Below are 102,426 nucleotides of genomic sequence, written 5' to 3' on the forward strand. Positions count from 1 at the left end.
GAGAGGAGAGAGAGAGAGAGGAGAGGAGAGGGAGAGGAGAGAGAGAGAGAGAGGAGAGGAGGGAGAGAGAGGAGAGGGAGAGAGAAAGAGGGAGAGAGAGGAGAGAGAGGGAGAGAGGGAGAGGGAGAGAGGGAGAGATGAGGAGAGAGGAGAGGGAGGGAGAGAGAGGAGAGAGGGAGAGAGGAGAGAGGGGGAGGGGGATGCACATTATCTGCCGGGCCGGGTGGGTCAGCTGGCTGGAGCATCACCATGCACCAAAAGGTTTAGATCGGGACACACACCCAGGTTGTGAGCTCAGTCCCCGGGGCCATGACGCCCGAGAGAGGCAACTGGTCGATGTTTCGCCTCTCCCTCCTCTCTCTCTCAAATCAATAAAGAGCCCTGGCTGGTGCGGCTCAATGGATAGTGTGGGCTGGCAGACTGAAGCGCCCCAGGTTCAATTACGGTCAGGGCACATGGCCGGGTGGTGGGCTCCATCCCCAGTGGGGGGCGTGCAGGAGGCAGCCGAGCCATGATTCTCTCCCATCACTGATGTTTCTGTCTCCCTCTCCCTTCCTCTCTGAGATCAATAAAAACATGTAAACAAATAAGAAACCAATTTTTTAAATCAATAAAGACATGTCCTCAGGTGAGAAAACACACATACAACATATTGTGCAAGGACGCGCCGGCCCCTCCTGTGGACGGTGTGGGGGACGCTGACCCCCTCCTGTGGACGGTGTGGGGGACACTGACCCCCTCCTGTGGACGTGTGGGGGACACTGACCCCTCCTGGGACGGTGTTGGGACACTGACCCCTCCTGTGGACGGTGTGGGCAAACACTGAACCCTCTGTGGACGGTGTGGGACGCTGACCCCCTCCTGTGGACGGTGTGGGACACGCTGACCCCCCCCTGTGGACGGTGTGGGACAAGCGCTGACCCCATCCTGTGGGACGGTGTGGGGGACACTGACCCAGCCTGGGGACGGTGGTGGGACAACGCTGACCCCCTCCTGGGGGACCGGTGTGGGACGCTGACCCCCTCCTGTGGACGGTGTGGGACACACTGACCCCCTCCTGTGGACGGTGTGGGACACGCTGACCCCCTCCTGTGGACGGTGTGGGACACGCTGGCCCCTCCTGTGGACGGTGTGGGGGACACTGACCCCCTCCTGTGGACGGTGTGGGACACTGACCCCCTCCTGTGGACGGTGTGGGACACTGACCCCCTCTGGACGGTGTGGGACACACTGACCCCTCCTGTGGACGGTGTGGGACACGCTGGTCCCTCCTGTGGACGGTGTGGGGGACACATGACCCCCTCCTGTGGACGGTAAATATTTATGTGGGGGGACACTGGCCCCTCATGTGGGACGCGGTTGTGGGGACACTGACCCCCTCCTGTGGATAGGTTGTGGGACAACTGCCCCTCCTGTGGACGGTGTGGGGACACTGACCCCTCTGTGGACGGTGTGGGGGACACTGACCCCTCCTGTGGACGGTGTGGGGGACACTGACCCCTCCCTGTGACGTTGATCTGTGACGTGGACCTGACCCCCTCCTGTGACGTTGGGACACTGGACCCCTTCTTCCTGTGGACGGTGTGGGACACTGACCCCCTCCTGTGGACGGTGTGGGACACGCTGGTCCCTCCTGTGGACGGTGTGTGGGACACACTGACCCCCTCCTGTGGACGGTGTGGGGGACACTGGCCCCTCCTGTGGACGGTGTGGGGGACACTGACCCCCTCCTGTGGACGGTGTGGGACACACTGACCCCTCCTGTGGACGGTGTGGGGGACACTGACCCCTCCTGTGGACGGTGTGGGGGACGCTGGCCCCTCCTGTGGACGGTGTGGGGGACACTGACCCCCTCCTGTGGACGGTGTGGGACACACTGACCCCTCCTGTGGACGGTGTGGGGGACACTGACCCCTCCTGTGGACGGTGTGGGGGACGCCGGCCCCTCCTGTGGACGGTGTGGGGGACGCTGGCCCCTCCTGTTGGGGAGATGTCCACAGGCCCATCGCACAGCCCCCTGCGCCCCATCCTCCCCTCACATCTCCTGGGCCAGAGGCAGGAGTCCGTGTCCCCTCTCCCTGCTCCCTGGCCTAGGTTTCCCCTCCCTGGACGCGGCCCGCAGGGTGGACGGAGGGCTTCGGGCCCTGTCCCCCCTCCGGGCGGCAGCGGCAGGGCCAGGCCAGCACCCGCGCTCCCTCCACCTGCACAAAAGGCGGGTGGCGCTCAGCACTCAGGGAGCGGGCGCTGGGGCCGAGAGAGGGCAGGCTCGCTGCCCGCGGCTCTGCAGCAGTCACCAGGCCTTTCCGCCTCCTCTCCTCCCGCCAGCGTCAGCGCGGCTGAGCGGGGAGCACGAGAGCTCCCGGAGCCCCAGAGCGGGCACGGGAGTCCCTCTTACGAGAGGCCCCTGGGCGCTCTGCCCTGAGCGCGTCCCGGTCGGGCGGGGGGTTCTGCCTTTAATTCCGGAACCCCCCCGCCCCCCCGGCCCGGCCCCCGGCCCCTCGGAGAGCCAGGCCAGCCTGTGGCCAGGGAGGAGTCAGGAGATGAGACCTGCTTTTACTCATTTAGTTTTAAAAAAAAAATGTATTTTTATTGATGTCAGAGAGGAAGGGGGAGAGAGAGAGAGAGAGAGAGAGAGAGAGAGAGAGAGAGAGAGGGAGAGGGAGAGAGAGAGAGAAACATCAACGACGAGAGAGAATCATGGCAGCTGCCTCCTGCACGCCCCACACTGGGAATGGAGCCCACAACCCGGGCCTGTGCCCCGACCGGGAATCGAACCCTGGCCTCCTGGGTCGTAGGTCAGAGCTCACCCCCTGAGCGGCCGGCCGGGCTGTTCCCCGTCTCCTTTAAGAGCACAGTGACCCTTAGAGACCACAGGGCCGCCCGTCCCGCCCCGGTGATGGCTGCACATGAGAACGTGCTCCTGCGGTGACTGCACCCCACAGACGCTGGATCCACAGACTCCGCTATGTGTATTCTGCGCGGTTTGTAAGAACCCGCTGCGGGCGCCGGCCCTGGCCTCGGGGATGAGAAGGGGGCGGGAGCGTCTGCGGGGACGGGAGGTCAGGCCTGGGCATGGACCCCGGCCTATGGCGGGCGGAGGACCAGGCGCGGCCGCGGGTGCCCGCCCGCAGCAGCCCGCTCACCCTGCCCATCGTCTTATCCTCCCATCGTCTTATCCTCCCATCGTCTTATCCTCGGCCGATCGGGCCGGAGACAGATGCTCGGGATCGAGGACGGGAGGGCCCATCTGTCACTGACAGGACGAGGCCGGCAGGGCTCGCTGAGCGCGGGGCTCCCGTCCTGCCGGTGGGACAGGCCGACACCAGCCGCTCCCAGGTCTCTCACAGTCACTCCTCCGTCTCACGCAGCGAGCACAGCTTGGGGGGTGGAAGCAATGGAACGTTAACACCTAATTACTTCACTTCCTCGCGGACAAGACAGCTACAGGCCATGCCATGTGTCCTGTCATCAGGCAACAGACACTGAAAGGGGCAGACAGCCCGCTGGGAGCCAGCAGAGCCTGGCCCAGCAGCCAGGCCTGAGCTGGTGCACAGGGGCCACCGGGACCTCACCCTCCCCTCTCCCAGGCCCTGCCTCCTCCCTCCCCCAGGTCCTGCCTCCTCCCTCTCACAGGCCCTGCTCCCTCCCTCAGGGCACCGGCCACCCCACTCACTTTCGGTCTCAGATCAGAAAGGATCTCCCTTCTCCCAGGCACCTGGCTCCTCGCAGTGCCCCGGGCTGCAGAGGCAGAGCAGATGGAGCGTGCGAAGCTGCCGGCTGCCCCCTGCTGGCCCATGCGTGTTGCTGCGATCACTCCCAATGCAGCTCCTTTCCTGAGAGGCACCAGCGGCAGAGCCGAGTCCTCAGGCTGAGGCCGCCCAGGGCCCCAGAGGCCTCTGAGCATAAACGCTGAGTGTGTGTTCGGGTCCGAGTCACACTGTGCGTGTGGGTGCTTTTCCTCGGCACCGAGCGCCTTCAGAGGAGACCGGCCTGGCGGGGTCCTGGCCCCGCACTTCCTGCCGTGTGACCGGTGAGGGGCTCTGCACCAAACCCAGATATGCCCCCGCCCCCCGCCCCCGCCCCCGCCAGGCTGTGAGAGCGCCCGCCCAGGTGGGCCGCCCTCAAACCCGAAGCGCAGAGTGGCTCCTACTCGGGGTGTGGAGTCCGTCAGGGAGCTCCATGAGGCCGCGAAGCCAGGCTGGGGTTGGAGACCTGGGACCCCCTGACCAGTGCTGCTCAGTGGGTAGAGCGCCCACCTGCAGACTCAAGGGTCCCAGGTTCAATTCCAGTCAAGGGCATGTACCTTGGTTCCAGGCACATTCCCAGTAGGGGGTGTGCAGGAGGCAGCTGGTCGATGTTTCTCTCTCATCGACGTTTCTAGCTCTCTATCCCTCTCCCTTCCTCCATGTAAAAATTAATAAAATACATATTTAAAAAACAAAACAAAACAAAACCAAAAACCCTGGGATCTGACAGCTGAAAGTGACCCAGGAGCCTCCTGGAGTGCGACAGGGAGGAGGTGGGGGCCAGCAGTGACGCAGGCCCGGACTGGACTCGTGCTGGGCTCCGTGCCCGTCTCTGGCCGCCTCCATCCCGGCTTTAGATTTCTCCTCCATAAAACGGAGCCGACACGATTCGCCGGAGGAGACGGGGTGACAGGGAGTCAGGGTGAAACACTTTGTAAGCGAATCCCAGCATCAGAGGGCGCCGCTGCTGATGCAGCCTAGCAGAGTCATCTTCCCAAACCACAAACACGGCCCTCTCCCTTTCCGGCTTCAAGTTCCTCCGTGAGTCTGCTTTTTTAGACTTGCAGTCAGACTCTGATCCTGCCGCCCTTGCTTGCCCCACACTGAACACCCCCTTACCCATGGCTTGGTGCCCTCTGCTCCCTGCCTGCAATGCCCTTCCCGCCTTGTCAGCCTGATGAACTCCTACTCATCCTTCAAGACCCCACTCCCGGGATCCCCTCACCCGGGGCCGCTCCCCTTCCCCATGGGCGTGGCCAGCGTGTCTACCCCCTTCCTGGGCGAAGCATGCCACGCTGCCGCGACGGCCCCCGGGCTGTGGGCTCCCTGTGAGAAAGGAAGGACAATGATGCCATTCCTGCCCCCACGCTCAGCGCCAGGGAAATGATGTTCAGCTGTGCAGGGAGAACGAGCGGAGGGGAGGAGGAGCCTGGCCATAAGAAGCGTGGTCAGCCCAGCTGGTGTGGCTCCGTGGATAAGAGTGTCGGCCTGCAGACTAAAGGGTCCCAGGTTCGATTCTGGTCAAGGGCAGGCCCCTCCCCGTGCAGGAGGCAGCCCATCAAATCAGTTCTCTCGCATCTGTTTCTCTCTGTCTTTCCCTCTCTCTTCCACTCTCTCTAAAAAAAACCTATGGGCCCTAACTGGTGTGGCTCGGTGGATAGAGCATCTGCCCTGCAGACTGAAGGGTCCCGGGTTCAATTCCAGTCGAGGGCATGTGTGTACCTTGGTTGCATCCCCAGTGGGGGGGGTGCAGGAGGCAGCTGATCGATGTTTCTCTCTCATCGATGTTTCTAACTCTCTATCCCTTTCCCTTCCTCTCTGTAAAAAAAATCAATAAGTTTGTTTTTGTTTTGTTTTTTAAAAAGGAGTGGTCAGAGGACCGCTAGAAGATGGGCAGGCAGCGAGTGGGCCAAGGCGTTGGCCACACTGAGGGGACCTTGCGAGGTTTAGGGGAGGTTTTGCGTCGGCGCTGCTGGCCTGTGGGCTTCGGTCTGTTCCGGGAGAGAACGTTCCGTGCCGGGACCGGAAATCCTACACCGCGCTCCGCGCTTCCTGCCACGGGGTCTCTGTGCTGCGGCCCGAGCAGCCTGACCAGGGACACCCCCTCCGCCCAGCAGTGTGGCCACTGGGCCGGACTCTCCCGGTGAGAGCCGGGGTCTCGTCCCAGAGCGGGTCCTGTCACTCTCCACACAGAGAGGCAGAGTGGAACCACATGCATCTTGGCTTCTTATTTCTTTTTTATATATATATTTAAAATATAGTTTATTGATTTTTTACAGAGAGGAGGGGAGAGAGATAGAGTTAGAAACATCGATGAGAGTCATCGATCAGCTGCCTCTTGCACGCCCCCTACTGGGGATGCACCCGCAACCAAGGTACATGCCCTTGACCGGAATTGAACCAGGGACCCTTCAGTCCACAGGCCTACGCTCTATCCACTGAGCCAAACCCGTTTCAGCATTTGCTTCTTTTTTCTATGTTCTGTTTCCCAGGAGACATGCCACCAGGGGACCAGCGGGCAGCGGCACCTCGTCCCAGGCTAAAAAACCCCACCCCCCCAACCTGTCTCCAACCTGTAACTGCTTCCTGAGTCCGCGCAGCCCAGTGGCTCCCGTCTGCCTGTGACTTCCTCTCTAAGAGGCCGAGGCAGCGCTCCGAGCAGCCGCTCAGACCCCGATCGGATCCTCTCGTCCAGGGTCCTTTCACTTTGCACGTTCAATTCACTGCCTCTGTGCCAGCGTTCTTGGCTCTGAATTCTTTCTTTGCTGAAGTCAAGAGCCAAAGCCGGCCTTGCCAGTAACACGGGTGGGTTGCCGAGAACCAATCGCCGCAGGTCATCGTTGCAGGAGTTTTACCGAATGGTAGTGAAGCTCGGGGAGTCAACAGGGTGGAGTCACATGTAGTTCACCTGATGGAACGGCTCACGGGCACTTCCCCAAACCTGAATAGGACTGTTAGCTGCCAGGCAGCTCAGGGCACTTTACTGCCTCCTGTTGGCCCAACACCCGAACAGCTGTAGGCTCTTCCCCAAACTGACAATCTCTGTAAGCCCTTTGGAGTGTACGTCTCCACCTTGCCCTGGGACAAATTGTGTTTAATAAAAGCAGGGTCCTTGGTCCAGGAGGAGAGCCTTCTAGCTCCCTCAGCTGAAGCTCCTCTGACCCCCAATGCCTCTCAAAACTATCTTTCGTCCACAGACTCCTTCTTAATCATCTACACGCAGCCCTTTCTCCCGGACGCTGAGCCCTTTGTGAGGCTGGGACAAGAACCCCAGCAGGAGGTGATTCAGCATACCGCCTAACGTTCCGTGGTGTCATTAACCACTCACTGAATAGGAAGACTGTATGGTCTGCAATCAAATGCTCATCGATACACTCTCCTTGACAGAGATCTTTCTGGCCCCTCATCCTTCCAGAACATTCCGTTGTCTCCTAGGACCCTTTCCGGGTGGCTCATCAAGGACCCGTTTTGAAATTACCTTAGCGATGGGGCTCTCCAGCTCGCACATCTGTGACCAAGGAAGAGAGGTGTGCCCGGCCGGCATAGCTCAGCGGATGAACGCCAATCTATGAGCCCGGAGGTCACGGTTCAGTTCCGGGTCAGGGCACATTTCACAAAAAGAGGAGTGGCATTGACCCTGACCTTCCCAGAGGCCGTGCTGAGAGCGGGCGGCCTGCTCTCGAGGCCGCTCAGGTTTTACAAGACGAGGCCGCCGGCTCTCGGAGCAGCCAACGGCGAGCAAGACACTCCTCACGGGGCACTGGCTGCCTCTGCCAATTAGGGGCGTTTTATTTTATTTATTATTTTTTAAAATATATTTTTTCATTGATTTCAGAGAGGAAGGGAGAGAGAAACATCAGTGATGAAAGGGAATCATTGATCGGCTGCCTCCTACACACCCCCAACTGGGGAAGGAGCCTGCAACCTGGGCCTGTGCCCTTAGTTAGAATCGAACCTGCGCTGACACTCTCCCTACGGAGCCAAACCAGCCAGGGCAATTAGGTGTATTTTGTTTTCTAAAATATACTTTATTTACTTATTTATTTATTTACTTACTTACTTATTTACTTATTTATTACAGAGAGGAAGGGAGAGGGATAGAGTCAGAAACATTTACGAGAGAGAGACATCGATCAGCTGCCTCCTGCACACCCCCTACTGGGGATGTGCCTGCAACCAAAGTACATGCCCTTGACCGGAATCGAACTTGGGACCCCTCAGTCCGCAGGTCAACGCTCTGTACACTGAGCCCAACCAGCGAATTAGGTGCATTTTAAATCCGTGTCAGGAATGGCATTTCAAGGTCACTGCCACCCTTGGCAAAAGCCTGGCCGAGAGAACCAGTCTTGATGAGAAGGACCCGCAGGGGCGCAGTCATGTCCCTCATTGGTGAGCGTGCAATGCGCTTGGGAGTTTTGTTAAAAAAAAAAAGGTTCTGGGTCAGTGTGTGTGTGTTATACACTGTATACATGAGGTGTGTGAATATATACAGAAAATGCATATATATATTGTGTGTGTGTATATATATATATATATATATATATATATATATGGCTGAATTCTGTTCCATATTATTACCATAATATTATTACCATAATTGACTTCAAAAATGTTCACCTCACACTAATCTTATTTCACCTACATCTCCACCCTCTCACACCCAAACCCTCAGCTTTTTAAGGGAAATTCCAGACATCGTACTTAACCTGTAAACATTTCAGGATGGATGCCTAAAAGATAAGGACTGAACACATACCACAAGCATAAGCTTTGTTTTCCTCTTAAAGTTTCCTTCTACACATCCTGTTTTCCTTCAGCTGTGGAGGGAGGACTTGAAACCAGCTGTTTTTTTGCCAGGTGAGGACAGGTGAGGCCAGGTGAGGCCAGGTGAGGCCAGGGGAGGCCAGGTGGAGGAGGAAGGAGGGAGGATGGGGCACAGACAGGCTGAGGTTCAGAGCACAAAGCCAGCAGTCCTGGATGCTGGCACTGCATGTGTTTTTCTGCTCCATAACCTGGACTCCATACCCATGCCATTTGGAGAGTTTGAACAATGCACCCCATCCCTCTTTTTGTGGCATCTAAGCTGCCTTCTTTTATCAGCAGAAGTCTCCTTTAGAAAATGTCCTTAAAAAGATGTCCGCTGTGAGTGCGCCGAGCGAGGCCTGGGTGGGGGCGGGTTCCCGCCAAGGCCCCAGCCCCCAGGGGGGAGGGGGAGGGGGAGGGGACAGGGGCGCTCCCATTCTCAGCTGGGGGGGGGTGTCCCTGTTCCCCCCAGGACTGTGGCGGCCTGTCTCCCGTCTCTAACGGGAGGAGGATGCATTTACTACAAAGGTGGGCAGTAAAGGTGGTGGCAAGAGTTAGTCTCTGCAGTATGCAGCAGGAAACCAAAGCAAAACCCTGTGAGGAGTGAAAAATCCCAGCAGCACGGGCAGTGAGACAGGTGAGCAGAGCAAGGACAGGGGCCTGGCAGGGAAGGTCGCCAGGGCGAAGGCCCAGGTCCCAGCCTGGGACAATCAGTTGTGGGGGCCCTCGCCCCCCAGGGTGGCCTTTCCCTCCCTCACTGTGGCTGGTCACCCGGTTTAGACCCCTGACCTTTGCTCTCTGGAGGTAACAGCCAGGCCTCAGTGGCATTGCAGCTCTGGGCCCAGAGAAGCAGCCAAACCGGCCCCGGCTGGCCTCAGGCACCGCTGCATTGAATGGTGCCCCCCGCCCCTGCCCTGGTGCCGGCCTAGCCATCAGTGGACACTGCCCCCCGACAACGACACACCCAGAAAACAGAAGAACATTCCACTGAGATCTCCCCTGGAGCCGCCCTGCAATCTCTGCCCTTGACACCAGCAGGAGGACCCAGTGTGCTCTCCGCCCCCTAGGAGCGGTGCAAACCTCCCCTCTCCCTTCCCCCCAGACACCTTACCATCATTTTCCTCACTCCCCGGTTCCCAGGGCCCTTCCTTTACCCCCATAACGCGTCCCCCGAGCCCATTTCTTCTAGCGATTACTTCTGTCGTATCGCAAACCTGGAGCTGGACAGTGGCTGAATGAGTCCTTCGTTGGAGCCATCTTTATTGCGGGAAGAAGGTGAAGAGCAGGTGACCTTTGTTACATTCTGAACACACACAGGAGTATTTCCCTTTTATGTCCTTCTAGTTCTTTGTGTAAGACGGCTTGTAACCTTAAATACATATTATACCTAATCAAACACCTGTCATATCTACACAGCTTGTACCTTGGAGTACATATCTGATCAAACACCTGTAACCTTGGATGAACAAACACTTGGCAGAATGTGAGAATTAGCACCGGTATCAGCCCCTTCAGATGGCTAGCCTGCAGGCCGGACAGTTAGGTTTATCTTTTCTATTAAAAACCCCCACAAAGTTCTTTTACAGTCTAAAAATAACGGAGTTGACCCACGGAATGAGAGACTAAGAATAACAGCAGTTGAAACAGCGGTTTTTCCAGCGGAGGGACCCTCCGCTTCCCTTCTCCCTGTGATTTACCGGATGGCTGTTCTCCGGGGGTTCGGGTCTTGGCTCTGACTTCCTTCCTGACCTGAACCCACGCGGGGAGGTTGCCAAACCCAGGTTTGGCCTGACCCCACCGGCCAGACACCGGTGCCGTTCAGCCGCCTACAATAAAAATACATGCCCCTGCGAGGGGGGCCCGTGGGCCGGGCCGGGGTCTGCCCACCCACCCGACCGGCGAGAAGGCGGGGCCGGGGGGAGGGGCTCCGGGGCCCGGAGTGACTTCCCGCGGGAAAGTGAGTCAGCAGCGGCCGGCCGCCCGGGGCGGGGCTGACTCATTGCGGCCTGGGCGGGGCCTGGGCGGGGCGACCGGAGCGGGTGGAAGCGGATTGGACCATTCGGACGTGGGCGGGGCGCCCCTGTCCAATTGGTGTCTTGGTGGGCGTGGCCAGGCAGGAAGGGGCGGGGCCGGTGGGAGGTGTAGACTCTAGCTGGGCGGGGTGATCCGGCGGGAGCGCTGACCCGGCAGACGGGGCGGACCCGGCGGGGCGGGCCCGGGCGGGGCGGACCCGGGCGGGGCGGACCCCGGCGGGGCGGACACGGGGGGGGGGGGGGCGGACCCGGGCGGGGCGGACCCGGCGGGCGGACACGGGGGGGGGGGGGGCGGACCCGGGCGGGGCGGACCCCGGCGGGGCGGACCCCGGCGGGGCGGGCCCGGGCTGGGCGGGCCCGGGCTGGGCGGGCCCGGGCGGGGCGGGCTCGGGCGGGGCGGGCTCGGGGTCGGGCGGGGCGGGCTCGGGGTCGGGCGGGGCGGACCCGGGCGGGGCGGGCTCGGGCTGGAAGGGATCGGGCTCGGGCCGGGCGGGGCGGGGCGGGGCGGGGCGGGGCCGGGGCAGGGAAGGCGGAAGGACCCGCCAGCCCAGCATCCGAGCGCCGAGCGGCCCCTCGCACCGCAGCGCCGGGCCGGAGCCCCCGGACGGAGGCCGGCGCCATGCGCGCGGCGCTGCTGGGGCTATGCAACTGGAGCACGCTGGCCGTGTGCGCGGCGCTCAAGCTGCCGCAGGTCTCCGCGCTGCTGGCGGCGCGCAGCGCGCGGGGCCTCAGCCTGCCGAGCCTGCTGCTGGAGCTGGCGGGGTGAGGCCTCCCTCCGCCGCCTTCCTCCGCCTCCCTCCCTCCGCCGCCGCCTCCCTCCGCCGCCCTGCCTGGGGCCCGGGCGCGGGGAGGGGGCCCGGGAGCCGGGGGGGGGGGCCCGGAGCCGGGGAGGGGGGCCCGGGAGCCGGGGAGGGGGGCCCGGGAGCCGGGGAGGGGCGCCCGGGAGCCGGGGAGGGGGGCCCGGGGGCCGGGGAGGGGGGCCCGGGAGCCGGGGGGGGGGCCCGGGAGCCGGGGAGGGGGGCCCGGGAGCCGGGGAGGGGGGCCCGGAGCCGGGGAGGGGGGCCCGGGAGCCGGGGAGGGGCCCGGGAGCCTCCTGCGGGGCGGGCACCACGCACCCTCCGCAGAGAGGACACCGGCCCGGCCACCACGTCACTCCCTTCCGCGGGGACCAGCGGCCGCCGGGCCCTCGGACGCCGTCCGGGCCACAGGGCGGCGTGCGGGTCCGCGGGCGCCCGCAGCCCCGCGGCTCGGGTTCGAATGGGTTCCGTCGAATGGGCCGAGAGGGGTCCATCGCCCAGCGAGCGGCCCCTCCGCCGGGACGGGGCCCAGGACCCCGCGGGCCGGGGCGGTGCGGGGGGAGGGTGCCCGCAGGGGCCGCCCCCGCACAGGCGGCCCCGCCCTGCTCAGTCTGCAGACCAGCCGCCCGGCCCGGGGCGGACCGCCGCGGGGTGCACCTCCCAGCGCCCCAAAGGGCCAGGTGACGTCACCTTGACCGCGCCCCAGCCGCGCCCCCGCCCAGACCCGGGGTCCTCACCTGCCAGACGGGGGTCGGGCTGTGACTTTAAACCCCACGTTTTGGGGGGCGGGCGTGGGGGGTGGAGGGGGAGGGTGGAGGGCTCTGGGGCCACGGAGGGGGGCCTGGGCTGAAGGGCGGGCGGAGGGCTCACCCTGCAGGGCCGGAGCGGGTGCCCTGGCCCCGGGGGAAAGGCCGAGAGGAGCTCGCAGACTGGGAAGACTGGGTGGGAAGACTGGAGTGAGGGGACCCTCTGACCCCGCAAACCTGGGGGTCCGGCCCCTTCCCCCCGCTGGGCCCTCCCTCCCCGCTTCTGTCCTGCCAGCCCGCCCCTCCCTCCCCCGTTCTCCCGAGGCTCGGAGGGGCCGCCCGGCTCCAGCACCCGGAGGGGCAGCCCTGGGCCGATGGGGGCCAGTCTGGGAGGAGGCAGGCAGAGGCCGGGGTGGAGGGGGAGGCCGGCCAGGGAGAGGCTGTCCGGAAGGCCTGGCAGAGGGGGGACAGGAGTGAGCCCGCACCGGGAGGCAGACGGGCAGGTGCCCGGGGGCCAGGAGCCTGTCCCCTCCCCGCCCGCCGCCACCTCCCGGGACACAGGAGGTCAGGGCGTGGCCTTCACCGCCCTCCCGGTCACCCTCTCACAGCACCTGGGCCACCACCAGCGCCGGGGACCAGCGATGCCAATGCGAGGACTGGCACAGAGGACCGGAGCTGGCAGGGGCGGGGAGGGGGCTGGGGATGGGAGGGTGGGCCCGGACAGGCCTCTGCTGCCACTTTCGCTGATCCTGGAACAGCCGCAGACAGATGGCCGGCTTTGGGGACAGGCAGACTGGCCATCGCTAACCTGCCCACCTGCTGTCCTCCATGAAAGTCGCTCTAGGCGGCCATCCTGATGCCCGGGCAGTCCCCCCAGAGCCTTCAGGAGGGAGGCACCAACAACCTCAGACCCTGACGTGAACCTTCCACCCCTGCCCTCCTCCTCCACCTCCTCCTCCACCTCCATCTCCTCCTCCTCCACCTCCTTCTCCTCCTCCACCTCCTCCTTCTCCTCTTCTTCTTCCACCACCACCTCCTCCTCCTCCTCCTCCACCTCCACCTCCTCCTTCTCCTCCTCCTCCTCCACCTCCTCCTCCTCCACCTCCTCCTCCTCCTCCTCCTCCACCTCCTCCTCCACCACCTCCTCCTCCACCTCCTCCTCCTCCTCCTCCTCTTCCTCCTCCTCCTCCTCCTCTTCCTCCTCCTCCTCCTCCTCTTCCTCCTCCTCCTCCTCCTCCTCCTCATCCTCCTCCTCCACCTCCTCCTCCTCCTCCACCACCTCCTCCTCCTCCTCTACCACCTTCTCCACCTCCTCCTCCTCTTCCTCCTCCTCCTCCTCCTCCTCCTCATCCTCCTTCTCCTCCTCCTCCTCCTCCTCCTCACCCCGCCGGCAGCCATGGTCTCAGGCCTGTGCTCCGGGTGTGGCCGCCTCCGCATCAGGGCGGCCAGTTCAGGGTGCCTCCCGCTCCCCAGGTTCCTGGTGTTCCTCCGGTACCAGGTGTACTACGAGTACCCGCTGCTCACCTACCTGGAGTACCCCATCCTCATCGCACAAGGTAAGGAGCCACCTCTCTCTTCCTCCCCCCCACCCGCCCGCCCCCGCCCTGGGCCCCCTCCTCTCACAGCCTCTCCCTCCCCACAGATGTCATCCTGCTGCTCTGCGTGTTCCGCTTCAGCGGGAACGTGTACCGGGCGGCGCCCTACCTCGCCCTGTATCCTTCTGCAGGGGAGTGTGGGGGTGTGTGGGGGAGTGGGGGGGATGAGTCTTATCCGCAGGCCGTCACCCCTCTCCCCTTTCCAGTTGCACCAACAAGAATGCCCCCGGCAGACCCCGTGGAGCCCGTGTCTCCGCAGCCGGGGGTGGGGCCCGCTGGCCGCCGGCCCTGTGGGCGGTTGGGGGCTCCCCGCGGGGCCGCTGAGCAGAAGCACCCCCCTCCGAGGCCTGCCTTTCCTGTTGGGGCGATGGCTTTCTCCCCCACAGACGTCCCCTGGGATCTAGGTCAGGGGGATGCGAACGTCTGGCATTAACAGCGCTGACGCCCCCGGTCACCTGTCCGCGGCCGGTGGGCTCCCGCAGCGGGTTCACGGCCAAGGTCAGGCCCCTCGTGCAGACGTGGCGAGGGGGGGGGGGCTCCTGAGACACACAGACCCGTCCGTCTGCCGGCAGCCGGGCCTGGCGCTCAGCTCAGGGGAAACCCGCGCTCCCGGTGACGCCCCGCCTCAAAGCGCCAGGCCAGCCTCCGATTGGCAGTGGTTAAACCGGCCTCACCTGGCACTTGTGGCCGGTCTTCCCCAGAGAAGAAGGGGAGGTCTGCCGGCCTGTCTGCCCAGTGCCCAGTGCCCTGTGCCCGCCCCCCGCCCCCAGGGCCCGGCCCCCTCTGAGCTGCCGCGGCCCCGGAGGCGGCTCCCGGTGCCCCTCCAGGGTCTGAGGGCCCGGCCAGGCCCCAGGCTGTTCCCAGAAGCCCCTCTGCGGAGTGGAGCGGGGTGCACAGTGGTCTCAGGGCCTGGCCACTTGTCCACGTCCCCAGCTGTGCTGTCTGAGCCCAGCATCCTCGCTCCTCCTGCCGCCAGCTCTGCTGCCCGCTGCCGGCACCGCCTTTCACACGGGTCCGTGAAGAGGGGGCAGCGGAGAGTTTCAGTGACGGGTTTTGCAGGACGCGCCTGCTCTATAACCTTAGCCCCTGGTAGGAGCTGAGCTCGGCCTCCTGCGGGGTCGGCGTCGGGAGGAAGCCGGGAGCTAAGATCCATCCCCTGGGGCCTCCGCCTGCAGCAGGGAGCGAACGGGGCGGGCGCTGTGCCTTTGCCATCGGCTGCCCCTGTGCTCGGCTCCCGGTCCCGGCACAGCACGGGGCTGCCTGGTCTTCCCAAGCCTGCCGGTCCTCCCTGGGGTCGGGTGGGTTTCCACGGCACCGGCGCCGGCGAGGCTGCGGGAGCCGCCAGCACGGCCACTTCCTTGACTCGGCGAGGTTCGTGGCATCCTGGTTCCTCCTCTCCCTGCGGAAGTGGGTCATGGACCTGGCCATGGTGAGTGCGCCCCGGCAGCCGCCCGAGGGTCCTGACGACCAAAGGTCCCGCCTGCACCCAGGGGGCGGGGACCAGGGCAGGGCCCGCCCCTCGGAGCACTCTGCTCTCTGCAACGACCAAAGGGAGCACCTACTTCCCTTTGGCGCCCGGAGAACCAGGCTGGGGCCGAGCAGAAGCCAGAGCTTCCGGCCCCGTTAGTCCTGACAGTGGCCACTTGCGTTCTTTGGTCCTGAAGGAGGGTACTGCGCCCTCTCCTGGCACTTCCTCCTTCCCGGCGAAGGCCCCGATGCGCACGCCGTGAGAACCGGGGTGTGTGTGTGTGTGGGGGGGGGGGGGGTTAGGGGCCATCTGACCACAGGTCCCTCCGGGTGGCAGGGGGGTCTCCACCCAGCAGAGAGGGCACACATCACCGCCCGCCTCGCCCCCTTTCCCCGGCAGCTAAGCGCCCTCTTCCTTCCGGTCCCGCTCCGGGCCGGACCCCGGGGCAGGGCAGCCTGCCCACAGGCAGGCGAATCCGTGAGGTCGGCCGGGCGGGTGATGTCCCCGAAGGAAACGCTCTGCGCCGCCCGCGCCGCAGTGGGATGTGGAGCGGTGGGCGCCGGGCGCGGGCTCTCCCGGCGGTGCGGGGCCTGGTGTCACCACGCGGCTCCTACAGGGGCCAGAAGCAGGGCGGGGCCTCAGCCTGCCGGTCAGGCGGCCTGTTCCCCCGGGCTCTGCTCGGAAAAACAGGCCAGTCTCTCTTTAAAAAATACCCTTTTAAACTGATGTCAGAGAGGAAGGGAGAGGGAGGGGGAGAGAAACACCAGTGATGAGAGTCATGGATCAGCTGCCTCCTGCACACCGCACTGGGGTGGAGCCCACAGCCCGGCGTGCGACTGGGAACTGACCCGCGACCTCTCGGTTCCTAGGTTTGAGACTCAACCGCTGAGCTCAGCAGCCGGGCGGCCTGGCCTCGCTTCTTATGGGGGAGGGGGGGGGGAGCTGATGAGCCGCGGGGCCAGCCCTGACCTTTCTCTTCTCACCAGCCCGGCAGCAGGTGCTCCCCCAGAGAGGGGCCGGGGGTTAAACACGCGTCTCGAGTGGCCTTTGTCACCAGCCTGGGCCTCGCCGGGCTCAGACGGGCTCCGTCCGCCTGCCGCGGTGGCGTCCGGGCCTGTCCGTCCCGGTGCTCCTTCCCCCGGCGCCCTCCTAACCCCGCCCGCCCGTCCGCCCGCAGAACCTGTGCACCGTCCTCAGCGCCGCCAGCAAACTGGCGCAGCTGCAGTGCCTGTGGGCGGCCCGCGACGCGGGCGCCGTGAGCGCGCTCACCTGGGGCCTGGCCGCCTACACCAGCGCCAGTAAGAGCGGGGCCCTTCCTCCCGCCCGCACCCCTGCCCCCGCCCCGCACCTCTGCCCCCCGCCCCGCACCCCTCCGCCCCCCGCCCCTCCGCACCTCTCCGCCCCCCGCCCCTCCGCACCTCTCCGCCCCCCGCCCGCACCCCTGCCCCCGCCCCGCACCCCGCCCCCGCCCCGCACCCCTCCGCCCCCCGCCCGCACCCCTGCCCCCGCCCCGCACCCCTCCGCCCCCCGCACCCCTCCGCCCCCCGCACCCCTGCCCCCCGCCCCCTGCCCGCACCCCTCCGCCCCCCGCCCCTCGCCCCGCACCCCTGCCGCCCTCCCCGCACCCCTCCGCCGCCCTCCCTGCACCCCTCCGCCCCCCGCCCCGCACCCCTCCGCCCCCTGCCCGCACCCCTCCGCCCCCCGCCCCGCCCCCCTCTGCGTATCCAACAGGGGCGGCGTCAGTGACCTAACGGGCTGTACTGACGGGAGCTTTCCCTCAGTGAGCCTTTGCAGGGCTTACTGTGTCCACGAGATTTCCACCAAGCTGGGGGGGTGCGGGGGGTGGGGGGCGGCGATATGGCTGCCTTTGCCGCTTGGTGAAACACGGCATAAACGGTGCTGTGCGGCCAAGGCTGCCAGGAACAGCGAGCATCCAGCCCCGTCTGTCAAACGGGACCATGTTAGCTAAGCACCCAGCTGTCTGAGAAGCGAGTGGGTACTGATTGCCGAAAATTTTCTGTTGCAGCAAGAATCATAACCACCTTGCTGACCACCAATGACCTCACAAGTAAGCAAACCGTTCTCTGCCTCTTCCCCGTGAAAGGCGCCTTTGCCGCCTCCGTCTGTCCATGCCGCAGGCTCCGCAGGCCCGCCGGCCCCGCGAGGCCTGGCGCTTTCCCAGGATTACTTCCTTCCCATGCGGTGCGAGACACCCCTCACTGCCCTGAGACTCCAGGTGACGGGAGGGGGTGGGCAGCCGTAATCCTCCTCCTCAGCCAGATTCCTCCCGGTGACACGCTGGAGAGGATGCATCCTTCTCCCCAGTCAGCCACGGGCCGACGGCAGTCACCACGGGAGGTCCTTTTCCCAGAAGCATCTGGGACCACATCTGGGACCAGCGTTGTTCCAAGTCTCATTTCTCTGAGGGGGAGGGGAGTGAAGCCCTGGTTAGGCTTCTAGAGCAAATGGTTGTTCTCTGATGTGAACACGGCCTTTAACATACGCTTCTCCTCCTCTTGCCCGACGCCAGTCCTCGTGCGCTTTGTGATCATGCTGGCGTTGAACCTGTGGGTGACGGCCACCGTGCTCCGATACCGGAAGGCGGGTGTCAAGGCCGAATGATGGATCCGTAATTCTGACACACAGTGGACTTCGAGTGACCGGACCAAAGGAAAGAAGAGCTCATTGCTAAATCGAAGTCTTTTATAAACTAGTCAGTCGTTTCTGGATCTCTGGAGCCAAAGGTATTTTAGACGTGAGCCATTCAAACACATGTTTAAAAAGGACCCCCTCCCCCACTTTATTAGGTCAAGTTGAGGCTGGTGGCTAATGGGAACCATCCCAAGAACCACTGGGAGATGGCTTTTACGTTCTCTCCAAAGAGCTGGCTGCATCCATTTTTCAGCTTCAGAATTTTTTAAGGAACAAGTCCCCTCTCTCCACAGCACACATGAGCGCCTAGTGGGGTTCTGCTCGGTCAGAAGGAGAATTGTGATCCATCACTAGGGGGGTTCACTCTCGGGGACGAGTGTCTAATCGCAGCAGAGAAGACAGGATGGCTCTATGGTATCGTAATACAATGTAATACCTGCTTAGGCATCACAGTCTAAGTCAGGCAAGCAGAAACGGAACTGGCTTGAATTCATATGCCAACTCAGTCCTTTACCTTCATGCTGTGCCTTTAAGTAATCCCTAACAAACGGGCTATTAAATGCAATCTCTGTGATGAAGCCTCTCACATTCTGATTTAAGCACAATGCTGCCTTTTTTTAAAAACTGCTTTTAAAAAAATATATATATAGTAGTACTTATACAGACACACACACACCGTACATATATTACTGATTCTGGAGAGGGAGATATAGAAACATCGATAATGAGAAAGAATAATTTCACTGATGGGCTGCCGCCTGCATGCCTCCCTCTGGGGATCAAGCCTGCAAGCCAGGCATGTGCCTTGACCAGGAATCGAACCGGGACATCCTGGTTCACAGAACAAAGCTCAGGCACTGACTCACCCGGCCGGGCAATGCTGCCATTTTCACAGGGGCCACAGCCATTCTTAGAATTCGGTACAAAATACAGCTTATCTTGACCAGGTTTCGTGTATTGAAAATATACGTGGTAAAGAGTATTGCTGAGTTCTGGCAATACTTATGGGCTTTATTCTCATTACAGTATCATATTCTAAACATGACAAGATTATTATGTACATGGTATTTTTCTATAAAAGTTTATAAAGCTTAACACTGAACAAACTCTTCTCCCCTTGCAACTGAATGGCATTATTTTGGTGTGTATATACATATATGCAGTAAGTAAATGATACTATTTAGATGTTTTGGTTTCCTGTGTAAAATAAACTTTCCAATTTTGAACTCTGCTGAGTCTTAAAACTGTTTCAATGTGAGTGGTTTTCAACGCTGTAAAGAGCCATTTGAAAATACAGATTGTGGTTAATCTTTTAGAACGACTGCTTGGGAACAGCAGGAACGGAAACATGCCATTTAAAAATAAAATCACTCACTCTAGTTCTTAAATCATAGTTGTCCCTTTTTAAAAATCAGGTAAATCCTTGCTCGTGTGCAGTTACAATCTGATTGGTATCCATAGTGGCTTCTGGTTCTTATTAGCTCTTTATCGCGGTCGAAGGCACTCCTCTAAGGTGCCCGGGGTGGTGGCCTCCCCTTTCCCTTTGGGGGGGGGGAGGAGGCGCCCCTGTGGACCCTCACTCCACACGCCTCCTGGCTGGTCCCCAAGGGCCCTGGCAGCCAACACTCCCCTGCGGCTCAGGGCGTGGCCTGGCCCGTGGGCGCCGAGCCGTGTCCCGGGAAGAACGCAGGTCAGCGGAGCAATGCTGCCGCCCCCGCAGTCGGCACTGCTCACAACGCAGGCACCTGGCCTCCCTTACCCTCAGCACCAAGCGCAGCTCTGCACGCCCCTCACATCACAGGCTCCTGCCAAACTCCACCTTCTCTATCTGCGCTCAACGACAGGGCCGATTACTACCGAGCATCTAACACCGGAACCACCCCACAGGCCACGATTAATAAAAAAACAAATAAATTTGCAATGAATATTATAATAATCACTCACAATTCAGGTGTTCTTGAATGTTTTTCAGCTGAAAATTCCCAAGAAAAACGGGTTTGAAGTTGGTTGGGGCTGCCACTTGGGGAAAACCTACAGACGCACGTGGCGGTGGGCAGGCGGCCGCTGGCGTGTAGAGATGCTTGTGGTGTTCAAGGGGTTAAGTTAATTATAACTTATTGGCTATACACCCACCTTTAATACCCATATTTTTAGGGAAGGCAAATTTGGGGAGTACATTTTAGGTTGCAGCATACCAGGAGTATTTCACAGGAAAAGTATAAAAATGCTTGTGTCTTAATTATTTATTTTTTTAATATAAAAAGCAGGCATAAAATACAATTACATTTCTACAAAGATGCAACAAATTTAAAAGAAAAATCAGGGGGATATGATTTCTGTTCAAAGGGGACAGCTGATCAAATATTTGTGATTATCTAAATCATGCAGTTCAACTCGGTACAATTTCAAACAAAACTCACTGCGGGGAAGGGAAGCGTCCGGCGTCCGGCTAACACCCAGCGCTGTCACCCAGCGCACCTCACAGTGCTTCCGAGCAGAACAGCGTGGCGTCTCCCGCCCACGGTGAGGACAGGAGTCAGCAGCAGTGTCAACACGGGGAGAAACTCGGTGTGACCTCCTCTGGCCGGAATTTACAAACAGCTTCTTCCCGGAGCATGCTCCAGCCGCCGGTGTGCAGGCCTGTGTGCACCAGGCCCAAGGCCGGTTAGCAGCCGAGGCAGCACTTCCGCAGCGGGTCTGGCCCTGAGCGCTGCTGCTGCTCCTGCTGCTGCTGCTGCTGCTGCTCCTCCTCCTCCTCCTCCTCTTCCTCTGGGCCTAGGCAGACTGGGAGGGCGCCTGCCGGCCAGATTCCTGTAGCCAGCGCAGGCTAGCTTCAGAAACTCACCTACACCTTAGATTTCCTGATACACTTTTCCTTTGGCTGTAGTATTTTAAGTGTTCAGATTAAAAAAAAAAAATTGCTTCTGGATAACAATTTAATACTTTTCAAAAATCACTATATACCAATTTTCAACAACACCAGTTTTACTTCTACTTGTCTCGCTTATCCCCACAAAAGTACAAAAATCTAAGAAAACCCCAGCATTCACTACTTCGTTCTCAATAGGAGGTATTTGTGGCTCTGGGAGAAATCAGGTGTGAGGAAAGAAGCGACTTTTGGTCTCTATTTATCTTGGAAGCTTTGGAGCCTCCAGAGAGAAGCTGGCACAGAACCTGGCTGTCACACCAAGTCGGTATCACGCTGAGTGACGCTGGGAAGAGCACTGGGTAGGTGCATGCACCATTCATGTTCGCACATGAAACCAGCAACAGGGTAAAGAGCAAATCCTTACCCAAGGCCGAATCTTTTATTAAGCACATTGCTGTTAGCTGGACAGCTTTATAAATTCTATGTCAAACCACATAATGTGAATGATCTCCATGGGAGAGATTGGTTTCACCCCTTAGAATACCCCCCCCAAGGTCACATGATCTTCCTTGGACAGTTGCATCACACCATGATTCTCCATATTCTCTTATATACAGCATTCAAAATTTAAACTTTTGCCATTTTTACTCAAATATTTCAATTACTCATGTGTAAACTTCAAATTATTTCACCTTAATAAAGTTTATTAAAAATATATATATATACTCTCCAATTCAGAATATGATAGAACCTCCCATAGTGTAACAAAATCTTTATATAAAATATTAATTCAGTCTCCTTTTAACAAGTCTAATGAGTGGAAATAGTTATTCTATATAAATTTTATATACTTTTCACTTTAAAATCTTACTTTAAAAAACATCTGTGCCCCAAACCAGAACCGCAGAACACACCTGCGAGGCCCGCCTCCCGCACGCCGCCCGCGTCAGCGTCAGCACAGACGGCAGGGGGGAGGCAGGCCGGTCACCGGGAGAGGAACGGGGTTCCGTTTCAGGACATCGGCAGCCACGGCCACTCTTCCGTTTGCACAACAGTATCTGTAACTGGGACCCACCGTTAAACATCCCCACACTGACCCGGGACAATGAAAATGTCTCAGTTCCTTCAGAAATAGCGGATGATGTCTCTGAGCATCACGCCAAACTGTGTGTGTGTATAGAGACTGGTAAAAGACTAGTTTTTTACCTGATGCTTCTCACCGATGCATCCTGTCACAGTAAAAAACACAGACTTCTGCAGGACGAGAAACACAGCAGGAACGGTCTTGCCGTGCTGTAATTTTAACAGCATTTAAATAAAAAGTTAAGTGCCTTTGAGGCCGCTTCTTCCCTGGCACCAGCTTTCATAACCAATACTGAAATATTGCCATACACTACTGTGTGGTGAGGGTCACATGTCAATACTTAAAATATATCTAGAGTATATTTTAGTTTTCTTTATATTTGAGATAATTTCTGAATGCTGAGTGTGAAATGTAAAAATAGTCACAAATGTCCTTACCAGAAATAAAAACCTATCTAGGGTAGTCAGCAAATTCCAAGCAAAGGAACCATTTCATAGTCACACACTAATACTGAGGTCTGTAAAAAGGCTTGGATGAATAATAGATATACGTAAAAGATATATTAGTTCTAATACTATCCATTATTGTTTCTATCACCATACTTAAAAAATTGTTATACAATCAAAATAGGCTGACATTGATAACTATTATATGTAAAAATAGTGCACTATCTTCTTCTGCAAAGCAAATTTGCATCCTAAGAGTTGGTAAACACTTTTCAATACAGAAAAGGGCTGGGACTTGGGAAAAATTAAATTAAGGCATTCAAAATGGATAAAGTTACCTATCACGAAGCAATAGGAAATCGATATAATTAAGTTCCAAGTTTCTGGTACAGCAACATGAACATGCAGCTCCATCAGGTACACAAATGAGTGCTATAACCCAATGTTATGGCTTTGTACAAGTGCATAGTTGCAACTGTAGTAAGTAATGGTATCTGATTAATAAGTATAAAAAATAGTGGGAAGTTAAAAAACCCTCTTGCAGTATTACAGTACTACATATGTGTGTGTACGTGTACACACACACACACACACACACACACACACACACAGTATAATGGTCACTTCTTCAAGACGCAGTCTGTATCACTGTAGTGAAATCCGTTCCCAGATTCCTGCGGAGAACATGCTGGTGAACCCTCTGCAGAAGCTGAACAGATGCCGCCTCTGACTCTTCTCTGTGCCACGTGGTGTGAGTGTGTGAGTGATGCCACGACAGCTTTATGGAGCTTCTGGAAGAGCTGCATCTGATGTTCTTTACTAACCAGTCTCCGCTGGTTCAACCTGCTGTCCCAAAGGAGCCTAGGAAAATCTCTCCAAGACTTATAATTTATCTTGTGGGAATAAAGGGAATATGTATATGTGTTTCAGTCTCTCAGGAAAACACAGCTTTACAATAAATTTTGGGCCATCATATTTCAGTCTTGTTATAACTGGAAGAATAGGATCACCTTGAATAATGACTGCATTCATAGAAGGCAGTTAGCTGTAAAGAAAGGAAAAATAAAGTTAGTTGAGATAGTGAAATAATAAGATTGTTAAATTCTTTGAAAAGGTATTCCATGTACACCATTAAACTAGATAGTCTTCCAAATACAATACTTTCAACACCTAAATCATGCATAAAATGTATTTACCGTGCTACTTTTTTTAGGTACATGCAATTATAGTCTTTTTCATATTTTTCTATATTGGCTACAAACATGACACACAGTTTAATACGTTTAACTGACTCTCAGGTTTAGACAACATGTCACTGAATAGCTCATGTGGACGTAAGTGTGACTTGGAGTCTGACTGCTAGCTGCCTCAAGTATTGAAAGAACAGTGGACTTCTGGGCCAGGCTTTACTTGACTATTTGACCCTTAAAATCTATTAGGTGGAAACATACACATTATAGTAAGTAAAATGCTCTGCATATCCGGTTATAAACAGAACCCCAATAGGACACTAGTGGCCCGTGGCAGGAAGATCCCTGCAATAGGGCTTCCTGTGCAGTCACCGCCCCACCTACTCCCCTCCCTTCTCCCCGCCCGCCTGCTTCCCTTCCTTCTCTGCCGCCCGCCCGCCTAGCTAGCTTGCTTCTCCACAGCGCTTGGCTTCTTTCTACACTGTCCTCAGCCTTCACTCTGGCCTGGAGTTGTGGTTAATTTGCATACTCGCCCTGATTGGCTGGTGGATGGGACTTGTGGGCGTAGCGAAGGTGCGGTCAATTTGCATGTTTCTCTTTTATTAGGTAGGACTTAGGTATGTTTTGCAATGTGCTTACTTAGATTAAGACAGACCGTTTTTTAAAAATCCATCCCATGCAAAACATTTAACTCAGGAGGTTATATTTTTATTTGCATCTATTCCAGCCACTATTAACCAAATTATTTTACATTTTCTAAAAGCATAAGAACTCTCACACCATATCATTTGCATCCTTCAGCAAGAGAAATATTACATTTCCAAAAACCAAACATTTCACATCACAAAGCAGCCCAGATCAGAAATAAATATTTCACAGCACTTATTAGACTTATAAAGTTTTAACAGTTTCAACTCTTGCAGTTAGAAAGGAAAGTGGAAGAAGGCAGGGAGGGAAGGAGACAGGATGGAGGAAGAAAGGAACCTCATGCTATGTTCACAAACTCACACAGTTGTAGGAACTTGAAAACTATAAATTGTACTTCTCTGAATATGGCTTCTTTAGAATAAACAGAAAGTACCATATTTAGTTCCTTTTGTTATTTCTACTTGTTTTGTTCCCAAAATAAAAATTATGAATCTGAACATAGCATTTCACTTTTCTATTTAACATAAAAATTTTAGTTAGAAACTTTCTTGAAAACTACTTTTCAAATATATACTATTAAAAAATTAATAAAATTTCAAAAGTAGCAAAAAACGAAAACCCAAATGCAAACAGCATGCACTACTTGAAAGTACTAAAATAACTCATTTTTCACTTTTTGATTTACCCCATTTATTTCTTCAGAAATCAAAAACATCGTCATCATCATCACCACCACCATCAACATCATCAAATGACCAATCCCAGTCTTTAAATGCCATATCAAGCAATCTGTAATGGGAGGTTTTCAGTTTATACTCTTTAGGAACAGCAGTTTCATAAACTATGATCTAGAAATCACACTTTGAATGTGCATAAGCATGTTTGTTTTCCCTCCATCACTAACATGAGTAAGATGGAAACAGCCATTTATATATCTTTCTCTTATCTATAAACTAGAGGCCGGTGCACGAATTCGTACAGGGGAAGGGGTCCATCAGGACTTGCTGGCCGGGGCAGTGGGGAGAGGGGGCAGGCCTGCAGGAGGTTGGCCAGCAGGCCCTGACCTAGCTGTGTACATGTGCTGAGATAGCGGCACACAAAAGCCACAGACAGAGCACCCACTAACGGCCTGAACACCAGCAATGCTCTGAGGTGGAAATGCAGCTCTACTTCACTGCCTGCACTCAGGCATCTCACTCTCCCCGGTGCAGAGTTGCTGACAGACAGGTTGTCTCCCCTACCTCAGCCACACATTTTTTCAGGGCTCTGTCCCCAATTGTGATAGGTAGCTGACTTCAGTCAATGGTGGCACAACGCTGCAGGAGCACTAGCCAATCAGCAGTTGGGAGCCTGGAAAGGCATGGGGCTGAGCTAGAAGTGGCTGATGGGGGCAGAAGGCCAAGAGTTGTGTGCGCGAGCGGTGCGGTGGCAGAGGTAAGATGGCGGCGGTGCTTACTTTACATCTTTGCAGTTGGGCTGCTGCCTTGCCCCTTCTGCCCACTCCGAGCTGCTACTCTGTCTTTATCAGGGTTGCTCTCCTCCTACAGGCTTCCTGGACCCAGATTCTCCAGTGCCTGGAGCCTTAGCTGGGGGGAGGGACCATGGGAGGTTGGCCAGACAGGAAGTTGTTTGTGGGAGCGCACTGACCACCAGGGGGCAGTTCCTGCATTGAGCATCTGCCGCCTGTTGGTCAGTGTGCATCATAGTGACTGGTCGACCAGTTGTTCAGTTATAATAGTTGCTTAAGCTTTTATATATATAGATGCATATAATCATGTTGGCCAGGTATGCTTTCCAGAATACCAGAGAACTGAAGAAAAGATAGGAAGGAGTAGTATTCAGAATGTAGCTTTCTCGATCCCAGCAGGACCCTACTTGCTCAATGGGTCACCATCAGTTATGTGCTCCATGAAAAACATCTGAACTCTTGGCTCTGTCACTTCGCTGTGTGACCTTTGGCACATGATGCTTCTGTGTTTCAGTGTCATCGTTAAGAGAAGAAATGAATAGCTAATCCACAGGTTGGTTTTGAGGATAAATTAGTACAGTTAATAATAACAGCTAACACCCATTTAATTATTATTTTAAAACAATTCACCACAGAAAAAAGGGAAGTGCTGCAAAGAGGAGGATCAGAATCGGGAATGCCACAGAAGCTAGAGGGGGATGTAATGGCACAAACACTGGGAAAAAGTTAAGAAATAAAATTAGCTGTGCCCGGCTGGTGTGGTTCGGCTCCGTGTCATCCGCTGCACCAAAGGTTGCTGCTTCTAGTCCCAGCCGGGGCTGTGGGCTTGATCCCTGCAGGGCACATGCAGGAGGCAGCTGGCTGATGTCTTGCTCTCTCATGTCTGTCTTTGTCTCTCTCTCCTTTCCATCCCTCTCTCCAAAATTCAATTTTAAAAATCTTTAAAAAAAAGGATGTTTTTATGGGTATTTTGTTTTAGTGTATGATGATATCTAACAAAGTCAAATATTTGTTTTAAAAAAATACACCATATAAATTAAAGTATAGCTACACTGACTAGTGCTCAGACTATTATTAAATCAATACAAATAAGGAGCTAGATATTAAATTACTGCTGATACACACCAGGAATGCTGTCCCGGAGTTTCCCTAGCTGATCTTTACAGCTCTCCCGCTTTCTACAGGAACAGGCTATAAGCCAGGAGGACTTTAAAGCCATCTAGTCAGTGCCTGACTCGCCCCTGGAGCCATGCTGCCTGACGTCAGACTGCACACACAACAGTGCTGCCACGCAGCATCTCAACCAAGTGAACAGTTTATAAACCCTCTTCTTCCCAATTTAAAACTGAGTGTCTGACAGCTTCCCTTCCAAAGTTAAAATGTGCCTCTCTGCTCGGTTCTTGTTCTAAATCTTCTTTGCTGCCTTAACCAGTTTAGCTTAGTGGACAGAGCATCGGCCTGCGGACTGAAAGGTCCCAGGTTCGATTCCGGTCAAGGGCATGTGCCTTGGTTGCGGGCACATCCCCAGTAGGAGGTGTGCAGGAGGCAGCTGATCAATGTTTCTCTCTAATTAATGTTTCTAGCTCTCAATCTCTCTCCCTTCCTCCCAAAATAATCAGTAAAATGTATTTTAAAAAAAACATTATTTAATAAATTAATTAATAAATCTTCGTTGCTATTTATGATCTCCCAACATTTCAAATAATTTCTTCAGAAATCCTTAATTTCTCCCTTGCTACATGAGTAATACTTTCAAATGAACCACTACTACCTCAGTTATTCTCTTCTAAACACCCTCCAATTTGCACTACCCTTAAAATGTGACACCCAAAAAATGAGTGCAAACTGTACGGTTATTCACGTGAGACAAAATATACACAGTTTTATAAGAGTTAATGAAGCAATAGAGGCATAAATGTTAAAAGCAATGGAAATATTGTTGCAGAGGCATAATAAAAAACAAAATCATATTTTAAATGTGCCCATCTTTACATTTAAAATGTCAGAGTATATTAGATTAAAACTTTTTTACAAAAATACCCTATGCATATTACAGTCAGTTTTGCTATTAGTTTTATCTACATGCATAGTTGTGAGCGGAAGAAATCCCTATTACTTACTATTGGCTATGCAAAATGTATTAAAAAATCAATGAAGAATGATTTGAAGGGCAGGGCCAGAACTAAAACAAAACAAAAAGCAACAAAAATCAAAAGTAAAGGTGCTTTTAAAAAGACCATGATGCTGAATTAGGGGAAGGGGGGAGGAGAAGGAAACTCGGTGAACAAGAAATGGTTATGGAAGTGAGGTATGCCTCATTTTGTCCCTAGAATGCTATGATTATATACCTAAACATGGCAAAAAATTGACCCTTTAAATATTTTTGGTTGGGTACGTGTATGATTTGGTAAATAAATGTATATTACATTTACCTAAATCAGTGAATGAGACATGCATACTTAAATAGTTTCAAAGATTTGGTATTGCATAATTCATTAAAATATCCAGGAAAAGAAAATTGTAATTAGAAAAATCTGAAAAAAAAAGAGAAAAATCTGTAGCTTGAATATGAATAGTAAAATATTTCTAAAAATGCTTTCATCTTTATCACATTTCAGCTACTACCTTGGTTTGTTCGGGGCGAGCTGTCGACTTGGCCGCCTGATAGACTGGTTCTGCTGGATCTTCATGGATGTTCTGGGAGAGGACCGTGCGAAAGGGTCTGGAGCTGGAGGCTTTTTAGGTATCTTCTTCACCAGCCGACTCACCCACTTTTGCTGCTCTTCGGTCGAGTTTGCTAACACCAACAGGTTCTTTGCCGTTGAAATATCATAATAGACTATAAAAAAATTATAAAATAATTAATGCGTTTAAAATGATATGCACATAAATATTGATGGAGCAAGTAATTTACTATTTACCTTTGCAAGGTGCTATAATCTCTTCCTTTTTGTCCATGTGGTCTTTATGACATTTAATATGGCAGCGGCGGCATTCCAGAGCAGGAGGCGGCTTGAACATATGCCACAATGGCTTCATACAGGCCTCGCAGTTGGTTGGAAAGTGGTAGAGAGTAGGAATAAATTCATGTCCTTTGTGGCAAATATAATTTGACTTTTCTCCTACTGGCTCCACTGGAAATTCTTGTTCCTTCTTACTTTCTCCTTCATTGGCATACAGAATCTATACATACCAAAAAGCACAATGAGTGATTCCTAAACACAAGCTATTTTTTAAATAGTAACAATTTGTATAACATAAAATAAAATTAACCTAAGTTACTCAATAAGAAGAAAATGCACCTGACGTTCAAACAGTAGTAGGTTCTGTCTCATCAAGAGCTTATATGAGAAAAGTCATTATACAGTCACTTCGGTTAATTTCAAAAGAATCATTCTTGTTCAAATGGCGCCTCTTTTTTTCTCCATGATATCTTACTAAGTTCAGCAGTCTTATCAGAACAGGCTAGCAAGAGGTAAACCTGCACGTGCTGTGTGTTAGAAAGTTTTTCTGGGAGGGAGTATTCAAAATAATCACCTGAAGAGATGTGGCAATTATATGACTTGATGCTTTTATGACTTTCAAAAATAGACAACTGGTGCTAACTGTAAACACAGCTATAACTGAAAAGACCAGAGTTAAGGAAGAAAAAAGAAAAAGATGTATGATATACTCCAAATAAACATGCTCAGCACCAGAAAGTAATTTCCCCATAGTACACCAAACACAATGGCTTTTACACGGAAGGAGCTCAATAACTTTTGGTCTAATTTTTTTAAAGAAATTTTATTTTTTATTGTTATTAATCCTCACCCGAGGATATTTTTTTATTGATTTTTAGGGAGAGTGGAAGAGGGAGGGAAAGACAGAGAAACATCGATGTGAAAGAAACACACATCGACTGGTTGCCTCCTGCGCATGCCCTGACCAGGGCCCAGGTGGGAGAGGAGCCTGCAACCAAGGTACGTGCCCTTGACTAGAATCAAAACCGGGACCTGTTGTTCCACAGGCTGATGCTCTATCCACCGAGCCGAACTGGCTAAGGCTGGTCTGACTATTTTTAAAATGGAAGTAGTAAAAAGAAGAATTAGGCTTCACTTTAAATCAGAAGGAAAGGGCTACTGGGTTCAAATTTTAACTTCACAAGCAACTTTTTTCACTTCCGAGAGAGCTGAACATAAAACCACCAACAGAAGAAAGTTTATGCTTAAAAAAATGTCATAAGCAACCTTGAACAAAATAGCAGCAAAGGCCAGAAACATGATATAAATACACTACAGACTTTAAAATGTAAGATGGAGAGAGAAATGAAGCTAAATCCAAACAGAATAGCCATGAAAATCACAAAAGAATGAACCACCTTTAAATGGAACTAAAACTGAAAGGTAATCTGAAGATAGCCCAAGAATAAAAAAATTTGGTATGTCATGTCACTCTTAAAATCTCTAAAGATAAAGAAAGGAAATCTCTAAAAGTGAAAGGAAAAACAAACAAACAACAAAACAAAACCAACCAAAAACAAAATAAAACTATGTTTACCTGAAATATCCTTGGAATTTCTTTAGCATCTGCTCTATATACATCTGTCTGTGTAACTGGTCGGACATGAAACAACTTGCTATAAAAGATTTTTAATAAAGAAATAAACTGTTACCAAAAGATCAAATTACATTAGTTATCCTATACTAGTCAGAAGTTAAAACTGACTACTCTGACCCATGTTAGAAGGTCAGAGAATATCTTGCTAATTCTATCACTCCTTGAGATTTGGAGAAAATTTTAATGTCAGAAAACTTTCTATTTCATTTCAGAAAACAACCAGTAAAGACCCATTAAATAAAAATGTCTTAGCTAACTGATATCTCAGACGTCCATCCAGCTACATGAAGCAAATATAAGAAATGTAACCATAGTCCAGCAGCAGCTATACTATGAGTAAATAGACATGTGACTACTTTATATGACGACCGTATGCTTTAACTTGACAAAAATGTCATGTTACTCTCTTATACTTTAAAAAATGAAGTTTCTACATATTCTAATACAGACACTTACTCTATATCTAAAACCATATACGGATTAGAATGCTCTTTATCTTGTTCGCTGTCATAGAAGAGAATCTTCTTACTGCTTACGATCACATACTGTTAAAAAGGGAAGAAATTAAACAATGATTAAAGTTCCTAAATAATGATTAAAGTTGTATATAATTTAAATAAGCAAACTGAAAAGTATTTTTTTGGACTGATTCAGCTTAAGATCCAGTAACACAGGTAGCCAACCTGTTGCTATGGTTTGAATGTTTATGTTCCCCCAAATTCATATGTTAAATCCTAACGCCTAATAGACGGTATGAGGAAGGGCCTTTGGAAGGTGACTAGGTCAGGAATGAGACGAATGGAGCTCTAGAGAGGACCGGCCCTTAAACCACGTGAGGACACAGTGGGACCTCTGCAGCCTGAGAGAAGGACTTGACCAGAAGCCAAACAGGCCGGCACTCTGGACTTCCAGCCTCCAGAACGGGGAGGAATAAGTTTCTGCTTTTCACAAGCTCCCAAGTTGCGGTATTTTGTTATATAAACCTCAATGAACTAAGACACCCCAAAGACGAACATAACATCAATAATCATAGTAACAGGAAAATAAATAAGTGGGTCTTTCTGTCACATCCAGAGTTGTTTTCCCACCAAAAAAGCAAAAGCACCAAAATCTATTTTATTATTAACGACATATTAATGATAAAAGTCATGTTTACAAAGATATATAAACCCATGCGACTGGAAATCAGACAGTACAAAAATTTTGTGTGTCTGCATGCTCTAGTTATATTACTGTATGTTCTTTAGACCTACAAAAGAATACTAATTACCTTTCTGACCCATCCGAACTTCTTAGTGTTGTTTCTCACAGGTAACGAAAGCCATCCCTCCAGTCTTGATTCTATAAATAAACAAATGAGGACAAATATAACAATTCTAAGAAAATGAGAAATTTAACAAAATTTTAATATAAAAGTCACAAAATCAATCTGTCCTTCAGAATTTACCACTGCTCATTATCTAAGATATAATAACAATGCGGATCAGTATAAGCAAGTTATGCAATGCAAAACAAAACCCGGGTTATATCTCATTGGAAATATATATCCTATAGTTTATAAAGTCAAATGCCTGCTGCTTAAATTCATGCCTTTGCACAGTTCAGCAGAAAAGTTGCAAAGAGAAGCAGCGCTTTCTTCTCACTAATACACCCGTATTCGGTAGAACCTCTGCTTTTCCTGCGGAAGGAGGCCTAATTATAGGTATGCTGCACATTTTCTTCGAAGAGGAAACATTTTAAGGGAGTAATTGCATGTTCAGATAAAATTAAATAAATTATGTAAATTAGATTAAAATTGATAAATGCGTTGCAATATAACCACATGATTTCTAAATTCCAACACATCAAAATTAATAAAGACCAAATCCTTAGACTTTGTTCTACTGGCATTTGATCAGCATCTTTCAATAAAATAATTAAGTGAAATAAGCATTTTTGGATATTACTCTATTAATAAAAGTAGCTGTCACTTGTTTAACATCTACTACATGTCTGAATCCGTGCTGGATGCTTTACCTAAACTTTCTTAACTCTTACCACCCCATGGAGAGGTCACACAGGGACAATTCTGACTACAGCGCCTATATACTCTGACATCAACGCCCTTCCAAATTGTCTGAACAAAGAAATGCTGTCCCGTGCCAGCTTAAGGGACTAAATCAGATGACATCTAACACTATGCATAAGACTGAAATGATTTTATTGCTAAAGCTCTAAAACAACTTCAACACGATCACTTATGACTTATATTATATACTAATATATATACCTGAGAAATGTGACAATGTAAGTAACTATTTACTTTGAATTCAATTCCTAAGAGACTAAATTTTACCTTACATTCAACTGCTCCTTCATTAATTTCCTGTGGCATTTATATGACATGTTTTTGTACCCAGACTAACTTTGTGTTAAACATAATTTCAGGTATTTTCTATCCTGTTTCTTCACTTAAACGGTAAGAGCAGGGATCAGGTCAAATTGTCTTATACTCCCTTTTAAGGCCTAGCAAAATGCTGCCTAGGAAGCACTCACTGGAAACCCAAGCGCGTTCTCTGAGACAGTCTACATGCTTTTTCTGTATTGTCACTCTTGCTATGAAGCCTCAAGAAGAGCTTCTTCTTGGTTGAAAATGGCTGAAACAGGCAGCGAACCACATGCCCTTAAATGATGCAAAGTACTGTCTCATTTCTTATCTATCAATTGTCACAGCAATGCCAAGTGCAAATACCTCCAAAACAAACTCTTTGTCCATGCGGGAGTCTCTTTTTAACTGAGACTAGAGCGATTTGTTAGAGTTAGTGAATATTAGTTAATGTCACAGAAGTTTTTCACAAGGACTAAAATTAAGAGTAGACAGAAAAACCTCAAGGGGGAAGATTTTCAGGATATCACCTGTATCATTAGGTTCCGATGAAATGGGTAAGTAAGGCAAAGAGTCTTCTTCTGAGTCAGAACCAGAGTCAAGAAGCATATGAGAACTGGAAGGCTTAGTAGCAATATTGAGAGAGGTAGAGGAACGCTGGTAGGTGAATGACATGGATTCCATAGTGTGTGACTGAGTGATATGAACTAAACACCCAACATAAAGAAAGTAAGAATGCAGAAAAGAGTTAAGAGAAAAGAAAATGAAAACTTAAAAAGAGAGCTACCTATAATATATAATGAACTACTTCAAATAACTAAATATATGAAATTTTCTTTTGTATTTTTTTAATGAAAAATTTTGTCAAACATCAGTAAGTAAAATAAGTTAAAACTCCTTTGAATCTCTACTCCAAGGAGAAGGTTTCTGCCTTAAAGAAATGACCATTTTCCTCAAGAACAAAGTCAGTCACAGTTTAAATAATCAACAGATTTATAGTGAAGACAAAAGCTTTTAATAAAATAAACAGGGTGGAGAATAGGTTTGTTGTACCTGGGAACCCGTCATCCGCCTCAGCATCTCCCGGGCCACTGCCCGTGCTGGAGCTGTCCATGCCCATGTGTAAGGCCTGCAGCTGCGAGCGGAGCTGCTCGATGTCACTGTCTTTACTGTCCAGTGTCATCTGCAGTTCAATGCGAATCTGGCTCTCTTCAGCTATTTGCTATGAGGAATTAAATTGTATTACATTAACTGGATGCCATCTCTCTCATAATTTTGCTTCTTAGTCCAGTAATTATTAATAGAAATGTTCTATAATCAATAAAATATATACTGACATGAAAATGATTCTACTTCTTAAAAAAGAAGTCTTTGAATTAGAATCCAAAAAGTATTCTTACAGCCTGCATTTCATTCAGTTCTTTCTGGTACTTGATCATCTGCTGGGTCAGTTTTTCCCGTTCGGATTTAAGCTCCATATGCAGCTTTCTGTTCTCCTTCTCTTTCCTCCGCACATCGGTGTCACTGCCACGCTTGATAGGTTCTTTTCGATTCATGATCTCAGCCAACTTATTCACAGCCTTAAGACATAAAAATAAAGTATACACAGAAAAAAATCCATTACGCTGGTGGTTTCTTGGTAACTCACCAATAGCAAGTTATATAGCCGCTAATAATCTCCTTCCCCTGTACACAGGGCCACAAAGAAACACCTTGCATATTTGGAAACTCACCTCCTCTCATTACTCATTATCCTTCCCCAACCTCTATTCCACCAGTTTTTCACTCATGTTTTCAGAGAACTGAGACTTAAAATGCTTATAGGTGTGATCTGATGTCACTTGCTTCCCCTTGGGAGTTTGGAGTTTTAAGAGACTTTTACTAGGCACATCTTTTATCTGGAAGAGGATTTTGCAGGTGTATTCCATTCATAAAATACATGTCCAACCACAGAACAACACAAGTGGGACTCAAAAGTACTGCTGCTGTATTACACAACCATGAGAGTTGACAGAAGGATGGTCAATATCACAGATACCTTTTTTCAGACTGACCCTCTTTTAGGCTGTCAGCAAATGGTCATTCTCTAAAATTTCTTAAAAAGCAGAAAAAGCTTAACAGATTATAATAAAAAATTAGGAAAGAATGTGATTCTATATGAAAAAATTAACAAAAACTTTAATAAATATTAAACTGAACAATGTTAATCAAATCTAACTTCTATTACCTTGGCAAAAGTCAGGTAACTGGGACTGTTCATAATACTGACCCATTCATGGACAGCTATGGCCAATTTGTAATGCCAGAAGTCAAGCAGAAAAGACAGAAACTAAAAAAATTTCAAGATCCTATTTAGAGTCTATTATACATACTTGAGTTTTGAGTGTTCTCTCTGTTAATAACTGCTTCTCAAATTGTGCTTTAATAGCTGCTGCACTTATCTCTTCATCTTTTAACCTTGACAGTTCTGAAACACAAAAAATGTCACCATTATATTGATAACTAAGCCACTGACCACCATTAGGTAAATTTAAAGTTAACATTCTTTGTTAATACATACGTTCTTGAGCATCTTTCAATTTGTTATTTAATTCTTCTTTCTCATTTGCAAGATTGGCAACATCACTAGTTAATGTCCTATTAGTTTCTTCAAGCTAAGGAGTAAAGCAGAATAAATATCATATCCCAATTTACAAATTTAAGTTATCAAGTAAGAATTCAAAATAAAAATACCTAGAATGTTACTAAAACTCCCATTTTTCTATGTACATCTATCTCCAAACTCTCTCTTGGTGCTACCTTACCAAATTTAAACCATAATATACCTTTTATGCACCCCAGGAAGCCAAAGGAAATGCCCTCTTCTTAAATATCAGCAGTATTTTTGAGAAAAAAATTTAATAAACTAAAAAAAGTGCAAATACTATAACAAAGCTCTGCATTGCACCGGGCAGAATAAACGAAAGTTAAAACTGCAGTCTTTTTTTCAGAACATTATTTTAAAACAGAACATAAAATTTACTAAAGAAGTTGATATCCTTTTGTAGTCTCTCTGAATCCTATTCTTCTTTCCTGGAGGAATTTTTACTGTGAACTTCGTGTTCATCCTTCATTCACGATTGTATACTTTCATTACACACACATGAGATAATATATAGTGGATTTTTATGTGATTTTAAATGTCCATAAATAGCGCCATGCTGTATTTATCTTTCTGAAACTACTTTCACTTGATATTATATTTAGTTGTTGATCTAGACCTAATTAATTCATTTTAACTGATATAGTTCCATGTTCTGCCACATTTCATCCATTCATTCATTCTTCTATTGACATTTAAATTTTTGCTATTACAAATATATTTACTGCTATGAGTATGGTGCCTGAATTCCTCTAGCATATTTATCTTAATGTTGACTTTCTTTGGATAATATGAACAATTTTAAATGTTCATACTATTTACAATACTACTCTATACCATACTAAATCTACACTCTCCATAGCAGTAAATACAAATGCCACTTTCCAGATATGCTTTAAACATTTAAAATTAGTCAAGGTACTTAATTTCTGCCAGTGTGAAGAGTGGAAACAATACTAAAAGCAGATAGTTAAGTGGATCGGAAATCTTGTAGCCAGCATGTACAACTTTTCATTTGGATCTATGTTATTTTTCTAATTAAGTTCCTAGACCTTGTAAGGAATATTTATGATACAGCAATTTAATTATAATAAAAAATGAACCAAGAATTTTACTTACAGAGGCAATTGTAGCATCTTTTTCACTGAGTTCCTGTTTATGCCTAGCCATCATCTCTTTGATCTCCAGCTCTTTCATGATTTTCTCTTTTTCCAAATCAGAATACTGCTCTTCAGCAATTGAACGAGCCAGCTGCTCAGAATCTGCTTTGGTCAAGGTGATCTCCAGCTGAGCAGCCAAGGAGTCCCTAATTTTAGAGACATAGCATCTTCAATTGTCACTCTGAAGTCCAAGTTTTACACTCACTCACTTCACCAACAATTTTTATTTGGAATATAGCAGGCCTCTTCCAGGGCAGGGCATGTGCTTATGAACATAAGAGATGGACCTTGTCCTTACCTTTCATCCTGTAATTCCTGCTGCTTCTGCTGCAATTCTTTACAAAGTTTGGTCTTTTCTTCACACTCTTCTTTAAGTTCCCTAACCTGTGTTTTATAGAGTGTCTAAACAGCAAAATATAACAGACATATATCATCATCATCATCATCATCATCAAGAATAGTTTTACATTCAAAAATCTATCCAGACAAAAAGTTGATACATACAAATATATTAATAATACTGAGTAATGTTGAGCCCCTGAGTAAATTAATGCTTTAATACGCTTTTTGATTTTCGTATTATCAACCAATTAACTAATAAGTAAAGTTTGGCTAATAATTTAGAAGTTTGATTTTCAACAGAATATCATACTGAGATTTTTCTCATTAAATCACATAGACTGATAGGGATAAAGAGGCAAAAAAAAAAAAAGTACTAATTTAAACAAGAAATTTTGTTGGCTTAAATCAATGAAACAGAGGTGACATATACTATTTCATATTTTAAAACTGAGCTCAAAAAAGTACAAATGTTAAAATTACAATTTTATTTCTCTCACAGTCTTCCTCTAAAAGCAATGCTTTTAATCAAATTCATAAGGTATGGGCATGTGCTTAGAACTATTTTTCTAACAATGATAATACAAACTATTCTAAAGGCAAGAGTAATTTCCTGGCTCTGCAGCAAAAATATTTTTAGTTCAATAACTTTTTAATGAATGTGCCTGAACTTACTGAGAAATACTGTTCTGCTTCAAGCTGGTCTTGGAGCTCTTTCATTTGCCCATCTGCATCTTGACGTTCTCTGCGGTAACATTAAGTCAAATGTTAAATAAATTAGACACATATTAAGCCAGTGACTCTTCAAATGTGTTCTGGAAGTCTCTGAGACCTTTTTAGAAAATCACGAAGTCATATCGTTTTTATAACACTATAAATTAGCTGAACTCCCTGAAGAACAACAGTGCACTCAACACATCACTTACACAACAAAAGGAGACATGGTCAAGAAAATGAAATGGTCCAAAAAGTCCTCAGATAAACCAAAATTAAGGCACTTTACATGTAGATACTTGTGCATATCAGTAAAACTTTGTCTCGATTAACTTACTTTCGAAGTTCAGCATTCTGTTTTTCCAAGTTCATTTTCATTTCCATGAGATGATTATTCTCTTGTTTTAACTGCTTTTCTGACATTTTTAGTGTGTTAACTTGCTGTGTCTGCATCTTCAAGTCATTTTGTGTGAGGCAGCGCTTTTGAGTTTCCTGCTCTATTTTTAATGTCAAGTTTCTAACCTAAAAAATAAATTGTGTACTTGGTATATAAGTAAATTATTTTGATTTTTCTTATCAATGAAGTCTGCAGTATATATGATGATGCAAAACAGATTTTTTTGCTTTAGGAAGTGAATTCATTTCACAGTAAAATATTTTTGTATTTTTTATAATGTTTTAAAAAATAAAATATGGCTTTTACATTAAAAATAACTTTAGTTTCTAAAATTATGATTTGTTTAGTATATTATCCAAATTCAATAAAATTTAAAGGTTATAAAACATTATTTTATAAGGAAAAATTTTTCACTATGAAATCCTTGTTCCTTTACAAATAAACCTATGTACTACTAATGCATTGAGTAATGTGTTACTCATTAGAAACATACTTACATCTTCGTTGAGCACATCCTTCTGTTTGAGGAGCTCATTGATCTTCTGCTGTGCCTGTTTGAGGTCACAGTCGAATATAGAGCATTTCTTCTCCGCTTCCAGCAGCAGGTTCTCCACTTTCTGTTTTAAAGTCCTTTCCTCCAAGAGCTTTTTTTCCATTTCTATTGCCACAAAATAAACATACCATGAATGTATAAACAAAAGCCTATCAAATACATGATGAAGTGCTAAAAAAAAATTATAGTAAATGACGCTCCTTAAAAGTATTTTTAAATCCCAAGTTTAATATTTTCATCACTCCTGTTAACATATTTGAAATGCTAATAATTTCATGCTTAAAAATTAGGTATTTCATTGACAGGGTATAAAAATTTACCACACTCTGCAATATTATATGCGTTCTAATGGAAATAAGATAATTCTACCTTTATTTATGGTTCTAAAAGATACTTATATCTTTTAGCCCTGGCTGGGTGCCTTGGCTGGTTGGAGTGTCGTCCCATATACCATAATGTTGCAGGGTGATTCCCGGTCAGAGCATATACTTAGGAGGGCATATACTTAGTTTCTTTCAGGGTTCCATTCCCAGTTGGGGCACTCAATGTTTTTCTCTTGAGAACATGTTTCTTTCTCTCCCTCTCCCTTGCCTCTCCCTCTCTAAAAAATATAAAAATCAATAAACATCCTCAGGTGAGGATTAAAAAAAGATACTTTTATCTTTTAAATAAAGATTACCCCCCTGCTGTTCTGTGCCCCTCAGTGTTACTTGTCTTATCTTCAAACATTGAGGTAAGATTCTATGATCTCTATGGCTCTTTCCATATTGGCATATTACCAGGCAGAGGATAAAAACTATTTTTTAGGGAGGTGGTAAAGGACAGGGCTCTGGAACCAAACTCCTGGACCCGACACTTTCTAATTATTTGACTGGCCAAGTTAATGAACCTCTCTGATGTTAGAATGGTGATAATACCTATCCTCACAGAGACATTATACAGAATTTTAGTTAATAAATATATAGCACTTAAATGCTGCCTGAAGTATGGCAAATACTTAATAAGTGCTCACTATTTAAAAAGAGTTTGTAATGACTTAAGGAAATGTTCATAATATTTTTTAAAAGAAGAAAGCAAAACTAAACAAAATTGAGAGAATATAAAAGTATAACATTGATTACTAGGACTACAATTAATCATTACTTTTTTATACTTTCCTATATTTTCTAAATGACTTACCATATCATTTGTTTTATTAACAAACTAGAGGCCCGGTGCACGGATTCAGGCACCAGTGGGGTCCCTCAGCATGATCTGTGGGGATTGGGCTGAAACAGGCAGTCCAACCCTGCCTGCACTCCTGCGCATCCTGGCCCTGCTGTGCCTGCTGCGGGCTCGCACCCAGTCAGTCCAGATCTGGAGAGGCCTGCGCTGCCACAGCCGCACTGCCAGCAATGAGCATGGTGTCTGGCGCCTGTCAGTCAGCTGAGCAGCGCTCCGCTGTGGGAGTGCACTGACCTCCCGGGCCAGCTCCTATGCTGAGCGTCTGCCCCCTGGTGGTCGGTGCACATCATGGTGACCAGTCAATTGGTTGCTTAGGCTTTTATACGTACAGTAGGCAAAATTTTTATTTAATAAAACGATTTCCTATTAAATGTAAGTTATTATAGTTAAGTGATTAACTTTTAATATTCTGATTAGAAAATCTGTTCAAATCCAACTAGGTTCCTCTGCTCCTTCATATTAATGCTCAACATCTAATTATCATTTATTACAAAGTTATGCTAAGTAAAAATTAAACCTATGATTGTTCAGTTTTTAATGATCTATCTTCAAAAGTGTGGAAAATGAAACTGTTCTTCACAGCTATTAACAGCTAGCATTTCTAAGCACTTTCCATGTATCACTGAACTTGGTTTTCACAATAACCTAATACTTCAATTACCTCTTTGTAGGAAACAAGGCACATAAATGTATGTACGCAGAAAAGGTCACCTAGCTAGTAATTCATTGATGGAGAAGTCGCATTCCTAATTAATGGAGGCAATGATGTGCAGTGAGAAGACCCAAGGCTCAGACATAGGCTGGAGCACCACCTGCAACATTTAAGTTTCGTGCGCTCCTTCCAACACTGACGTCTTCGTGCATCTTACATTAGTGTTATAACAAGGAGTTTGAAAAAGTGACAGTTATTATTATACTGAATTTCTTTTCAGCAGTTCTGAGAATAACCTACGAATGAATATACACATTTAAAAAAACCATCACCCCAATGCAGAGAAAATAGAAAAAGCATAAGTGATACGTGGATTTGTTGAGGTGATGAAAAGGTAGATTCGCTACCTTGTTTTGGGTGATAGTCACATGTGTACACTACAAATGTGAAAAATGCATTTTATTGCATCAAATAATACTCTCAAAGAAATTCCAATATGACTTCTGGGTCGCAAACAAAAACAACCATTTCATCTTTTATCATCCAGAATTAGTGCCTTAAAGTAATATTAACCAAAAAATCTCCTGTCACTATCGATACCATGAAAAGAGTAATTTCTTTTTGGTCTAGTCATTTTGGGGGGCCTTCCTGTCTTAGAAATAATTGCTGAAGGGGAAGGTGGAGTTATGTATGTAAAACTTCCCTAATAGTGTTTCTCCTCCAGTATGTGGCAATAAAATATAAACAAATATTTTCAAAACCAAAGCATTGAATACAGAATCAACTCTTAGTAAGATGACACTAGAAAACCCTCTTAGAAAATGCATACCTTTCATGGCTTCTGATTTAGCTTCTTCAATTGATTCATAAATCTTATTTTTATCTGCCAGCCGTGCTTTTGTAGTTTTATGCTCAGCTTCTTCTTGTTCTAAGCTCTGCTGTATAACTTTTAGTTGATATGTCATATCTATCTCCATATTGTTCTTTTCCTATTGAAAATGAAAATGGCAGCTATCAACAAATAGACTGTTGACAATTTCAAAAGCTTACAAAGGTTTTTAAATAGTCTTACCAAGAATGTCTACTATTTCCCCTTTTCTATTCATTAAAACTGCTTGTATAAGTAATCTACCTAACTCTCCAGTTCTCCTCCCACTATACTCACCTCCCACACCTCCACTCTCCTGTTCTGAGATCTGTACGGAGATAGTTTGATCTCCGTAGTGACCAATGGTATTTTCAATTTCAAATTCACAGACGCTTTTTAGTCTTCACCTCACTTGAATTCACTGTTGCCCTTGAAACTATTCCCTTGACCTACCTGACACTGAATTCACTTGGTTCTCCCCATCCTGCTCTGATCTTTTCTGTTTCCTGTGAAGTTTACTCCCAAATTGCTGCTTAAACATTGGTGTTTTCTGGAGGCAGTGTTCTTTAGCCAATGCTTCTACTCTTCCTATATTATTATATCTTAAACTTTTAAAACTTATCAAATGTTTCCTTTTGCTCTATCTTAAAAAACCCTCAGGATCCTCTACCATTCACACTTATCTTCAACATGAAGGAGACATGTTTTAAATTGAGAATCTTTAATAACAGAAATCAGTTTATTTTCGATATATCCTCAAAAGATTTCCTAATTCTGTTTTCTATAGTTTCTATCCTAAATATATATTCCTTTTGTATTTTAAGTAAAATATTTAATGCTAAAATATATATCCCTAGTCTATACAACCAAGCCTTAATATAAGCATCCATAAATAGGAGAAATAAATGGTTTCCCTTATTTTAGAATAAGTTTTCCAATCCGAAACTCTTACACAAATATAAAGTTTAATGTTTTACCTTTTCCAAATCAGTGAATCTTTCCTGAAGTTGTCTCTTCTCCATCTCAACTTTTGTTAATAAGATTTTGCCATTCTTTACATCTTCTTCTAGGCCAGATATTCTACCTAATATTTGCAACATTTAAAAAAACAATAAATCCACAAAGTGTATATGTGTGTATATATATTTATATGTTAAGAGTTAAAAATTTGGATGTCACCTCAAACTTTCAAGTTGATATTATGAGCAGAAGTTTTATAATTGCTGGTATAGCTGATATAGTTGAGATATGGCTTTATAGTTAATGTATCTGGAACCCAATCTACTACTTTGGGAGGCAGCTTGATACTTAAAATACTTCAAACTATTTAAATCTTTCACGCACAAAATTTCATATTAATGTATTTCTAATACTCTAACTTTACATATTCAAAAATGTGCTACTCCAGTACATTATCCATCATCTAAAGTTATTTCCAAAATATAAATCACTAAGATGAATTCAAGTGCAATATCTACATTCATACCTTGTAAATCATTAATTATCTCTGATCCTTGGGTTCGGTCCCTCCTTTCAGATTCTAGAACCGACTGAAGATTGATAAATTCCTTTTCGAGTTTTAACTTGGCAGTCTCCAACAGGCAATTCTTATCTTGTAGATCTCTGTTGTTAGATTCCAACTGCTGAATCTGTTTGGAACTTTCTGCCTGGCTTTTTCTTAACCGGGCTGCAGTGTCAGATTCTGTTCGCAGCAAAGCATTGGTTTCATCCAGCTGTTATTCCATTCAAATCAAACAACAAAAAACAAACATAGGTGTATATGATGAAAATACCTCAATTCCTTACCCCATTACAAAATATTTAAATTAAACAAATACCTAAAAATACTTCCTAATGATTTCACTTTAAAATTAGAGGTAAAACCCTCTTGTTACACTGACAATTAAAACTGTTAATGGGAAGTCATAAATAAAATTCAATATCCTTATTACAAAATGAGATCAACTTACTTGTCTCTGGAGCTGATTCACTTTCTCGGTGGATATTTGTGAGTTCTGATTTCTTTTTTTCAAATCTTCAAGTTGATCTTTTAAACTGTTAACTATGATAAAAAGCATTTTAGTGGCAAGAGTCAACACAACACAAACATGCACACACACTTAATTTTATTTTTCGTATTGAATATTCTATACCACAAACCATCATTTTCCAAATTTCGTTTCTTGTCTGCTTCATGATCTGCTTTCCGCTGATATTCTGCATTTTTGTGCTGAAGAAGCGCCTTTTCTCTTTCTAATTGTCTTAATGAAGATTCCACAGTTTTCCTTAAGGTAATCTGAAATAGGGCTTCAAGTTATTATCAGAAAAAAGCATGTATAAAAAGTTTAATAAAACAAAAACTATTTCAGTTATTTCAAGCAGATAAGAAAACATAAATAAAAGCTGAATGGCTATAGAATTAAAACTACAATAATGTTTTCCATATTTTAAAAATAACACACTACTCTTAACACTGTGTTTTGTTTATTATTGAAAGTCAAACTTTCAATAACATTCTGTCACCACTGAACCATTTTTACGTGATAAAAGCATGGGTCAAAATGTTATGAATAAAAATTTAAAGAAAGAAACAATGCTCACTCTCTGTTTCTAACCATGTCATCAATACAAACGCATTTTTTTTTTACTTTAAATATCTACACATACGAAATTAACTCAAGTTTTGCAAAAACACAACAAAATGAAGCTTATAACTATGATTATCCTATAATTTTAGTCCTATCCACCCATGCTACAGGTAGATTTTATTATAAACAAAGATGTATATTAATATGGTACCAAGAGTACACTAGGAATCAAATCTTTTTATCAACAAAAATGTTAATAAAAGTGTACAGCAACTTTACCTCTTCTTCTAGCTCCTTTGCTACTTTCTCTAGGCGAGTATTAACAGATCTAAAGAATTTCAAAATAAACAGTAAATAAAATAACTCCTAATTTACAATAAAATAATTTACTATAAATTTAAAAATAATCATATAATTATATTTTAGTAATATGTTTAAACTTAAATTTTAGAATATACTATTCAATTATCTACAAAATATACCTGCACTTCTGCTCTATTTCCTCTTTTGCTTGTATCTCAGTGCTAAGGTGTTCTTCTAATGTGTATAGTTTTTTCTGAATCTGTTAGAAAACAAAATAATTATAAAATGTGGTCACACTTCAAAGATGAGAGGCTTAAAGAAAACAATGATCAGCTTCTCTTTTCTTTAACTTAACATGACCCCCTCTATAGTGGCACCGTACTGACACCTTCTAATGTGGCTTTTCTTGACGGGGCAGTCCCCGCCTCTTGCTTTCTGTCTAGAACAGTATACATATATGCACAACCACACTATATAAACTTGCGAATAAGAAGCTTCTGAAACAAGTTTCTCATTCATGAGGAATAAAGGATAGCCTGCACTGTTTTTCTGCTGATTGTTTATGTAAAAATACTGTTACCATTTGTGCCTACAAAAGATATATACAAAACAAATATTCAGAAAATTTGAGCATGCTCAAATATACCAGTATCCTTAAAAATAAGAATATAAGCTCTTCTTTATATCTTTCTACACCGTACTGTAAAGAGTTGTAATCAACTTTACTGAGTAAATGACAATAATGACATCTTGTAATTCTTTTTAAAAATAATATATATATTTTTTATTTCAGAGGAAGGGAGAGGGAGAGGGAGAGGTAGAAACATCAATGATGAGAGAGAATCACTGATCGGCTGTCTCCTGCGCGCCCCCTACTAGGGACCGAGCCCGAAACCCAGGCCTGTGCCACGGCCTGGAATGAGCCGTGACCTCCTGGGTCACAGGTCACAATCAACCACCAAGCCCCATGGGCTGGGCCATCTTGACTTTCTTTAAATCTGTCTAGGCCACCTCTGTCAGTCTGTAAGCAAACTAAAGTTACAGAAAGCATTAAATAATCCATTTCTGGAGCATTATTACCTTTATAAAAGTTTTAACTTTTGAGTTCTTTCAAGCCTTAGGAACAGAGGTAGGCACTTGAAAAATGTTGTTTCATTAATCCTAACAAAAGCCCTAAAAAGATGGTAGTATTCTATCTACTCAATAAAGAAACTAAAATCCAAAAAGATGAATAACTGGGCCAGAACAACCTAGCTAACAGAGGCAGTACAAAAAACCTCCACCTAAGTCTCTGATATTCCAAGGCCAATAGTCTTTCCACTATTTTTTCTAGTGATTAGGTTCTCCACGGTTTTGAAAATATTGTATATACCTTACACAAAACTATTTTCCCCCCTAATAAGAATATATAGGCCAATGAACCAGTCAAATTAAATTATTATTGCTTTAATATAATTTGATCACACTAGTTGTCACATGCTAATCAGAAGTTCTTAATGAGGTCCTTTTCTTTGTATTATTGCACAACTTGTTATTTTTACTTGTAAATGATGTTTTAAACATTATGCAAAAATTATAATAAAAACGTAGTTTTAATTTAAAAAAAAAAAAAAGAAGTTCTTGCTGCGAATTATATGTCTTTGATAAATGAAATAATAAAAATATACATTTTAAATGACAGATCCATAGGAGCAATAATAAAAGGGATACTTGGTAGAAAAAAGTGGAGAACGTCTGTCTTGGGAGATGCAGTGTTCCGAACGCTAAGTGAATAAGGCTATCTCAAACTCTGCTAGTAATGCGTCTGTTGTCTCAGTTTTTCAAGATATATGACATCAACATACCTCTTGACTTTCCTATATAAAACAAAGAAGAAAACACAGAAAATATTAAAATGCTTGTTTTGCTTTATAAAATTCCTAAAACACAAATTATACCAAAATTATTTAAACAAATTTTTTAGATTTTGTAAGTTTTGAAGAAAAAAATGGTTACCCTCAGAAAATACAGTAACACTTTGATAAAATTATCCTTTATATGAATTTATTGCTAAATACTCAAAATTTGAATCCCTCCACTATTTCTGTACTCTTACCATTTATTTTCTATACTTTTATAGAACTAAGATTTTAAAATTTTGTAATTGGTATTACATAGCTGTTCATTAATTTACTGTCACTTTTGGTATTAAAACTAAGCCTAAAGCCATGTATAATTTATCGTTTTACTAGCCATTATATCTTACACAATGACGTTTGTCAAAGAAATGAATTAGTTCAATGTTATGCTGAACTATATTGCAACAAGAAATGCCATCTAAGGATTCAAAAAGTACCATCAAAGAAACTTTTTATTTTTTTATTTTATTGATTTTACACAGAGGAATTGAGAGGGACAGAGAGTTAGAAACATCGACCAGCTGCTTCTTGCAACCCCCCCCCCCCCCACTGGGGATGTGCACGCAACCAAGGTACATGCCCTTGACCAGAATTGAACCCGGGACTTTTCAGTCCGCAGGCCGACGCTCTATCCACTGAGCTAAACCGGTCCTGGCCCATCAAAGAAACTTTTAAACATGCAAGGACATTACTAAAATATTTGGATATGTGATTAAAATAGAGAAGTAAAAATTTACACATACTTCATTTTTCCTAGATTGTATTGAATCATTTTCTCTACAAGATGGAAAGTCACTTAATAACCTAGAAAAGACAGGAAAATAAATTATTTTACATGTCATTTTAATCAATTTTCTAATACCAACTTATTTTCAGAATTAAATTATAATCACAAAAATCTCTGTCTTTCCACTTCAATTTATTTGAAATGAAGCAACATTTTCCCCTCTGGATATTTAGACTCAATCATTTAAAATGATAAACTTTTCTTGCTTTTTATCAGATATTGTTATTTAACACTGTTGAGATTGGAGTCTCCAGATGAAACTATACTTTCTTCCTCTTCATCTCAAGTCTGTAACTATTTTATTCTTCTTTCCTAGACATTTTTTAAAAATATATTTTTATTGATTTTGTACAGAGAGGAAGGGAGAGAGAGAGAGAGTTAGAAACATCTATGAGAGAGAGTCATCGATCAGCTGCCTCTTGCACACCCCCTACTGGGGATGTGCCCGCAACCAAGGTACATGCCCTTGACCGGAATCGAACCCAGGACCCTTCAGTCCCCAAGCCGAAGCTCTATCCATTGAGCCAAACTGGTCTCGGCTCCTAGACATTTTCTAGAAAGAGACATCTGTCCTCCTTTTCAAAGATAACATCTCTTGATCTCCAGGGCTTAACACATAAAATGACCACTTTTATCAATCTCTCCTTATTGAGGCCTTCCTCACTGCCTACGAACATTTGTGGCATTCTCTTGGCACTGCTACCTTCATTTTAGTCAGCATTACGATAGTTTGAGGACACACTGGTAACAAGGGGACCAATTCTTCCTGGTTCGCCTGGTTTTTATGAGTTTTGAAGAGAAAAACATTTTAGGATGAAAATCCCACGCTACTTTCTAGGAAACTACTTAGTCCTGGGCAAATCATGATGGCTGGCCACCCCATCATCATACGTGGAAGGACCAAAGAGTTTCTCCAAAGTCTCTACTGCTTCACTCAATATTTAACACTTCAGTGGCTCCCCACTGCCTATAAAGTCAAAAGTCTCCTAGCACACAACAATCATCTATTGCATTATTCTTCCCCTACACTCCAACTTCAGTCTATTTTCTAATCTTAACCCCCCAAAATCACTTCAGTCAACCAACATGTTTGAATGACCTGTACCAGGCGGATTTGGGCAAGGAAACCACAGTTTTATCAAGTCCTCCAAATGGTCATAAGCCAGTAATGTTCAGCCTATGTTTGAGCCCCTCTGGGTTACATTACTCTGCTCTCAATGTATGCTTACATTCCAAACTTTTGCTTCCACTACTCATCACCCCACATCTCGGCCACTCAAAAAACCCTTCATCTTTAAATTTGGCTAAAATGCCATGTCTGCTTTGAGGTCTTGCCTAACTTCTCCCTACCTTCAACCTAAAGAAATATGACTTTTCTCTTTCTCCCAAACCATCTCAGATTTTTTGGGTCCCTTTCTTAAAACAAATATCACATTCATATAATCTCTCATATCCCTCATTAGTCGACAAGCTTCAAAAGCAGGTATTTGGTCTTACTTGTAGCCCAAAATAACACAGAGCATCACCTTGCATTCATTCGTAAATGAATGTCATATAGCATTCAGAAATAAAATGAAACAAAATTAAAAATAACTCTTTCAATAGTCCTTTTAGAAAAACTCAAAGTTTAAAAAGAAATTAATACTTCCAGCCCCAAAGCAATACAATGCTTTATAACTAGACTCTGAAACAATAAAAATATAACAAACCACATACAAATTTTCTCTGTAGTAGGTAAATCCTATAAAAGGCAGCTGATTTCCCACAAAAGCTTTAGGAATTGGGAAGGTTTCTACATCTCCTTTATCATCTTCAATATCATCAAAATTGCTGCTGTCTATGTCACTGCTGAGTTCAGGTACTACTGGAGCTGCCGCTATTAAAAGAAAGGAATTATTTCACTCACAATAAAAAAACAAACTACCCCTATTTCTTTTACATTATGAACAATATATTAATACTAACATGGTATAAATTAATAATATATAATAACCTATTTTTATGATTTACTATACAAAATTTTAGTAACATTTTATCATTTCAAATAATTAAAATTCTTAAGTATTTTATTACTACCTTAGAGCAGTTTTAAATAATGGTTAGTCAATTAAGCAAAAAAAGCAATATGATATTACTGTAGGCATTAAAATTGCAAATAGTAATAACGTGCATATACATTCTTTGGTTTTCAGTTTTCTATATTCTTTAAGTATTTCTTACTCTTCAAATTAAAAGTTTATATTTCCCCTTTCTGAAAATTATTGAGATCCATCAAATTTAACATGAAACATAAAGAAACCTATGTTTTTATAAAAGTATTGGGAAATATTGCTAATAAATACATATTTATTGTGTGCTTAGTTTGCTAAAACATTGCGGTAATATGAATTTAGTTATAAATATTGCCACTGAACAAATATCGATATGAAATGGAACTCTCAATTTTAAAATTAGTGTAAAGTATATGAAACATACTTGTCAATTCAAATTAGGAATCAATTTAAAATGTGGAATGGAAATATTTAAATGTATTGACTTACTCTCTCTGATGTTATCCCAATTCCATTGATCATTCTTAAAGAACGGATGTTGTTTAATTTCTTCTACCCCATTTCTCCCAAGCCGTACCTCCCTAGCAATGCAATTAAAGATTGTGTAAAAAGTAAGGTTATGAAAAAACAAAACATTAACCTTTTATCTAGACAAGAATCAACATAAGGATCACAAATGAGTTTGAGATATCTTTTTTAAAAGTATAACATAAATGTTTCTCAAGAAAAAGCAATCTCCATTTTATAATATATAATCTCTATAGACCAAGAAGACTGTAGTGCATATAGGAAATGCCATAGAAAGTGAAGTATATTTCAATCTGTAGTTTGTGCCAAACAAAAAATACACTAGACTTTCAAATGAAAAAACTCACATACATGTCAAAATTGCATAACCAACTTTAAGATGCAAAATGGATGAAGATCTAACTTTTGGCCCAGAATAATTATCAAAACCTTTCCAATAAAAACATTACTTTAAAAATCTCTCCTCTTCTTAAAAAAAGAAATCATATTTTATATTTGAAGCTATCCATATTTACTCTGATAAATTATATCTCTGAATACAAAAAAAAGTTAATTTCATTCTTTGACACTTTGAGTCTTCAATTAAGATTGTATGAAAAATGAAAATAAAATAGACAAAATAAAAAGCATTTGTTTTTTTATATGCCTTGGAGTTATGTTTAATTTAAGAAAAAAACCCTGTCAACTTTAGAGGAAAGTGCTCCTAGCCACACTAATGGCATTACATTATTTTAAAGTATATTTTGTCTACCTAGAATCATTCTTTACTGCAACCTCCCTCCCAATGAACTGCTAGGATAAATCTTTCATGAATGACACTCATTTCAATAACAGATGCTATATCCTATTTTATATTTGATCTTCCAGCACAAATTATGATCATCCCATCAAGTCAACACATGACACAGGTTTTGTTTTGAGTTTAACAGCATGGATTGTACATTAATCATATAATTAACAGATCTTAAAGTTTTATTCTACAAATGATTGGTAAACATGTAAAAATGATTAACCTCTTTAATGAGGAACAATAAAAATAACTTTTCTTGCTTCAAATGGAAAAAGGAAAAAATTCATAATATTCAGTTTGATGAGAATGAGGAACAATTATTGTTGAAAATATTCCCTGATGTGGCTTCTCTAGGTCAATTTTGCAACATCACTCAATTCCCAGAATTCCATCTTTAAGATTTTATCCTACAAAAAGTATGCAAAGATGATTGTATGAGGATAGTCACTATGGAATTTCTTGTAATAGCAACTAGCTAACAAACATAAGAAATCATAGCATTTTAGAGCTACAAATGCCCTTTCTTTAATCTATTCTGATCCTATGATTTTATGGATGAATAAAATTATTTCCAAAAAGAGTAAAATAATTTCCCTAAGACCATAAAGCTAGGAAGTCAAATTTGGGTGGGGGAGCAAGGACACTCTTACATGCGTTGGTCCTTTGACAGGATGACTCACAAACCAGAGGAGAAACCAGAGGAGAAATGAAAGGAGGCGAAGGAAGAAACTCTTAATAACTTTCTAGTTGTTCTCTTTGAGGCAGGTTTTCAACGTGTTCTTCTACTTTGTTTTAAAAAATATAGAATTACCGGGACAGACTTGTTCATATTCAAATGCAAATAAAAACCGGTTGGAAAGGAGGCACTCCCAGCTCAAACAGTTTTAAGATTATAACCTGTTTAGTATTTATCTGCACAAAATACTCCTTTCAAAAACTGTACAATCAAGGGTAACATGGCTCAAGCCACCTTAGAGGAAATGTGAATATAACAAAAGTTTTATTTCTCTCAAATGCACTGTTTTACAAAGTTCTATTTTTTCTTTTTAAACATGAGGGTTAAGGTTAGAGTTAAATTACAATTGAGCTGCACATACAAAATGACAAGAGTAACCCAACACGAAGCTTAGCAGTAAAAAGAAGAAAAAAAGGCTAATCCAGAATTAAATGCATGTGGCTAAGAAGTGACTGATTTCATATGTAAATAAGTTTCATTTCTTTTTTTTTTTTTTAATATATTTTATTGATTTTTTACAGAGAGGAAGGGAGAGAGATAGAGAACTAGAATCGTCGATGAGAGAGAAACATCGACCAGCTGCCTCTTGCACACCCCCTACCAGGGATGTGCCCGCAGCCAATGTACATGCCCTTGACCGGAATCGAACCTGGGACCTTTCAGTCCGCAGACCGACGCTCTACCACCGAGCCAAACCGGCTTCGGCATAAGTTTCATTTCTACGAGTTTAAAAGTAAACGGAGCCATCTCTACACGGACATTCCATGTACGTTACCTCTCTGTTAGGAAGGCGCAGATGAGATTCTTTGCATGTTTAGAAATTTCTGCATCTTCAGGGAAACAGAGTGAGTTTTTATGATCCATAATTTTGCTATATGTTCCTACAAGTGAATCTGCATAAAATGGAGTATCTCCTAAAATTCCAAGAAATAAGATTTTGAGTGTAATAGAGAATGCAAATTAAACACTTTTCATCTAATATTTAAGTATGTTAAGTTTAAATTTGACACATGCATGAAAAAATGAATGGTTATGGGACAAAAGTTTCAGACAAAACAAAAAGGTGCACACCAATATATTTAAATTTTAACCATACCAATGAATCATCAACCCTTATGAGCAAAAAAAAAAATTAAAAAAAAAAAAAAAAGAATCAATGTTAAGTGTAACTAGAATTTTGTAGGAAGTTTAAATAATGGGCTAGGAAACAATTTACTAAATAATTAGAGAAAAAGATTACTAAGTGAGGTCAGGTCAGAGTCCTGTCTAATGCTTAAGCTAGCAGAGCATGCTCAGCTTTTTGAGATTATTCTCCAGAACTGTTATACTAATCACATGCACCAATTTAAGTTAACTGCAACTAAACAGAATGCAAAATTCACTTCCCTAGTTCACCAACCGCATTTCAAGTGGCCAGTGCCTATCTCAGAAGATGCAGATATAAACCATTTGCATCATGACAGACAAGACAGCCCAGCGCTAAGAATTAGACCACCTCTGTCTGTCTGTCTGTCTGTCTGTCTATCTAATATGTATATACATATTTATTCATCCTCACCAGAAAATATTTTTCCCACTGCTATGGAGAGGGGTAGGAGGAAGGAGAGAGGAATAAAGAGAGAGACACTTAGACTTGTTGCCTCCTGCACACCCCCTGACCATGGAACAGGGAAGGAATCTGCAACCCAGGCATACACCCTTAACCAGAAATCAAACCTGAGACCCGTTAGCAGTACGTGGGCTGGCACCCCAACCACTGAGCCACACTGGCCAGGACCAGCCCTATTACTTTATACTAGAGACTCGATGCACAAAATTCATGCAAGGGGTTTTGCCCTTGCAGCCATGGAGGCTTGCCTCTGGCAACTGTGGAGGCCTCAGCCCTAGCAGTCCCGGCTTCATTCAGAAGGTTGTTCGGCTGTTCGGTCTAATTAGCATATTAAACATATTATTATAGAAGATATAAGGAAGCCGAGCCCAGAAAGATGACAGGTGATTTGCCTACAATGGCACAAATCTAGAGTTGAAAATGGCAAAAATGGTCTCCAAGGGCAGTGTTCCTGCTAACTAATGACAACGATAGAGAGACATTCAAACAAGTGTAAAGACGGAAAATGCTGAAAAGTATCTTTTTGGCCAGTGCTCATCTAAAGCCACAGGGTTAAATACCCTGCTGGATGCTTCAACTACAAGCCACTTTAGTGTAAGACAGACCTTCCCGAAGCAGCCATCCAAAACTTCAAAAGGGTCTTCAGGTAAGTAGTTTTTGTTTTCAAATGTGCATTGGAATTTTATTCTTCCAGTGACATTTAAAAAATGTTTTTATTGATTTTTTAAGCGAGAGGAAGGGACAGGGATAGAGAGAAACAGTGATAAGAGGGACATCAAGGATCGGCTGCCTCCAGCCTTCTAGGGATCAAGCTCATTACCCAGGCATGTGCCCTGACGGGGAATCGAACCGTGACCTCTTGGTTCATAGGTAGATGCTCAACCACTGAGCCAGACCAGCTGGGCATCTATTGCCATTTTTAATTGCAACAGAATCCTTTAACTGAACTCAAGTGCCAACCAACCTGAGCAAGCACCAGGGCAAGCTCAGAATACTGCAAATCAATGTCATTCAAACTCATTCAATTCAGCTTTCAGAGTTGAAAACATTAGCAGAAATTTAAATCTCTTCAAATGAATTATGCGACTTCCTACAGAATACATTATTTTCTAAATCATTTGGAGAATCTACACAAATAATAGAATACATTCTACTTTCAAATGTTTATAAGGCACACCTAAGGCATTATCAGATCGGGCCAGAGGAGGGGAGAATTGAACGTTTGCCTGAAAACATATGGTGACCGCAGAGACTCGCTACAAAGACAAAGGTCTAACAAAGTAGGTCATACTATGCCATAATACTAAGCACATAGCAAGGCCAATGCTGCATACACTGGATGGTCTTCAAAAGCACTTTATAAAAAATCTACTTGAGGAGTATTTCCTAGCAATGTACTTTCCTTTCCTTTCTTATTCTACTCAACTTGGCAGTATAAGGTTTGGTTTTAATTCTCCAATTAATAATCTGTCATATCAGTCATTACTAATTCAAAGTTTTCGTAAATTCTACTTCTTCCCTAGGACACATGCAATTAATTTCCTTATAGTCCCAAATTTATGAACTAGAACTGAAGTGTTATAAGATGGGTTTTGAAGAAGAATGTTAAATATTTACTTACCCACCAGCATCTCAAAAAGGAAAACACCCACTGACCACCAATCACATTCTCGCCCATAGTAGCCATCACCCCCTTGCGATTTCAGAACCTCGGGTGATATATAATCAGGTGTCCCAACGGCCGTATCACAATGCACCATGCCTGTCTGGGGAAATGGCAGAGAGAAAGAGAAAAAGATGTGTGTAAAAACACACACATAAATGCAACTAATTCATTTACTATTCATATAAGTGATATAAACTGCTACCAACAGAACTTCACTGCTGACATAGCTTTGGCAGGAGAGAGGACAAATGCATTGAGTCATACACAGTAAGCAAAACTAAATTCATATTTGTTTAAAACTATAAAATTAAAAATTAAAGTGTTTATTTTTGTTTCTAAAAAACAATAACCCAGCATTTTTTACTTGCTTATAACTTACTTCATCCATCTTCATACATGTGCCAAAATCTGCTAACTTTAGATGCCCATGTTTATCCAGAAGCATGTTGTCAGGCTTTACATCTCTGTGAATCAAGCCCATGGAGTGGATGGCATCCAGAGCGAGCACCACCTCAGCAGTGTAAAACTTGGCCCATTTCTCAGGTACATCATAGTTACTCATAAGGTTCACCAGGTCTCCACCAGGCATGTACTCCATTACCATGTACAGGTATTTATCATCTTGAAAGGCACAAAAGAGCTGAAAAATAAAATGGGAAGGAAAAGAATCTTTAAGAAGAAAACTCAAACTATAAACAGAACAAAACCCCCAAACCGTTTTTACTATTGGAAAAAGATAAATTACTTTATATCCAAAACCAACTTGAATTTTATGAAATGCTTGATTTTAGATTTGGACATCTTTAAGGGAAAATAGTTAGCAGATAAAACTTTGATATGAGTATCTTCTTCATACTTCCTAACAAAATATGTGTAAATATATAATTTTTCCCTCTTGGAAAATATAGGAATCTATTTAAATAGGAATATTTAAAAGAGAAAAAGAATAAGATAAAATCCAAATGACTGCACAAACTCACACAGAAGGGAGCTGAGGAGGCAGGACAGGTTAGGAAAACCTAAGGGTACCAGATCATGGCCACAGAAGAGGGAGGGAGCCCCGCCCACTGGCAGGGGAGCACTGGGAGCCACATCGGGAACAGGTCCCTCTCCTCCTTCTTGCTCACAACAAGCAGCAAGCGGCAGTGCTACCTACATCCACACTAAAGTAGTGATGTTGGGACCAGAGAAATAATATACCAAGCTAGGTTGCTACTGACTCCCAAGGAGACAGAGAAATCACAAATTCAGAAGGAAAGCTATCCATATTCCCTCCTAAAACATGTCCCACTCCACCCAGAAGCAAGCAATTGCAAACAGAAAAGGTTTCTACAAAGAGAACAAAACCAAGAAATCAACATTTTAGAAAAACCAATACCATGACATACAGATAATTCAAGAAATAAAAATTGTCCATATTTGCATGAATCTATATTGGGGTTTTCTATTCCATGTAAATACTGTTGTTGTTTTTAATTCTTGCCACCAAGTACCACAGTGTTCTTATTAGTTCTGTTTAACTTGCTTGATATTAATTGGGGTTCTTAGATCTATAAGTTTATAGATTTCATCAAATTTGGAAAATTTTTGGCCATTTCTTCAAGTATTTTTTTCTCTCTCAGCTTCTGCCCCAACCCCTTGCTCAGATTGAAGTTACACATATATAATCTGTTTGGTGTTGTCCTATGGGTAACTGATATTCTCTCTGGGTTTTCTTTTAGCCATTTTTTTTTTTAACCCTGATATGCCTCACCTTGCTGTTTTTATGCTGTCTAGATAAATGAAATAAAAGACTTGTATACAAATGTTCACTATTTATAACAGCCCCAAAGTTGAAACAACTCAAATGTCCATCCATCAGTAAATGGACAAACAAAACTGAGTGTTAGGCATGTACTGCGTTCCCATCCAATGAGGTCTACTGCAGTACAGTCCTGATGCTAAACACCTAGAGTTAGCATCAGATCCCCAAGGGCTCCGTTCTCCACAAGACTCGCTTCAAACATTACTCATACTTCCAGAGTCCCCAGGCCTGCATTTCTGACTAAAGGACTAACAATTCAGGAATCTCATGACCCCCTAAGGTTCAATAATTCACCAGGATGACTCACAGAACTCGGGGAAGCACTATACTTACGGTTACAGTTTTTATAACGGATGCACATAGGGTGAAGTCTGGCAGACAGCACACAGCTTCTGTGCCTTTTCCTTGTGGAATCAGCGTGCATTATACTCTGCACATCAATGTGTTAACCAAGCAGGGAGCTCCACTGAGGGCCAATGCCCAGAATTTTAATTAGGGTCTCATTAAATAGGCCTCATTAAATAAATCATTGTCCATGTGATTAACTCCCTGGAGGCTGAGCAGCTGGTGCGTTCTGGTGACCAATCCTGGTCTCACAGTTATCAAAAGCTGCCTCATTAACATAACAAAGACACTCCCATCACTCTGGAAATTCCAGCAGTTTTAAAATTCTCTGTTAGGAACTGGGGTCAAAGAGAATACATCCTTGACTCTTCCACACCATACAAAGGAATATTACTTAGCACTGAAAAGAAATGAAGTACAATACATACTACAATATGCATGGACTTCAGAATAGTATGCAAAGGGAACAGACCAGATCCAAAAGATAACTACTGTATGATTCCATTTACCTGAAATGGCAGAAAAGGCAAATCTACAGAGACAGTAAGCACATTAGTGGTTGCCTGGGGCTGGGAGGAAAGTGGGAAATAACTCTAAATGGGTACAAGTTATCATTTGGAGATAGTAAAAATGTTTTAAAATCAGATTTCAGCCAAGACCGGTTTGGCTCAATGGATAGAGCGTCAGCTTCGGGACTACAGGGTCCCGGGTTCGATTCCGGTCAACAGCATGTGCCTTGGTTGCGGGCATATCCCCAGTAGGGGATGTGCGAGAGGCAGCTGATCGATGACTCTCTCATCGATGTTTCTAACTCTCTATCTCTCTCCTTTCCTCTCTGTACAAGATCAATAAAATATATTTTTTTTAAAAATCAGATTTCAGTGATGGGTGTACAACTGTAAATTTCCTAATAAAACATCACTGAATTATACGAGTTGATCTGCAAATAACTTAATAATGCAGCTTATTCACAAGGGACAAAAATTGGAAACAACTCAAATGTCCTTGAACAGATGAATAGATAAACAAATGATCATATATCATATAATGGAATACTATTTAGCATTAAAAAGGAATAAATTATTGACATACTGCATCATGGATAAATCTCAATAACAATTTGCTAAATGAAGAAGCCAGGTAGGATGGGGTTAAAGTCAGAATGAACACTGTAGCAGAAAAGATAAGTGAACTTAAAGACATAGCACAAAAAACAAAACAAAATGAGGCACGTCAGAGCAACAAGAACAAAAGACTAGGAAATAAACAACAACAACAAATACTGTCAGGACAACACCAAGCAGGTGATATATGTGTAACCAAGTCTGAGAAAGAGGCTGCGAGCTATGAGATAGGAGCTGAGACGGGGAAAAAAAAATACTTGAAGAAATAATGGCCAAACTTTTTCCAAATCTTATGAAATCTCTAAACCCACAGATCTAAAATGCTCAATCAATATCAAGCAATTTAAACAGAAAGAATTAAAATGCTGTAGTACTTGGTGGCAAGAATAGACAAATAACTAAATGGAACAGAAAACCCAATACAGACCCATGCACTCATGGACAGTTGTGCTACAAAAGAGGCAAACTATACCAATAGGAAAGGCAAGCTGTTGTTTTCAATGGAAAGGAGATGTAGGATATTTAGCACACAAAATCAATAATTAAGAATGATAAGCACTTATAAAAGAAGGAAATAAATTTATAAAAGTTAGTATGCTTACCTGAACCACCCAGGGACTATTGGCAAAGGCCATAATATCTCTTTCTTCCCAGAAAAAAGCAGAATCTGATCTTTTTATCATTTCAAACTTACTAAGAAGCTTCATAGCATAAACTTTCTGTGATGCTTTATGACGAACCTATTGATTTTTAAAACACAAACATTATTAATATTTTAATTTTACGAGAAAGGTGAACAAATCATTATAATGCTATTATTAAGAGACTTTCGTTACAAAACAAAATGATCCTTAGCTAACTAATAAAAAGTAAAAACATAACTTTTTTTGTTACTCCTCACCTGAAGATGTTTTTTCCCATTGATTTTTAGAGAGTAGAAGGGGGGAGGAAGAGAGGGAAAGAGAGAGACAGAGACATTGATGTGAGAGAGACATGTGGACTGGTTGCCTCCCTTGTGTGCCCTTCTTCACTCAGCTGCAATGTAAACCCCTCAGACGGGCGACAACTATCCAAAGCAGGAATCCCCTGCTCCCTACCTAGAACTCCGCGTTTCCTTCCTAGCAGGTACCATACTTACTCATTTTGATGTTGTTTCCTTGTATTTATTGTCTGTCTCCCATATTAGAATGTAAGCTCAATGAAGGTAAAGATTATTCATGCCTGTTTTATTCTCCATTGTACTCTTAGTGCCAAGTACAATGTCATCACTAGCAATTAAAATAGACACTAAATATTTAATGAATAAAGTAATGTCTGTGAAAAAATTTATATTATATTGCTGGTCAAACTATAAATTTCCAGTTATAAGAAAAGAATCAACAAGAAATATTTCCAGAAAGTACCAAAGATCTACCAGAGAGTGACTGCTATGGGTTAACAGAATAGAGACATTCACTAAATATTTGATGAATAAATAAATGTCTGGGAAAAATTTTTGTATTTGATAACTGGCCAAACTATAAATAATTTCAGTTCTAAGAAAATAACAGGTAATATTTCTAGTTATTTTTCATTAAGTACTATCCACATATAGAATCAATATTTTTATTATATTGATTAAAATAAGGTCAACCAAAGGAATGCTCACGTCCTCTCTAGCAAAGACATGATACTTTATAGATTTGGTACTTTAAAAATGCAATAAAACTTTAGAAAATCATACACTGCTATACCTCTTTAGTAAAGAGAACCCCTCAACCCACGTAAGAAACATTAGTGGTTGAATGGACCTGAACATATCACTGACAAGAGAGACAGGTTTTAGCATGAAACAATAAATACAAATAAGTTTTCACTCAGAACCACGTACTTCTGGCCAGAGCAGAGTAACCAGTACCTGCTAGCTTTCCCACTGTAAACAACCATCCATATGGCAAAACATGTGAACCAACTGCTTTCAGACTTTGTCAAATAGGCAGCACAAGACTATAATTCCTGAGAGAAGAGAAATTCACCAAGTCAACACCATAATTACCCAAACACCATCTTAACCAGCATTCAAGTGACCACCTAAGACAGTGGTCGGCAAACTCATTAGTCCAAGGAGCCAAATATCAACAGTGCAATGATTGACATTTCTTCAGAGAGCCAAATTTTTTAAACTTAAACTTCTTCTAACACCACTTCTTCAAAATAGACTTGCCCGGGCCGTAGTATTTTGTGGAAGAGCCACACTCAAGGGGCCAAAGAGCCGCATGTGGCTCATGAGCCACAGTTTATCGACCACAGACGGCTAAGCTAAGCACAGTGGTCCTGCTGAGTTGAGGAAGCAGAGATCAGAGTTCAAGACAGGTGAGGCACATGGGTTATGCTAGCAGGAAAACAGGGAAGTGAAGAGTTATGGAGAGGGAGGTCCCTCGGAATACCATGTGAGTCCTTGGCTAAGGGCGGAACTATCCAAAGAGAAAGTACTAAAGTCTGTTCTGCTAGGGGGCTCACAGCAGAACAGAGACACTACAGTTGAAATAGCATTGGAGGGACGTTTGATTTCCAAGCACAAAGAGTGGAAATTGTGAATTTCCACCTGCCAATTTTCGGGACATCGGGTAAGACTGGGAGAAAGAGCCATGCTCTAAGCCAAGGCCTTCTCTAGAACTCCTAACGAAGTGTAATAACACCATGCCCTAAAACAAAAGGGGATTAGAGTTGAGAGGTTAACTCATGCCAATGAAAGTAATTTGGGGAACAATTTGGTCTTTTCACACATCTACATTTATAAAGTATAAAACTACACCTGCACAAGGTAAGGGTGATCAGCAACTGGACAGCTTGTTAGAATAAAAGTAAACATCAAAGAAAAAAAAAATCCAGAGTCTCCATCACATATTGACAAGGACCAGTATATAAGTTTAAAAATTACTTGATAGTCAAAGAGGAAAATATGATTCATCCTCAAAAAAAAGAAAGTAAGAAAGAAAGAAAGAAAAAGCAGTTAATAGAAAAGCCCAATAGATGTTAAACTTAGCTAGCAAATACTTAAAAATTTAAAAACAGCTTTGAATGAACAAAAGGAAATATCCACAGAGAAATGGAAACTACAAAAAAGAACCAGCTGGAAATTCTATAACTGAAAAAAAACTGAAGTGGAAAATTCATTGGAAGAGAATGGAGATGGAAGGAGCCAGTGAACACAAATAGATCTGAAGAATAAAGAGAAAAGATGAATATCTGAAAATAAACAAAGATTTTGGGGCTTGCAAGACCATTTTAAACCACCTAAAACGTGTCAATATAGACTAAACACTCCAATTCATAGGCAAAAATTAAAAGAATTAATTAAAAAGCAAAACCTAACCTTATATATTTTAAATATAAGACCAAATAGGTTGAAAATGAAAGGATGCAAAAAGATAAACCATGCCAACAGTAAGGTAAGAAAGTGAACAGAGCCCTAGCTGGTGTGGCTCAATGGATGGAGTGTTGGCCTGCAGACTGAAGGGTCCCAAGGTTCGATTCCAGTTAAGAGCACATGTCTGGGTTACAGGCTTGATCCCCAATAGGGGGTGTGCATGGGGCAGCAGATCGATGATTCTCTCCCTTTCCCTGCCTCTCTGAAATCACTAAAAAATCCTTTATAAAAAAAACCTAATATGCTAAGTGTCCAATCATCTGTTCAACCAATCAAAGCGTAATATGCTAATGATATGCTAAGGCCCCTGAATTGCTTGCTATAACATGCACTGACCACCAGGGGGAAAACAATCTGACTGGTAGGTTAGCTCGCTACTGGGGTCTGGCAGATCGGGACTGAAAGATAAACTGGTCAGTCTCCGCTAGCCAACCTCCCGCATCCCTCCCTGACATGGCAATTGTGCACTAGTGGGGTCCCTCGGCCTGGCCTGCACCCTCTCACAATCCAGGACCCCTCGGAGGATGTCAGAGAGCTCATTTCAGCCCGATCCCACTCAATCCAAGAGCTGCCCCCGGTGGTCAGTGCGCTCCCCCAGGGGGAGTGAAGCTCAGTCAGAAGCCAGGCTCACAGCTGGCAACTGCAGCGATGGTGGCGGGAGCCTCTCCAGCCTCCACAGCAGAGCTAAGGACGTCGGCCTGCAGGCTTAGGCCCGCTCCCTGGATTGCAAAAGGGCACAGGCGAGGCTGAGAGACTCCCCTCCCAAGTGCTTCGCATTGGCCGCAGGAAGCCCTATTCTTGCAGGGATCTTCCTGCAACAGGCCTCGTGTGTGTGTGTGTGTGTGTGTGTGTGTGTGTGTGTGTGTGTATTAGAGGCCCGGTGCATGAATTTGTGCCTGGGTGGGTCCGGCCAGCTTGGCCAGGGGGAGAAGACATGGGCAGTTGGCCGTTCTGCCTGCTGGTAGAACTCCTGGTTGAGGGGACAATTTGCATATTAGTCTTTTATTATATAGGATATACACTGAGTGGCCAGATTATTATGTGTTCAGAGATCATAATAATCTGGCCACTCAGTGTATATATAAAAAAAGAAAGTGGACAAAGCAATATTAATAACTCACAAAGTAGACTTCAAAACAGAGAGAATAAAAAGGTAATTCAGAGAAAAGGAGTATAACGTATTAGGAAGACAAAAATTCTAAAAATGTATGCATCTAATAAATGTATTTTTTTTTAAATAGGGTTTGTAGTTTTTTCTTTTTTCTTTTCTTTTTTTTTTTAAAATATATTTTATTGATTTTGTACAGAGAGGAAGAGAGAGAAATAGAGAGTTAGAAACATCAATGAGAGAGAGTCATCGATCAGCTGCCTCTTGCACACCCCCTACTGGGGATATGCCCGCAACCAAGGTACATGCCCTTGACCGGAATCGAACCCGGGACCCTTCAGTTCCCAAGCCGACGCTCTATCCATTGAGCCAAACCGATCTCGGCTAATAAATGTATTAATAAAATATTTAATAAGAGAGTAGAGAACCCTAAAACCTGTCCCTGGGGATCTCTGTCCAAGGTACCATTCATGCTTTCATCAGCCTAATTAGAATACAGCTATTAAATTAATATAAACATATGCTTATTAACATTTCTCCTTATCATCCTCAAGTATATCAGATTTTTTCAAATCTATTACAGATAGATATTACACCTTTTACACTATGACCTATAAATTCAATAAATATATCAAAGAAAGAGGTAATAAAAGGGAAGAAAAAGACAAACAGTCTGTCATGGCTTGTTCCTAGAGAAACCTGGGCTGGTACAACACATAGTAATCACAGCTTTCCTCAGTGCTCAGTCAACAAGAATAAAACACTAGTGAGTGAAATACAAGATTTGACTCCATAATTAAACTGTAAGGACACAGAGGAGTTTCATGCACAGGTAACGGAAAAAGGAATATTATTATAGTTCCTCATTTAATACTATAAGTGAAATATTTATTACAAACATTTACAATATTCCTAGTTGGTACCACTTTGCCTTGTAAAGATAAATTTCAGTTATTGAAGGGTCTTTGCTGGGCTTCTCATATATCTGAATAAACCTTAGTTAATTAAGCAAGATGCTACTAATCTGAACATACTAAATAAAACACAGGAATATTCAGAAGGAGGTCCTGTGTGAAGCCTTTTTCTGAATCTCATTGTTTCAGAGCCAATAAGAGACCCGGTGTTTATAGACCACTAGAGGCCCAGTGCAGGAATTTGTTCGTGCGTGGGTGAGGTCCCTCAGGTTGACCTGCGGGAATCAGGACCCAGCTCGCAATCCAGCTCACGCCCCCAGCCTCACAGCCACACCATGGCCTGGTGCTGCCCCCTCACCTGCTCCACCATCCCACCTGTGGGACCATCAGTCAGGGCTGGGCCTCCCACCCAGCTCCTTCAGTGCCTGGGAGCCAGCCGGTGACCCCACCCCCCACTGCTGTTTGCTGTCTGTGGGGCAATGGGTGGGGCAATCAGGCCCCTGCTCACACCTGCCTTGGCCTGGCACCCCCCACCATTCTGCCATGGTCCCGCTACCATCAGGGCCCATCGGGGCTGGCAGCACCTCCATTGCCGCCCGCTGTCAGCGCCACATCATCGCAGCCACCCTCTGGTGGTCAGGACACGTCATAGCAAAAGCAGTTGAACTCTCGGTCAAACAATTTGCATATTAAGTTTTTATTATATAGGAGAATTGTCTCCTTTTATGGGTGAGCACACTGAGGCTCTCAGAGATGGAATGATTTGACTAACCTCAGAAAGCTAACTCTGGCCTGGCTGGGCAAAGAAATTGGATCTACTCCAGGGCTACTGACAATGCTTCACAAACTGTCATCAAAATAACAAGAACAACACAAATATTTTCTTACCAACTGGACTTCGCCAAAAGCACCTCTTCCAATAACTTTTACAACCTCGTAGTCTTCTGCCTTCATCTGCAAACCTCTGATTTTTTTCACAATTTTCTCATCTACAATAAAAAGGTCACCATATTTGTAATATTAATCATATTTATAAACAATATTTTAAAATAATCAGCATATTTGTACACAAATTTTTATTCCAAGAAATCTGGCTTAGCTTTCATCTATATCTGTCAGTTTTTAAAGGTTGCTATTTATAAATCTAAGATATAGTACATTAACTTCACATCAAAGAATCAAAACACTGCGGTTTATTAACATATATAAACAAACACTACTACTACCAAAAAGTAGCAGCTAAGCTATTCTGTTTCTGACTGTTGCTTGGCAAGTGAGATGACAGCTGAAACAGTGATGATCCGGGCGGTTCTGAGTGCATTCTAAGTCATGGAAGAAAGTTGCTATAAGATTACTTGCAGGGCTAATCTTAGTAATGAATTTTTGGAAGCCTACTTCTTTAGTAACCACATATTATAGATATGGTAACTATAGACAAGATTGTGTGTGGAATTAGGAAAACAGTCCAGTCTCTGACAATTCCAAATTAAAAAGTTTATTGTGTTGATATAAAGTATGTATTATTTAAAAATTTCTTCTTCTTAGAATTCAACTTCATTTACACCTTCCCGGCAACATCAATACCAACAAATATTAAAAGTACCACATATATGGCAATAATTGTTATTACATTATCTTTCACTAACTAGATTGAAATGTCTATATTCATGCAAACATAAAGCTCATTAAGTCTTCCGGATAGTGTAAAGGTCTTAGTGTTGTTAATATTAATTTAAAACTTCTCTTGGAACTGCCATAAATAACCTGTCCTGAAACCACTAGTCTTAACAATTTATACAAAATCTTGAACTCTACCTACATTATATGCTACAATTGGTTCTGCAGTTTTGCTTTGAAAATAAAGAATATTAATATTTAGCCCAGCCAGTGTGGTTCAGTGGCTTAACATCAATTTATGAACCAGAAGGTCACAGTTCGATTCTCGGTCAGGGCACATGCCCAGCTTTCGGGCTCAATCCTCAGTGTGGAGCGTGCAGGAGGCAGCCAATCAATGATTCTCTCTCATCATTGATGTTTCTCTCTCTCTCTTCCTCTCTAAATCAATAAAAGTATATTAAATAAATAAAGGGTAAGCTAAGAATTACTTAAGTTTAATAAGTTAATAAGTTTATGAATTTTAATAATATTAATCAAACAAATTTCTCATCAAAGTATAATCATGGTATCAAATATGAAGTTTAACATACTTACATCTATTTAAGAAATTATCTATATTCTTGTTTTTCCTCAAAGCAGGAAAATCCAAATCAAGGACCAAGGAATTTAAGCCATCCTATTTAACAAAAAATTTAAAAAGGAAAAAGAAAATTGTTACAATTCCCAAGCATTTAAAAAAAAAAAAGGTCTTTACATTTTATCATAATGTTATTCTCACTGAGTAAATGTCAACCCATTTTTATATGAAACTGCCAAGTGGATCAATATCTAACACCTTTAACTGATTTCCTAACTTTGTCAGACTATTAAGATTGACCCTATCGTGTTTTCCTTCGTTCTTTTAGCCAACAGAATCAGTCATTTTAAAATAGGCACCCACTATTACTTTTGTTGGTTAGATGTCTTCTTTTCTCTCTTCAAATGCCCAGTAAAATTTCACCAAGCTTTTGACTTTAAGAAATACACCCAGACTAAGGAAGTTGCCATTCACTCAACAATCACTAATTGTGTGCCTAGTGCAAAGAATAGAAAATTCAAAAATAAATAAGACACTAACTATCCTTATGTCCAGGAAACTGAGCCTCAAAACTAAATTTCCCATAAAAATATGAAAACAGGGTGATTCATTTTTCAGATTTCTATTTTCTCTTTTGAGTTTTTTATATTTTTCAGACTTTCTACAAGGATGCATTAACTTGCCCAATCATCGTGGCTCAGTGGCTGACTGTTGACCTATTAACCAGGAGGTCACGGTTTGGTTCCCAGCCAAGGCACATGCCCAGCTTGCATGCTCAATCCAAAGTGTGGGCATGAGAGGCTGCTGATCAATGATTCTCTCCTCACTGATGTTTCTATTTCTCCCCCTCCCATCCTCTCTGACATCAATAAAAACATTTTTAAAACGCATTAAATTTATAATCAAAATAGGAAAAAGTGTATACATATAACTTGGTGGGGGTGAAAAATACTAAGAAACAAATTACTCAGTGGATGTGCTTGTGTAGGAAACCATGTTTCTAAAGCTCTATCATATATACTGTCTCATCCTCAAGTAACTCTGAGGAGGGCAGGATAAAATATATTCATTTTAAAAATAAACAAAGTTTATTTACTGATGAACAAAAATAGATCCAGAGACAGAGAAACATCAATCAAATGTCAAGCCTCAGGGAAAGTAAGGGACAGTGGGGGTAAGGAAGGGAGATCAACCAAAGGACTTACATGCATGCATATAAGCTAATCAATGGACACAGACAACAGGGGGGTGGGGGCATGAATGAGAGGTGGGGGATAATGGGGAATAAGGACACATACCGTGTTTCCCAAAAAATAAGACATCCTCTGAAAATAAAACCTAGCGCATGGAAAGATAAGATATCCCCTAAAAATAAGACCTAGCGCAACTTTGGGAGAAAAAATTAATATAAGACACTGTCTTATTTTCGGGGAAACAGGGTATGTAATACCTTAATCAATAAAGAAATTTAAAATAAATAAATAAATAAATTTAAAAAATAAAAATAAACAAAGTTAAGGCTTAGAATAAGTGACTCAGACTTGCCCAAGATCATGCTATTAGGAAAGGACTCGCAGGATACTACCTAACTCTTAAAAGGTCCAATATACTTCATTCATCTCCCTAGTCTCCATGACCCGACTGACACCAATGGGAACTTGGAAGGGTAAAGAAGGAAGCTGGAGGATTGCAGGGGGGAAAACAGCAATAAAGAGACCTTTTAGGGATATTAGTAGGGGAAAACTCCCATGCAAAACTTAGAAAGGTAACTTGGGTCTTTAATTTACTAATTTTAGAAGAATTGCATATACTATGTATATTTTAATTGATTTCAGAGATGAAGAAAGAAGGAGAGAGATATATAAACAACAATGATGAGAGAGAATCATGAATAGGTTGCCTCCTGCAAGTCCCCTACTGGAGCCCACAACCCTGGCATGTGCTCTTGACCGGAATCGAACCTGGGACCCTTCTGTCCGTCGGCTGACACTATCCACTGAGCCAATCCAGCTAGGAATGCACACAGTATATTTTACCATTCAGTTATACTTCATAAATTTTGATATTTTAAAAAGTTTAAAATGTAAAATCCAAAACACTTATGTTTTTAGAGTAGAGGCCCAGTGCATGAAAATGCATGCACTGGAGGGGAGGGGGCCCTTCAGCTCGCCTGCCCCCTCTCACAGGGACAGAAGGCAACCTGGTAATCAGGAGAAAGAAACGCCCATCACACCTCTGCTGCTACCACTGCTGGCAGCGCAAGCTTCGGCCAGCCCTGGTTACTTGAGCCCAGGTGCGCCTGGGCGGCTGCTCTCCGAGGCTTGCCTGCACCTCAGGCCGGCCCTGGGAGGCTGGGGGCTGCGGCGACTGAGCACTGCCATCTTTGAGGGTGGGCAGTCAATTAATATATCCCCTCATTTTTGGCTGTTGGTGCCGCCATCTTTGAGGGCAGGGCAGTCAATTAGCATACTCCCTCTTTATTGGTTGTGGGTGCCACCATCTTTGCAACAATGTGAGGATCAATTAGCATCTTCCCTCTTTATTAGATAGGAAGACTATATCCATATTTATACTCTGAATTTAATTTTCAAATCAAAGAAAGGTGCTTTCAGGTGAAAAGCATTCTTCTATGCCTCCATTAATCTCCAAAGGAAGAAAAATTTAAATAGATAAGACATAAGCTATTATTATAAGAATTAATATTAATAAAATTACATGACCTCAGTATTTTGATATTACAATAATGACATAGTTCACCGGCATCTTTTAATTAAGCCAAGGGTTTCAACATCAATATTCTAAGTTCATTGGTGGCAAGGGCTTTTTATATTGTGCTCCATCAAAGAGGCACTCCAGGGAAGACTGGATTACTTAAAAGGAAAATTTTGGAGCCAAAGAGGGGTTAAAAAATAAAAAGAAAATTGGCTTTAACTGCAAAGTCTATTAGTAAGAAAGGATGATGCCAACATTTGCTTATTATCTCTTTGTGTGTGGGGAGGGAGGAAGCCCTTTGACAACAGAGCTGTTTCAGTTATTTTTTTAATTTGAAAGTAAAATAAACAGATAAAGTTTTGTCTTCTTGTGCTTTGTTTAGAGAAGGCAAAACAACTTGGTTACATTTCCACTCCATGACAAAAAAAGTCCTCCAAACCAGTTTCCAGTCAATTGTTCAGATAATTAAACCAACAGAACCTTCTCTTTCACTTTATAACTAGAAGTCTGCCCATATGATTTCCATCCACCAACAACCTAATTGTAGAAAATCATGTTCCCCAAGTTATGAAGTTAAGTTTCAGGTTTTTCTACAAAAAGTCCCTAAAATAAGATCAATCACTCAATAAATTTTGGTTATTATTATTTCCATTATTTTCAATATTACCTAAATGCAAACTTTGCATTTAAGGATTAAGTAATTAAAGAGATGTAGAGTTTAAAGGGGTTTTAAATTTAACTTGTACATCTAAATCTATCAGCACATCTTTGATACTAGCAGATGAGGCCAAAAACCATTTCCTCACTAATTTAATGTGTTCCATAAAGAAAACTATTTTACTTCTTAAGTTTTTAGTCTCAATATCTTTACCAGAGTGCTAGTCTGGCAACTAATCAAGTACTGTTTATGAAGCCAAATGAAATAAAGGTAAGTCTGAAAAGTACTAGTTGCTACCTCCTTTTGTTATAAATGTACTTAGATTGTAACCAATTTTTAAAACTCTTTTCAATCTTACTTCAGTTTTATATAGCTTGAAATTTTATTTCAGCCAATTGAAATCTGGGAGATTGCATACAACACATAAGCATTTTGAGGAACATTATTTACAATAGCAAAAATTCAAAACAACCTAAAAATCTTGAAAAATACAGTAAAATCTAAGTGGACAAGATCTAAGGTATTAGAGAACACACCTTAATAAATTAATACTTTAAAAATATTTCATGTAAAATTTACAGCTCTCTTTATCTCTACTGAAACAGCCTATTTTAAATTCCTATAAAGATCGCAATGAAGATTCAAGTTTTGGGCAGGAGCAACATTTATTTGAGAACTCTGGAGAAAGAAGGGGGAACATATGATTTGTAAGATGCAAAGAACAGTGATATCTTAATATTTAATATTATGGACACTCACTCCTGTGGTCCAACCTGCATAATGTCAATTTTGAACATTCTACTCATTGATAATCACCTTCTTATCTTTGCAGCTCACTCTCATTAATACTTCAACTCCAACTATCACTTTTTTTTTTACATATATTTTATTGAATTTTTTTTTACAGGAGGAAAGGAGAGGGATAGAGTTAGAAACATCAATCAGCTGCCTCCTGCACACCCCTACTGGGGATGTGTCTGCAACCAAAGTACATGCCCTTGACTGGAATTAAACCTGGGCCCTTTTAGTCCCCAAGCCAACACTCTATCTACTGAGCCAAACCGGTTTTGGCTCCAACAATCTCTTGACTCACCAGGAACTTTCAATCCAAACCTTATCATTTTGCAGTCTTTTACCATTCCCTCCTATGTTCTTTTTTTTAAAAAATGTTTTTATTGATTTTAGAGAGGAAAGGAGAAGAATAGAGAGAGAGAAACATCCATTGGCCGCCTCCTGCACATTCGTTACTAGAGATGGAGCCCGCAACCTGGGCATGTGCCCTGACAACGAGGGTATGTGTCCTGACCAGGAAATGAACCAGTGACCTCTTGGTTCCTGGGTCGACACTCAACCACTGAGCCACAGTAAACGTCTGGCTGTAAAGTAAACCACCAGTCAAGTCCGGCTGCTTTACTCTTTGTACACTTAGATTCCAGTATATCATAATAATCGCTGCTCTGCACTTACTCTTTTGTTCTTCTCACTTAATCAAACTCTTCTGAAAAAGCACATCACTGGTTAAATTATCTTTCTATTTCTACTCAGTATTTGAACCTCCTAGAGCTAAATCTGACGTAAGAAAAGCACAGAACCATGTTCAAGTGACCCTTAGCTGGCTGCCAATCCTAGACTACTTACCTGGCCCATTTTTTCTCCCATTCTCCTCAAATATCAAAAATCTCCTCTCCTAATCTCATTCTCAGCTATAGTCCTGACTTCTTATCTCATTAAGAACATGTACAAGTTCTCATCACCAAATCTGTCTAAATCCCTGCATCTGTATCCATATATTCTACTTTCTTTCTTCCTATTATATTTTAGTACTAGCCACAAGCAATGTCTCAATCTCTACACTGAACCTCCCCTCCCCTCCTGCCTATTAAAAGACAACACTACAGCAATTCTGTTCCCCCACCATAGCCATCCATCATCACCTCATCTCTTATTCTCTCTCTCTACATGATTACTGTCATTGGCATGTTATTTTTCTTACCCTTCAAAAAATAAAATCCTTTGATTCTACCTCCCATACAGCTTACATATCATTTCTCCCTTCCCCTTCATAGGGAAATTCCTTGAAAGAGATTATCTATACTGTTTTTAGCTTTTTTCTCCTCCTATCTCATTAGAACTAACTGCTATCAGTTTTCCCCCTTCCCCACCACCATATCCATAACCAAACTATCTAAACTGTTCTTCTCAAGTCTACCAATGACTTACCTCCACATTACAAAACCAATTATTATTTCTTGGTCCACATTTTACTTGACCTATAAACATATTTGAACAATCAATCCTACACTATCTAGTTCTTGAAAATCTTTCTTCAGTAGACTTTGATGACAATGCATTCACATGATTTGCCATCTTCCAGTCTTTGCTGGTTTTCTCCTCGATCCTTGGGCCTCTTCTCTTTCAAATCCACTCATTCCATAAGAAATCCTACCTTGTCTCTAAGTGCTGATGGCTTCCAAATTCATTATCTCTATCCCAGATACCTAAAATCCTGAATTCTAGACCCTCATCTCCACTTGCCCATGTGCCATCCAGCTTATCTCAATGTCTAATAAATATTTCAAATGCTGATGTCCAAAACTGTTCCCTACCCATTTCCACTGTAACCACTTCATCCTTCAGTCTTCCACATTTCAGTACTGGCAATTTCATCCTTCCAAACACTCAGGCCAACATTTCTAGGATCAACCTTGACTTTTTCTCTCCCTCAGGAACTTAAATCCAAGCACCTACAAATCCTGCGAGCATTCTCTTCAAAATAAATTCAGAACTCCACCAGCTTTCACTGCCCTCGCTACCACCATCCTAGTTCACGACGTCATCATTTTACTTGAATTACTGCAAAAGCCTACTACCATGTCTCCCTACTTGCAGCTTGCCCTTCCTTTCCCCTTCAGATTGTTTTCAAAGCACAGGGATGATCCTGGCACTCCTCTGTTCAAAACCTCCAATGACTTTCACACCATTGAGAGTAAAGCAGAAATCCCCAGCTATAACCTAGGAGGCTCTTAAAGATCAGCCCTTACCCACTTAACTCTCAACCTCCATCCCCTATTACTTTCTCATTCATTTTGCTCTAACTACACTGGCCTTCCAAATGTTTTAAAATCTCAACAGCAGGCCTACACAAGGAGTAAGTGGGAACGGAGTAGGAAGGTAACTCAGTAGCAGCCTTCCAAGAAGAGACATCTGAGCAGCATCACAGTTCTATGGGGCTGGGAGCTGGCTATAATGGAGGAAATGAGCAAATTAGTAACTGATGCCAGCTCTTTCTACTGGGAGAAGTACAAATATGGGTGGGTGGAGCTACGATGAACACATGGTGTTGGCCTGAAATTGGAGGTATCAGTCTAAATTTATGGTTTAAATATATAAAGATATAGATATTTAGGTGTAGGTTCCTGTGTGGGTCTAAGTACAGAGACACTCCAACAACAGTGAACCCACTTAGCACCCAGATTGTGGTTGGGTTTTGCTTGTTTGTTTTTAAACCACTAAGAGAAATTAGGGCTCCTTGGAGAAAAGCCAATTCCAGAACTGAACAGGAAAACCTATAGCATCTTGTGCCCAAAGTTAAGGAGGTGCATGGGAGATAAAAAGACATAGAACTACACATATACAGTGCATCAATGCCAATATCCTGATTTTGATTATGTACTTAAGTAAGATATAACATTGGGAGAAATTGGGGGAAGGGTACACAGGACTATTCTGTATTGTTTTTGCAACTTCCTATGAACTTATAATTATTTCAAGATAAAAGTTTTCTTAAAAAGTAAAGACGTACACAAAGGTTGATGGCAACATGTCAAAAGGACATACAAATACAAGCCAGCTTGAAAGGTCTCTCAGTGGCAAATTTGGGACAATTTGAGTATTAAAATAAATAATGATAGTAATGGAATATAATACACTGAATAAAACAAGAATTCCTGATGTAAATGAATTTGTTAATTAATTCTCTTTCTTACAATAAAATGTCAATAAATGTAGAAGGAATAATGAGTCAAAATATCACCATTTGTCAACCATCTTGGTAAAAATTAATTTAGTTGAAAAATATCAATGGATACTTAAACTAGTGGGTAAAAGTATGAATAGAAAAACAATTTTACATAGTCTCAAAGTAACCCCCCACAAAAATACTTATTAATTACAAAGAAAGAGGAGGAATAATAGACACTTCGTAGACATCACCTTTAATTAAGTAATCGAAGTTAACACTACCTAATGAAGTAAACTATATGCCACCAAGTAGGATTCATTAAAAGCGTATCACTTCTGTGAAACTGAAGCCCAAACCACATTATTTTGGGCCTAATCATCAAGCAACATTAAACAAACCCAAAGTAAGGGATATTCTACAAAATGAGTGGCTTCAAAATTGTGAACAGCATGAACAACTGAAGATTAAAGAAATGGATGCAATGCATGATCCTGGATTAGATATTTTTGACAAAACGTGAATGAGGTCTTTAAGCAAAGTATATACAGAATTTTAAAAAAACTTTCCAATGAAAAGTTGGGTTTTGCTTGTTTGTTTTTAAATCACGTCAAGGTATGTTCCTAATTCAGGGCCTTTTAATTTACTACTTCCTTCTGTCTGAAATGCTCACATCTATGGATCTGTATAGCTAGCACTCCTACTTCCTCCATGTCTTTACTTAAGTCACCTTTTCAGGAATAACTTAATATCTTAACTGTGAACCCCTTTAGAGTCATAGCTTTCTTTTTTCTTTTTTTTCCTCTTTACCATAAATCATCATCTTACATAAGTTAACTTTATTATTATTATTATTATTCTCCAGCTCCCCTTTAAAATGTAAACTGATGGCAGGGAATTTTTGTTCACTGCTACATTCCCAGGGTCTAAAATCCAGGGCTGGAACCAGGGCCTGGCATGCGGTAATTGCTAAATAAATATTTATTAAGTGACCATGTACACAAAGTACTTGGAACACAAAGGACTTAAGGCTCAATTACAAAGTAAGTTCACTTTCCAATCATAGCAAGGGAATATTGAAACAGGTAAAAAGAACTCTACCGTTAATTGATGGCTCTGGGACATCAGGCCAACAAATATGTCTCCAGCATAAATGAATGAGCTAATGTCCCTGGCTCCAAAGAACTTAGTACAAACCTATTTCCAGTAGAAAGCAAAACGGTAACACTACAGCCAGCTAATAAAACAAGAAAATATCTATCAACAGCATGTGAGAAGTACAATCCAAATGCTGACAAATAAGAATTAACTGTATCAGACTTAACTGAAAAATACTGATACACAGAGAAAGCAAATTTTCTCCAGGAAAAAAGGATAAAGTAATTCAAATAAAGTCGGTGGTGTAAACCAAGGAACATATAATTGAGGTCTCATATTTTACTACCCCATTTCCTTGAAAAACTGCTGAGAATGTAATTAAAGATAACCACAATGATCTCAAGTAATGTGTTGAAAACATACTAAATAGGTCATATTTAAGAAAGAAGTATAATCCAAAAGTATGCAGAATGATCTTATGGTTTCTACATATGAAGTGGCCAAACAGCAGCATCTCATTTTATAAATGCTTTTTTCTCCTATGCCACCAGATAATACAATTGACCTTCCTTTCTTACATAATTGTAACCAAAATGTCAGGCAATATTACCTTAAAAGAAATTTCTATAAGCAAACATTTATAAATCTAGCATGCCTTTTTTGCAACAATCCTGCAATGTTGTAATATTTTCTCTGTTTACTGACCCTATTGAGGTTAAGAAGTTATGTAAGCAGTAGTGGTGGTAGAGTTCATATTCCATTTCAAGTCTTTCTAACTCCAAATCACACACTTTTCTCACTGAGCCATGAGTTTTCTAATGCCTTTGTTTTAAATCTTTATTCTTGAGATACCTTCTGATTGATAAATTAATCTCTTTATTTAGAGAGTGCTCTATACAGGTGACTAAATTAATTGATTCAGGGCACTTATTTTTGTGTGCTCATTAATAAGAAGAATGAGAAGTTAAACTTATAAATCTGCCAAGTTGAAAACCACCATTAACCCTAGGCTCATGGTCAACACAACCATCGATGATGGTTATACTGAAGACTTCAACCTAGCCTTTGCTTAAGTCTTTTAACTGTGATAGCGTCCTTCATCAATGGAGATTTAGTTTTAGGTATAATTAGTTTTTTATTGATTTCAGAGAAGAAGGAAAAGGAGAGACAGAAACATCAATGCTGAGAGAATCGGAGATTGGCTGCCTCCTACACGCCCCCCAATGGGATGAACCTTCATCCAGGCATGTGACCTGACAAGGAATGGAGCAGTTGACTTCCTGGTTCATAGGTGGATGCTGACCATACTAGGTATGATTAGTTTTAACTTGTGCTGAGGATCTGAGGAAATGAGCTTGATTCTTCGAGTCAATTCTAAATCTCTTAATGCATTAAGAAATTTTTATGTATTTTGGGAGGTTATTCTTATTATTTTGTTTAGCCTACTCTTACTGTTTTGTAATGACATAACTCCAGTCACAGGACAAACATCACACCCTAGAAGCATAATAGTACCAAGAATTAAAGTACATAATCACACAAAATCACATAAAAAATTCCTCTTGGAAGAATTTAATTTTTATACTCAGTAATGGCAAAATAATTTTAAAGCCTGGGTGTTTTAGAACCTGTTTTACCTGTTATCTCATAAGTGAAATGAGGACTGATTGCATACCTGGAAAGAGAAATTCACTGGTGGGAGAGACAGATGCCAGAACCATTGAGAATAAGTCCTTGTTTGTGTAACCTTTTAGTTTGTCGAGTCTTTCCCTTTTTTTTGGAGCACAGGAAATTAAATACTAAGGAAGAATTTGCCATTCCCAGTTGGTCACGTGTTCACTATGCTACTTTTATTATTTTATAAATTAGCATGCTTTTTTTTATTTAGTGACAATGTATAGATATAAATTTAACAAGGAAAATAATTTAAACCTCGTAATATTATGTATACAATTGTTATATAAATTCTGAATTTTCTTGAGCTTTAAAACATATCTACTGCCTCCCTTCTCACCAACCTTTGATATTGAATATATGTTGTATTTTTTTTCCTCTCTGCTTTTACAGTACTTATCCACTTTTCCAACTTTTTAAGTTTGACTGTTACCAGTTGAGGGTAGTTGTATTCCAGTAAATTTTTTAAAAAAGAGAGCTGTTTCAGAATATATCAAAATATACCTCTGCCCAATATTGTAGCTGTTAGCTACACGTAGCTAAGATAATTAAAATAATTACGATAAAATAAGTTTAGTTTTTCAGTTGCACTAGCCTTTTGACTTCAAATGCTCAATAGTCACATGTAACTAGGAGCTACCATATTGGACAACACAGAAATAGCACAACTGCTGAGTATCTGAAATGCAGCAATCAGATTGCAACCTGAATAAGGTACCAGGTTGTAATCATTACGTGTCTATTATATACAACATATGATTCTTGTTATATTTTTGCTGATAAGGGGACTGAGCTGAAGCTAGAAAGAATTGATATTTCTTTCTGGGGTAATTTGGTTATTGGTTTTTGTTTGTTTTAGATGAGGCCTTTGAACAAGTTCAGCAAGATGAGAAAGAATCAGAATTAAGGGAAAGATGAAAGACAAACAGACAAAGCATAGTTGGAGAATCAGCTTGAGACAAAAATATGGGATCTCATCCACTGAAACAGAAGGAAAAGGAAGAACAAATGGTACAGAAGAGATAATAAACTGGTGAGTCAAGTAACAGGAAATTTAAGGGATCTCTTTTTGATGGCTTCTATTTTCTCATGAAGTAGAAATACCATCTGTGGAGAATACTTTATTTCTGAAGTTTAAAGAAAGAAAAGAATGTTTAAAATAGCCCCAATAGAAATAATGGATATATAGAGCATTGTATAAATTCTTTCAGCTCCTGCAAGAACTGAAGACCATGAGTTTGAAGCACCACTAATCTGGGGAGTACTTGTGTGCTTTCTCTCCATTAGTACCCAACAAACACCTCTTATGTAGGCCAGCGAGACAAACTGATCCAAATCTAGATTTTGCTGGATGCATACGATAGAAATTAAATAGGGTAAGAAAACTTTCAGGAGTCAGCCAGTGCCTAGAGAAGTCTGGCAAGAGGTAGGAAGTGATGGACAAGGAATTCTTGCCTATTTACACAGGAAGCATTTGTTGGACAGAGGTATCAAACAAAGAACTACATATCTCAATGAATAGGTTCAGAAAAAAGAATAGTGACAGGAGCAGAATGTTTAATAATCTCAAAGGTAAAGATGATTTGGGGTGAGATCCGAGTAGCTTCATGGAAGTAAATGAATTACGTGCAGATAAAAACCACCAGAGACGAGAAGACTGTGAAGCCAAGGTCCTAGGTACTCTGTTAACATAAACAATGAATTCACTGGGAATGGTGGCATAACCTTGAATAGAAAGAAACACACACTGCCAGAAAGAAGCCCGTGTCTTCAACGAGCAAGACATGTATATTTCAACTACCGGAGATTCCACAGGAATGTTAACAGGAAGGTTTACTAGCACAGGCACCACGGTGCACAGTAAGATAGAAGCCCCCTCGTACCCTTTCCTGCCTGAGATAGGTCTGCAGAGGGGAAAAGAAGGCCCAAGTGCCACTACAGAGGCTTCCCCTCAGGAGAAAGGTAGGTGTCATTTAAGCAAAAATAAAGTAACATTCAGGAAAGAGAAGATATAATTATGTTAGCCTCAGAACAGGGTGAGAGATGTTTGGAAAAGGGGAAGAATAGGTGGGGAACAAGAGTAAGATGAGAGGAGCATTAACCTGTTAACTGAGTGGGACGTATAAATACGTCAAACGTAAACAATATCGGGTACGGGTGGGACGTATGAATACGTCCTTGAAATATATATTGCGCCCTGAAACGGGCGGGATGTATATTTCCGAACAACAAAGGTATTAGTCATCCATATATGTCTTAAGACACGGAGGGAATCAGTATAATTTCGCTATTGAGAGTGGTGGACGTGTTCTGGGTGAGCAGTGACGGGTACACACTTACCTACCTATTTTCGTATTATATGTTATTTACTTATATTTTTTATATCTCCAACCTTTATATAATAGAAAAACATATCAAATTGATCCAATCATCAATAATTTGTCAGAAAAGTTTAAAAGTTTTTATGTATGTGAACGAGAAATATACATAGATGAATCTCTTTTATTATGGAAAGGGAATTTATCTTGGAAACAATATATATCTACAAAAAGAGCTAGATTTGGAATGAAGTTGTTTATTTTGAGTGAAAGCCAATCTGGATACGTACAAAAAATAATTTTATACACAGGCAAGGACACAAATTATGGTTCGAACTACCCACAAGAAAAACAATCAACAAGAATGGTTTTGGAGTTAACACATGACTTACTGAATAAAGGGTATAGGATTTACTTAGATAATTTCTATATGTCAATTGATTTGGCTGAACTCTTGTGTCAAAACAATACAGACATTGTTGGAACAATGAGGATAAACAGAGTCGGAACCCCAAGTGAAATAAAAACAAAAATATTACAGAAAAATGAACATATGTAAGAATCAAAGACAAACTTATGGTTTTAAAATGGAGGAATAAAAAAGACATATTGATGCTCAGTTCTATTCATAATGACGAAAAGACAATGATTGAAAAGAGAGGAAGAAGGCAAGAAAAACCGAATGTTGTCCTGGATTATAACAAGAATATGGGTGGCGTAGATTTGGGAGATGGAGTTATGGTGGCCTACACGGCTGCCCGTAATAGGGTAAAAAAATTTTATAAAATAATTTTTTCTACGATTAATTGATATGTGTTTCTTCAATGCATATATTATATACAAAAAAGATAAAGGTCATTTGGATCGATTACACTTTTTGATAGTGTATAGAGAAATTGGTAGATAACAACATAGTGAAAACCCACCCAAAGAAATCAACAAGCAGCTCTACATCTAAACCATCACGCTTAATTGAAAGGCATTTTCCAGAATAAATGATATAGGAAAAACTAAATCCAGGAAATGCCAAGTTTGCTACAAAAAAGGTGTGAGGAAAGAATCTACATACTGGTGTCGGATTGTAAGGTAGCACTATGTATCAACAATTGTTTTAAAATATATCACACAGAAGTTGAGTTTTTAATTTTTACATCTATATTTCAATTTTTTAAACTCAATATTTCTATTTTGTGTGCTTTTGTTTATTGTTCTGTAATTAACTTATATTTTTTATTGTGTATAGAAATAAAAAATATTTTTTGTAATCTTTATAATTGTTGGTAAAATTTATAATTTTTTAATTCGATGTTTCTATTTTTTGTTGGTATTCTTTTCTATTTGTAATTTTGTATTTCCCTTTGTGCTTTATATATAAATAAATGAAAAGATATATATTTCATTTATTTTGATTAAGTATAAATTTAAAAAATGATAATATAAAATTACGTCCACTGGGCATGACGTACTGACACGTCCTAGTGAAAGAGTATGCGCCCGTTGTACGCTGCGGAATTAAAAAGGGAACTCCCCGGTTAACTTAAGGGCTTGTATCCTGGGCAGGAAAAGGCAACAATGCAATGAGATTTGGTGAGGTCACTTCCCGGGAAGTGGCTAGTCGACAGGTTTCCAGAGTTCCCTGGGAGAAAGAGCAGCCCTCTCAGGAGTCAGCCAGGGCCTGGGCCGTTAGGATTAGAAGACTCACACCTCTTTGGAAGGAGCCCAATGAAGTCTGAATGGATTGTGCTGGCTTAAGTCTACATGCTAAGGCCACCCAGCAAAAGCCTCATTTGTTAACCCTAGTCTGTAAGAACTAAAAAATGCTCACCATCTATCTAAAATTGTAGAAACAACATTTGTTCTTGACCCTAAGTGACCCAGTTTGGAACTTCGCTATGTTTTGTAACGCCTCGTATGGTGTGGCAAAGAAATAAAAACATCTCATAACTAAATAAGACATTCCTCCTTTAGACTTGATTCCTCATTTGTAAATTGAAAGAATAGAACTAGAACTACCACCATTAAGTTAAGAGCCAACCTTCTCCCTCCCCAAAAAAGGAGGCAACAAACTACATATGGACATCCAACTGGAAATCGGACTAACTACTTGATCAAGTTTCCTAAACCCATACTAAGTGTTATAGGTTCTGTGCTAGATACTGGGAAGAGATATAAAGATGACTTACTACAGCCCTAACTGGTTTGGCTCAGTGGATAGAGCGTCAGCCTGCAGACTGAAAGGTCCCAGGTTCGATTCCAGTCAAGGGCATGTACCTGGGTTGCGGGCACATCCCCAGTAGGGGAGTATGCAGGAGACAGCTAATCTATGTTTCTCTCTCATCAGTGTTTCTAACTCTCTATCCCTCTCCCTTCCTCTCTGTATAAAATCAATTAAATGTATATATATATTTTAAAAGATGACTACTACATAACTACATGAGATGATATTACCTAAAATTATTGTGGCAACCATTTTGCAGCAAGTCATTATGTTGTGGACCTTATACTTACATAATGCTATATATTCATTATATCTCAATAAAACTGGGGGGGGGGGGGGGGAAGAAATAATATTTAAAGTAGTAAGTCCCATTACCCTAAAACCTAGGAGGTTTAGGCCCCATGTTGCCAATAGACTGAGATGTAGAAGTTTTAAAAAGTGAATACTGCATGTTCACAACCCTAGAGGACTCCCTCTAGAGTATCTGTAATAATAAATCTATACTGATAAAAGACTAATATGCTAATTAGACTGGGAGACCTTCCAAAGGTGGGGACTTGGCCAGCCTGCAAACGGCCCTTAGCCCCTCATCCAGGCAGCCACACTCCCCAGCAAAGACCCCCAACCCTGAAAACAGCCTCAGCCCCTTTCCTAGACCGGCCACACCCTCTACGGCAGTGTTTTTCAACCTTTTTTGGGCAAAGGCACACTTGTTTCATGAAAAAAATCACGAGGCACACCACCATTAGAAAATGTTAAAAAATTTAACTCTGTGCCTATATTGACTATATATAAAGTAATTCTCTTGAATAGGAATCAAATAAACACAAAGAAAGTATTTTATAATTACTTTATTATGAAATATTAAGTAAACAAAATAGTGAAAAATTATAAAATTCTTGTCTTGTCTGCACCTACGGCACACCAGGCAACATCTCGCGGCACAGCGGTTGAAAAACGCTGCTCTATGGGACCTTCACCCACATGGGGGCATGGCCAGCCTGCAAATGGCCCTCAGCCCCTTTCCCAGGACGGCCGTGACCCGCTTCAGGGCAGACCAGCCGGCCCCCATGCGTGCACCAGGTCTCTATCTGGACTAATATAAGGTTAATATGCTAATTAGACCAGAGACCTTCCGGGAGTCCTTCCGGACAAAGCCATGGTGGCAGTGCCGAGGCAGAGGCAGTTAGGGGCCATCAGGCCAGAAGGGGAGGGCAGTTGGGAGTGATCAGGCTGGCAGTCCCAGATTATGAGACGGTGCAGGCTGGGCTGAGGGACCCCACCCCCCACCCAGTGCACAAATTTCATGCACTGGGCCACTAGCTTTTATATATATATATATATATTTATATGTAAAACCCTAAGTGACCAGTTAACTGGTCATTATGATGTGCACTGACCACCAGGGCGCAGATGCTCAACACAGGAGCTGCCCCCTGGTGGTCAGTGTGCTTCCACAGCCAACCTCCCATGGCCCCTCCCCACAGCCAGCCAGCCCCGATTGGGACTGGGCAAGACGGAACAGCCCCCATCAGCCCCGATTGCCAGCCTGGCCAAGGGACCCCACCCATGCACAAATTTGTATACCAGGCCCACAGTAAGTAAATAATCATAATACAATATTCAGACATATGCACAAAAATATTTACATGTTCACTGCAGCAATGTTTATAACAAAAAAACAAAAACAAATTGAATGCCAATCAATATTGTTATATTATGGTAAGTCCAGATAATGGAACACTCCACAGCCCTTAAAAACAACTAGGTAAATTATAATGTCTAACTGGACAACCTCAAAAACAAATTTAAAAAGCAGATACACATACAAAAAACAAATACAATAGATATGGTATATTTGCATTTTGGTATTTAAAAAAACAGCCTACAGATATTATTTTTTATATGCAATGAAAATGAGTGTATCATTACGTTGTTATACAGAAAAGGGAAAGTGGTACACTACAGATTACAAAGTGCTTGTCGCCAAAGATGGACATGGAGAGAGGGCTGAGAAAAGAACTTACATGTTATGTACATTTCTGTAACTTTTAATTTTTTAAATAGGCATGTATTACTTTTGTAACTTAAAGCAGGAAGTTTGTTTTTTGTAAGCTGACAAAGCAGAGAAGAGAGATCATTCCAGATGGAGACAAAAGCAAAGATGCATGGTGTTCAGTTCTAAGCCAATGGATGTCTGCCTCTCCCCTGGTCCTGCTCACTCTCTGTTCACATCTCTGAAACAGCCCCTTTCCCCCAAGGCCCATCATTCACAAGCCATAAGCCCACCAAGACGGTGCCCTGCTATTTTCTCCTGATCCTAAGGGTCTTTCAAAAAAACCCAACGCCTTCCGTTATCTCTAATGAAGGAGACAGAGAGATAGGCATGTAAGCATAGACAAACCACAAAAGAGAAAGTAGTCTCCACTGATGTCTCTATTCTAAAAACCACTGAACTACATTTTTTAAAAATAGTAGATAAGATGCATTTCTTAACTCATAAACGCCACAACAGGAAAAGTGTGTATCACTAACAGTGGCTACCAATGGGCTTCTCCCCATAGTCATTTTAATTATACTGGTACTATCCAGTTTTCATTAGCCTATAGAGTACAAAGTCTAATCCCATGAGGATATTAAATGGTTGGCAACAGACCTAAGATCCAGCTCTGTTACCAGATCCTAAACTCTAAAATCAGCTTTAAAATTACACGATCCAAGAAATCTAAAATTACTGATTACTGCAAAGGCCATCAATGTAGATCCATCATACCACATATGATATTTGTATATATTTTTCTACATGATAAAACTACAATTGCCCTGGTATGCCTAAGGACCAAATCTGTATCAGAGGTAAGACAGTGTAACATAAGCAGTTTGTATCTTCCAAACTTTTCTTCATAGTTGTTCCAAACTTTCCTTTCTTACTAAATGTAGGGCAAAAGTTGCTTAATTCAGCCATAGATAAGAACAGTTGATACAACCCAAGTGTTCCTTCAAGCCTTATATGAAACATGATGATTAACATTTTTGCAAGTGAATAATGAAAAGGTTTAAAAGTTCTTTGTGACTTCTCCTTATATTTATACACTAGAGGCCCGGTGCACAAAATTCGTGCACTTGGGGGGGGAGAGTATCCCTCAGCCCAGCCTGCGCTCTCTCCAATCTGGGACCTCTAGAGGGATATCCAACTGCCTGTTTAGGCCTGATCCCACCGGGCAGTCGGACATCCCTCTCACAATCCAGGACTGCTGGCTCCCAGCTGCTCATCTGCCTGCCTTCCTGATTGCCCCTAACCACTTCTGCCTGCCAGCCTGATGATCCCCTAACCACTCCCATGCCAGCCTGATTGATGCCTAACTGCTCCCCTGCCAGCCTGTTTGCCCCCAACTTCTCTCCTCTGCCAGCCTGGTCACCCCTAACTGCCCTCCCCTGAAGGGTATATCGCCTTCCAACTGCCCTCCTTTGCTTGCCTGATCACCCACAACTGCCCTCCCCTGCTGGTCATCTTGTGGTGGCCATCTTGTGTCCGTATGGGGGCAGGATCTTTGACCACATGGGGGCAGCCATCTTATGTGTTGGAGTGATGGTCATATTACTCCTTTATTAGACAGGATAGAGGTGTGGAGCATGGGTGGGGGCCAGCTGGTTTGCCCTGAAGGGTGTCCCAGATCAGGGTGGGGGTTCCCTTGGGGCATGGGGCAGCCTGGGCGAGGGGTGTGGTGGTTTGCAGGCCAGCTGTGGTGGTTTGCACCCCCTTTCTCTCCTCTCCCCTCTCCCTCCCCCCCACCCCAACCCAAGCAGAGGCCCTGGTATCTGGAATTTATTTACCTTCTACAATTGAAACCTTGTAGCCTGGAATGGAGCAAGCCTCCTGCTTGCTCCCTATCTGCCGCCATTCCTGTTTGGATGTGTTTACCTTCTATAACTGAAACTTTGTAGCCTGGAGTGGAGGCCTAAGCCGACCAGGGCAGGCGGAAAGCTTGGCTTCTTCCATTGCCAGAGAAACCCAAGCCTCCCTCCTGCTCTCTGTGGCCACAGCCATCTTGGATATGGGTTAATTTGCATACTCGCTCTGATTGGCTTGTGAGTGGCTGGTAGATATAGTAGAGGTATGGTCAACTTGCAAATTGCTCTTTTATCAGATAAGATTAGAATTGCTAAAACTTTATATTAATAAGAATACCAGGTTCTGTTTTGATTTTTCAAAATTATGACTACTCAAAAAGAATAAACTTTGCTCTAGCTGGTTTGGCTCAGTGGATAGAGTGTTGGCCTGTGGTTCAATTCTGGACAGTGGGGGGCGTGCTGGAGACAGCCAGTCAATGATTCTCTCATCATTGATGTTTCTATTTCTCCCTCTCCCTTCCTCTCTGAAATCAATAAAAATGTATATAAAAAAAAAAAAAAAGAATAAACTTTAGCTGGGAAGAAGTAACATTTGGAATGTAACAGAATAATCCAAAAAAAAAAAAAAAAAAAGAATGTAAACCAATATTCACCCAATGCAACTAATTATTCTCAGTGAACTAAAACATAAAAACGTCAACTATGTGCCAAGCATCATGCCACCTCTCTGAGGAAAAAATAGGTAACACCAGAAGCTTGATTCTGTCTGCAGGTGCCTTTTCAAAGGCACTTACAAGCATATGCAGTGTATGCTGTTTTACAAGTACCGTAGGAAGTTAAATTCACCACATCATCTTGAAAAACAAAACTTCCCTATGCTGAAACTTGTAACAATCACCTCTTCCCAATCCCCCCCCCCAAAAAAAATTAGTCATCAACTTTTAAAAAATTTATTCAGTGTTTTACATTATGACTTTCCTCTAAAGGAAATTTCATAAGCTAATTTTGTACTAGAGTTTCCTTTTATTAGTTCTAAATTTAGTTTTTATTTGTATCATCCGTTGTTCTCCTATTATAGAAATGTCTCATATATAGAAAACAAATCTGTTTTCAACAATGTCTTCAATTTGTAATATTACAGCTTCCCCCTATTTACAAAAATATATGGTTGCAGAAGAAATTGTGTTTTGTTTTTTCTTTTTAAATATATTTTACTGACTTTTTACAGAGAGGAAGGGAGAGGGATACAGAGCTAGAAACATCGATGAGAAACATCGACCAGTTGCCTCCTGCAACCCCCCATCGGGGATGTGCCCACAACCAATGTACATGCCCCAGACCGGAATCGAACCCGGGACCCCTCAGTCCGCATACCAACGCTCCATCCACTGAGCCAAACCAGTTACAGCAGAAATTGTGTTTTAGAACTACCAACAAACCCTTTCAGTGAGTTTTCTCATTCTTTTATAGTGTATCATCTTTCTTTTATGACTAAATTTTTCTTTAGCTTAAATATAACATTAACAAGGGGGGAGGGCAATGTTAAAATATGTACACATAATAATTTAATAAATAAATAAAACATTAACAAAACATATACTCGAATTTTAAATGCTGCAATCATAAATTATATATCCCATGTAAGCTATAGTCAGAAATAATGCCTTAGAATATTTTAATATGGACATGCCATCACAAATCATGAAGTATCAAGATTAAATTGCATTTTGTCAAATATTTTTAAACTAGAGGACCCAGGCATGAAAATTCATGCACTGGAGTGGGGGTGGGGGAGGCGCCTGCCCCCTCTCACAGTCCAGGAGGCGACCAACAATCAGGGGAAGGCGACATCCCCACTGCCGGCAGCTCAAGCCTCGGCCAGCCCTGATTACCAGAGCCTTAGGCGGCCTGAGTGGTGGGGCAGCCGCCATCAGAGGCTTGCCTGCGCCGTGGGCCAGCCTGAGCAGCTGGGGGGTTGAGGGCAGGTCCAGCCCCACCATGCGCCTGCTGCTCCCCACTCGCCCCTGATGGGGCTGAAAGGACTGGGGGACTCCATCTTTGTCACGGCATGATGGTCAATTTGCATACTCCCTCTTTATTAGATAGGATACTGGCACATCTTGTCACTGAAGTGTTATGGAATAGGGATTCTAATCAGATTGTAAAATGTTTCTAAATCAGAAAAGCACTTCTAATGAAATGTTAGCAATATGTAACAGTCTTCTAAAGATAACTGCAAAAGTTTATTAAGTCATTGAAAGAAAGGCCACCTAGTTTCAAATGTTTCACATTTTAGTTACTTTTCTATTCAGCAATAATTTTTAAAAAATTGATACATTTAAAAAGATAAACTGTCACAAATCTATAAAGATCCTCTTACTATGTCATAAATATTGATTTGCCACAGTATATTCAATTTTATTAGCCACTAAATAAGCTCTTCAAAAAGTGAGTTGGTAAATATATTAAATATTTAAAAATACAAAAATTACAACTCATAACTATTATCACAAGAATTAAATGTACATTTTAATTTTCAAATTTCTAAAATATGTGTATACCCCTTACCCACCAAAATTAAGATGGCCGAAGTACAGGAAATCTGACACACAAATACTTTAGAAGATAAAAAATATGAATACTTTATTGCCTATAAGTTGTTTGGTCATCTCTTAATTTTAAATGTGAAAAAAAAAATTGCAGAGAATACATTTGTTAAGAAATCTAAATGGTAGCATGTTAATGATTATGTAATGTAACCAAAAGCTTAAAAGCTGCTTTGAAAAAATTTCAAAATAGTTTAATATAAGGATTTTTGAAGACTTGACGTTTTTTGCTTGCTTTTAAAGACACCACAAAATAATTTTTGAATTATTTTATTATTTTTTAAAAACAGGCACAATAACATGTATACATATACCATCCTGCTTTAGATGCTATGCTCTGAAAGACAGTGCTTTTCTAAACTATATCAACTGTCAATGATTAAACAAACTGTCACTATTTTCCCATCACCATTTATTAAATGTGAAACAACAAAATTATATATTTCCAGGCCAATAAGTCTCTGCAGACTATATTTTTCATAGAAGGATAAAATGTAATAACATTTCTATACTGAAGTGTATATTGTATTTTACCACAATAAAAGTTTTTTCATTTCTATTTGATGTATATCTTTGTCTGATTCCCTTTTCATAAAAGCTTGGCAAGTTAAATTTTCTTCTAAAATAAGAAAAAGAGCCTTGGTCTGATTCCTACTGAGCACTAAAAGAAGATATAAAATGTAACGACCCTTGATAGTTCAGAAAATCCTGCCTCTCTCCATATACAGTTCTTTTCCACATATACAATTCTGTGTGCCAAAGAGATCTCAAGTAATATTTGCTTTTGGTTTTCTCAGTCAGTCAGTACAACAAAGAAACAACACCTACAGTGTTTCCCAAACTGTGACCTGTGGATTACTGCATCAGAATCATCTGAGATGCTTGTTTAAATGCAAATTCCTGGCCCCACAGACCATCTGAATCACAAGATCTGACACCATTTCCACCATGCATCCTCAGGGTGATTCTGGCTTCATCCAAGCCTCAGTGCACCACAAAAATAGAGGAGGGAAAAATGAGTGTTCTCCTTTCCTCAGATACATCTGGGACACCCCACCACCAATCTCTGAATTACAATACTGCACCCCTCAGCTCAGTGGTTCCCACACCTCCATGCACTTGAGAATCACCTGTGAAACTCTTAAAACTCCTAATCCCCAGGTCCATCCCATAGCAATTATATTAGAATGTCTGGGGGTGAAAGCCAGTCTTTGATATTTCTCAAAGATCTCCAGTTGAGACCTAAATATACCAAGGTTTGGGAATCACTGCCTAAATTACTAGATTAGCAGATATAGACTTTTAAAAATCTTAACTTAAAAAGAGCCAGAATATAAACTGCATTGGTATTAAATTACGTTTTTAAACACACACACACACACACACACACAGTATTTTTTTATTTCAATCCAATAGGAAAACTTTTTCAATGCATTTACTCAATTAGAGTGCCTTTACGATTAACTTTTTTGAATGTAAGACAAAAAAAATGTTTCCTACTGAATGCAATATAGGATCATAGTATGCATCTAACGTTCAGAGAAAAGTTCAGCATTATTTCATTTGCACATTATCTCAGTGATTATATTTTAAGAAATATAGTCATTAAGAAGCCAAAATTCAAAAATTCAAAGTCCCTGTTTTAGATATTTAAAAGCAACTCTGAATATTCAAACAAATGTTTCTAAATTTGCAATATTGTTATTAACACTAACTTTGTATTTTGCATTCTCTCTTTTCCCAGTTTCTGACTACGTATCTCATTTCCTTGAAAGAAAAACATTATCTTAACATATTTTTCCTCTAATCTGTACTAATTCCCATAGATGCTGATTGTATGACCTGTTAGCACTTGATGAAATCTAATGGTTCACACAAAGAAAAAAATTTTAAATCTTGATTCTTTCAACAAAGGCAAACTAGTCATTTTTAACCATTCACCTTCAACCTGAATTTAACTCACTATTTGACACAATAAAATATGGCTATATATTTTCAATTGTATAAAAGTCCAAAGTGCCGAAACCGGTTTGGCTCAGTGGACAGAGCGTCAGCCTGCGGACTGAAAGGTCCCAGGTTCGATTCTGGTCAAGGGCATGGACCTTGGTTGCAGGCACATCCCCAGTGGGGGGTGTGCAGGAGGCAGCTGATAGATGTCTCTCTCATTGATGTTTTTAACTCTCTATCCCTCTCTCTTCCTCTCTGTAAAAAATCAATAAAATATATTTTAAAAAATAAAATAAAAAATAAATAAAAGTCCAAAGTGCCACAAATGTAACTTTATAATAAAGTAGTGAAACGTTTTTCAAAATCGTACTAATATTTAGACATTTAATACTTTAAATACTTTTGCGGAGGTTTCACATACAAAAACACATTTCACTAGATCTTGCAGGCCTCAAAGTTCATGACAACTGTTCTAGTGCATTTTTGTTTTAGAAAAATAAATATCACTACAACCAAAAATGTTTTTAATTGTCTTTAAATACATTTAGGCATCTTAAATTTTAAAGGAATTATGTCCTAGCCGGGACCAGTTTGGCTCAGTGGATAGAGCGTCGGCTTGGGGACTGAAAGGTCCCGGGTTCGATTCTGGTCAAGGGCATGTACCTTGGTTGCGGGCATATCCCCGGTAGGGGGTGTGCAAGAGGCAGCTGATCGATGACTCTCTCTCATCGATGTTTCTAACTCTGTATCTCTCTCCCTTCCTCTCTGTACAAAATCAATAAAATATATTAAAAAAAATAAATAAAGGAATTATGTCCTAAAATTTCCGTTACTGCTCAGATGACTCATAAAAGCCTACTTTTGCCACCACTGCATTTTAAATGAATAAGGCTGCTAGTGCCCTGGCCAAGGATGTCTTTCTCTTACACCGATGTTCTCTCTCACACTGATATTTCTCACTCCGTCTCCCTCTCGCTCACTCCCTTCCCTCCCTTCTTCTTTTCCCCCTCTCCCCTCCCTCTTCCTTCCTCTCTCTCTAAAATAATAAAACAAATCCTCAGGTGAGGGTTAAAACAAAACCAACTACAATATTTGATAATATATGATACATTTTCAAAACAGTTCATTCATATTGGCTTATAATAATACTTTTGACTTCTGATCAAAATCTCTCATGTCCTTTGGGGTTGGTTTTATTTTGAAATACTGTGTTATTATTAATAACAGCTACTATGCCACTTTAAAAAATTTTCATCCTGTGAATACATCACTAACATTTCATCTGCTCTTATTCATGAAGTATGGTTTCAACACAGACATCATATAAAGAACTGGGTATGTTTAATCAGAAGGAAAGTTAGGAGAGGAGGAAACAGATGACACATTATAAACAATAAAGGCTATACAGTCCACTAACTAAATAAAATTAGCTTACATCCTTTCCAAGACAAACTGTTTCAGCACAATCCAGAAAATATCCAAATCACAATTTGCTTTTCCTGCTTGACTTCCAATTAAATCTACCACCCAAACCTACCCTCTCTGCATATACAGATGTTACTTATTTGTCTTCCTACAGGTAAGAAATAAATGAACATAGATCAAAATGTTTATTTGGGAAGTATCTTAATATTTCTTCAAGTAGGGATATATTTCACAGGTAATTCCTGTTACTTAAAAAAGAATTGTTAGTTCATTCAACAAATATTTAGAACAATAGGAAGACAAAAAAAGACCCATCTCCTAAAAGAGCCCGTATTCAATCCATTAAATGAACTAAAAACAAACAAACAAGAAGTATGTACATAAGACAACACTTAGTATGTTAAGCATTCCTCATCACAATCACCAGCTCATTAAGATGAAGCCAGCCCTGCTTCCTGTTTCCATCTACATAAAGCATTCGGGAGGAGGCTCTGCTATTCATTTCTACGGCCAATAATGAATTGTTAGAAATTAGTTCCGAGTCTCTAATCTCTTTAAAATAATAAAGGAAATTAGACATTGAATACTAAGTGATTAATTAACTATAAGAAACAACTGTAAAGCTCTCAGATACCTGAACAACCCACATCTTACCAAAATGAACCAACAAACCATGTAACACTCTTGGACTTAGAAACATTCCCCAAAAGATTATCAACAATGAGCCAATAACAATATTTCCATTTTGTCACACAAACACACGTGTGAAGATAAATGCTAACCATTGTGACCCAAATGCTTTCCCCAAAATAAGTGAGGGTCATTTGGGACAATCAACTGCAGGATTCACAAATACGTCTCTATAACTTAATCACATTTTAAAGAGGGGAGCGAGAGAGTACAGATGAAAGGACAAGAGAATGAATTCCAAAAAGGATAAAATAAGAAGGGACAGTTTTAGTAGATTCCCAAATGCCAACATGATTTCACGTCAATTTAAATATTAAGCTTCATATAAGCTAACCTACTGATGGGAACTGTCACTTTGTTTTTCCCCAAAAGCTATAATAAAATGGCTCTGAGTTATTTACATTCTCTTCACCAGTAACCCTTATCACTAACAGCTCATATGTGTTTTTTAATGTCAGCACAGAATCGGATTTTAAATATAGCGTAGAGTAGTATTTCCTGAAGAAACTCAGAGAGGCCCCAACGGAGACCAAACCCATAGTCATTACTCTTTCTCTCCCCACCCCCAACACCACTCTCCAAATAGGAATTTTTATGGCAAGAACACAATTATAAACAGAGGTTCCTAATTGATATTTTGGAAATGCTAATACTTAGTCAAATCTTCTGATAAAATTTCTGTACCCCTACTTCATACTTCCCACCAGCCCTGGCCAGCGTTGGTTGGAGCATAGCTCCAAAGTGTTTCCGGTGCACTGAAAGGTCTTAGGTTCTATTCCCCATCAGGGGCAGTACCTCCTACCCTCCCCTTCCTTCCTCTCTAAAATCAATAAAAACACATTAAACAAACAAACCATTATAGTACTGATCTTGGTCATGGAGAATGCCCTAAGCATGACATCTAAGTCAGAAATCACTCTATGATGAGAAGACTGATAAATTTGACTACGTGAAAGTTTCTACTATTTATTAAGTATTTTAAAAAAGTGACAAAGCACATGTAATTTTACCTTCTTTACATTTTAATTTTTTTAGACACAAATTTATAGCAAAATGTTAGCTTAACCAATGGCTATCTCTATGTGAGGAAATCATACAGGGCGGGGCATAAAAAAGGTTTACATTATGAGTACATAAAACAGTTTATTCTTGTATTAGGTATTATTTATTAATTATAGTATTATTTCCCATACAACCGTCAGCCTGCTTTTGCCCCACCCTGTAAACAACTAAAAACAGAAATGACAAAGTCTGATGTCAACTCTCATGCCAGTACTGTGTCACCTTAACCAAAGTGTGCAGTGTGTTGGCTGTATATGTTGATTACTGGCCATCAAATGAATGGACCAAACTGTCTCCTGAGCATGTGTAATGTTTCATTTAAAGCAACCTTAGTTTTGATCATTTAGAAAACACTTTAATAAAAGAATGTATATTATATGTACAAATAGCTTAGGTTCAAGCTCAGAATAATCCTAATAATTATCAGCATCAGTTAAAGACCCCAAAAAAAGAAGTGTAAAGAATTTCTATCCGGGATTGAACCTGATGAATACTTGAGATTTGCTGGACTATTTTTAACTGAACTTTCTGGCCTTAGGTCAAAGTTTTGCTAGCAAAATACCACAGTGAAAATGCTGGGAGTGAAGCCCAGAGCCTCTGCTCTGGCCAATCCTACCCCCAACGGAAGACGCCTACAGGCTGTGCAGGGTGTCACGACCCCAGCAAGCACACCAGCAGCAGCTCCAGAGAAGCCGGCAGGAGGAGGCAGGAGACGTCAGCGCCCTGACAGCCACGGGAGCACGGCCCCGGTCTGCACACGGCTGTGCGCCTCGGCCCGTTCCTGCACTTTGGCCAACAGCACTGAGTCACTCTGCAAACCATCCAGAAACCTCAAAGAATAAGCAACTGCTTCTGAAGAAAAGGCAGTCCCTGGAAAGGGAGGGACGCCTTTTTCTCATCGTATAGTCATGGGTTTCTGCCAGCCCAGCCGGGAGAGACTCTCTTTAAAATTTACAAAAAAATCTAAGGATCACCCCCCCCCCCTCCCAGGTCCTGCCGAGCCCATGTCACGGGCAGAGCATCTTCCCCGCTCGCTCTCCTCCCAGAACAACCCACACCCTGTCCCCAAAGATACATCTCGCGGGCACGCGGATGCAGGCGCCCGGGAGACACAGCCGCCCGTCCTAACAGAAAGGAGAGACGGGCGAGCTTTCCAAAGCGCATTTCCAATCCGGAAAGCCCTTCCTTCATTTCCAACCTGGGAAACCTTCCCTCGCCGGGAGCCGCGGCGGGCGCTCCGGGCCGCCATCGGGGGAGAGGGGGGGGGGGGGGGATGCAGTGAGATTCGCTCCGCTCTGAAGCCCAGATTGGCTCTGGCTCCGGCGCGATCGCCTCGGGAAATCTAATTCACAGACATTAACGTGCACGAAATTGCAACTATGGGTGTTGGAAGGCAGCTGAGAACAGGCAAACTTTCAAAACTGCAGGTAGGCGGAGGGAGCGAGGGCAGCTCTTTGTCGTGCACCCAGGTGGGTGGGTGGGTGGCTGGGTGGGTGCGCCCAACGGGGGTGCGAGGGGCGCCTCGGCTTTCTCCCCGCCGGCACCCACGTCCCACGCCGCGTGACACCCTTGCAAACGGGCCGGCTGGCTGGGGTGCAGGGCTGGGGGTGCAGGAGGGACCCCTCCACCCCGCCTCCCCACGCCGGGACGGCGGAGGAGGGAGAACAGGGGTGTTTCCTCCCCGGGTCCCAGAAAGAAGGGGCCGCCCGCCGGGTCTGACACCAGCTCCGGGGTCCGGGCCGGGCTCCCCTCCCGGAACCGGGCCCGGCCCGGCCGCCGGAAGCGGGGCAGGGCGGGGCGAGGCCTCCCCTCGGGGATGGGTGGGCACCCAGAGGTGGACCGAGGGGAGGACGGGGTCCGAGCCGCCGCGGGGAGGGCCCGGCCACCTACCAGCAAGCTCTCCACGTTGATCGGCGAGCGCGGGTCCCGGATGAGCGCCTCCAGCTTCCTCTGGCGGCTCGCGGCCGCCCCGTCCCCCGGCACGTCCTCGGGGGCGCCGGGCATTCTCCCCGCCGCCGGGGGCCGGCTCATGCCGCCGCCGCCGCCGCCCGCCGCCCGCGCTCCGGCCCGGCCCGGCCCGGCCCGGCCGCCTCAGGGCCTAGCGCCGCCCCCGACCCGCGGCTCCGGGCGGGGCTCCGCCGGCCGCCGCCGCCTCTGGCCCGGGCTGCGGGTCTGAGCGCCGGCCCGGGGCCCGCGCTGTCCCGGGGCCCGGCCCGGCCCGGCCGCGGGGAGCGGGCGGCGGCGTCCCCGCCCCTCAGCCGGATTCGCGCCGCCCGGTCCGCTCGCTCGCTCGCTCCTCAGGCTCCGCGAGCGGGAGCGGGGAAGCCGGGCGCCCCGCCCTCTGCGGCTCCGGGAGGCTGCAGCCCAGCGCCCGCCGCTACGGCCGCCGCCGGCCCGCGCCCATGACCGCGGCCGCCTGCGTCCCACCAGCGCGCCGCCCGCTCCGCTCCGCTCCGCTCCCGCGCGGCGCCCGTCTCCGGGCCGCGCGCAGCCGCTACCCACAAGCCCCTCGGCCCCGGCCGCCGGCGCGCGCCCCTGGCCCCGCCCCGCCGCGCGCGCGCGCGCCGCCCTGCCCCGCCCTGCGCGTGCGCGCGCGCCTCGCCCCCGCCCGCGGGCCGCCGCCGCCGCTCGCCCCCTTTCCTCCGTTTTTCCGTTTCCTCGGGTCCCCCCCGGGGAGCGTTTCTCCATTCCGAGCCGCCCTTCCGCCCCGGAGGGGAGCCGGCCGGGGGTGGGGGCACCGCCCGCCCGGACCGCCGGGCCCCGGAGGGGAGGGGAGGGAAGGGGAGGGGCGGGCCGGGGGAGCGCGCCCCGGGGTTGGATCGGCGGCCGCTCCCTCCGCTCCCGCCAGACCCGGCCCAGGCGGGCGTCCCGCGGGCTCAGAGGCCGGCCGCCCACCCCCCGGCCCGGCCCCGAGCCGCGGTTCCCGGGGCGGGGGCGGGGGCGGGGTGGGGCCGCGCCCCCCGCCCGCCGCCGCTGACTCAGCGCGCAGCTATGCGGGGCTTGCATCACCCGCGCCCAAACCGTAGCGCCCGCCGGCCGCTGCCCTCGCCCGCCGCGCCCCGCGCTCGCGAGGGGCCTGCCCGGGCCGGGAAGGGCGCCCCGGAGGGCGGGAGGCCGGGCAGTGGGAGTCGGAAACTGGACGAGGGCCGGCGGGTGGAATCCAGGTCCCGGGGCGGGAGCGCCTGGCCCGGTTCCTGGGGCCCCGGGGCACCGGTCCTGGAATCCCTCTCCCGGCCTGGGCCGACACCCTAATCACCAGACAACAGGCCACAGAAAAATGCTTTCCCTCTGCAAGGCCTTCGCAAGGTCCTTGGTAGTTTTTTTGTTTTTTTGGGGGGGGAAGGGGGGAGGAAGAGGGGTCGGTTAGAGGGGCCGCTCCCCCACATTCCTGGCCCGTGCCGTTGGCCAGATCCACCCAGGGCGCAATCCGAAAACTATGTGCCAAGAGCTATAAAACTGTTCATGGAGCCCTTTTGACCCAGTAAACCCATTTAAGGAAGTACATGTCCAAGGAAACGATCCCGAAGGGGGAGGAGGGGAACTGTACAGAGATGTTTGTAGCTGGGCTATTCAGAGTGGCCATGCCCTGGGGATGGACCCGGTGGTCCAGCCACTTGGGGGAGAATCCGGGCCAGCTCCGCACACGGGCACAAAGGGTCCTGGCACGGGTGCAGGAGGCATGGCAAGCACATGGACCTCTGGCAAGCACCCGGAAAGATGTGCCGGAAATGAGATTCAATAAAACAACAAATATGAAATGTACGCACTATTTAAAACTGTGTAAAATGAGCAGCTGTAAGAACAGACGGGGAATACAGTTGTTGTTTTGAGTGGGGTATTTTATTTCCTGTAAAGATGCTCAAGAGAACATTAAAACTTCAATCATTGAAAAACTGTATGAAGTTCGATGGGCCACTCCAAAAGAAAGCTACAATCTGATGCCCACGCAGTAATGAATCGTAAGGAGCATACTCAATGGCATGCCAGAGATAAGACCGCATTTGGCAACTGGGTTCTCAACCCGGACCTTGTCAAAGTTACGTCTTAATCAGTGCGTATTCTAGGAGCCTCCTATTTGTTTTGTGTTAAAGCCACCCTTACTTGACCTTGGGCAGGAGGAGGCCCCGGGCGGGATCCAATACGCACAGCTGTTTTTTCCTGCCTCGGCCTGTTTTGCTCAGTGGTTAGCGTGTCCATCAGCCCATGCACGGGAGAGTCATGGGTTCAGTTCCAGTCAAGGGCCCGCACCTGGGTTGCAGATTCAATCCAGTCAGGGTGCGTGTGGGAGGCAACCTATCAAAGTGACTCTCTCACATGATGTTTGGATATTTCACTCTCTCTGCACTCTCCCTCTCTCCCTCTCTCTCTCTCTCTCCCCTCCCTCCCCCCTTCCACTCTCTCTAAAACTCAATGGAAAAATATCCTCGGGTGAGGAATAAAAAATAAAAAAAAAGAAAGAAAAAAAAAGTGTGTCGTTTAGGTCTTTATGGCAAGTGACTCATTCATACCTCCGCAGACCACACCAAAAGGAGAGTGAGCTTACATCCTGCTCAGGCACCGAGGCAAAATAATGAGATAATCCATGATCGCAGATCCCTTTTCCTAAAGACAACATAACACGCGAAGCAGAAGGGACACTGTGTGGTTCTCAGGTTCCCAGCTGATGTTTTCAGGGACAGCCTGGGCATGTTTACGGAACCTGGTGGCCTAACAGGAAGCCACGAACCCAGATGCTGGACATGAAAACTCCATGAAAAAAGGGGAAAATGGTGATCAGCAAGAGCCAGCTAATGGGCACCTTCTACAGGTCGCTTATATAGGTTAGAAAGAGCCATCATGCAGAAGGCTTCCATTGTCCACATGGAAGAAAAAAACACAAACTAATCTCTAGATAGGAGTTAGACGTTTTATTTCATTTCATTCTTGGTCAGTAAAACAGTTCTTGTTTTACCAAAGTAATCGCAAATGCATTCTTGTAAAAGTTCAAACCAGCAATAGGTAGAACATACCTTAAAAAGTGCTCTCCCTCATCTCCCCACACATACAATACATTCTCTTATCTCTAAGCCCTCTATCATTCCCAAACATGTGTGTTTGTGTACACCCATATATCTCTCTTCCCCGCGTGTATGGCATTATACCATATCATAGTGTTTTGCAACTTGATGTTTCCCCTTAATTAATAATATGTCTTGGAGGTGCCTTTGTGTCTGAGCACAGAAATCTGCCTCGATCTTTTCATTCTTTTTCACTTCTGTGTGGACATGGCGTGGTGCGGGTGTAGCATACGCTTCTTCGCTCTCTGTTAGAGAACGTAGTCCTTAAGAACCAGACTCTAGAGGCAGAGAGTCTGGGTTAAAACCCTGCCACCGCCAAACGCTAGCTCTGTGTGTTTCCGGTTCCTCGTAATGTTCGTTTCAAATTGCTTACGAGAGTACTGGCCCTCAATCAATATTAGTTATTACTAATGTATTATTAATATTTTCTTACTGTCACAAGCATTGCTGCAGTTGGCATCCTTGTATTTTTGCCTTCGGGTGGACATATGTAAATAGTATTGGCTCCTAAAAGTGAAATTATTGTGCCCAGCTGGCCTGGCTCAGTGGTTGAGTATGGACCTATGAACCAGAAGGTCAGGGTTTGATTGCCAGTCAGGACACATGCCCAGGTACAAGTTCAATCCCCAGTGTGAGGCATGCAGGAGGCAGCCAATTAATGATTCTCTCTCATCATTGATATTTCTATCTCTGTATCCTTCTACCTTCCTCTCTGAAATCAATAAAGATAATAATTTTTTTAAAAATGGGCCCTGGCTGGTTTGGCTCAATGGATAGAGCGTCAGCCTGCGGACTGAGGGGTCCCAGGTTCACAGGGCACATACCCAGGTTGTGGGCTCAATCCCCAGTAGGGGGCGTACAGGAGGCAGCCAATCAATGATTCTCTCATCATTGATGTTTCTATCTCTCCTCTCCCTTCCTCTCTAAAATCGATAAAATATATTTTTAAAAATAAAAATAAATAAAAGTGGGATTGTTGTAAGGAAGGGGTAGCATACTTTCCATGGTGACAGATACTGCCAAACTATCCTTTAAAAGACGACAGCAGTTTATATTCCCACCCTCAGTAGAGAAACTGCCAATTTCCCTTTAGCTTTGCCAATATTAAATACTGTAAATCTTTTTACTTTGTGCCAATTTCATGGGCAAACAAACTGGCACCTTGTTTTCGTTCGTCTTCCCTTAATGACTGCTGGCAATGAGCATTTCACGTTCCCATTTCTTCTGAAATTACCTGTGTATGCCTTTTGTTCATTGGATTTCCCTTCCTCTTGCTAATTTATAGGCGCTCTTTATCTATTATGACTATTCCTCCTTATCACAATATAATGTTAAAACATGTGTCCTAGATTGCAGTGTTTTTTTTTCTTCCAGTCTGTTGTTTGTTAATTTTTTTGCAACGCTTTTGTCCCACAAACCTTTTTACCTTTTATGAATTCAGAGCTACCAATGTTTTCCTTCACATCTTCTGGGGTTCACGCCTGGATCGGGAAGGATTTTTAAACCCAGTTTCAGAACACACGGCGGACTGACGCTGCAATAGGAAATCGTTTCCTAATAATGCCAACTCCTCTCATCCCCACCGAGCCTCAGAAGGAGGGTCTCCGTGCCTGCTCCTCCCGGGGCCATCCCTCTGCAGCTCGGTGGCTCTGTCCCAGGTGGGTGGCTTCCTGTTTGGCACTGTCCCTTCTGTGTCCTGAGCACGGGTGGGACGGTGGGAATTGGACACAAAGCTTTGTCGGATACGGAGTCGGACTGATGGAGAAGTGAGCACGGAGAGCAGAGGGCATCTGACCCGGCCGGCCTGCCTGTGTCTCAGGCTTGAATTCTCCCGTGACCGGCTGGATCCGCAGGCTGTGGAAGTGCCACCCCCTTCCTGTGCACCATGTCTGTTTCCTTTTCCCTGTGTTCCCAGCCCATCTCTGAGTGGTTGGTGTCGACTTAACAGCAACCACCCAGCGACGCCTTCCTAGCCGTGGGGGCACTTCATAGTCCAAGCTAAAATGACGGGGCTCCCTCTCCTATCTACCTGAGCCCCCCCCCTCCCCCGTGCCAGTTTTTAGTTTGTGGGATCTACGTCTCTTCCAGGAACCAACCCACCCTTCATTTATGCCCTCTGCTCCCATACATAGAGCTGCCCATGGGCCTTTTCTTGTGCCTCTTTATGGGGTGCTTGCAATGACTTGTTTAATGATAGCAGTAATTGTGATGCAAAAGGGTTTACTACGTGCTGGGCAGTGTGCTTTGTGGAAATTATCTGACTTCTCCAAACAGCCTTTTGCGAGTGATAATGGGACTGTGCCCATTTCCCAGTGACGCACCAGGGACTCGGCTGTGTCATCATGGAAGGCAGGCCTGAATTAATGAATGAAAACAGCGAGCTCCGAATGGTCTGGGCGTCACCCGCGCACGCACCCGCTTCTCCCAGCTCGCTTCCCATGGCAGGATGCTCCTCCCCACCCCGGCCAAGGTTTAACAGCAGAATGGAGGCAGGCCCTCCCAACTCAAAGGAGTCATTATTCTTGTAAACTCCGCTGCTGTAAAGGGTGCAGGTCTCACCGTTTATGAGACAGAGTTCTGTCCTGGGTCTCATTCACGGTACTGGCAGTAACGCCCAGCCTGAATGAGAACATTGCTGTGGCCCTCTGTGAGTCAGTGCTGCGCACACAAAACGGCAGTAATGAAGCTTGGTTGTCATTAAGGCTCCCTAAGATCTCCAGATGAAAAGATAATGGGTGCGGCCAAGACGAGTCATTCACCAGGATACTGTGACAGGCTCTCAGAGGAGCCAGAGCTGGGCACAGCTCACAGATAGCCATGGACGTAAATGGTAAGTCGCTCCAAAAATATATACATCCTAGAGGCCCAGTGCATGAAAATTCGTGAACTGGGGGTGGGGGTGCGGGACCCTCAGCCCGGCCTGCCCCCTCTCAGAGTCCAGGAGCCCTCAGGGGATGTCCTCCTGACAGCTCAGGCCCGCTCCCCTAAGCCGCAGTCTGGCCTCCCTTTGTGGGAGGCAACCGGCCAATGGGGAAGGCGATGCCCCCATCACGCCTCTGCTGCTGCCACTGCCGGCCGCTGCAGCTGCCTGAGCTTCAGGCCCTCCCAGCCTCTCCATTCCTTGTTGACATTCTCACTGCCAGCTGCAACAGGGCTGGGCTGCTCACACAGAACTGTTCGCCATAGCCCAGCAGGAGTGAAGGGAAAGCCACTCACCCTTTGCGGTGTATCGCCCAATGCAGAGGATGCAGAGACCATGTGAGCCACACGTTAAGGAGGGGCAGGCTCTTCTTTCCACTGCTCCACTGCAGCCCTCAGAGGGCGGGGGGCGGGGAGCTGGGAGCCGGGAACTGGGAGATGGGAGATGGGAGATGGGAGCGGGGAGCGGGAGGGGCCCGCAGAGTGCAAGCACTCTGGCAGGGAAACACCAGCATCCTCACTCGCTGCTGTTGGAAGCGGTGGGCATTCCCAGAGCATGAGGGCATCAGGCCTCAAATATAACCTGCACCCTCGTTCCAGGATGACAGGAGAGGGCACCACCCTCCCTCTCAGCCTCCCAGCCAAGCAGCTCTAAAGGCTCACTCTGGGGCAGCATCGCCTAGTGCCCTCCTCGTGGCCCTAAAACAGCAACAACAAAACCCAAAATCACAGCGGCCCCAAGAGAAACAGCAGCAGTGGCCACAGCGGTCGGTCTCCGGGGAGCCCCTCGCCACCAGCCGCACGGCGGGAGTCTGAGGCCGGGGGGCTCAGGATAAGGAGGTCAGCTTCATGGCCCTTACGATCTGGGGAGGGGCTAGGCATACCACAGGGCCCGGCAAGGAGAGTGCTCAGCTTGCTTCCTGCCTGATGACGGGTTGACCAGATGAATGAACATAAGGCCATGAAGCACCGAGTGGGCTGGACAGCAGGGCGTTCCGGTGAGCAGAGGCTGCAGACGGAAGAGGGGGCCAGCCAATCCTGGTGACTAAGAACAAACACCCGATTGGAACCGAGGTTGGGACTTTGGGCTTCTTCAGGCTTAGAGTCTCCTCTGGCCCCTTCCCACTCGCCACCAGGTCCCTGTCTGCATCTCCGGGGGCAGCCGCCCGTCCCTCTCGCGGTTCCTTTCTCTGAGAGTCCCTTGTCCAATCAGGGCGAGGGAAACGCACCGGCTGAGGAAGCATTCGGTAAGAGTTATTTTGGGCACTGTTCAAATCTTGGCAAAGGGCTTGTTCCTGTCATTATCCTACTTGTATTTAACAATCTGTTAGTGTGCAGGAGAGTCAAAGGCAAGATAATCAAAAGAAAGTGAGTTTGGATTTAAAAAAATATATATTTCAGCCCTAGTGGTTTGGCTCAGTGGCTAGAGCATAGGCCTGCGGACTGAAGGGTCCCGGGTTCAGTTCAGTCAAGGGCACAGGCCTGGGTTGCAGGCTCCATCCCCAGTAGGGGGCGTGCAGGAGGCAGCCAATCAGTCATGCTCTCTCATCATCGATGTTTCTATCTCTCTCTCCCTCTTCCTTCCTTTCTGAAATATATATATATATAAAGGGTAATATGCTGAGTAGATGGAATATCTTCCAGACATCCTTCCTTACGAAGCCAAGGCCAGAGGGAAGCCAGCCGGGTCCTGGGTGCTGGAGGGAAGTCAGTGCCCGCTGCCAGAGGAAGGAAGGCCTACTCTTGCACAAATTTTCATGCATTGGGCTCTAATGTGTGTATATATATATACTGAGTGGCTGGCCAGATTATTATGATCTCTGAACACATAATAATCTGGCCACTCAGTGTATATCCTATATAATAAAAGACTAATATGCAAATTGTACTCTCAACCAGGAATTTGACCAGCAGGCAGGCTGGCCAACTGCTCATGTCCCCTCCCTTTGGCCAGGCTGGCCGGACCCCACCCATACACAATTTCATGCACTGGGCCTCATATATATATATATATATATATATATATATATATATATATATAAATATACACACACACACACACACACACACACACACTGAGTGGCTAGCCAGATTATTATGTGTTCAGAGATCATAATAATCTGGCCACTCAGTGTGTGTGTGTGTGTGTGTACAAAAACGTACATCCAAGAAAAAAATGTAATGGCCCTTGAGCAAGAAGGATGCTAGGTATGAAGGCAAAATGCTTGGAAAGATTATGAAAATGAACAGAAAGAAGAACACAAAACCGCTGTAAGGCACACGGAGCTCCTGGAGACGTGGCAGCTGTGCGAGCTCAGGCGTGTCCCTGCTTCTCCTGCACTCTCTGGCCTCAGTTTCCCCTCATGTCAACTGGAGGCGAGACCCGATGGTGGCTCTATAGCCTCTCCCCCCTGCATCATGTTGCCTCTGCCTCGCTTGACCCCTGACCCCTGTGTGGCCTCTCGGGCGCGGGGCGGCCAGGCAGCTGCTCGGCGCTGGGCCTGGTGTGGCCTTGGCCGGAGATGAAAGGGCCTCTGCATGGGGCTCGCTGACATGAGCCAGGCTGGCCGCGCTGCGGGGCCCGGCCCGTCACCCTGGTGGCTGTCCCCCGGGGAGGCCCTGGCCCCTGAGCCGCACCCCACAGCCGGCAGCCTCCTCGGTTCTCCCGTCCGTCTGCAGCTCAGACATGTGGGCAGAACCCGTTGTTGAGCCCCCGAAGGAGCCCCGGAGACACCTGTGCTGGGAGCTGCTCCTCAGAAAGCACTCCGCTTGGGTTTGGGGGACGCAGCCTGCTCCACCCCCTCCTCGCTCCAGAGGCCCCGGAGGCCAGGGGCTGCTCAGACTCGGGGAACCAGCGTCTTTCCAAAGCCTCTGGCTGTGCAGCAGCCCCCCTTGTGCCCTGGGAGCGCTACCTCATGGGCTAACCCCAGGCGGTCCAGCGTCCAGACAAGGCCGCCCCGGTCTGCTCTCTGACAGCACTCGGCCCGCTGTGGTGGTGGCTGGTAATCCTCACCCAGGGATAGGTGTTTCCATTGGTCTGGGAGAGAGGGAGGGAGAGGTGAAAGGGACCGTCGATGGGTAGCGTGCAAGCGGCAAAGGCCAGGCTTGCTGGTGAAAACAATAAAGACAGCCCTGTCCGCTGTGTTTCTGGGTGCCCTCCCCTGTTGGGGAGCCCTCGGGTCACATCGCGGGAACCTTCTCGCAGACACCCCTCCATCAGAGTCTGTCTCAGTCACATTGGGGGGACTTATGTGTCTACTTGCCTCCTCGCAAGAGAATCTGCTGGAATCAGAAAGAGGATCGCTCTGGGCCCTGAAAAGA

General features: G+C 44.1%; 2 protein-coding genes across 5 annotated transcripts; one reads left to right on the forward strand and one right to left on the reverse strand.

The window, feature by feature from the left end:
* Nucleotides 1–11,108: 11,108 nt before the first annotated feature.
* Nucleotides 11,109–19,066, forward strand: SLC66A3 (solute carrier family 66 member 3). The gene is made up of 7 exons (XM_036434631.2): nucleotides 11,109–11,344; nucleotides 13,599–13,681; nucleotides 13,768–13,837; nucleotides 15,092–15,149; nucleotides 16,366–16,486; nucleotides 17,215–17,256; nucleotides 17,719–19,066. Exons 1-7 carry the CDS (start codon nucleotides 11,202–11,204, stop codon nucleotides 17,808–17,810), a joined length of 609 nt encoding a protein of 202 aa, XP_036290524.1. The 5' UTR covers nucleotides 11,109–11,201; the 3' UTR covers nucleotides 17,811–19,066.
* Nucleotides 19,067–20,071: 1,005 nt separating this feature from the next.
* Nucleotides 20,072–93,647, reverse strand: ROCK2 (Rho associated coiled-coil containing protein kinase 2). 4 transcript variants are annotated; one of them, XM_036434628.2, is made up of 34 exons: nucleotides 93,020–93,647; nucleotides 64,929–65,010; nucleotides 63,606–63,706; nucleotides 57,889–58,026; nucleotides 54,393–54,653; nucleotides 53,969–54,113; nucleotides 51,514–51,652; nucleotides 49,174–49,265; nucleotides 48,350–48,509; nucleotides 46,590–46,650; nucleotides 45,793–45,804; nucleotides 44,128–44,207; nucleotides 43,925–43,973; nucleotides 43,218–43,353; nucleotides 43,028–43,119; nucleotides 42,544–42,790; nucleotides 42,035–42,141; nucleotides 41,019–41,178; nucleotides 38,258–38,418; nucleotides 37,701–37,885; nucleotides 37,325–37,394; nucleotides 36,609–36,712; nucleotides 36,270–36,456; nucleotides 35,070–35,163; nucleotides 34,882–34,976; nucleotides 33,910–34,089; nucleotides 33,563–33,731; nucleotides 31,415–31,485; nucleotides 30,601–30,689; nucleotides 30,085–30,163; nucleotides 28,467–28,728; nucleotides 28,171–28,384; nucleotides 24,763–24,866; nucleotides 20,072–23,284 (listed from the first exon to the last, which is right to left on the reverse strand). In XM_036434628.2, the coding sequence occupies exons 1-33, from the start codon at nucleotides 93,158–93,160 to the stop codon at nucleotides 24,776–24,778; spliced, it is 4,254 nt and encodes a 1,417-aa protein (XP_036290521.1). In that variant the 5' UTR covers nucleotides 93,161–93,647; the 3' UTR covers nucleotides 20,072–23,284; nucleotides 24,763–24,775. The 4 variants fall into 4 exon arrangements, with proteins under 4 accessions (XP_036290521.1, XP_045436426.1, XP_036290523.1 ...); XM_045580470.1 differs by lacking the exon at nucleotides 24,763–24,866 and adding an exon at nucleotides 27,666–27,727; XM_036434630.2 differs by lacking the exon at nucleotides 24,763–24,866 and having other exon boundaries at nucleotides 93,020–93,646.
* Between the last annotated feature and the right edge of the window lie 8,779 nt (nucleotides 93,648–102,426).

This window comes from Pipistrellus kuhlii, unplaced genomic scaffold (assembly GCF_014108245.1).
Source record: "Pipistrellus kuhlii isolate mPipKuh1 unplaced genomic scaffold, mPipKuh1.p scaffold_m20_p_13, whole genome shotgun sequence".
In the NCBI taxonomy this organism is placed as follows: Eukaryota; Metazoa; Chordata; class Mammalia; order Chiroptera; family Vespertilionidae; genus Pipistrellus; species Pipistrellus kuhlii.

Excerpts from the sequence above, each read along its gene's own strand:
- ROCK2 (XM_036434628.2), bottom strand. The coding sequence starts at position 93,160 with ATGAGCCGGCCCCCGGCGGCGGGGAGAATGCCCGGCGCCCCCGAGGAC. Across the intron at positions 46,651-48,349 it reads ACCTACTACAGAGAAAATTT|GTTATTAAGTGACTTTCCAT; the intron begins GTATGTGGTTTG and ends TGTCTTTTCTAG. Across the intron at positions 33,732-33,909 it reads AACTGAATGAAATGCAGGCT|CAAATAGCTGAAGAGAGCCA; the intron begins GTAAGAATACTT and ends AATTCCTCATAG.
- SLC66A3 (XM_036434631.2), top strand. The coding sequence starts at position 11,202 with ATGCGCGCGGCGCTGCTGGGGCTATGCAACTGGAGCACGCTGGCCGTG. Across the intron at positions 13,838-15,091 it reads GCGGCGCCCTACCTCGCCCT|GTTCGTGGCATCCTGGTTCC; the intron begins GTATCCTTCTGC and ends TGACTCGGCGAG. Across the intron at positions 15,150-16,365 it reads GGGTCATGGACCTGGCCATG|AACCTGTGCACCGTCCTCAG; the intron begins GTGAGTGCGCCC and ends GTCCGCCCGCAG.